This window comes from Epinephelus lanceolatus, chromosome 15 (genome assembly GCF_041903045.1).
Source record: "Epinephelus lanceolatus isolate andai-2023 chromosome 15, ASM4190304v1, whole genome shotgun sequence".
In the NCBI taxonomy this organism is placed as follows: Eukaryota; Metazoa; Chordata; class Actinopteri; order Perciformes; family Serranidae; genus Epinephelus; species Epinephelus lanceolatus.
The window spans coordinates 30067059-30183205 of record NC_135748.1 but is presented as its reverse complement, the minus strand read 5'-3'; the positions used below and the strand labels follow the sequence as shown (position 1 = coordinate 30183205).

Genomic DNA, 116147 nt, shown 5'->3' with positions numbered 1-116147 from the left:
AATCCTGATTTTCTGAACTGGGACATGAACAACCCTGTTGCAGTCTGAGGCCTGATCACTCTGAACCAAAGTCAGGGTGATAATGCTGCAAGGAAAACTAGAGAAGAAGAAGTCACTGCTCCAAACTGTAAATTGTAAAAATAATTAATTGATCTTGGAAACAAAGATCACATTGAGGCTTGTGCTTGGTGAGGTTACTGTCAGCTCTGTGTTCAGTGGTCTGTGTCAGAGTCTCTTCCTCTTCAGCAGCTGCAGCCGCTTCCTGCTGTAACAGCTCAGTGTCTCTGCAGTCTGACTGAGGGAGGTTTTTGTACGGCGATAAATCACTGTGTGAACACTGGGCCACTATGAACACTCTGACAGTAATAAACTGCTGCATCTTCAGTCTGAACTCCACTGATGGTCAAAGTGAAGTCAGAGCTGCTTCCACTGCCACTAAACCGAGCTGGTGTTCCTGATTCACGTGTGCTCACATATTTTATTAGGAGTTTTGGAGGCTGTCCAGATTTCTGTTGGTACCAGAACATAGCCTGATCTCCATCACTATATGTGTAAACAGCTTGGCTGGTCTTACAGGTGAGAGTGACAGTGGATCCTGGAGTAAATGTCACCAGTGGAGGCTGAGTCACAGTCACCTGAGCGCTGCATCCTGCAGACAAAAACAAATCATTCATTTATCAGCAGAAATCAATGAGAGAAAAGGCAGCACATCATGTTTGAAATGTTGCTGAGTGAATGAACCTGTGAAACAGCAGCAGGCCAGCGTCCAGATGAGGATGGTGATGAGAGTCATGGTGCTTGTGCTTTCTGCTGTGTTGACTGACACATCTGAGTCCTGCAGTGTTGAACTCACAGGACTATAAACCTTCTCACTTCACTGGAGGATCAGCTGACCATGCAAAGCCTCCTCTCTATGGAAATCATTTCTCTGCTCTCAACACACTCAAGGCAACGTGGGACACAAAATCAGGAGGAATACTGCTTGGATTTACACCATCTATCATCTTAATAGAAAAGAAGAAAAGATTTATATTACAAGTGCAGTTGAGGATTCAAGGAGAAGTTTGTGTTCACTGTGCTTGGTATGTTATGTCTGTTTGTCTGCCTTTCATTTACTCACAGGGTTTAATGGTGAGAAATTATATGTTTATATTCATTTTAATATTAGTTTGAAATCATTATTATTTAAAATGCATCATGGGTATTTGACCATGTATTAACTGATATAAAACTGTGAAGAAAAATGACTTTTTTTACAAACAGACTGTAATCATTTCTCTGTCAGGTGTAGAAAAGTAAAGAAAAAGTCAAGAAATAATCTTTATTTATACAATATTTTCATTCCATGTCATTAAAGAAGCTTTATAGATTCAGTAAAGTTTAATTTTCTCTCTGTAATTATAAAAATCAGAGAGTATTTTCAGTGGATAGATGCTTGTTCACAGTGCAGGAGGTTTTTGTACAGCCACTTAATGAGTTTGTATCACTGTGGTACACTTTTGGTGGAGGAACCAAACTCGTCGTTGACTGTAAGTACCAGAGATTTTATTTCATTTAATTCAATATATAGCCGATAGAACTATTTTCAAGTATTGAATGAGACTCTGATCAAATTCAGTGTTTGTATGTTGATATTTTTTTTTGTAATTTGATCAATCTGATGAGAAATTGTAGAAACCAAAATTATCTCAGCATTTTCTTTAATCACATTTAAAAAGAAATACCATGAAATGACAATTTTCTAATTTTTTTCAGTAATATTGAATTTATTGTCTCTTAAAAAATGTTTAAAAGTAACAGTTGTTCAAGTCAGACCTTGAACCCTCAAAAAATAAAATTACTTTTTTTATTCATTAATTTGGAAATTACATTTATAAAAAATGAATTATAATCTGATGTGGATTCTGTTAAACACAAAGATGTTTTTCTCAGTAAATGCAGTTTATCTTTGTGTTCACGGTTCATTCATTTTCCATGTAGTGAAAAGGAAGTGAAAGAGACAGATGACAAAGGTTTTAACTGTATTCACATGAGTGTTTCAGCTCTGTCAGTTTCAACAGAAGAAAATCATCACAGGGACGAGTTATTCACTGTCACACATTATGAAACACATATGAAGATGTCATCAATAATCATTATCAATCAAGCTTTTTAGTCTCACTTGAATCATGTGGCTGATGGTCTGATACTGAGTGATTTATGAGTGCAACAGCAGCACAAGTTATTCTGTTTGATTTGATCAAATGTAAGAAATGAGCAGGATGTGATTTTTCTTTATTACCAAGCCTTCACTCTCATTCCTTTGTCTTTTCTCCCCCCTCTCCTCCCCCCTCTCTGTCTCCTCCAGTGGGTGTGGTGCGGCCCACCCTGACCGTCCTCCCCCCCTCCAGAGAGGAGCTGCAGCAGGACAGTGCCACACTGGTGTGTGTGGCCAGCGGGGGCTTCCCCTCAGCCTGGAGGCTGGGCTGGAAGGTGGGGGGCTGCAGCAGCTCCTCAGGGGTGTCACACAGCCTGGAGGTCCTGGGGAGGGACGGCCACTACAGCTGGAGCAGCACCCTGAGCCTCCCTGCAGACCAGTGGAGGAAGGCGGGCTCAGTGAGCTGTGAGGCCAGTCTGAATGGACAGAGCCCTGTCACTCAAAGCCTGGACCCTGACCGCTGCTCAGAGTAGAGCTTCAGCAACTCTTCCTGTCTGGAAATGATGCTGCTTCTTTCATACACATCTTGATGAAGCTACACATCTCCTCTCTTCACATCTTTCTGCACTTTCACAGCTCTCTGCTCAGTGTTTTAGTCTGCATGTTGCTTTCTAATACTCATCTTCTGCATATTCTTTTTTATCTTCATTACTTTTCAACTTTAACTGAATGTTATTAGTTTCACTCCAACACAAACTATTCATTCATCACAAATGTGGCATGAACATTAAACCATCATTAAATAAAACTGTGGATTATAATGAGTCAGTGTCTTTGTGTTTCTTTTATGATATATTCATTATGACAAATACCTTCTTGATCATTGCAAGATCATAACTGATATCATACTATACCTGTTAGTACAGAAGATGGCTGTAATTTTATTACTTTGTGACACTATAATAGTATATAGTGTAATAATAGTATAGTATGGAATCATGTAAATTTTTGACATGTTGAGTAATTAAATGAAAATCTCCATCTCAATTTCCTTTTGAACTCTGAGATTAGAGGTTTTTATGTGGCTATAGAGCCACTGTTAAACATTTTTAAATATCAGTGGCTATAGTCCAACCAGAATGTAACTTTCCCAGCTTCCTCATAAAGAGACTGAATGAAGTGACAAGAATATAAGTTTCAAACTGTATATGGAAGAGCGTCTGTGAGTCTGTTTCACTTTTATTTACATTCATTGTGGTTCTGCTTGATGACTCTTGTGTTGTGTTCTCTGGACCAGTTATCCTCATCACAGTCTCTTCACCAACCCTCTGCACCTGCAGCAGGCCATTTTCACTTCAGTCAAACTGAAGGAGGTTTTTGTACTACGACAAATCACTGTGTGAACGCTCCACCATGGTTACCTAGACAGTAATAATCTCCAACATCTTCAGCCTTAAAGTCACTGATGGTTAAAGTGTAGTGAGAACCAGATCTACTGCCACTGAATCGAGACGGAGTTCCTGAGAAGAGAGTTGATGCTTTGTATATAAGAAGTTTGGGAGCCTGTCCAGGTTTCTGAAGGTACCAACTGAGATCAGCACCAATATTTGAACTCCCTGTGGCGCTGATGGTCACAGTCCCTCCAAGACTAACAGACTTGGATTTGTCAGTCTGAGTCAGAAAATTGTTGGCTGAAGACTCTGAAATGAGAAATGAAATATAAACCTTGAGTATCAGCAGTTTAGAATATAATAAATCAGACATTAATCAAAGCCACAATGTCAGACACATTTTCAGAACCTCTCACCCTGACTCAGAAAACCCAACATGACAAGCAGAGTTATTGTCAACATCATCCTGATGCAGTTTTCAGTGTGAGTGCATGAAAACAGTTCAGACTCTCTGTGACATGTGAACTTAAAAGTGTGAGGAGCAGTGATGCATTAAAGTCATGCAAAACACATCTGGGCACACCTGTCCATGTGAAACAGAGAGGGAGAGGTGAGGTGGAGGAAGTAGAGGCTACATCTCCCTGTGGACTGATGAAGAACATGGAGAAACTTTTGACTCTCTGTTCCTCATCTCTCTGCTGTTTCTGTCTTTGAAAGTTTCTCAAAGGTCTTTGTGCTCATAAATAGATGCAGGCTGCCCTCTGCTGGCTGACCAGGCTTACAACATCTTTAAATTGACGAGATTGATTTTGTATTTGGCCTTTGGCTCTTTTGCCCCTGTCTGTCTCTCTGTGTGTCTGTGCTGTGGGCGTGGCAACTCCCTCACTCTCCTGGGTTCCTGATTACATTCATGCAACTCACCTGCTCCCTGCTGCTCACCTGAGAACCATCCAGTAATCAACCCTGCAGTATAAAACACCAGCTCTCCTCTCCAGTCCTCACCATGTCATTATGTCTACCAGTGTGGTACAGTCACGCTTCAGACCTCTGTTGAACTGTCAATTCAACTTAGACTTTTGCTTGTATATTTTTTAGTGGATACTTACCCTGTGTTTTCCTCCATCATAGGATCACCTCCTACCTGCCTGCCTGTTTGACCCTCTGCCACTCTCCCAGCCAGCAAAACCTAAAACCGTGTTTTGTTTCCCTGCCGCCAGCTTCCATCCCCTGGATTTCCCTCCACAGCCACATTCATTATCCTGACAATACAGTTGTGTTCACAATAATAGCAATGTTTAAAAAAGTGAGTAAAGCCCAAAATCCTTATGATAGCTTTTATTTCCATACATGCAAATGCATTGGGAACAGTGCACATTCTATTCCAAATCAAAACATGAATCAAATGTGTCATTACTCTAAAGAAAGTGAAGAAAAAATCAATATTAGGCTGTTCAAAAAACATAGCAGTGTCTGTATTTTCCTTTACAAACTCACACATTTACTGTTTAACCTGAAAAATGCTTGAAGATTTAGCTTTCCAGTGAATCACTGAACTAATCTTCAGTTGTATATCCACTGTTTCTGAGAGCTGTTTCACAGCTGTGTTGCATGGAGTCGACCAACTTCTGGTACCTGTGAACAGGTGTTCCAGCCCAGGACGATTGGACTGCATTCCACAATTCCTCTGCATTTCTTGGTTTTGCCTCAGAAACAGCATTTTTGATGTCACCCCACAAGTTTTCTATTGTATTAAGGTGCTGGGATTGGGCTGGCCGCTCCATAACGTTAATCTTGTTGGTCTGGAACCAAGATGCTGTTCGCTTACTGGCGTGTTTGGGGTCGTTGTCTTGTTGAAACACCCATTTCAAGGGCATTTCTTCTTTGACATAAGGCAACATGACCTCTTCAACTATTCTGATCCATGATCCCTTGTATGCAAGTAATAGGCACGGCACCATAGTATGAGAAACATCCCTATATCATGATGCTTGCGCCACCAGGCTTCAGTCGTCAGTGTACTGTGGCTTGAATTCAGTGTTTGGGGGTCGTCTGACAAACTGTCTGCGGCCCCTAGACCCAGACAGAACAATCTTCGTTTCATCAGTCCACAAAATGTTGTGCCATTTCTCTTTAGGCCAGTCATTGTGTTCTTTGGCAAATTGTAACCTCTTCAGCACATGTCCATTTTTGCAACAATGGGAGTTTGCCAGGGCTTCTTGCCGATAGCTTGGCTTCACATAGGCATCTTCTAATTGTTACAGTACTCACAGGTAACTTTAGACCTTCTTTGATCTCCCTGGAGCTCATCATTTGTTGAGTCATTGCCATTTTGGCGATTCTTCCATCCATTCGAATGGTAGTTTAGTGTTTTCTTCCACGTCTTTCTAGTTTTGGTTGCCATTTTAAAGTGTTTGAGATCATTTTAGCTGAGCATCATTTTCAGCACTTCTTTATATGTTTTCCCCTCTCCAATCAACTTCTTAATCAGAGTACGCTGTTCTTCTGAACAATGTCTGGAACGACCCATTTCACTCAGACTTTCAGAGAGAAATTCACTATAACCAGCATGTGCAACATTTGCTTCCTTCATCCTTGAATAACGGCCACCTGTTTGACACCTGTTTTTTCACAGAATGAATGACCTCACGAATTAAACTCCACACTGCCATTATTATAATTTCTACCAAAAGCAGTGACTGATCTGGTTTGTCATGTTGGACTGCTATTATTTTGAACACAACTGTACAAGTTTTGTTTTTTTGTTTTTAAATCCTGATTTTCTGAACTGGGACATGAACAACCCTGTTGCAGTCTGAGGCCTGATCACTCTGAACCAAAGTCAGGGTGATAATGCTGCAAGGAAAACTAGAGAAGAAGAAGTCACTGCTCCAAACTGTAAATTGTAAAAATAATTAATTGATCTTGGAAACAAAGATCACATTGAGGCTTGTGCTTGGTGAGGTTACTGTCAGCTCTGTGTTCAGTGGTCTGTGTCAGAGTCTCTTCCTCTTCAGCAGCTGCAGTCGCTTCCTGCTGTAACAGCTCAGTGTCTCTGCAGTCTGACTGAGGGAGGTTTTTGTACGGCGATAAATCACTGTGTGAACACTGGGCCACTATGAACACTCTGACAGTAATAAACTGCTGCATCTTCAGTCTGAACTCCACTGATGGTCAAAGTGAAGTCAGAGCTGCTTCCACTGCCACTAAACCGAGCTGGTGTTCCTGAATGACGTGTGCTACGATGTCTTATTAGGAGCTTTGGAGGCTGTCCAGATTTCTGTTGATACCAAAAAATGCATAAATCAACACCACTACAGATGTAAACAGGTTGGCTGGTCTTACAGGTGAGAGTGACAGTGGATCCTGGAGCAGATGTCACCACTGGAGGCTGAGTCACAGTCATCTGAGCGCTGCATCCTGCAGACAAAAACAAATCATTCATTTATCAGCAGAAATCAATGAGAGAAAAGGCAGCACATCATGTTTGAAATGTTGCTGAGTGAATGAACCTGTGAAACAGCAGCAGGCCAGCGTCCAGATGAGGATGGTGATGAGAGTCATGGTGCTTGTGCTTTCTGCTGTGTTGACTGACACATCTGAGTCCTGCAGTGTTGAACTCACAGGACTATAAACCTTCTCACTTCACTGGAGGATCAGCTGACCGTGCAAAGCCTCCTCTCTATGGAAATCATTTCTCTGCTCTCAACACACTCAAGGCAACGTGGGACACAAAATCAGGAGGAATACTGCTTGGATTTACACCATCTATCATCTTAATGGAAAAGAAGAAAAGATTTATATTACAAGTGCAGTTGAGGATTTAAGGAGAAGTTTGTGTTCACTGTGCTTGGTATGATATGTCTGTTTGTCTGCCTTTCATTTACTCACAGGGTTTAATGGAGAGAAATTATATGTTTATATTCATTTTCATATTAGTTTGAAATTATTATCATTTAAAATGCATCATGGGTATTTGACCATGTATTAACTGATATAAAACTGTGAAGAAAAATGACTTTTTTTTTACAAACAGACTGTAATCATTTCTCTGTCAGGTGTAGAAAAGTAAAGAAAAACTCAAGAAATAATCTTTATTTATACAATATTTTCATTCCATGTCATTAAAGAAGCTTTGTAGATTCTGTAAAGTTCAATTTTCTCTCTGTAATTATAAAAATCAGAGAGTATTTTCAGTGGATAGATGCTTGTTCACAGTGCAGGAGGTTTTTGTACAGCCACTTAATGAGTTTGTATCACTGTGGCTCACTTTTGGTGGAGGAACCAAACTCATCGTTCACTGTAAGTACCAGAGGTTTATAATTTCTACAAATAAATATTATACCAAATTTTGCTTAAGAAATGCCATAAATTATGAAATTATGATGATTATTTTATTTTTTATATATTTTGTGTGATTCATTGAGCTTGATTGATATCACAGTTTGGAAAAAAATCTGCAAAGATAAATAATCTTGTTGTTCTAGAGATAATTTTATGGTTAAATTTACGTCACAAAACTTGAATTTCTTCTTATTTTATTTTCAATTTAACTTGTGTCAAACCAAATGTGGCTGCTCAACTTGTCTGAGGGACATTTTACTGCTCAGTAAATTAATGTGTTTTCTTATTTTGGGATTTTTATATTCACACAGTTGTTAAAATGAAATATAATATGATGTTTAAACATATAATTGAGTTTATATGTACATACAGTTAAGCTGTGGTTTGTGTTCACAGTTTGTTAGTTTAAAGTGGTGAAAAGGAAGTGAAACAGACAGATGACAAAGTCTTTAACTGGACACAGATGTTACATTTTGTTCCACCACAAAGTTATTTACTGTCATACATTATAAAGCTGATACAAAAGAAAATCATACAAAGTTATTAACATTTAAATTCCATGTACACATAATTCTTGTTGCAATATATTGTCTATGATGTAGATATTTTTGATGAGTGCCACAGATGAAGATTTATTACTTTTGAAGCCAAAATGACATCAAGTTTTCTAATTTAGTTTTATTAGTCAAAGCCTCATTTCCTGTCATGTCTCAGCTCCTCTCCTCTGTCTGATCACAGTATGGTGCACACAGCTGATCCACAGCAGTGTTAACCTCTGTCATGTATCATAACTGTGTCATGTTCAGCTGTCTGTCCTACAGTGGAAGTTAATCTGCTCCTTGTGTGTCTCTGCTCTCCCCTCCAGCTGGCCCCATGGTCAGGCCCTCAGTCTCTCTGCTTCCCCCCTCCTCTGAGCAGCTCTCTGGGGGCTCGGCCACGCTGGCCTGCCTGCTGACTGGCTACTCTCCTCAGGAAGCCGTGGTGAGCTGGGAGGTGGACGGTACAGAGGTGACAGAGGGGGTCCTGAGCAGCTCAGAGGAGGAGAAGAGCGGACGCTACAGCAGCAGCAGCACCCTGAGCCTGAGCCAGGAGCGCTGGATGTTAGGAGAGCTGTACTCCTGCAGGGTCCTCCATCATGGCCACAGCCAGATCCAGTCCCTCCGCAGGAGCCAGTGTGAGGGCTAGAGGGACTGGCTGAAGCCCAGGACAGGAGCTGTGTGTGGGGGGAGCAGGACGAACACACCTGCTGCTCTGATCAATCTGAGTTTGAATGTTTGTAGAGGAAACTACAGCTTTGTGTGACAGAGAACAACACTGCTGTAAAGTGTTGGACAACAACAACTTAGAGAGTAATGTGTGGAGCTCAGCAGCTAGATGTGAGTGTGCTTCATAACTGTCATGTTGATGACTGATGTTTTTGCTAATAAAGCTTTCACTGATAAATAACTTCATCAAGTGTTTGGTCTTTAATCTCATGAAGAGCAGAAAGAAATGAAATGCTTTCATAACTTCATCTGATACTCCTCTCTGTGGGAAATGAAAAGCTTCGGATTCATCATGTAAATATAAATATCATTATTTTGTCTTTGTATTTGTAAGGAACTCAAAATTATATAGTGATATAAAAAAGAAACCATTTTTTATCATCAACAAAACCTCAAAAACATTTGTGGTTCAAATATGTGATCAAGCAACAGTAAATGTGAACACAACGTAATGTGGTGTTGAAACATATTTTATATTTCTAAATGAGATGAATGTTTTGTGCAGCTGTCAGTAGAGACACTGTTAAATATGTTTTGATATCAGTGAGTCCAACCAGAATGTAACTTTCCCAGCTTCCTCATAAAGAGACTGAATGAAGTGACAAGAATATAAGTTTCAAACTGTATATGGAAGAGCGTCTGTGAGTCTGTTTCAGTTTTATTTAGATTCATTGTGGTTCTGCTTGATGACTCTTGTGTTGTGTTCACTGGACCAGTTATCCTCATCACAGTCTCTTCACCAACCCTCTGCACCTGCAGCAGGCCATTTTCACTTCAGTCAAGTCAGTAGAGGCTACATCTCCCTGTGGACTGATGAAGAACATGGAGAAACTTTTGACTCTCTGTTCCTCATCTCTCTGCTGTTTCTGTCTTTGAAAAGTTTCTCAAAGGTCTTTGTGCTCATAAATAGATGCAGGCTGCCCTCTGCTGGCTGTCCAGGCTCACAACAACTTCATATTGACACGAGGTTGATTTTGTATTTGGCCTTTGGCTCTTTTCATGATCAGCATGTCTGTTAATCCAGATGCTTCAGCTGTGACACTGGAAGACTCAGAGAGGTCAGGGGTCGGATCATGTTCAAAATGAACACTGTTAAATTGCTAACTGGAGACCACTATGGTAGATTAAACATAATAAAGTGTCCTCCAGTGAACAAACACAATGCAGTGTCATATAGGCTGCTCTACAAACTAGAAATCTTTATATGCTTGATTATCCTCTCCATTTGAGTTTTAAGAAAAAAGCCAAGAACATTATTCCTCATTTAATTTGAGCCAATCTCATTTTTTTCTGTCAGTATTTTAATTGATTACTTAAATGGTTTAAGATTTCTTTTTAAGGTCTAATAGTCCCTTTGGGGGATCTTAATTCAGTTGAATTCAGGGCTAAACCCCAAAGTTGTGTTTATGGATAAATAAATATTATTTTCTACTTTTTGTTCAAAAGCTCTTTGAATGACTTTAATCTCAATAAACGTTCCCAAAACGTCAGTGTGAGCTACAGCTACAGCTGCTGTCAGGTTAAAACTCCTCTGCAGCTCTGATACATTTCAGCTGAGATATGAGTCATGATGCCAACCTCCTGTCTCCACCACTCAGGACCAAACACCTGACCTGGGGTGACAGAGCCTTCACCATAGCCGTCCTCTCCCTCTGGAACTGTCTCCCCAAACACATTCAGGACTGCACCGACCTCTCCCAGTTCAAATCACTAATCAATACTCACTTTTTCAAAACTGCTTCTAACATGTGAATAATTTTGTGTGTTATACACATAAATAATAAATACCCACTGGGTGACTTTGCACCCCAATGTATTCTCCAAACAACAAAAGCTGTTCATTGTTTCACGTTCTCAACTTGGGAGTTTTAGAGATTCAACATCGACCAACAGAGAACAGGTGAGTCCATGTGAACTGCATGCTTCAGTTAAAGCTGGCACATTTTAATGGATAAAAATTCCTAAAAGGTAAGAGCTACTAAAAAGGCACAAAACATCATCACAGGACACACATACTAGTTTTGTTTTTTGTTTTTAAATCCTGATTTTCTGAACTGGGACATGAACAACCCTGTTGCAGTCTGAGGCCTGATCACTCTGAACCAAAGTCAGGAGGGTAATGCTGCAAGGAAAACGAGAGAAGAAGAAGTCACTGCTCCAAACTGTGAATTGTAAAAATAATAATTTGATCTTGGAAACAAAGATCACATTGAGGCTTGTGCTTGGTGAGGTTACTGTCAGCTCTGTGTTCAGTGGTCTGTGTCAGAGTCTCTTCCTCTTCAGCAGCTGCAGTCGCTTCCTGCTGTAACAGCTCAGTGTCTCTGCAGTCTGACTGAGGGAGGTTTTTGTACCACCATAAATCACTGTGTGAACACCCAAGCACTGTTTATGTTGTGTGTACTCTGACAGTAATAAACTGCTGCATCTTCAGTCTGAACTCCACTGATGGTCAAAGTGAAGTCAGAGCTGCTTCCACTGCCACTAAACCGAGCTGGTGTTCCTGATTCACGTGTGCTCACATATCTTATTAGGAGCTTTGGAGGCTGTCCAGATTTCTGTTGATACCAGAACATACCCTGCTCTCCACCGCTAAATCTGTAAACAGCTTGGCTGGTCTTACAGGTGAGAGTGACAGTGGATCCTGGAGTAAATGTCACCACTGGAGGCTGAGTCACAGTCACCTGAGCGCTGCATCCTGCAGACAAAAACAAATCATTCATTTATCAGCAGAAATCAATGAGAGAAAAGGCAGCACATCATGTTTGAAATGTTGCTGAGTGAATGAACCTGTGAAACAGCAGCAGGCCAGCGTCCAGATGAGGATGGTGATGAGAGTCATGGTGCTTGTGCTTTCTGCTGTGTTGACTGACACATCTGAGTCCTGCAGTGTTGAACTCACAGGACTATAAACCTTCTCACTTCACTGGAGGATCAGCTGACCATGCAAAGCCTCCTCTCTATGGAAATCATTTCTCTGCTCTCAACACACTCAAGGCAACGTGGGATACAAAATCAGGAGGAATACTGCTTGGATTTACACCATCTATCATCTTAATGGAAAAGAAGGAAAGATTTATATTACAAGTGCAGTTGAGGATTCAAGGAGAAGTTTGTGTTCACTGTGCTTGGTATGATATTTAAAAGACATAATTTGTATTTGACCATGTATCCCGTCTAAAAACCTCTGAAAAAAATGACGTTGTTACAAACAGACTGTAATTGTTTGTCTGTCAGGTGTCGTCAGAAGGCAAACACACACCTCTCCTTATGAAACAGAAAAAGCAGATGCAGTGAGAGTTCATCATCTTCATCTTGAGGATCATTCAGTCATTCAAAGCCCGTGTAGAAAACTTTGACTCTATGTTCTTTTTTCATGGTTGTCTTCTTTGAAACATTCTTCTTTTTATTTCTTTATCGTCTCACATGACTTTGTCCTCATTAACAGATCTACATCGCCCCCTGCTGGCAAACTGAACCAACACTGAACTCACCATGACCTGTTATTGATTGACTTTGATTTTCTTCATTAATTGCATTTATGTCATTCTTATTATCCAGAACAAGGTGTTACATTTAGGATAATGGGAAGATAGATATATAGTGTATTTCATTTAGAATCTGCTGAGTGACTCAGCTGTTTATCACAACTACCTCATCTTTTTCACCAAACTTCACATCAACATCAAGACGTGTTTCCTCCTTAAATAAAGGATTAAAATGTTGAGTGATAAATTGCAGTTTGTTTGTTTGGTGTACAACGTGGGTTGTTGTTTTGTTGTAACAATCTGTTTGAATGAGAAGATAGATATTGTAACAACAGTTGTGTTGATACAAGGATGAGTTTCAATGAGAGGTGAAGAGAGCAACATTGATGGAAAATGGAGGACAATGTGTGCAGCTCAGAATGAAGATGTGAGTCTATTCTTAATAACTGTGCTGCTGTTTGTGAAGGTGTTTGTGCTGTATTGAAACCCTCAGTCTTGGTCAGTGAAGGTCGTGGGAGACAGTTGGGCCTAAAGTCACAGTCAGATCAGTATCAGGCCTGAAGGAGGCCTCGAGGTCAGGCTGCTCCACCTCTGCTGTAGTTATGTTTCTCTGTGTTACACTCTGTATGTTCAACTGTGATTCTCCTCAGTCGAGCCTTCATTAAATACTGTGTGTAATCTATCAAAGTCTCTGGCAGTGTTTTCACTCTCACTGTTGCCTGGTGTTTACCTGATAAAGCTCAAAAGAACAGTTCCAAACTGATTCTTTAAATACTTGATCAAACTTAATACCACTGTCATATTGTATAGAAACATGAAGCTAAAGCCAGTAGCCAGTTAGCTGAGCTGGAAGGAGGGGGACAGAGGGGACATGTCCCCAGGCAAGGAAATCTTCAAAACTCACTATTTCATTTCTGGATTATTTGATGTGTCCAAAACTGAGGTCTCTAATGGTAACGTGGCAACGTCACAAAAAAGAGAGAATTCAGAAAAAAATATTGTTTCCGGTCATGAAATGTTTTGGCGCACAGACGTCCCCTGTAAATCCACAACACAGTGAACACCATGGGATGTTGGTTTGCATAATAAACAGTTTTAAACACATCTTGGCCTCCTCTCATTGGCTCCCTGTCAATGCAGCTCAGACTTTTAGGGGCTTCTGATGACTTACAAAATGAAATGGGCCTGCCCCTTCACATCTGTCTGATCCCCTTAAACTTTATGTTCCATCCCATGCTGTCCGCTCTCACAGCTCCTGTCTGTCCACATAGTTTAAAGAAGGCCACAGGGTCTTTTCTTATTAATCCTCTGGAATAACCTCATGTGGACATGGAGGCGGCTGAGGCTCAGGAGGTAGAGCAGGTCGTCCACTAATTGGAAGATTAGCAGTCAGATCCTCGGCTCCTTCAGGCCGCATGTCGAAGTATCCTTGAGCAAAATGATGAACCCTAAATTGTGCTGTGAGAGTGTGTGAATGTGACATGTAGCCTAGTGTTCAAGTGCTTTGACTCGTCGGAAGTCTAGAAAGGTGTTATACAAGTGCAGGTCCATTTACCATTGACATCAGACAGTCTGACTCTGTTGAGGCCTTTAAATCCAAACTGAAAACTCATCTTTTCACCTTAACTTTTATTAAGTTGATTATTCTTTGATTAGTTCAGGCTTGTACCTGATATCATTATCCATGCAGCAAGTTGATCTCAGTCTCAATTAATCTGTTCAGACAAGTGCAAGTTAGTGAATAAGCACAATTTGGGTGTTCACAATGTTGAAGTAAATTATTTTAATACTTATTGATGTTATTGTCTGTGAACAATGTGCATCATGTTGGTTTTCATTGCAATGTTTGTTTCACACTGTCTTTAAGGAGGAATTGATAGAAAACTGCATAAAAATCTAAAATATGATGATATATTAATGTGAATATGTAGTGTGTGCTTGGTGAGGTTACTGTCAGCTCTGTGTTCAGTGGTCTGTGTCAGAGTCTCTTCCTCTTCAGCAGCTGCAGTCGCTTCCTGCTGTAACAGCTCAGTGTCTCTGCAGTCTGACTGAGGAAGGTTTTTGTACCACCATAAATCACTGTGTGAACACTGGGCCACTGTGGTAACTCTGACAGTAATAAACTGCTGCATCTTCAGTCTGAACTCCACTGATGGTCAAAGTGAAGTCAGAGCTGCTTCCACTGCCACGAAACCGAGCTGGTGTTCCTGATTCACGTGTGCTCACAAATTTTATTACGAGTTTTGGAGGCTGTCCAGATTTCTGTTGGTACCAGAACATGCAATCTCCATAACTAGAGGATCTGTAAACATCTTGGCTGGTCTTACAGGTGAGAGTGACAGTGGATCTTGGAGTAAATGTCACCACTGGAGGCTGAGTCACAGTCACCTGAGCGCTGCATCCTGCAGACAAAAACAAATCATTCATTTATCAGCAGAAATCAATGAGAGAAAAGGCAGGACATCATGTTTGAAATGTTGCTGAGTGAATGAACCTGTGAAACAGCAGCAGGCCAGCGTCCAGATGAGGATGGTGATGAGAGTCATGGTGCTTGTGCTTTCTGCTGTGTTGACTGATACATCTGAGTCCTGCAGTGTTGAACTCACAGGACTATAAACCTTCTCACTTCACTGGAGGATCAGCTGACCATGCAAAGCCTCCTCTCTATGGAAATCATTTCTCTGCTCTCAACACACTCAAGGCAACGTGGGACACAAAATCAGGAGGAATACTGCTTGGATTTACACCATCTATCATCTTAATGGAAAAGAAGAAAAGATTTATATCACAAGTGCAGTTGAGGATTTAAGGACAAGTTTGTGTTCACTGTGCTTGGTATGATATGTCTGTTTGTCTGCCTTTCATTTACTCACAGGGTTTAATGGTGAGAAATTATATGTTTATATTCATTTTAATATTAGTTTGAAATCATTATTATTTAAAATGCATCATTTGTATTTAACCATGTATTCCTGTGAAAAACCTGTGTAAAAAAGTAACTTTGTTACAAACAGACTGTAACTGTTTGTCAGTCAGATGTAGAAAAGTAAAGAAAAACTCAAGAAATAATCTTTATTTATACAATATTTTCATTCCATGTCATTAAAGAAGCTTTATAGATTCAGTAAAGTTTAATTTTCTCTGTTTAATTATAAAAATCAGAGAGTATTTTTAGTGGATAGATGCTTGTTCACAGTGCAGGAGGTTTGTGTACGGCCACTTAAAGAGTTTGTATCACTGTGGTGGACTTTTGGTGGAGGAACCAAACTCGTCGTTGACTAAGTACCAGAGATTTTATTTCATTTAATTCAATATATAGCCGATAGAACTATTTTCAAGTATTGAATGAGACTCTGATCAAATTCAGTGTTTGTATGTTATTTTTTTTTGTAATTTGATCAATCTGATGAGAAATTGTAGAAACCAAAATTATCTCAGCATTTTCTTTAATCACATTTAAAAAGAAATACCATGAAATGACAATTTTCTAATTTTTTTCAGCAATATTGAATTTATTGTCTCTTAAAAAATGTTTAAAAGTAACAGTTGTTCAAGTCAGACCTTGAAACCTCAAAAAATAAAATTACTTTTTTTATTCATTAATTTGGAAATTACATTTATAAAAAATGAATTATAATCTGATGTGGATTCTGTTAAACACAAAGATGTTTTTCTCAGTAAATGCAGTTTATCTTTGTGTTCACGGTTCATTCATTTTCCATGTAGTGAAAAGGAAGTGAAAGAGACAGATGACAAAGGTTTTAACTGTATTCACATGAGTGTTTCAGCTCTGTCAGTTTCAACAGAAGAAAATCATCACAGGGACGAGTTATTCACTGTCACACATTATGAAACACATATGAAGATGTCATCAATAATCATTATCAATCAAGCTTTTTAGTCTCACTTGAATCATGTGGCTGATGGTCTGATACTGAGTGATTTATGAGTGCAACAGCAGCACAAGTTATTCTGTTTGATTTGATCAAATGTAAGAAATGAGCAGGATGTGATTTTTCTTTATTACCAAGCCTTCACTCTCATTCCTTTGTCTTTTCTCCCCCCTCTCCTCCCCCCTCTCTGTCTCCTCCAGTGGGTGTGGTGCGGCCCACCCTGAGCGTCCTCCCCCCCTCCAGAGAGGAGCTGCAGCAGGACAGTGCTACACTGGTGTGTGTGGCCAGCGGGGGCTTCCCCTCAGCCTGGAGGCTGGGCTGGAAGGTGGGGGGCTGCAGCAGCTCCTCAGGGGTGTCACACAGCCTGGAGGTCCTGGGGAGGGATGGCCACTACAGCTGGAGCAGCACCCTGAGCCTCCCTGCAGACCAGTGGAGGAAGGCGGGCTCAGTGAGCTGTGAGGCCAGTCTGAATGGACAGAGCCCTGTCACTCAAAGCCTGGACCCTGACCGCTGCTCAGAGTAGAGAAACAACAGAGTCTCTGCTCAGTCAAATTCTGCTTTTACAAACAAATTCAACCTGCTGTAATTAACACGTGATCTGCTGCCATTCTGCTTTCATGTGACTTCATGTCTTTATTTGAACATTTATACATTGTTACAGTCACATGCTGTCGTCTTTGAGGTTTTGAAACAGAAATAAATATTTCATGCACTTATGTCTGGTGGTCCTTTTTTGTTGTTTAATTTCTTAAGTGTGGATGAAGTTAAAATGAATCATTGCTGGGTTTGGTTAAATATCTGCTGCTGCTTCTTTCATGGAGGAACAAAAACTGCATTGAAACCTTTTGCCGGGGAAAAGTATAGAAATCTATTATTAAAGTAAAACATGCACTGAAATAATAGAAAAAAGCATCAACACTTTAATTCAAAGAAATAAAGAACATTATTATCAAGAAAATCACAGCAGCATAAGATTTGTAGTCGTAGTTATGTTTGGCTGACTGACTTCAACATCACTGTTAAGAACATGAGTCAGAAATATTCTACTGAGAAAGGTTAGACAGGTATAGTGTTATAATATTAAAGCTGTACAGCAAAGAAATGACCAAGTTATCCTGGTAATATGATAATATAATAATCATTTTGTATATTACAAACTCTTCATACATGAGGACTGTCCAAATTAGTCCTTTTTACTGTGTTTGGTTGATTCATGTCTGAATTTGTAAAGAGCTGGAAGAACAGCAACCAAGCCCCTGAGTACCAACATTTCTGTCAGGATTACAGCAGCAGCTGGTGAAATCATAACAAGAACTGGGAAAAGTTTATGAGATAGAGTTAACAGGAATATTCAGGAGCTTGTTAGTTTGGGCCTAACGCCCAAAAATAGCATGTAGCTCCTCTGCACACGATGACCTGAGAATCAAAAGCAAAATCCTTTAGGCCGAGAAATTAGAACAAAGTTGTCACTGGCTTTGGGGTAAATGGTTTCAGATGAAAACTGTTGTTAAAAAAATCATGATATTGTGAATTTGGGCAAAAACACCTTGTTGCAACCGAAGGCTTGATCGATCTGAACCAAGTTTAGTGTAATGACACAACAACGACATGCTTGGTGAGGTTACTGTCAGCTCTGTGTTCAGTGGTCTGTGTCAGAGTCTCTTCCTCTTCAGCAGCTGCAGTCGCTTCCTGCTGTAACAGCTCAGTGTCTCTGCAGTCTGACTGAGGGAGGTTTTTGTACCACCATAAATCACTGTGTGAACACATCACCACTGTGGTAACTCTGACAGTAATAAACTGCTGCATCTTCAGTCTGAACTCCACTGATGGTCAAAGTGAAGTCAGAGCTGCTTCCACTGCCACTAAACCGAGCTGGTGTTCCTGATACACGTGTGCTCACCAATTTTATTAGGAGCTTTGGAGGCTGTCCAGATTTATGTTGATACCAGAACATCCGACCTCCATGACTATCTGTATAAACAGGTTGGCTGGTCTTACAGGTGAGAGTGACAGTGGATCCTGGAGCAGATGTCACCACTGGAGGCTGAGTCACAGTCACCTGAGCGCTGCATCCTGCAGACAAAAACAAATCATTCATTTATCAGCAGAAATCAATGAGAGAAAAGGCAGCACATCATGTTTGAAATGTTGCTGAGTGAATGAACCTGTGAAACAGCAGCAGGCCAGCGTCCAGATGAGGATGGTGATGAGAGTCATGGTGCTTGTGCTTTCTGCTGTGTTGACTGACACATCTGAGTCCTGCAGTGTTGAACTCACAGGACTATAAACCTTCTCACTTCACTGGAGGATCAGCTGACCATGCAAAGTGTCTGTATGAAAATTTTCCATAATGAGAAAGAAGAAAATGGACATTGGATGAAGAACTGTCACTAAGTTTCTCCCAACTTTTTTACCTTTGATCCAAATATTCCAAAACACTGACATTTATTGAGGCCTGCTGTGACTGATACCATATTCATGTGTTAAACTTTAGAATGTTATGCACCCCGACTATGGAACTCCCTCCCCCAACCTGTTCGCCACTCTCCCTCACTTCCCATATTCAAATCCCGCCTGAAAACCTACCTCTTCTCCCAAGCCTTCGACCTCCCCTACCCCTAACCACCTCCACGCCACTGACTGTTCCTACACCGCCTGTGTTACATCCCATCATTTCTTTTGTTCACTATGTTGTCTTCTGCTTGTTTCCCCATCTGTCACTACCCATTTTGTGTTACTATGGAAGCGTCTTTGGGTCATTGAAAAGCGCTATACAAATTAAATGTATTACGAATATCAACTAATGATTAAAAGCTGTTTAAGTTCATTTTTGCTACATGTGCGTTCAGTGTTGTGTGATGGAGGTTTTTGTACTTCTTAACCAGCTTCAGTCAATGTGTTACAATTTTAATGGAGGGACTAAAATCATTATGAATAAAAACAGTTGCAGTGATAAATAACATGATGAAGTTTGCTGGACTTTTAAGCTGTGGACAGTGTTCAGACATTAACTGGTTTGGAGACTTCCACTGAGTTTCCTTTCTGTGTTAATGGACTGAAAATCACAGAATAGATTCTTTTTCTTCATGTTTTGTGCAGCTGTCAGTAGAGACACTGTTAAATATGTTTTGATATCAGTGAGTCCAACCAGAATGTAACTTTCCCAGCTTCCTCATAAAGAGACTGAATGAAGTGACAAGAATATAAGTTTCAAACTGTATATGGAAGAGCGTCTGTGAGTCTGTTTCACTTTTATTTAGATTCATTGTGGTTCTGCTTGATGACTCTTGTGTTGTGTTCACTGGACCAGTTATCCTCATCACAGTCTCTTCACCAACCCTCTGCACCTGCAGCAGGCCGTTTTCACTTCAGTCAAGTAAGTAGAGGCTACATCTCCCTGTGGACTGATGAAGAACATGGAGAAACTTTCTCATAAATAGATGCAGGCTGCCCTCTGCTGGCTGTCCAGGCTCACAACAACTTCATATTCACATGAGATTGATTTTGTATTTGGCCTTTGGCTCTTTTCATCATCAGCATGTCAATCTCAAATTTGTCTGTATGTGGCCCATGAACTAAAATGAGTTTGACACCCCTGCTGTAAACTTTGTTTCTCTGCAGGTTGATGAAGATGAAGATGAAGATGAAGTCTGCAGCAGCTTCAGACTGATCTTTATTCTCTCTCTGGTTCTTTGTGTTGATCGGTGCTGAAGATGGTCCAGTGGTAAAGGACACCAAGGGGAAACCAGGGATGGTTGTAGCAGCAGCACTTCCACCAAGAAGGATGACCTATGAGTCATAATACATTTTTATTGGATGACCACTTCCTTCCTGAGCTGACATGTGAAATGTCATAGTTGTGTGAAGATGTCACGGTCCTGGCTGTGTCACTAGTTTCCCCCCGTGTTTTTCCTTGTCCTCTGTTTCCCCTCCCCCTGTCTGTCTCTCTGTGTGTCTGTGCTGTGGGCGTGGCAACTCCCTCACTCTCCTGGGTTCCTGATTACATTCATGCAACTCACCTGCTCCCTGCTGCTCACCTGAGAACCATCCAGTAATCAACCCTGCAGTATAAAACAGCGGCTCTCCTCTCCAGTCCTCACCATGTCATTATGTCTGCCAGTGTGGTACAGTCACGCTTCAGACCTCTGTTGAACTGTCAATTCAACTTAGACTTTTGCTTGTGTATTTTTTTTCATGGATATTTACCCTGTGCTTTCCTCCATCATAAGATCACGTCCTGCCTGCCTGCCTGTTTGACCCTCTGCCACTCTCCCAGCCAGCCAAACCTCCAATCTTGTGTTGTTTCCCTGCCATCAGCTTCCATCCCCTGGATTTCCCTCCACAGCCACATTCATTATCCTGACAATACAGATGTATTCAAAATAATAGCAGTGTTTAAAAAAGTGAGTAAAGCCCAAAATCCTTATAATAGCTTTTATTTCCATACATGCAAATGCATTGGGAACACTGCACATTCTATTCCAAATCAAAACATGAATCAAATGTGTCATTCCTTTAAAGAAAGTGAAGAAAAAAGGAATATTAGGCTGTTCAAAAATATAGCAGTGTCTGTATTTTTCTTTACAAACTCACACATTTACTATATAAACTGAAAAATGCTTGACGATTTAGCTTTCCAGTGAATCACTGAACTAATATTTAGTTGTATAGCCACAGTTTCTGAGAGCTGTTTCACATCTGTGTTGCATGGAGTCGACCAACTTCTGGTACCTGTGAACAGGTGTTCCAGCCCAGGACGATTGGACTGCATTCCACAATTCCTCTGCATTTCTTGGTTTTGCCTCAGAAACAGCATTTTTGATGTCACCCCACAAGTTTTCTATTGTATTAAGGTGCTGGGATTGGGCTGGAACCAAGATGCTGTTTGCTTACTGGTGTGTTTGGGGTTATTGTCTTGTTGAAACACCCATTTCAAGGGCATTTCTTCTTTGACATAAGGCAACATGACCTCTTCAACTATTCTGATGTATTCAAACCGATCCATGATCCCTGGTATGCAAGTAATAGGCCCGACACCATAGTATAAGAAACATCCCTATATCATGATGCTTGTGCCACCATGCTTCAGTCTTCACAGTGTACTGTGGCTTGAATTCAGTGTTTGGGGGTCGTCTGACAAACTGTCTGCGGCCCCTAGACCCAAAAAGAACAATCTTCCTTTCTTCAGTCCACAAAATGTTGTGCCATTTCTCTTAAGGCCAGTCAGTGTGTTCTTTGGCAAATTGTAACCTCTTCAGCACATGTCCATTTTTACAACAATGGGAGTTTGCCAGGGCTTCTTGCCGATAGCTTGGCTTCACATAGGCATCTTCTAATTGTTACAGTACTCACAGGTAACTTTAGACCTTCTTTGATCTCCCTGGAGCTCATCATTTGTTGAGTCGTTGCCATTTTGGCTATTCTTCCATCCATTTGAATGGTAGTTTACTGTTTTCTTCCACGTCTTTCTAGTTTTGGTTGCCATTTTAAAGTGTTTGAGATCATTTTAGCTGAGCATCATTTTCAGCACTTCTTTATATGTTTTCCCCTCTCCAATCAACTTCTTAATCAGAGTACGCTGTTCTTCTGAACAATGTCTGGAACGACCCATTTCACTCAGACTTTCAGAGAGAAATTCACTATAACCAGCATGTGCAACATTTGCTTCCTTCATCCTTGAATAACGGCCACCTGTTTGACACCTGTTTTTTCACAGAATGAATAACCTCACTAATTAAACTCCACACTGCCATTATTTTGAACACGCTCCTTTCAATTAATGACTCAGTTACGCAGAATCAGCAGCGTACATGTCATGGCTCTTGAGTCCGTTAGTTTTCTATAACTGTACTACACCTACAGTACTAGTAAATTATTTGCCATGCAGGAATATAATGACTAAACAGTGACTGATCTGGTTTGTCATGTTGGACTGCTATTATTTTGAACACAACTGTACTAGTTTTGTTTTTTTTGTTTTCAAGTCCTGATTTTCTGAACTGGGACATGAACAACCCTGTTGCAGTCTGAGGCCTGATCACTCTGAACCAAAGTCAGGGTAATAATGCTGCAAGGAAAACTAGAGAAGAAGAAGTCACTGCTCCAAACTGTAAATTGTAAAAATAATAAATTGATCTTGGAAACAAAGATCACATTGAGGCTTGTGCTTGGTGAGGTTACTGTCAGCTCTGTGTTCAGTGGTCTGTGTCAGAGTCTCTTCCTCTTCAGCAGCTGCAGTCGCTTCCTGCTGTAACAGCTCAGTGTCTCTGCAGTCTGACTGAGGGAGGTTTTTGTACGGCGATAAATCACTGTGTGAACACATAGCCACTGTGGTAACTCTGACAGTAATAAACTGCTGCATCTTCAGTCTGAACTCCACTGATGGTCAAAGTGAAGTCAGAGCTGCTTCCACTGCCACTAAACCGAGCTGGTGTTCCTGATTCACGTGTGCTCACCAAATATATTAGGAGCTTTGGAGGCTGTCCAGATTTCTGTTGATACCAGAACATACCCTCATAACCAAAAGATGAATATACAGCTTGGCTGGTCTTACAGGTGAGAGTGACAGTGGATCTTGGAGTAAATGTCACCACTGGAGGCTGAGTCACAGTCACCTGAGCGCTGCATCCTGCAGACAAAAACAAATCATTCATTTATCAGCAGAAATCAATGAGAGAAAAGGCAGCACATCATGTTTGAAATGTTGCTGAGTGAATGAACCTGTGAAACAGCAGCAGGCCAGCGTCCAGATGAGGATGGTGATGAGAGTCATGGTGCTTGTGCTTTCTGCTGTGTTGACTGACACATCTGAGTCCTGCAGTGTTGAACTCACAGGACTATAAACCTTCTCACTTCACTGGAGGATCAGCTGACCATGCAAAGCCTCCTCTCTATGGAAATCATTTCTCTGCTCTCAACACACTCAAGGCAACGTGGGACACAAAATCAGGAGGAATACTGCTTGGATTTACACCATCTATCATCTTAATGGAAAAGAAGAAAAGATTTATATTACAAGTGCAGTTGAGGATTTAAGGACAAGTTTGTGTTCACTGTGCTTGGTATGATATGTCTGTTTGTCTGCCTTTCATTTACTCACAGGGTTTAATGGAGAGAAATTATATGTTTATATTCATTTTAATATTAGTTTGAAATCATTATGATTTAAAATGCATCATGGGTATTTGACCATGTATTAACTGATATAAAATTGTGAAGAAAAATGACTTTTTTTTTTACAAACAGAATGTAATCATTTCTCTGTCAGGTGTAGAAAAGTAAAGAAAAACTCAAGAAATAATCTTTATTTATACAATATTTTCATTCCATGTCATTAAAGAAGCTTTGTAGATTCGATTAAGTTTAATTTTCTCTCTGTAATTATAAAAGTGTTTCAGCTCTGTCAGTTTCAACAGAAGAAAACCATCACAGGGACGAGTTATTCACTGTCACACATTATGAAACACATATGAAGATGTCATCAATAATCATTATCAATCAAGCTTTGTAGTGTCACTTGAATCATGTGGCTGATGGTCTGATACTGAGTGATTTATGAGTGCAACAGCAGCACAAGTTATTCTGTTTGATTTGATCAAATGTAAGAAATGAGCAGGATGTGATTTTTCTTTATTACCAAGCCTTCACTCTCATTCCTTTGTCTTTTCTCCCCCCTCTCCTCCCCCCTCTCTGTCTCCTCCAGTGGGTGTGGTGCGGCCCACCCTGACCGTCCTCCCCCCCTCCAGAGAGGAGCTGCAGCAGGACAGTGCCACACTGGTGTGTGTGGCCAGCGGGGGCTTCCCCTCAGCCTGGAGGCTGGGCTGGAAGGTGGGGGGCTGCAGCAGCTCCTCAGGGGTGTCACACAGCCTGGAGGTCCTGGGGAGGGACGGCCACTACAGCTGGAGCAGCACCCTCAGCCTCCCTGCAGACCAGTGGAGGAAGGCGGGCTCAGTGAGCTGTGAGGCCAGTCTGAATGGACAGAGCCCTGTCACTCAAAGCCTGGACCCTGACCGCTGCTCAGAGTAGAGAAACAACAGAGTCTCTACTCAGTCAAATTCTGCTTTTACAAACAAATCCAACCTGCTGTAATTAACATGTGATCTGCTGCCATTCTGCTTTCATGTGACTTCATGTCTTTATTTGAACATTTATACATTGTTACAGTCACATGCAGTCGTCTTTGTGGTTTTGAAACAGAAATAAATATTTCATGCACTTATGTCTGGTGGTCCTTTTTTGTTGTTTCATTTCTTAAGTGTGGATGAAGATAAAATGAATCATTGCTGGGTTTGGTTAAATATCTGCTGCTGCTTCTTTCATTGAGGAACAAAAACGACATTGAAACCTTTTGCTGGGGAAAAGTATAGAAATCTATTATTAAAGTAAAACATGCACTGAAATAATAGAAAAAAAGCATCAACACTTTAATTCAAAGAAATAAAGAACATTATTATCAAGAAAATCACAGCAGCATAAGATTTGTAGTCGTAGTTATGTTTGGCTGACTGACTTCAACATCACTGTTAAGAACATGAGTCAGAAATATTCTACTGAGAAAGGTTAGACAGGTATAGTGTTATAATATTAAAGCTGTACAGCAAAGAAATGACCAAGTTATCCTGGTAATATGATAATATAATAATCATTTTGTATATTACAAACTCTTCATACATGAGGACTGTCCAAATGAGTCCTTTTTACTGTGTTTGGTTGATTCATGTCTGAATTTGTAAAGAGCTGGAAGAACAGCAACCAAGCCCCTGAGTACCAACATTTCTGTCAGGATTACAGCAGCAGCTGGTGAAATCATAACAAGAACTGGGAAAAGTTTATGAGATAGAGTTAACAGGAATATTCAGGAGCTTGTTAGTTTGGGCCCAACGCCCAAAAATAGCATGTAGCTCCTCTAAACACGATGACCTGAGAATCAAAATCAAAATCCTTTGGGCCGAGAAATTAGAACAAAGTTGTCACTGGCTTTGGGGTAAATGGTTTCAGATGAAAACTATTATTCAAAAAATCATGATGTTGTGAATTTGGGCAAAAACACCTTGTTGCAACCGAAGGCTTGATCATTCTGAACCAAGTTTAGTGTAATAACACAGCAACGACATGCTTGTTGAGGTTACTGTCAGCTCTGTGTTCAGTGGTCTGTGTCAGAGTCTCTTCCTCTTCAGCAGCTGCAGTCGCTTCCTGCTGTAACAGCTCAGTGTCTCTGCAGTCTGACTGAGGGAGGTTTTTGTACAGCGATAAATCACTGTGTGAACACATAGCCACTGTGGTAACTCTGACAGTAATAAACTGCTGCATCTTCAGTCTGAACTCCACTGATGGTCAAAGTGAAGTCAGAGCTGCTTCCACTGCCACTAAACCGAGCTGGTGTTCCTGATTCACGTGTGCTCACAAATTTTATCAGGAGCTTTGGAGGCTGTCCAGATTTCTGTTGATACCAGTGCATATAATCTCCATAACTAGAGTATCTGTAAACAGGTTGGCTGGTCTTACAGGTGAGAGTGACAGTGGATCCTGGAGTAAATGTCACCACTGGAGGCTGAGTCACAGTCACCTGAGCGCTGCATCCTGCAGACAAAAACAAATCATTCATTTATCAGCAGAAATCAATGAGAGAAAAGGCAGCACATCATGTTTGAAATGTTGCTGAGTGAATGAACCTGTGAAACAGCAGCAGGCCAGCGTCCAGATGAGGATGGTGATGAGAGTCATGGTGCTTGTGCTTTCTGCTGTGTTGACTGACACATCTGAGTCCTGCAGTGTTGAACTCACAGGACTATAAACCTTCTCACTTCACTGGAGGATCAGCTGACCATGCAAAGCCTCCTCTCTATGGAAATCATTTCTCTGCTCTCAACACACTCAAGGCAACGTGGGACACAAAATCAGGAGGAATACTGCTTGGATTTACACCAGCTATGAGTTTGTCGATCATTATTATTTAAAGACATAATTTGTATTTGACCATGTATCCCGACTAAAAACCTTTGAAAAAAATGACGTTGTTACAAACAAACTGTAATTGTTTGTCTGTCAGGTGTCGTCAAAAGGCAAACACACACCTCTCCTTATGAAACAGAAAAAGCAGATGCAGTGAGAGTTCATCATCTTCATCTTGAGGATCATTCAGTCATTCAAAGCCCGTGTAGAAAACTTTGACTCTATGTTCTTTTTTCATGGTTGTCTTCTTTGAAACATTCTTCTTTTTATTTCTTTATCGTCTCACATGACTTTGTCCTCATTAACAGATCTACATCGCCCCCTGCTGGCAAACTGGACCAACACTGAACTCACCATGACCTGTTATTGATTGACTTTGATTTTCTTCATTAATTGCATTTATGTCATTCTTATTATCCAGAACAAGGTGTTACATTTAGGATAATGGGAAGATAGATATATAGTGTATCTCATTTAGATTCTGCTGAGTGACTCAGCTGTTTATCACAACTACCTCATCTTTTTCACCAAACTTCACATCAACATCAAGACGTGTTTCCTCCTTAAATAAAGGATTAAAATGTTGAGTGATAAATTGGAGTTTGTTTGTTTCGTGTGCAACGTGGGTTGTTGTTTTGTGGTAACAATCTGTTTGAATGAGAAGATAAATATTGTAACAACAGTTGTGTTGATACAAGGATGAGTTTCAATGAGAGGTGAAGAGAGCAACACTGATGGAAAATGGAGGACAATGTGTGCAGCTCAGCATGAAGATGTGAGTCTATTCTTAATAACTGTGCTGCTGTTTGTGAAGGTGTTTGTGCTGTATTGAAACCCTCAGTCTTGGTCAGTGAAGGTCGTGGGAGACAGTTGGGCCTAAAGTCACAGTCAGATCAGTATCAGGCCTGAAGGAGGCCTCGAGGTCAGGCTGCTCCACCTCTGCTGTAGTTATGTTTCTCTGTGTTACACTCTGTATGTTCAACTGTGATTCTCCTCAGTCGAGCCTTCATTAAATACTGTGTGTAATCTATCAAAGTCTCTGGCAGTGTTTTCACTCTCACTGTTGACTGGTGTTTACCTGATAAAGCTCAAAAGAACAGTTCCAAACTGATTCTTTAAATACTTGATCAAACTTAATACCACTGTCATATTGTATAGAAACATGAAGCTAAAGCCAGCAGCCAGTTAGCTGAGCTGGAAGGAGGGGGACAAAGGGGACATGTCCCCAGGCAAGGACATCTTCAAAACTCATTATTTCATTTCTGGATTATTTTATGTGTCCAAAACTGAGGTCTCTAATGGTAACGTGGCAACGTCACAAAAAAGAGAGAATTCAGAAAAATATTGTTTCAGGTCATGAAATGTTTTGGCGCACAGACGTCCCCTGTAAATCCACAACACAGTGAACACCATGGGATGTTGGTTTTCATAATAAACAGTTTTAAACACATCTTGGCCTCCTCTCATTGGCTCCTTGTCAATGCAGCTCAGACTTTTAGGGGCTTCTGATGACTTACAAAATGAAATGGGCCTGCCCCTTCACATCTGTCTGATCTCCTTAAACTTTATGTTCCATCCCATGCTGTCCGCTCTCACAGTTCCTGTCTGTCCACAGAGTTAAAAGAAGGCCACAGGGTCTTTTCTTATTAATCCTCTGGAATAACCTCATGTGGACATGGAGGCGGCTGAGGCTCAGGAGGTAGAGCAGGTCGTCCACTAATTGGAAGATTAGCAGTCAGATCCTCGGCTCCTTCAGGCTGTATGTCGAAGTATCCTTGAGCAAGATACTGAACCCTAAATTGTGCTGTGAGAGTGTGTGAATGTGACATGTAACCTAGTGTTCAAGTGCTTTGACTCGTCAGAAGACTAGAAAGGTGTTATACAAGTGCAGGTCCATTTACCGTTGACATCAGACAGTCTGACTCTGTTGAGGCCTTTAAATCCAAACTGAAAACTCATCTTTTCACCTTAACTTTTATTAAGTTGATTATTCTTTGATTAGTTCAGGCTTGTACCTGATATCATTATCCATGCAGCAAGTTGATCTCAGTCTCAATTAATCTGTTCAGACAAGTGCAAGTTAGTGAATAAGCACAATTTGGGTGTTCACAATGTTGAAGTGAATTATTTTAATACTTATTGATGTTATTGTCTGTGAACAATGTGCATCATGTTGGTTTTCATTGCAATGTTTGTTTCACACTGTCTTTAAGGAGGAATTGATAGAAAACTGCATAAAAATATAAAATATGATGATATATTAATGTGAATATGTAGTGTGTGCTTGGTGAGGTTACTGTCAGCTCTGTGTTCAGTGGTCTGTGTCAGAGTCTCTTCCTCTTCAGCAGCTGCAGTTGGTTCCTGCTGTAACAGCTCAGTGTCTCTGCAGTCTGACTGAGGGAGGTTTTTGTACAGTGATAAATCACTGTGTGAACACATCAGCACTGTTTATCTCATGGTAACTCTGACAGTAATAAACTGCTGCATCTTCAGTCTGAACTCCACTGATGGTCAAAGTGAAGTCAGAGCTGCTTCCACTGCCACTAAACCGAGCTGGTGTTCCTGATTCACGTGTGCTCACAAATCTTATTAGGAGCTTTGGAGGCTGTCCAGATTTCTGTTGATACCAGTGCATATAATCTCCAAGAATAAAGTTCCTGTAAACAGCTCGGCTGGTCTTACAGGTGAGAGTGACAGTGGATCTTGGAGTAAATGTCACCACTGGAGGCTGAGTCACAGTCACCTGAGCGCTGCATCCTGCAGACAAAAACAAATCATTCATTTATCAGCAGAAATCAATGAGAGAAAAGGCAGCACATCATGTTTGAAATGTTGCTGAGTGAATGAACCTGTGAAACAGCAGCAGGCCAGCGTCCAGATGAGGATGGTGATGAGAGTCATGGTGCTTGTGCTTTCTGCTGTGTTGACTGACACATCTGAGTCCTGCAGTGTTGAACTCACAGGACTATAAACCTTCTCACTTCACTGGAGGATCAGCTGACCATGCAAAGCCTCCTCTCTATGGAAATCATTTCTCTGCTCTCAACACACTCAAGGCAACGTGGGACACAAAATCAGGAGGAATACTGCTTGGATTTACACCATCTATCATCTTAATGGAAAAGAAGAAAAGATTTATATTACAAGTGCAGTTGAGGATTTAAGGACAAGTTTGTGTTCACTGTGCTTGGTATGATATGTCTGTTTATCTGCCTTTCATTTACTCACAGGGTTTAATGGTGAGAAATTATATGTTTATATTCATTTTAATATTAGTTTGAAATCATTATGATTTAAAATGCATCATGGGTATTTGACCATGTATTAACTGATATAAAACTGTGAAGAAAAATGACTTTTTTTTTACAAACAGACTGTAATCATTTCTCTGTCAGGTGTAGAAAAGTAAAGAAAAACTCAAGAAATAATCTTTATTTATACAATATTTTCATTCCATGTCATAAAAAATGCTTTGTAGATTCAGTAAAGTTTAATTTTCTCTCTGTAATTATAAAAATCAGAGAGTATTTTCAGTGGATAGATGCTTGTTCACAGTGCAGGAGGTTTTTGTACGGCCACTTAATGAGTTTGTATCACTGTGGTGGACTTTTGGTGGAGGAACCAAACTCGTCATTGACTGTAAGTACCAGAGATTTTTATTTCATACAATATATAGCAAATACAACTTTTATCAGATATTTAACGAGACTCTGATCAAATTCAGTGTTTGATTGTTGTTTTTTTGTAATTTTATGAAGCTGATCTCACAATCAGAGAAGAAACTTCAAATAAATAAATATTAACTCAGTATTGCAAAAAGTTGCATTTTAATTAACACAAAATAAGTCAGCTATTTTTTATATATATGTTTTTTTTCTTAGTAACATTGAATATTTCGCTAATGGAAAGAAAGTTAAAAAGCAATAGTCAAATCAGACCTTGAATGCTCAAAAATTACATTTGTGGTTACAATTTCTTCATTTATGTTAAAAATATCAAATAATTTATTGAATTAAAATCCGATGTTGATTCTGTTAAACACAGAGATGTTTTTCTCAGTAAATGCAGTTTATCTTTGTGTTCACGGTTCAGTCATTTTCCATGTAGTGAAAAGGAAGTGAAAGAGACAGATGACAAAGGTTTTAACTGTATTCACATGAGTGTTTCAGCTCTGTCAGTTTCAACAGAAGAAAATCATCACAGGGACGAGTTATTCACTGTCACACATTATGAAAAACATATGAAGATGTCATCAATAATCATTATCAATCAAGCTTTTTAGTCTCACTTGAATCATGTGGCTGATGGTCTGATACTGAGTGATTTATGAGTGCAACAGCAGCACAAGTTATTCTGTTTGATTTGATCAAATGTAAGAAATGAGCAGGATGTGATTTTTCTTTATTACCAAGCCTTCACTCTCATTCCTTTGTCTTTTCTCCCCCCTCTCCTCCCCCCTCTCTGTCTCCTCCAGTGGGTGTGGTGCGGCCCACCCTGAGCGTCCTCCCCCCCTCCAGAGAGGAGCTGCAGCAGGACAGTGCCACACTGGTGTGTGTGGCCAGCGGGGGCTTCCCCTCAGCCTGGAGGCTGGGCTGGAAGGTGGGGGGCTGCAGCAGCTCCTCAGGGGTGTCACACAGCCTGGAGGTCCTGGGGAGGGACGGCCACTACAGCTGGAGCAGCACCCTGAGCCTCCCTGCAGACCAGTGGAGGAAGGCGGGCTCAGTGAGCTGTGAGGCCAGTCTGAATGGACAGAGCCCTGTCACTCAAAGCCTGGACCCTGACCGCTGCTCAGAGTAGAGCTTCAGCAACACTTCCTGTCTGGAAATGATGCTGCTTCTTTCATACACATCTTGATGAAGCTACACATCTCCTCTCTTCACATCTTTCTGCACTTTCACAGCTCTCTGCTCAGTGTTTTAGTCTGCATGTTGCTTTCTAATACTCATCTTCTGCATATTCTTCTTTATCTTCATTACTTTTCAACTTCAACTGAATGTTATTAGTTTCACTCCAACACAAACTATTCATTCATCACAAATGTGGCATGAACATTAAACCATCATTAAATAAAACTGTGGATTATAATGAGTCAGTGTCTTTGTGTTTCTTTTATGATATATTCATCATGACAAATACCTTCTGACATTTTTGTCTCTTTTTTGTTTGGGCTGTTGTTATATGAGATTATTTTACGCAGCTACTGGTGAAAGCACTGTGTAACATTTTTTTATATCAGTGGATATAGTCCAACTAGAATTTAACGATCCCAGCTTCCTCATAAAGAGACTGAGTGAACTGACAAGGATACATTTTTAAAACTGTGAGGAGCAGTGATGCATTAAAGTCATGCAAAACACATCTGGGCACACCTGTCCATGTGAAACAGAGAGGGAGAGATGAGGTGGAGGAAGCAGAGGCTACATCTCCCTGTGGACTGATGAAGAACATGAAGAAACTTTTGACTCTCTGTTCCTCATCTCTCTGCTGTTTCTGTCTTTGAAAAGTTTCCCAAAGGTCTTTGTGATCATAAATAGATGCAGGCTGCCCTCTGCTGGCTGTCCAGGCTCACAACAACTTCATATTGACATGACAGTGAGTTTGTCTTTGGCCCTCTTTTCATAATCATGTCAGTCTGTTAATTCAGACACTTCAACTGGGTGGGAGTGTCAGGTCCATATAGACTGCCTTGTGTGCAATAAAACTTTCTGTGCTTGGTTATCTTTATAATTTAAGTTTTTTTCTTTCTAACTCAAAAGGTTCTGCTTTCTGGCTCCAAGTTTGAGACATTCTTATATTTCCTTTAAAGTGTTGGAATGGATTGTCAAGAAGGGTCTAGATGCAGTCTTGTTGAGTCCTCACTTTACTGGACATCTTCTCTTAACCCTAACCATAGTGTGTCTGCAGCTGCAGCTTGGCCAACGTGAGATTATCTGCGTAGTTTAAAGTGTTTTTAAGGGTGAAAATCCCTTAAAGGACCTTACATTGTCAAAATAAAAGTTGTTCTTATGGATAAATAAAAATATTATTCTGCTTTTTTTACCAAAAGATGTTTGAATAACTTTAATGTCATGAAGAGTTCCCAAAACATCAGTGTTTCATTAGCAGCTGCTGACAGGTTGAAACTCCTCTGCAGCTCTGAAACATTTCAGCTGTGATATGAGTCACTTCCTGTTAGGACACTAGATAAGATGTTTTTACTCATTGTCCTAAAAGAAGAGCCCAACGTGTTACTTGATTTTAACAGTAAGACAAACCCTTATAAAACTGTCCTCTGAGGTCTGACAGTAGGAAAACACAGGTGTGACCTGAACCTAAAATCTTACTCAGACTGTAAAGTTCTGTCTCTTCCAGTTGAGCTGTCAGGACTCTGCAGGATCACCCAAGTCTCTAACATAGTAGACGTTGTTAGTGTGAATCTGTTGCTGTCTCAAGTTTCTGCAGCTTCATGGTGAAGCTGCACTACAGGTCCAGTAGTGAGGGCCACTGACTGCAGACATGGAGACGTGGTACTGAACCTCTACCTAGGCAACCTGAGGCTGGCCACATGAGAGTCTGTGAATATAGTGTGTGTGCTTTCATGTTCCTGCTCCAAACAACAAAAACTAAAAATTGCAAAAGCCATTTATTATTTCGAATCAGTTTCACCTTGTTCATTTCCAAATGTTCAGCATCAACAGAGGACTGAACAGAGAACAGGTGAGTCCATATGAGCCCAGGTGAGTTAAGCCAGCTGGCTTGACGAGCATCTTTGGCTCCTTTTGTCATCACTTTCCATCATCTGCAGTGTCTTAGTGTGCAGGCTGTTCCACTGACTCTGCAGGTGATAGAGGAGCTGATCATGTGACCTTCATCTGCATGTTACATATTACACAGTAAACCTGCCTTATTAAGGCTTTTTAATGGCTCATCTGCATGCTTCAGTTTAAGTTGACACATTTTAAGGGATAACAGTCCCTAAAAGATCAAAGCTTCTTGAAACAGACACAATTATATCACAGTTCATGCTTAAGGGCCAAGATACAAGAATACTCTGTAGCTCATCTAAACATGATGGATTAAGAATCAGCAGCAAAATGTATGTATCCCAGAAATGAGAGGAAACTTTTGCTGGGCTTTGGGGCTAGTGGTTTCAGAAGAGAAAAATCTGGAGTTTCTGAAATGGGATATAGACAACAGGCAATGAAGCAACAAAAACTGGGAATCTAGAGAATAAATCCCTGTTCCAATCTAAAAATGGGAAAAATCAAATGTTAAAAAGAGAAACAGAGATCACAATAAGGTTTGTGCTTGGTGAGGTTACTGTCAGCTCTGTGTTCAGTGGTCTGTGTCAGAGGCTCTTCCTCTTCAGCAGCTGCAGTCGCTTCCTGCTGTAACAGCTCAGTGTCTCTGCAGTCTGACTGAGGGAGGTTTTTGTACGACCACAAATCACTGTGTGAACACTGGGCCGCTGTGGTAACTCTGACAGTAATAAACTGCTGCATCTTCAGTCTGAACTCCACTGATGGTCAAAGTGAAGTCAGGTTCAGATCCACTGCTGCTGAAACGACTTGGAGTACCAGTCTGCTGGCTGCTTATTTTGTAAAACAGCAGTTTAGGAGGTTGTCCAGGTTTCTGCAGGTACCAGCTGAGGTCATCATCAACTCCTGTACTGACTGTACAGCTCAGAGACACCATCTCTCCCACACTGACAGACTTTGATACAGGAGACTGAGTTACAGATGGACTGGCACCTGATCCTGGAAATTAGAAAAGAAAAGTTTCAATACATTGTAAAAGCAATAACAGTGTGAGGTAAAGTACAATGATTTCCAAATGTAAGTATAGAAATGATCATACATTTAACTCAAAGTTTCAAAGCCTCCAATATATGAAAGTAAACAGGTCATGAAAGAGACACACCACTTCTTACCTTGAAGTCCCAACACCAACATGGTCAGCAACAGAGTCAGTACCATCATCATAATGATTGATCTCACCGTCCGAGAGACTGCACACACTTGTCTCAGTGGTTCATCTTAAACTGGTGCAGGAGCAGTGACGCACAGCAGTCATTCAAAACACCTTCATAGTCAAACAAATAGCTGTGTGTTTGTGTGAGGAGAGACAATAATCAGTCAGCAGCACAGTTACATCAGCTGCACGTCAAATCTGGTCTCACTGCACATTCACACAAACATTTCTGGTGTTGTTTTATTATTGATCTTTACACAACCAGGCACCATTATATTATCAGAAACATTTTACAAAGTTTTATTATACTTCCCTCATATAGTGTTGAACTTGTTTTGCACCGTACAGCAGAATGAATGTAATACAGCTGTTGTAGCTGCAGTCTTCTTAAATGATTCTGTATGGATCATAATAAACAGCTGTGTGGAACTCAAAGTGTACAATATTATATCATTAGAACAAACAATAATTCATGATGAGAACGATAATTTTAAAAATTCTTCAATTATTTTATGTTGGTTTGTTTATAAAGTTGACTCACTTTTTTCATATGATTGTTTACTTCATAGTGTCGTTTTATTTAATTTGAGTTCCGTTAAACTATAACCAGTCAGCGACAGAGAAAAGAGTTTAATCCTCACTGCATGGAGTTAGTTTGTCACCATCTGTTAGAGGAGGACAATACAACATGTTTGTGGAAGTGGTGCACAAGTCTAAGGTTAAGAAACAATTGATCCTGCAGCAGTGAGGAGCAGGACCAAACATATCAGCTGTTCTTGGCTACAGCAGAGTAGAGACTCAAACTGGGGGCAGATTAAGACAAATTCAAAACAGCACTGACATGAACATGTTTACATTATTCTGTTGTGCAAAAAGACAAAGAGTTGTTATTTGAAGGTAGTAATGCAAAGACATGATCAAGATATCCTGGTAATGTGATAGTCAAATGATCATGTTGTATGGTACAAACTCTTTATACAGTGGTATGATTAAAATAAGTCTGTATTTATTTATTATTTTTTTCAGTTTTTTTAAATTCTGTTTGAATTTGGAAAGTACTGGAGAAGCAGTGTAGTATATTAAGATCTACTCTGAAGCTTTGGAACAGATGACCAGTAAGGGGCCTAGGGTCTAAAGTATATATGGTCAGGGTCAAGAAGGTATTTATGGCCCAGGTCAAGGTTTGGTGAAGTCCAACTAGAATATCTCTCTGTCGTCTGTTTGACTTTGTCTCAGATTTCACAAACACCACCAAGTCTATATAAGCAGGGTTTTTGGGGCTGTTTTTCAGAGCAGTTCATATTGGCTTCGAACTCTCTCACAGGCATCCTAGCCGCTTGATATGAGGCTGTACTTCTTGTAATAAACCTTTTCTGTATACAAGCAAGACGGTGTCTCCTTCCTCACCTTCACATCATCGCCATTTAAGAAACAACAGCAGCAACCACATTCAGGCAAACTAAGAGCAGGATAGCAGCAGACTAGAAACTGAAAATGTATATGACCATCTAAAGATAGAGTCGATAGGAATATTCTACTGACACTTATAAGTTTCGGCAGAGACACAAGGACACCCAGTAGCTCATGTAGATAATGTGGTCTGAGAGTCAAAACCAAATATTTGTGGAGCAGAATTGAGAGCAAAGTTGTCATTGGCTTTGGGATGGTTGGATTCAGATGAAGAGTAGAAATGAAAAAAATCAGGATGTTCTGCACTTAGAGCGAAAAACAACCCAAATTATAAAATATTAATATTAATGAAAATAATACTACTAATAATACTTTGATTGTAGGACCACAGATATGTAGTGTGTGCTTGGTGAGGTTACTGTCAGCTCTGTGTTCAGTGGTCTGTGTCAGAGTCTCTTCCTCTTCAGCAGCTGCAGTCGCTTCCTGCTGTAACAGCTCAGTGTCTCTGCAGTCTGACTGAGGGAGGTTTTTGTACCACCATAAATCACTGTGTGCACGACCATACGCTGTTTATTTCATCGTATCTCTTACAGTAATAAACTGCTGCATCTTCAGTCTGAACTCCACTGATGGTCAAAGCAGAGTTTGCTCCGTCTCCTCTGCCAGAGAATCGAGCAGAAAACTCACTTGTGGGATTTTTAGCATTTTTCATAACGAGCTTAGGAGATTCTCCAGACTTCTGCTGATACCAGTGTACTCTATTAGTTCCATCTGACCATGTTTTAACGTCTGGGTTTGTTTGACAGGTGAGAGTGACTGTGGATCCAAGAGATGATGTTACTACAGGAGGCTGAGTCACAGTCAGCTGACTGCAAGATCCTGAGAAAAGAACAAAAAACACATTAATTGACTAATTGTAACATGTAGAGACGTGTGTATTATATCCAATCATTACTCTGTGGTTTTAGTGATCTAATTATGTCCTGAAATTTGTTCAAATAATCCTGACCTGTGAAACAGCAGCAGGCCAGCGTCCAGATGAGGATGGTGATGAGAGTCATGGTGCTTGTGCTTTCTGCTGTGTTGACTGACACATCTGAGTCCTGCAGTGTTGAACTCACAGGACTATAAACCTTCTCACTTCACTGGAGGATCAGCTGACCATGCAAAGTGTCTGTATGAAAATTTTCCATAATGAGAAAGAAGAAAATGGACATTGGATGAAGAACTGTCACTAAGTTTCTCCCAACTTTTTTTTTTTTACATTTGATCCAAATATTCCAAAACACTGACATTTATTGAGGCCTGCTGTGACTGATACCATATTCATGTGTTAAACTTTAGAATCTTATGAATATCAACTAATGATTAAAAGCTGTTTAAGTTCATTTTTCCTACATGTGTGTTCAGTGTTGTGTGATGGAGGTTTTTGTACTTCTTAACCAGCTTCAATCACTGTGTTACAAATTTAATGGAGGGACTAAAATCATTCTGAATAAAAAAAGTTGCAGTGATAAATAACATGATGAAGTTTTCTGGACTTTTAATCTGTGGACAGTGTTCAGACATTAACTGGTTTGGAGACTTCCACTGAGTTTCCTTTCTGTGTTAATGGACTGAAAATCACAGAATAGATTCTTTTTGTTCATGTTTTGTGCAGCTGTCAGTAGAGACACTGTTAAATATGTTTTGATATCAGTGAGTCCAACCAGAATGTAACTTTCCCAGCTTCCTCATAAAGAGACTGAATGAAGTGACAAGAATATAAGTTTCAAACTGTATATGGAAGAGCGTCTGTGAGTCTGTTTCAGTTTGATTTACATTCATTGTGGTTCTGCTTGATGACTCTTGTGTTGTGTTTTCTGGACCAGTTATCCTCATCACAGTCTCTTCACCAACCCTCTGCACCTGCAGCAGGCCGTTTTCACTTCAGTCAAGTCAGTAGAGGCTACATCTCCCTGTGGACTGATGAAGAACATGGAGAAACTTTTGACTCTCTGTTCCTCATCTCTCTGCTGTTTCTGTCTTTGAAAAGTTTCTCAAAGGTCTTTGTGCTCATAAATAGATGCAGGCTGCCCTCTGCTGGCTGTCCAGGCTCACAACAACTTCATATTGACATGAGATTGATTTTGTATTTGGCCTTTGGCTCTTTTCATCATCAGCATGTCAATCTCAAATTTGTCTGTATGTGGCCCATGAACTAAAATGAGTTTGACACCCCTGCTCTAAACTTTGTTTCTCTGCAGGTTGATGAAGATGAAGGTGAAGTCTGCAGCAGCTTCAGACTGATCTTTATTAGGGACCCTATTGTTATCCTGCATGTTCTTCTTCTTCTCCTTCTTCTTCTTCTTCTTCTGAGGAAATCCTACTTTCCATGCGCGAAAAATCACCAAACTTTGCACAAAGGTCCAGTCTCATGCCAGATTGCCTCAGCTGCAAAAACAGGCCAATAGTCCTGATGGTGGCGCTACAGCAAGCCTCTAAAGTTCAACATTTTGAAAATTCACAACAAATCAACCCTATGTGCTACAGATTTGCAACTTTCACCAAACTGTAGCCCCAATACTGAAGAAACCTTTGTACATTTAAACCTATTGCAAATTATGAAGTTCATCACTCTGTTTTTTTTTTTTCAAAAACTGTAAAACTTATTAAACCTATCTCCTCCCACAATTTTTGCTCAATTGACACCAAACTTGCTACAGAGCATCTTCAGACTGTCCTACACAAACGATCCACACAGAGTTTTGATTGATCGAAAATTGAGCCTACAGTGCATCAAAATGTTTGACTGTAAACGCTATTGTAAACATATACTTGCAAATTCTTGCTAAATACATTTTCAATGTTCATTAAAAAAATGACAAAATTTTGAAGTTATGGTAGATGATGTTTGGAAAATATCAGAATTTTATCTCAAAAACTGAATTTTTTACAGCATTTTGAATTTCGCTCTCATGTGAACAATTCGAGTCAATGCAAAAATGGCATTTTTAAACATCAGTTTTTCACTTATGGATAAATCATTGTTAAAAACAAATTACCAACATCTCCATGCTGTCTAGATGCAATTTGTGTATTTTCGGATTTCTGTCTTAATAATTGAATTTTTGACAGCCGTTTGAAATCTCCCTTTACACACTAACAGCTGCTGTCTTGCACACAGGTGACTGGCTTAGTCAATTTGTGAAGCTACATGTGACATTTCTGTTTGCCAATTAGCTCAGTGAGATAGAGGGTGGTTCTTGGTGTTGAAGATTGTGAGTTCAGCTCGTGCAACATTTCCATATGAGAAATCTACCCAAACTTTTCATAAAGGTCCAGTCCCATGCCAGATGTCCTCAACTGGAAACACAAGACAATAGTCCTGATGGTGGCGCTACAGCAAGCCTCTAAATTTCAAAACTTTGAAAATTCATAACAAATCAACCATATGTGCTACAGCTTTGGAACTTTCACTTTGAAATTTGCTTTTCCATGGCAGGGATGGCTACTGTCTGGCACCCTGATGCATGGCTTAGTCAATTTGTGAAGCCACACATGAACTGTCACTTGCCAATTAGCTCAGTGAGATAGAAGACGGACCTCAGTCTCAAAAGTTGGGAGTTCAAACCTCAGTTAAGGCAGAACGGACATTCTAATGTGAAAGTCCTATGTTCAGGCTTCATGCTATGTGGATTAGAGACTACCAAGGTTAAAATAATTATGATCCAGGCAGTTTTGCAGAGAAACAAATACTCTTCATCAGCACTTTTCCCTGTTATCCCTTGTCTCTTCTCCTTGTTTATTTGGCTTAGCTATCAGTCAATATGCAGAGTCTATCCAATAGCTACTTTTACATTTTAAAAAATGTTTTCATCTTTGTCACCATGGATAATGTTTAGCTTTAAGCTAGATCAGGCCAGTTTGTTCCTAATTGCTAGCAGTTAATGTTAGTCTTACTTTCTTGTTCTAGAGTTTTTTCTTTCCTTTGTATATTATGAGTCTGATCACTTCAGCCACTCATCCACAATTTGAAGGGCATGCCATAATTATATGATGTAACTTCTGTGTTGTGATATGCTTTGTTTTAGTGTGTGCATTACATTTTTCACATGGGCTTTTACATAAACCACACGTTCAGTGTTTTATGATGAAATAGATTATGACTTCTTAAGACAGGGACCATTGAGCTGCTGGTTTAGTGCTGGGTCAGACATCAGTGTTTAACAATGTTATTGAAGCTACAGGGAACAGAATAACAAACATATTTATAAAAAATAAACATCAGTATGGGATTTAGAAAGAGTAATTTGGCTGTGCTGTTTTGAGACCAACAACAGGATACACTAGAGCTTTATTTTAATGAGAATTTAAACTACACATAGGGCCTAACATTTCCCAATAATGGTACAAGTGATTTTTTTCTGCTTAGCCTAATTTTATTTTATTTCTGCAGTTTTGCTGCTGAAAGGTAATGTTGATATCCTTTTAAAATGAAGCAGTAATGGTGCATTTACAATTTTACAAATAGGCCCATCTCTGCTATGAATCATTTTATTATTGATTAGCATTCCAGTTATTTTCTATATTAAATGTTTGTCTATAAAATTAGTAAAATTCATATTACCTTTCCCCAATTTTTGTCTGACTAAAGGTCCAAAACCATGATGAAGCAAGATTTGAGGAGGATATCTTCAAATCTGCGAAGGTAACTCCAACACTGATGCCTGCAACAATCAATCCATCATGAAATAGTTGTGGATTAGTTATGTGTTTGACTTATTGATTTATTGACTAATCACTGCAGCTGTAGAATTCCTATAATGAACTAGAAAAACTTTTAAACATATATATACACCGCAGAGTTGTCTCTTGCTAATTAGCTCAGTGAGATAGAGCATCTTCCTACACTCTGCTTGTTGCTCAGAACTGCCTAATTTTGCGGTCCTGGCTGTGTCACTAGTTTCCCCCGTGTTTTTCCTTGTCCTCTGTTTCCCCTCCCCCTGTCTGTCTCTCTGTGTGTCTGTGCTGTGGGTGTGGCAACTCCCTCACTCTCCTGGGTTCCTGATTACATTCATGCAACTCACCTGCTCCCCGCTGCTCACCTGAGAACCATCCAGTAATCAACCCTGCAGTATAAAACACCGGCTCTCCTCTCCAGTCCTCACCATGTCATTATGTCTACCAGTGTGGTACAGTCACGCTTCAGACCTCTGTTGAACTGTCAATTCAACTTAGACTTTTGCTTGTGTGTATTTTTTTTAGTGGATACTTACCCTGTGTTTTCCTCCATCATAGGATCACCTCCTACCTGCCTGCCTGCCTGTTTGACCCTCTGCCACTCTCCCAGCCAGCCAAACCTCCAATCTTGTGTTGTTTCCCTGTCATCAGCTTCCATCCCCTGGATTTCCCTCCACAGCCACATTCATTATCCTGGCAATAAAACCCCATTTTCACCACTCTCTTTCTGAGTCTGTCTTCGCCCTTGTTAACTGTAACAGAAGATGTACATGTACTAAAATCAGCATCAGATGAGGTGAGGCAGGGAAACACGTTAACGTCTGTCCCCAAATAATCCTCTGTCTGCCATGTGACACTGAGCAGACACTGCAAGAAACTACAAAACCTGAGAGAAAGAGGATCAACACAGCTGCCCTGTGTGGGGGATCACAGCAGTCAAAATGTCCTCATTGCACTCCACATGAGGTATGAAGCATCTGACAGGTACGTGTTAGCCAGTTAGACTGTAGGAGGAATTGCTTATTATTGTATGTGTCAGTTTTCATGTGTAGTTTTTGTCATTGTGTTGTCTTTAATTTTTCAATCTTATCGTCACAACTTACCCCAGTAGTGCAGCAGGTTGTGACAGTGGAACTCTGACTCAGGCGTCCAGAGGTACGTCACTCAGGTGTGTTTGTGTGATGAATGTGTGGTGTCATTTGTATTCTCCAAACAGCAAAAGCTGTTCATTGTTTCACGTTGATCTCAACTTGGGAGTTTTAGATTTTCAACATCGACCAACAGAGAACAGGTGAGTCCATGTGAACTTCATCTCCATATTTATCAAAGACTGATATTTATGGAAGAAGGGAAAGATATCTCTCAGCTGTGATTGGTTGGTCCTCGTCACATGACAACGCTTTTTAATGTATCATCTGCATGCTTCAGTTAAAGCTGGCACATTTTAATGGATAAAAATTCCTAAAAGGTAAGAGCTACTAAATAGGTCCGATACCATAGTATGAGAAACATCCCAATATCATGATGCTTGTGCCACCATGCTTCAGTCTTCACAGTGTACTGTGGCTTGAATTCAGTGTTTGGGGGTCGTCTGACAAACTGTCTGCGGCCCCTAGACCCAGAAAGAACAATCTTGCTTTCATCAGTCCACAAAATGTTGTGCCATTTCTCTTTAGTCCAGTCAATGTGTTCTTTGGCAAATTGTAACCTCTTCAGCACATGTCCATTGTTGCAACAATGGGAGTTTGCCAGGGCTTCTTGCCGATAGCTTGGCTTCACATAGGCGTCTTCTAATTGTTACAGTACTCACAGGTAACTTTAGACCTTCTTTGATCTCCCTGGAGCTCATCATTTGTTGAGTCATTGCCATTTTGGCTATTCTTCCATCCATTTGAATGGTAGTTTACTGTTTTCTTCCACGTCTTTCTAGTTTTGGTTGCCATTTTAAAGTGTTTGAGATCATTTTAGCTGAGCATCATTTTCAGCACTTCTTTATATGTTTTCCCCTCTCCAATCAACTTCTTAATCAGAGTACGCTGTTCTTCTGAACAATGTCTGGAACGACCCATTTCACTCAGACTTTCAGAGAGAAATTCACTATAACCAGCATGTGCAACATTTGCTGCCTTCATCCTTGAATAACGGCCACCTGTTTGACACCTGTTTTTTCACAGAATGAATGACCTCACTAATTAAACTCCACACTGCCATTATTTTGAACACGCTCCTTTCAATTAATGATTCAGTTACGCAGAATCAGCAGCGTACATGTCATGGCTCTTGAGTCCGTTAGTTTTCAATAACTGTAGTAAATTATTTGCCATGCAGGAATATAATGACTAAACAGTGACTGATCTGGTTTGTCATGTTGGACTGCTATTATTTTGAACACAACTGTACTAGTTTTGTTTTTTTGTTTTCAAATCCTGATTTTCTGAACTGGGACATGAACAACCCTGTTGCAGTCTGAGGCCTGATCACTCTGAACCAAAGTCAGGGTGATAATGCTGCAAGGAAAACTAGAGAAGAAGAAGTCACTGCTCCAAACTGTAAATTGTAAAAATAATACTTTGATCTTGGAAACAAAGATCACATTGAGGCTTGTGCTTGGTGAGGTTACTGTCAGCTCTGTGTTCAGTGGTCTGTGTCAGAGTCTCTTCCTCTTCAGCAGCTGCAGTCGCTTCCTGCTGTAACAGCTCAGTGTCTCTGCAGTCTGACTGAGGGAGGTTTTTGTACCACCATAAATCACTGTGTGAACACAGCAGCACTGTTGATGTAGTGGTAACTCTGACAGTAATAAACTGCTGCATCTTCAGTCTGAACTCCACTGATGGTCAAAGTGAAGTCAGAGCTGCTTCCACTGCCACTAAACCGAGCTGGTGTTCCTGATTCACGTGTGCTCACCAATTTTATTAGGAGCTTTGGAGGCTGTCCAGATTTCTGTTGGTACCAAGACATCCGACCTCCATGACTATCTGTATAAACAGCTTGGCTGGTCTTACAGGTGAGAGTGACAGTGGATCCTGGAGCAGATGTCACCAGTGGAGGCTGAGTCACAGTCACCTGAGCGCTGCATCCTGCAGACAAAAACAAATCATTCATTTATCAGCAGAAATCAATGAGAGAAAAGGCAGCACATCATGTTTGAAATGTTGCTGAGTGAATGAACCTGTGAAACAGCAGCAGGCCAGCGTCCAGATGAGGATGGTGATGAGAGTCATGGTGCTTGTGCTTTCTGCTGTGTTGACTGACACATCTGAGTCCTGCAGTGTTGAACTCACAGGACTATAAACCTTCTCACTTCACTGGAGGATCAGCTGACCATGCAAAGCCTCCTCTCTATGGAAATCATTTCTCTGCTCTCAACACACTCAAGGCAACGTGGGACACAAAATCAGGAGGAATACTGCTTGGATTTACACCATCTATCATCTTAATGGAAAAGAAGAAAAGATTTATATTACAAGTGCAGTTGAGGATTTAAGGACAAGTTTGTGTTCACTGTGCTTGGTATGATATGTCTGTTTGTCTGCCTTTCATTTACTCACAGGGTTTAATGCAGATAAATTATATGTTTATATTCATTTTAATATTAGTTTGAAATCATTATTATTTAAAATGCATCATGGGTATTTGACCATGTATTAACTGATATAAAACTGTGAAGAAAAATGACTTTTATTACAAACAGACTGTAATCATTTCTCTGTCAGGTGTAGAAAAGTAAAGAAAAACTCAAGAAATAATCTTTATTTATACAATATTTTCATTCCATGTCATTAGAAACACTTTGTAGATTTATTATAATATGATTTTCTCAATTTAATTATAAAAATCAGAGAGTATTTTCAGTGGATAGATGCTTGTTCACAGTGCAGGAGGTTTTTGTACGGCCACTTAATGAGTTTGTATCACTGTGGTGGACTTTTGGTGGAGGAACCAAACTCATCGTTGACTGTAAGTACCAGAGATTTTATTTCATTTAATTCAATATATAGCCGACAGAACTATTTTCAAGTATTGAATGAGACTCTTATCAAATTTAGTGTTTGTACGCTGATGATATTTTTTTGTTATTTGATCAATCTGATGAGAAATTGTAGAAACCAAAATTATCTCAGCATTTTCTTTGAATTTAAAAAGAAAAACCATGAAATGACAATTTTCTTATTTCTTTCATATTGACATCGAATTTTTTGTCTCTAAAAAATGTTTAACAGTAACAGTTGTTCAAATCAGAACTTGAACCCTCAAAAAATGAAATTACTAGGGTTTTTTTTATTCATTAATTTGGAAATTATATTTCTAAAAACTGAATTATAATCCGATGTGGATTCTGTTAAACACAGAGATGTTTTTCTCAGTAAATGCAGTTTATCTTTGTGTTCACGGTTCAGTCATTTTCTATGTAGTGAAAAGGAAGTGAAAGAGACAGATGACAAAGGTTTTAACTGTATTCACATGAGTGTTTCAGCTCTGTCAGTTTCAACAGAAGAAAATCATCACAGGGACGAGTTATTCACTGTCACACATTATGAAACACATATGAAGATGTCATCAATAATCATTATCAATCAAGCTTTTTAGTCTCACTTGAATCATGTGGCTGATGGTCTGATACTGAGTGATTTATGAGTGCAACAGCAGCACAAGTTATTCTGTTTGATTTGATCAAATGTAAGAAATGAGCAGGATGTGATTTTTCTTTATTACCAAGCCTTCACTCTCATTCCTTTGTCTTTTCTCCCCCCTCTCCTCCCCCCTCTCTGTCTCCTCCAGTGGGTGTGGTGCGGCCCACCCTGACCGTCCTCCCCCCCTCCAGAGAGGAGCTGCAGCAGGACAGTGCTACACTGGTGTGTGTGGCCAGCGGGGGCTTCCCCTCAGCCTGGAGGCTGGGCTGGAAGGTGGGGGGCTGCAGCAGCTCCTCAGGGGTGTCACACAGCCTGGAGGTCCTGGGGAGGGACGGCCACTACAGCTGGAGCAGCACCCTGAGCCTCCCTGCAGACCAGTGGAGGAAGGCGGGCTCAGTGAGCTGTGAGGCCAGTCTGAATGGGCAGAGCCCTGTCACTCAAAGCCTGGACCCTGACCGCTGCTCAGAGTAGAGAAACAACAGAGTCTCTGCTCAGTCAAATTCTGCTTTTACAAACAAATCCAACCTGCTGTAATTAACATGTGATCTGCTGCCATTCTGCTTTTATGTGACTTCATGTCTTTATTTGAACATTTATACATTGTTACAGTCACATGCTGTCGTCTTTGAGGTTTTGAAACAGAAATAAATATTTCATGCACTTATGTCTGGTGGTCCTTTTTTGTTCTTTCATTTCTTAAGTGTGGATGAAGTTAAAATGAATCATTGCTGGGTTTGGTTAAATATCTGCTGCTGCTTCTTTCATGGAGGAACAAAAACGACATTGAAACCTTTTGCTGGGGAAAAGTATAGAAATCTATTATTAAAGTAAAACATGCACTGAAATAATAGAAAAAAGCATCAACACTTTAATCTAAAGAAATAAAGAACATTATTATCAAGAAAATCACAGCAGCATAAGACTTGTAGTCGTAGTTATGTTTGGCTGACTGACTTCAACATCACTGTTAAGAACATGAGTCAGAAATATTCTACTGAGAAAGGTTAGACAGGTATAGTGTTATAATATTAAAGCTGTACAGCAAAGAAATGATCAAGTTATCCTAGTAATATGATAATATAATAATCATTTTGTATATAACAAACTCTTCATACATGAGGACTGTCCAAATGAGTCCTTTTTACTGTGTTTGGTTGATTCATGTTTGAATTTGTAAAGAGCTGGAAGAACAGCAACAAAGCCCCTGAGTACCAACATTTCTGTCAGGATTACAGCAGCAGCTGGTGAAATCATAACAAGAACTGGGAAAAGTTTATGAGATAGAGTTAACAGGAATATTCAGGAGCTTGTTAGTTTGGGCCCAACGCCCAAAAATAGCATGTAGCTCCTCTAAACACGATGGCCTGAGAATCAAAAGCAAAATCCTTTGGGCCGAGAAATAAGAACAAAGTTGTCACTGGCTTTGGGGTAAATGGTTTCAGATGAAAACTGTTATTCAAAAAATCATGATGTTGTGAATTTGGGCAAAAACACCCTGTTGCAACCGAAGGCTTGATTGTTCTGAACCAAGTTTAGTGTGATAACACAGCAACGACATGCTTGGTGAGGTTACTGTCAGCTCTGTGTTCAGTGGTCTGTGTCAGAGTCTCTTCCTCTTCAGCAGCTGCAGTCGCTTCCTGCTGTAACAGCTCAGTGTCTCTGCAGTCTGACTGAGGGAGGTTTTTGTACCACCATAAATCACTGTGTGAACACATCACCACTGTGGTAACTCTGACAGTAATAAACTGCTGCATCTTCAGTCTGAACTCCACTGATGGTCAAAGTGAAGTCAGAGCTGCTTCCACTGCCACTAAACCGAGCTGGTGTTCCTGATTCACGTGTGCTCACAAATGTTATCAGGAGCTTTGGAGGCTGTCCAGATTTCTGTTGATACCAGAACATACAATCTCCATAACTAGAGTGTCTGTAAACAGCTTGGCTGGTCTTACAGGTGAGAGTGACAGTGGATCCTGGAGTAAATGTCACCACTGGAGGCTGAGTCACAGTCACCTGAGCGCTGCATCCTGCAGACAAAAACAAATCATTCATTTATCAGCAGAAATCAATGAGAGAAAAGGCAGCACATCATGTTTGAAATGTTGCTGAGTGAATGAACCTGTGAAACAGCAGCAGGCCAGCGTCCAGATGAGGATGGTGATGAGAGTCATGGTGCTTGTGCTTTCTGCTGTGTTGACTGACACATCTGAGTCCTGCAGTGTTGAACTCACAGGACTATAAACCTTCTCACTTCACTGGAGGATCAGCTGACCATGCAAAGCCTCCTCTCTATGGAAATCATTTCTCTGCTCTCAACACACTCAAGGCAACGTGGGACACAAAATCAGGAGGAATACTGCTTGGATTTACACCATCTATCATCTTAATGGAAAAGAAGAAAAGATTTATATCACAAGTGCAGTTGAGGATTTAAGGACAAGTTTGTGTTCACTGTGCTTGGTATGATATGTCTGTTTGTCTGCCTTTCATTTACTCACAGGGTTTAATGCAGAGAAATTATATGTTTATATTCATTTTAATATTAGTTTGAAATCATTATTATTTAAAATGCATCATTTGTATTTGACCATGTATTCCTGCGAAAAACCTGTGTAAAAAAGTAACTGTGTTACAAACAGACTGTAACTGTTTGTCAGTCAGGTGTTGTCAGAAGGCAAACACACAGCTGTCCTTGTGAAACAGAAAAAGCAGAGGTGAGTTGGAGAAACAGTTCATCATCTTGAAGATCATTTGGTCGTTCGCAGCCCACTTAGACAAGTGTGACTTTATTTTATAATGGTTCTTCTCTTCATCATAAACAATCTCCTTTTCATTTCTTTACAGTATCACATGACTCTGTCTCCTTTAACAGGTCTATAGCACCCCCTGCTGGCAAACTGTATCAACTGATCTCACTGACGTGCCACAAACATTGATTGACTTTGAATTTCTTCAATAATTTCATGTCACTGATGATCCAGGTGTTGCGTTTAGAATAATGTGATGTAAACCCATCTGACCTCAGCATATTTGGGGCCCGCTCAGTGTTTCAGTTGATCATCCCAGCTACCTGATCTTTCTCTCTACACATCACAGCAACACCAGCACGTCTCTCCTTTCAAAAAAGGATATAAATAAATGAAAAGATCAACATCACAACATAAAGATGAAACGTAACGCACACCAAAGGTTGTAGTGAGGTTCTGATCACTGGTAGAAGACCTGCAGGTTGAAAACAAGTGTCACACACTCTGGCTCCATATGCATTTCTCTTTCATTCAGATGACACTTCAGCTCTCAGGCTTTGTCAAGACCAACAATCACACTCACACACAAGCACACTGATTGGTTATATAGGTCACACCCTGGACACACAGCTGATAGTGATTAGATCATCATATGACACCATTAGGTTGAGCACAAAACAATCAAGAGGCCCTCAACAAATCAAAACCTTTGAACAAAACAGTTTTTTAGCTACACTACATTTAAAAATGTTAAAATACACAAGTATTAAGTTGATTTCTAAAACACAAATGGCAAAAGTTTAGACATCAGCTCTAACTGAACGTCAGAAACAACTTTATCTAAATATCCAGTAAGTCAAGGAACATACAGAAAACATTTCAAGTCATAATTCATAATAAGTCCATTTGGGTAACAGAGTTCTTAGACAGTGGATCCAATCATGTTCCCTCCTGGAAAGTAAAACATCCAAATGACCTCCTCTTGCAGTGATTGTTACCTTCTCAATCCAATGATGGAGGTCATGAGAAAATGGAATACTTCCTGTCAAAGAGAAATACATATGGAGCCAGAGTGTGCTACACCTTTATTCTTCCATCAGAATCAATACCACTCTCATATCATATGGTGAATATAAAGCTTAGTTAAAGTAGGTAAAGTTGCAGGTGTCTTATGAATTGTAATTTTACTACTGTCTGTGTAAAATGGACATAACATGATGCTGGTTCATACATTTTTGACATGGAATAGAAACAAAAGTTCACAAGAACATATAATATGTGACAATGAATTAGTGTTAGTGTGTAGTGTGTGCTTGGTGAGGTTACTGTCAGCTCTGTGTTCAGTGGTCTGTGTCAGAGTCTCTTCCTCTTCAGCAGCTGCAGTCGCTTCCTGCTGTAACAGCTCAGTGTCTCTGCAGTCTGACTGAGGGAGGTTTTTGTACGACGAAAAATCACTGTGTGAACACATCAGCACTGTTGATGTAGTGGTAACTCTGACAGTAATAAACTGCTGCATCTTCAGTCTGAACTCCACTGATGGTCAAAGTGAAGTCAGAGCTGCTTCCACTGCCACTAAACCGAGCTGGTGTTCCTGATTCACGTGTGCTCACCAATTTTATTAGGAGCTTTGGAGGCTGTCCAGATTTCTGTTGGTACCAGTGCAAATAATCTCCATAAGTAGAGCCTCTGTAAACATCTTGGCTGGTCTTACAGGTGAGAGTGACAGTGGATCCTGGAGTAAATGTCACCACTGGAGGCTGAGTCACAGTCACCTGAGCGCTGCATCCTGCAGACAAAAACAAATCATTCATTTATCAGCAGAAATCAATGAGAGAAAAGGCAGCACATCATGTTTGAAATGTTGCTGAGTGAATGAACCTGTGAAACAGCAGCAGGCCAGCGTCCAGATGAGGATGGTGATGAGAGTCATGGTGCTTGTGCTTTCTGCTGTGTTGACTGACACATCTGAGTCCTGCAGTGTTGAACTCACAGGACTATAAACCTTCTCACTTCACTGGAGGATCAGCTGACCATGCAAAGCCTCCTCTCTATGGAAATCATTTCTCTGCTCTCAACACACTCAAGGCAACGTGGGCATTTTACCATGTATCAACTGCTACACTGCAACAGTTCATCATCTTGAGGATTATTCGTCCGTTGAAAGCCCATCTCAAAAAGTCTGACTTTGTGCTGTTTTTATGGTTCTTCTCTTCATCAAAAACTCTTATTTCTTCATAGTCTCACATGACGTCTTCATTAACAGGTCTATAACACCCCCTGCTGGCACATTGGATCAACACTGAACTCACTATGATCTGACACAATTTGATTGTTGGAGTGTCTTCATTCCTTTCATAGTCATGTATGTCTCTTAACCTGATTCAGGTGTTGCACGATAATGTGATGTTAACCTGTCTGACCTCAGTGTATTTCGGGCTGCTCAGTGTTTCAGCTCATCACCCCAACTGATCTTTCTCATCACGTTCCCTGGCAATGTGACCAGAGGCTGAGCACTGGGACCGTTTCAGTCATTTTTACCAATTTGCCTTGAAGGGAAAGTAGACACAAGGTTTCCAATTAGTAACACATATGTGACACTCCTAGAAAAAAAAGCTAAAACCCAAATATATTCCAAAAATGGCTGTGTAAGTTGAGGACATAGTCAGGGGGAAGGGTTGCTGTCTGCCAGCCCAGGGGGAAATTTTAGGGGAAGACCCACTCAGGCCAATGCAAAAAGAAAGGTTACAGACACAAAGAGAGACAAGCAAGACTCAAAGTAAAGTGCAATGTGAAAACACAACAACACTCAACTGTACAATAGGAGTGGATGCTTTGGGAGCTAGGCCACAGCTTGGACAGACCCCAGTCCTCCCTTCCTTGGTCAGAGTTCAGCCTGAAAGACAAATACACATTAAAATGGGCAGGTGGGAGACTGCACTGTTTTGCTGTTAATATAACCTTTTACAAACTATTACATAAATGAATTACATTTAAAAAAACATAACCCAAATGCAGAGCAGCATCAAACTCACCGGGTCGAGCAAAAGGCCTGAGATGGACCATTCATGGGGTTCAGGGACAAATAGACAAACACTGTATTTACTGTAAAGATACTGTTGCTGCTAATAGGTCCCACTTTAGTCTTTACATGCTTATTTGTAATAATACGTGCTTAGACTACAGTTCACATGAGCTGGTTTAGTGCCATGTGAAGTGGCAACAGCTTACTCTGAGGAGGGGCCCACAAAGTCCACTTAGGGCCCCCAAAAGTCAAGGGCCGGCACTTGAGTTTAGTATTGCAGGAAACAGACTCATTCAACTTCATGATGAGACTCTCATATCATATGGTTAATATAAAGCTGAAGCCAGTTAGCTTAGCTTAGCATACAGACTGGAAGCAGGGGAAAAGGGTGCCTGTCCTTTGACAAGAAGATCAGCCAATCAGCTCCTCCAAAACTCACGAGCCTATTTGATTTCTGGTTTATTTGATCTGTGCAAAGAAAACAAAGTCTCCACTGGTTACCTGTGTGTTCAGAAATACAATCTGACGCTCGACTATAAAATGAGAGCGCTGTTGTTGGAAGAAACAGAGAGTTGTTCTTCTACATGAGTTACAAACCATTAAGTTAATGACTTGTTGCTCTGCTGCTCCGTTTCCCCAGACAGAGCGCCCAGAGTACGCTCTGCTGCTCCGAGAGTGTGGTGTTCTGAATAACCGAGCGCTACTTTCTAACAGCGCTCCAACTTTACAGATGGTCCAGTTTGTGCCAGAGTGCACTCCAGCACTTGGAGTGAGGATTTCCTAATGAACCCATTGTTTCCAGTATGTACTCCTGTAAAACCACAACAAGCTGATTTTCTTCTCTGTTATTTGTGATGGTTAAACAAACATATTACATTTTAACTGGTGAGCTTTAGAGGAGCTGGGAGGTGGTTTTAGTTAACGCTAGACAGAACCAGGCTAGCTGTTTACCTCTGTTTCAAGTCTTTATGCTAAGCTAAGCTAAACTGTTGCTGGCTAGCTTCATATTTAATGGACAGATGTGAGAGTGGTGTCTGTCAGCAAGTAGGCACAATGTATATTTCTGAAAATGTTTAATCTATTTTGTAAAATGGAAAAATAACATGTTTATGTATATTTGGATTCCAGGTTACATTTTACACTTTATAAATTCTGATGATATGCCTCAGTGGAAAATGAACATTATGGGATGCTGCTTGTCATAACTTCTTGACATGGAAAAAAAATGAAAGTACACAGCAATGTATAAAATAAGCCAATCTGTTAATGTGAATATGTAGTGTGTGCTTGGTGAGGTTACTGTCAGCTCTGTGTTCAGTGGTCTGTGTCAGAGTCTCTTCCTCTTCAGCAGCTGCAGTCGCTTCCTGCTGTAACAGCTCAGTGTCTCTGCAGTCTGACTGAGGGAGGTTTTTGTACGACGACAAATCACTGTGTGAACACATTGGCACTGTTGAAGACGTGAATACTTTCACAGTAATAAACTGCTGCATCTTCAGTCTGAACTCCACTGATGGTCAAAGTGAAGTCAGAGCTGCTTCCACTGCCGCTAAACCGAGCTGGTGTTCCTGAACGTCTGATGCTTGCTTTTTGTATTAGGAGCTTTGGAGGTTGTCCAGACTTTTGTTGGTACCAGAACATACACTGATCACCACTACAAGTTGCAACATTTTGGCTGGTCTTACAGGTGAGAGTGACAGTGGATCCTGGAGTAGATGTCACCACTGGAGGCTGAGTCACAGTCACCTGAGCGCTGCATCCTGCAGACAAAAACAAATCATTCATTTATCAGCAGAAATCAATGAGAGAAAAGGCAGCACATCATGTTTGAAATGTTGCTGAGTGAATGAACCTGTGAAACAGCAGCAGGCCAGCGTCCAGATGAGGATGGTGATGAGAGTCATGGTGCTTGTGCTTTCTGCTGTGTTGACTGACACATCTGAGTCCTGCAGTGTTGAACTCACAGGACTATAAACCTTCTCACTTCACTGGAGGATCAGCTGACCATGCAAAGTGTCTCTATGAAAATTTTCCATAATGAGAAAGAAGAAAATGGACATTGGATGAAGAACTGTCACTAAGTTTCCCAACTTTTTTACATTTTATCCAAATTTTCCAAAACACTGACATTTATTGAGGCCCGCTGCGACTGATACCATATTCATGTGTTAAACTTTAGAATCTTATGAATATCACCTAATGATTAAAAGCTGTTTAAGTTCATTTTTCCTACATGTGTGTTCAGTGTTGTGTGGTGGAGGTTTTTGTACTTCTTAACCAGCTTCAATCACTGTGTTACAAATTTAATGGAGGGACTAAAATCATTATGAATAAAAACAGTTGCAGTGATAAATAACATGATGAAGTTTGCTGGACTTTTAATCTGTGGACAGTGTTCAGACATTAACTGGTTTGGAGACTTCCACTGAGTTTCCTTTCTGTGTTAATGGACTGAAAATCACAGAATAGATTCTTTTTGTTCATGTTTTGTGCAGCTGTCAGTAGAGACACTGTTAAATATGTTTTGATATCAGTGAGTCCAACCAGAATGTAACTTTCCCAGCTTCCTCATAAAGAGACTGAATGAAGTGACAAGAATATAAGTTTCAAACTGTATATGGAAGAGCGTCTGTGAGTCTGTTTCAGTTTGATTTAGATTCATTGTGGTTCTGCTTGATGACTCTTGTGTTGTGTTCACTGGACCAGTTATCCTCATCACAGTCTCTTCACCAACCCTCTGCACCTGCAGCAGGCCGTTTTCACTTCAGTCAAGTAAGTAGAGGCTACATCTCCCTGTGGACTGATGAAGAACATGGAGAAACTTTCTCATAAATAGATGCAGGCTGCCCTCTGCTGGCTGTCCAGGTTCACAACAACTTTATATTGACCTGAGACTGATTTTGTATTTGATCCTCAGGTCTTTAAAATGATCATGTGCATCAGTTTGTTCATCCATATGCTTTAGGAGGACTCAGGGGAAGTCAGGAGTCAGGGTCCACTTGGATGCCCCTATAGTACATAAAACATCATAATGTGCCGACTGCTGTGACCCAGTTTGCAAGGAACCATTTCAGTGGAGAAAACACAATGCAGTGCCTTACAGGCTTCCGTACATGCTAGAAAATGTTATCTGCTTTGTCATCTCCTCCAATTAAGTTTTCTGTCTTCAGGTTTTAACTCATCCTATCTTTACTACTTCTGCCTGCAGAGTGGCAGACCGGGGTGGTGGTCCCCATCTTCAAAAAAGAGGACCAGAGGATGTGCTCCAGCTATTGGGGTATCACACGATTGTCGAACCTCAGAATCAGGAGGAGCAATGCGGTTTCCATCCTGGCCTTTGAACAGTGGACCAGCTCTTAGGTCAGAAGGGGTCCGATTTGGGGACCTCAGAAGTGCATCTCTGCTTTTCGCAGATGATGTGGTTCTGTTGGCTCCATCACACTGTGACTTCCAGCATGCACTGGGGCCTTTTGCAGCTGAGTGTGAAGCAGTTGGAATGAGAGTCAGCACTTTCAAGTCTGTGGCCATAGTTCTCTGCCGGAAACCGGTCTATTGTCCTCTCCGGGTTAGGGGAGAGTTACTGCTTCAAGCGAGGGAGTTCAAGTGTCTCAGGGTCTTCTTCACGAGTGAGGGTAGAATGGAGCGTGAGATGGATCGGCGGGTCGATGCGGCTTCTGCAGTGATGCAGGCGCTGCGCTGGTCTGTCATGGTGAAGAGGGAGCTGAGACGGAAGGCGAGGCTTTCGATTTACTGGTCCATCTACGTCCCAACCCTCACCTATGGTCATGAGCTCTGGGTAGTGACTGAATAATGAGATTGCAGATACAAGCGGCGGAAATGAGTTTCCTCTGTGGGGTGGCTGGGCTCAGTCTTAGAGATAGGGTAAGGAGCTCAGACATCGTCCAACTGGAGGCCCCTGGGCAGAAGGTTACTGTCAGCTCTGTGTTCAGTGGTCTGTGTCAGAGTCTCTTCCTCTTCAGCAGCTGCAGTCGCTTCCTGCTGTAACAGCTCAGTGTCTCTGCAGTCTGACTGAGGGAGGTTTTTGTACCACCATAAATCACTGTGTGAACACATAGCCACTGTGGTAACTCTGACAGTAATAAACTGCTGCATCTTCAGTCTGAACTCCACTGATGGTCAAAGTGAAGTCAGAGCTGCTTCCACTGCCACTAAACCGAGCTGGTGTTCCTGATTCACGTGTGCTCACCAAATATATTAGGAGCTTTGGAGGCTGTCCAGATTTCTGTTGATACCAGGACATTAAATCTCCATAACTAGAGTGTCTGAAAACAGCTTGGCTGGTCTTACAGGTGAGAGTGACAGTGGATCCTGGAGCAGATGTCACCACTGGAGGCTGAGTCACAGTCACCTGAGCGCTGCATCCTGCAGACAAAAACAAATCATTCATTTATCAGCAGAAATCAATGAGAGAAAAGGCAGCACATCATGTTTGAAATGTTGCTGAGTGAATGAACCTGTGAAACAGCAGCAGGCCAGCGTCCAGATGAGGATGGTGATGAGAGTCATGGTGCTTGTGCTTTCTGCTGTGTTGACTGACACATCTGAGTCCTGCAGTGATGAACTCACAGGACTATAAACCTTCTCACTTCACTGGAGGATCAGCTGACCATGCAAAGCCTCCTCTCTATGGAAATCATTTCTCTGCTCTCAACACACTCAAGGCAACGTGGGACACAAAATCAGGAGGAATACTGCTTGGATTTACACCATCTATCATCTTAATGGAAAAGAAGAAAAGATTTATATTACAAGTGCAGTTGAGGATTTAAGGACAAGTTTGTCTTCACTGTGCTTGGTATGATATGTCTGTTTGTCTGCCTTTCATTTACTCACAGGGTTTAATGGAGATAAATTATATGTTTATATTCATTTTAATATTAGTTTGAAATCATTATTATTTAAAATGCATCATGGGTATTTGACCATGTATTAACTGATATAAAACTGTGAAGAAAAATGACTTTTTTTTACAAACAGACTGTAATCATTTCTCTGTCAGGTGTAGAAAAGTAAAGAAAAACTCAAGAAATAATCTTTTTTTGTACAATATTTTCATTCCATATCATTAAAGAAGCTTGACAGATTCAGTTAAGTTTAATTTTCTCTCTGTAATTATAAAAATCAGAGAGTATTTTCAGTGGATAGATGCTTGTTCACAGTGCAGGAAGTTTTTGTACGGCCACTTAATGAGTTTGTATCACTGTGGTGGACTTTTGGTGGAGGAACCAAACTCGTCGTTGACTGTAAGTACCAGAGATTTTATTTCATATAATATATAACAAATGCAACTTTTGTCAGATATTTCACAAGACTCTGATTTTATTTAGTTTCTTTATTGATGAATATTTTTGTAATTTTATGAAGCTGATCTCACACTCAGAGAAGAAACTTCAAATAAATAAATATTAACTTGCAAATAGTTGCATTTTAATTTACACAAAATAAGTCATTTATTATTATTTTTCATGGTAACATTGAATATTTCGCTAATGGAAAGAACGTTAAAACGTAACAGTCAACAGTCAAATCAGACCCTGAATGCTCAAAAATTACATTTGTGGTTACAATTTCTTCATTTATGTTAAAAATATCAAATAATTTATTGAATTATAATCTGACGTGGATTCTGTTAAACACAAAGATGTTTTTCTCAGTAAATGCAGTTTATCTTTGTGTTCACGGTTCATTCATTTTCCATGTAGTGAAAAAGAAGTGAAAGAGACAGATGACAAAGGTTTTAACTGTATTCACATGAGTGTTTCAGCTCTGTCAGTTTCAACAGAAGAAAATCATCACAGGGACGAGTTATTCACTGTCACACATTATGAAACACATATGAAGATGTCATCAATAATCATTATCAATCAAGCTTTTTAGTCTCACTTGAATCATGTGGCTGATGGTCTGATACTGAGTGATTTATGAGTGCAACAGCAGCACAAGTTATTCTGTTTGATTTGATCAAATGTAAGAAATGAGCAGGATGTGATTTTTCTTTATTACCAAGCCTTCACTCTCATTCCTTTGTCTTTTCTCCCCCCTCTCCTCCCCCCTCTCTGTCTCCTCCAGTGGGTGTGGTGCGGCCCACCCTGAGCGTCCTCCCCCCCTCCAGAGAGGAGCTGCAGCAGGACAGTGCCACACTGGTGTGTGTGGCCAGCGGGGGCTTCCCCTCAGCCTGGAGGCTGGGCTGGAAGGTGGGGGGCAGCAGCAGCAGCAGCTCCTCAGGGGTGTCACACAGCCTGGAGGTCCTGGGGAGGGACGGCCACTACAGCTGGAGCAGCACCCTGAGCCTCCCTGCAGACCAGTGGAGGAAGGTGGGCTCAGTGAGCTGTGAGGCCAGTCTGAATGGACAGAGCCCTGTCACTCAAAGCCTGGACCCTGACCGCTGCTCAGAGTAGAGCTTCAGCAACACTTCCTGTCTGGAAATGATGCTGCTTCTTTCATACACATCTTGATGAAGCTACACATCTCCTCTCTTCACATCTTTCTGCACTTTCACAGCTCTCTGCTCAGTGTTTTAGTCTGCATGTTGCTTTCTAATACTCATCTTCTGCATGTTCTTCTTTATCTTCATTACTTTTCAACTTCAACTGAATGTTATTAGTTTCACTCCAACACAAACTATTCATTCATCACAAATGTGGCATGAACATTAAACCATCATTAAATAAAACTGTGGATTATAATGAGTCAGTGTCTTTGTGTTTCTTTTATGATATATTCATTATGACAAATACCTTCTTGATCATTGCAAGATCATAACTGATATCATACTATACCTGTTAGTACAGAAGATGGCTGTATTTTTATTTCTTTGTGACACTATAATAGTATATAGTGTAATAATAGTATAGTATGAAATCGTGAAATTTTGACATGTTGAGTAATTAAATTAGAATCTATATTTCCTTTTGGACTGTGAGATTTGAGGTTTTTATGTGGCTGTAGAGACACTGTTAAAAATTTTCATGATATCAGTGGCTATAGTCCAACCAGAATGTAACTTTCCCAGCTTCCTCATAAAGAGACTGAATGAAGTGACAAGAATATAAGTTTCAAACTGTATATGGAAGAGCGTCTGTGAGTCTGTTTCAGTTTGATTTAGATTCATTGTGGTTCTGCTTGATGACTCTTGTGTTGTGTTCACTGGACCAGTTATCCTCATCACAGTCTCTTCACCAACCCTCTGCACCTGCAGCAGACCGTTTTCACTTCAGTCAAACCGAAGTAGGTTTTTGTACGACGACAATCACATCACTTAGTGAACGTTCCGTTGTAATGGTCACCCAGACAGTAATAATCTCCAACATCTTCAGCCTTAAAGTCACTGATGGTTAAAGTGTAGCGAGAACCAGATCTACTGCCACTGAATCGAGACGGAGTTCCTGAGAAGAGAGTTGATGAACTGTATATAAGAAGTTTGGGAGCCTGTCCAGGTTTCTGAAGGTACCAACTGAGATCAGCACCAATATCTGAACTCCCTGTGGCGCTGATGGTCACAGTCCCCCCAAGACTAACAGACTTGGATTTGTCAGTCTGAGTCAGAAAATTGTTGGCAGAAGACTCTGAAATGAGAAATGAAATATAAACCTTGAGTATCAGCAGTTTAGAATATAATAAATTAGACATTAATCAAAGCCACAATGTCAGACACATTTTCAGAACCTCTCACCCTGACTCAGAAAACCCAACATGACAAGCAGAGTTATTGTCAACATCATCCTGATGCAGTTTTCAGTGTGAGTGCATGAAAACAGTTCAGACTCTCTGTGACATGAGAACTTAAAACTGTGAGGAGCAGTGATGCATTAAAGTCATGCAAAACACATCTGGGCACACCTGTCCATGTGAAACAGAGAGGGAGAGATGAGGTGGAGGAAGTAGAGGCTACATCTCCCTGTGGACTGATGAAGAACATGAAGAAACTTTTGACTCTCTGTTCCTCATCTCTCTGCTGTTTCTGTCTTTGAAAAGTTTCTCAAAAGTCTTTGTGCTCATTAATAGATGCAGGCTGCCCTCTGCTGGCTGTCCATTAGATTCCTTCACTCTTTTCATAAGCATGACAACAGTCTTTGAATCCAGATGCTTCAGCTGTGACACATGTGGACTCAGTGAGGTCACATCATGTGAGAAACAAATGCCATCTTTGCTATTAAATGTCCAGTGTGTGTGATTTTGTGACATCTACTGGTGAGGTTGCAGAACTGAAACTTCTGTTGGTGCCAGTGGTTTTGAAGAGCTATGGTGGCCAATGCAAAAAGGCATCAATGTGAATTGCCCCATTTAGAGCCAGGTTCTGATTCGTCTGTTCTAGGCTTCCGTAGAACAACATGGCAACCGAAGTGGAAGAGGACTCACACTGTGTGGCTCATCCTATGGTAACGAAAAAGCCAGTAGTCTTAATTTCAAGTGATTAACACAGTAATGATGAATTCTATACCATTTCTCCCTGAATCCTACACACTGCACTTTTTAGGGCTAGCAATCCCTTACCACATGGACAGTCATTCATTCATTCATTCATTTTCCGTAACTGCTTATCCTGTTAAGGATTGCGGGGGTGCTGGAGCCTACCAGCTGACTTTGGGCGAGAGGCGGGCTACACCCTGGACAGGTCACCAGACTATGACAGGGTGCCACATGGACAATAAATCCTTAAGGTTAAACACCACTGTATTTGCCCAGGGCCAATTAACTGCTAAATTTAAAGCATTTTAAAACAAAAGTCTTAAATCAGAGGTTCTCGGAGTTTTGTTTATGTGACTGAGTGCCATTTTAGTGACCTAGCTAATGACTGAAGGCCATACAGGAAAAATTAAACTCTATGACATGACATTTTTAATGACTTTTTTAAATGACATTTTTTATGGCACAATAACACTGTACAAAAACTACAACAATGAACAATGGTATAGCCTACCCAACACTCATATTACGGTCTAGTTTCCCACTTTTTAATACATTTGAAAGAAATGAAACCGTCCCTACAGTGTTCTGTAGGCAACTATATTGCAATTTAGTTGCAATGTTGCTGCTTGCGATCACCGCAGGTCAGTTGTTGCTGCCGTTCGACGCAATGCTAAAGTAGCATCTCACTGAACTGGTCTCATCTTGCTCTCTCTGCCTGGTTAGCACGAGCTAACACAATGGGAGCAGCTAACATCCGATGACAATCTCACACTGACACTGAAATAGCTTCTGTAGTTGATTCTGTAGTTGAACCTGTTAATAACTGTTGGGTAATGTTAGCTGTATGATGCTAATGATTAGCCCTGCCCCTGTGTGTGTAACAGTAGTCTCATGAGAGGCAGGGGCTGACCGAATCAAAACACCGCTCGCAGCTCTGCAATGAAATTAGATTCTACCCATTTCAGACAAATAAAACTGTGGTAAAATTGCGCTGACTGGACAAAACTGCAAGGCTAACAGGAATTGGATGAATTTGTGTTAACTGGTGTGATTGCAACAACTCAACATCCTGGAGGGACTGATGAAAGAGAGAGACAGTAGAATGATTGACATGCCTAATCCCAGCTGTCAAGTTGTGGTACGGTAACACCACTTGCACAAACCACGCGTAGAGTTGCATTACATTTGCTGATGATTATGTAGGACAGTGTTGCATGGTTGCTTGTTACAGCATGTGCCACCCCCGGCCTTCAGATATATATTATGATTACTGCTTTGTGTTAGGCCAGGGGTGTCCAAACTTTTTTGAATGGGGGCCAGATAAAACAACATGAAAATACCTGGGGGGCCAACTGATTCTCGCATCAGATGGGTTTAAAAAAAAAAGAAAGAAATAAAGTGAGACAAATGCAACCATTTTTATCTTTTAATAAACTATTACTACGTGATGCCTGTCTACATAGTCCTTTCATTGTGAGGTGAAGGGTAAAAATGTGAAGTGATCTTGCTTGATTAACCATTATTGTGTAAAGGGCCACATATGGTATATTTTGAAAGTCAAGCCGAGGGCCGATTAAAATTGGTCTGCGGGCCACAATAGGCCCCCGGGCCAAACTTTGGACATGCCTGTGTTAGCTTATTCATTGTTTTACAGCTGGGGGCCCTGTGACCTAAATAAAGGTCCCACACCACCAGACTCAGAGACAGCTTCATGCCTCAGGCTGAAAGACTGTTGAGCCTCTGAGCTCTAAACTCATCACTCTGGTCACTGTCACTTTACTTTACATGTCACTTTACCTTTCTTTAAAGTAAACTGTTTGCATGTGTTATGCATAAAGTGCCCCAGGAATGAGTCCTAAAACCTGGAGATGAGTCAGCACTGAGCGCTCCCTGTTCCCGCTTCTTAAAGTTAGTGGGGTTTTTTAAATGGGTTTTTGGTTGTTTGGATGGTTTTAAGATGCCTGCATTTATTTTCTATACTGCTGTTCGCTTTGGCAATTTCTTTGCATTGCCCTGTACCTAATGAATGTGATTGTTGCCACAGATGTCCTACACATTCTCAATAAGAATCATTAAAAGGAAAAAGTGTACCTCTGAAGGATGTCATCAATTGAAAATGATCTTTATTAGCCACACTTATACAATCTGTGTTAGAAGTGCCTTCAGTCTGCAGCACAAACCTTTTTATTTTTAAATTATTTTTATTTCACATTTCCTTGTGAACATAGAGACGATGGTATGAGAGAACATAACAGAAGAAGAGAGAATAAGGAACAACGAAGAGATAGATTGACAATGCCAGGGGTTACAATCAAATTGTGATACAGACATATAAAAAAATATGCAATAAAATTATACCAAAAATAAATTAACACTATAATATAACCATAAACTTGGAGCACACATTTAGGGTTTTCACAGCTTTTCTATTGCTTGAGGTATATAAAGTCCTGATGTAAGATTCTGCTTCTCTTTTGAGGGTACGGAAAAAAGGGTTTGATTGATAATACCTTACATTTATGGATATAAAACTTAGCCAGCAATATGATGAGATTACACAAAAATAAACTCATTTTCTAGGTCTTTCCTATAACATGTAAACCCAAACAGTACATCCTTAAAGCAAAGTACAAAAACATCACAGATATACACCAATCAGCCAAAACATTAAAACCACTGACAGGTGAAGTGAATAACTCTGATTATTTTGTTCCAATGCATTGTTCTGCTGCGAAGCCTTTGGTTCTGGCATTCATGTGGATACCACCTGACATGTTCCACCCACTCAAACACCGTTGCAGACCCCTTCATGGCAACAGAACTCCCCAATGGCAGTGGCCCCCCTAGCAGAAAAAAGCAGCATGCCATACTACAAAAACTGTTTGAAATGGCCTGTGGAGCGTGACAAAAAGCTCAAGGTGTCGACCTGGCTTCTAAATTTCACAGGTCCCATTCTGCTCAAGGATTCTTGTGATGTGCCAGTACCCCAGATGTACCCTTAATCCAAGGTGGGGCCCCCTTGGATTGCACTTGGCTGTCCTGCTGTGTCTGGCACCAGAGCATTGGCGGCAGATCCATTTAGTCTAGTGGGTTGTTAATGGCACATGCCACAGATGCTCATTCAGATTAGGATCTGAGGAATTTGGAGGCCAGGTTGACACCTTGAGGTCTTTGTCACATTCCTTGGGCCATTCCTGAGCGATGTTTGCAGTGTGGCATGGTGCATTATCCTGCTGGGGGGGCACTGCCATTGGGGAGTACTGTTGCCATGGGGGGGGTACTTGGTCTAGTGTTGTGTCGTTCGCGAACAAATTGTTCAAAAGAACGAATCTGTTGAGTGAATGTACTGAAGTGAATCACTTCCGGAACTGATTAGTTCATTTCTTAGTTCAGTTTAGCTCAGTAGTGAGCGTGCAGGCTGGGAGTGGAACTGCTGTTTCGGTCCGTGCAAATGATGAATCACTCGTGAGCACTGCTCACGAGTGATTCATTGTCACATTCGCACATTCACACGTTCGCATGGACCGAATCAGCAGTTCCACTCCCAATAACGCTGTTAGTTGTGGCAGTAACTAATACTTAGTTAGTTTTTAAATTCAGTAACTCGGTTACCGTTACCAAACAGTGCGTTACTCCGTTATTTTTGGCCAGGTTTTAAAACGGCACGCAGCATGCACTTGGGTCATCTACAACCAGGACGTACTCAGAGTATAGATGACACTAGTGCATGTGCAACAAGGTCGAGCCAAGACAAGAGTCCTAAGTCGATTTTTTTGGGGGGGAGTAACTAAAAAGTTACTTTTCTCAGTAACGCATTACTTTTTGGTTTAAGTAACTGAGTTACTAACTGAGTTACTTTTTAATGAAGTAACTCGTAACGGTAACTAGTTACTATTTTTCTGTAACTAGCACAACACTGCTTGTGAGTTGCAAGGCAGCCAGGGTGCAGGGAGGGACTGCCTACCGCGTGACGAATCACTTGGTGAACGAATCACTCGGTGAACGGCGGAACCCCGATCCCTGAGTGATTCAAATCATTTCTTCTCAGCAATACACTTTCATAGGTACCGTTTTCTCCAAGCTAACGGCTAATGTAGCCAGGAGTCGAGCCACATGAACACAATCACACACCTCCCCATTGTTTTAACAGACTTAGTTTCCAGATAAACAAACATAAAATGTTAGGCTGGCCAGTAATGACACTCAGCACTCCTGGAAGCCGTGAACTGAATTGAATCATGAATCGTTCAGCCGTGTATCAGTTCAGTGAGTCGGACTAGGCAGTACACAGTCAGGGCTCCTCCTGCCAGGCAGTGAACGATTCAGTGAATGAATCTTTTTAATGAACTGATTCTAGTGCTTCAGTAACATCTAAAGAACAGCTTTGCCCATCACTAACTTGGTCTGCAACGGTGTTTGAGTAGGTGTCAGATGATCGCCAGAACCAAATGTGTCCCAGCAGAACAATGCATTGGAACAAAATAATCAAAGTTACCCAATTCATCTGTCAGTGGTTTTAATGTTTTGGCTGATTGGGCGGCAGTAGCTCAGTCCATAGGGACCTGGGTTGGGAACCAGAGGGTCGCCTGTTCAAGTCCCTGTCCAGAACAAAATATCAGGGAAGCGACTGGTAGCTGAAGAGGTACCAATTCACCTCCTGGGCACTGCCGAGGTGCCCTTGAGCAAGGTACCGAACCCCCCAACTGCTTGAGCGCCTGTCATGGGCAGCCCCACTCTGACATCTCTCCATTTAGTGCATGTATAGGTCCTGTTTGTGCGTGTGTGTGTTCAGACCTGTGTGTAATTGACAACAGAGTGAAAAAAACTGAATTTCCCCTGAAGGATTAATAAGATTAAATTAAATGATTAATTAAATCAAAAATATATCCTCCTGAGACTTGTACTTTTGTTTGGTATGCATTTTTAATTTCTTCTAGCTATTTGGGATTAGTTGGACCTGATAAGTATGAAACACTAAACACTGTCAACAAAAATAAAGTCCTAATGTCCTCAACCAAGACAATAATCAACTCCCAATGTCTTTCAGCGAGCTGATGATAAATTCCTAGTGTCTTCAAAGAAGTGCTTTCTAATTAACAGTGTCTTAGCTTGTTATTGTTGCTAAAAGTGGTCACATTTGTTTTAAAATACACACATTATTAATCATAAACGAAGTAGTACCTGAGTTTGGGGTGTCTGCAGCACAGACCGTTGTTTAATCACCTGTTGCAGTGAACGTTACTCACCGGAGCTCTGTGATTGGTCAGCGGGTGACTGCTAAACCCCGCCCCCCAACTGCCACCGCAACTCGGCGGAGTCAGCAGCACCCAGCCATCCAGCGGCAACTTTTCGGGCAAATCATCAACCCAAGGTAAGCAAAATAACCCCGTTACTTCTCATATGAATCTCTCACGTATCGACACGTTTGACATTTTGTCTTCTGTGCGGCGTGTGTCGGTGACAGGCTCAGGAACAGCCCGAAAATGAGTCACTTCAAGGAGCGCTTTGTGACTCTGCTCCATGAGAAGAACTTTGTGACGGATCAGTTGGCGACGCTGGAGCAAAAAACTGGAGTGAAGAGAGAGTACATCACCGTGGGTATGTTACAAAAAGACAAAAGAGGACACAGATACACTTTATGTCATGCTTGTGTGTACTTTTAAAGTGCTGGACTTGGTAGTGGACTTGCTTTGGCGGGTTTAACATCTCCTCGAAACACTCTTCTTCATGTTAAAGTAGCAAGCAAGCCAACTTTAGCTAGCTTAGTTTAGCTAGGTTGCTACTCAGTAACTGGCAGCCGGTTGTGGGCACACTGTTGCGTGAGTGCTTGTCTTCTCAGTGTGGTTTCACTTCCTGTGGCACTGATAGCTACCTCATTTTATTACCCTTCTCATGCTCGAATACCAAAGTTCATCCTGCTCAAACCTTTATGCTTCACTACAAGATTAGGGTTGCTATAAAACCATAATCCACCTCACACACACACGCACACACACACATACACACACACACACCTATTTCAATACATTTCTATTGGAATGAACTGCCTCTTGTAACCCACCAGCAGCTGGCCTCAGGGGTATTTTTATCACGTCCTGAAATATCCAGTGCAATGCATAGATGGAAGGGGATTCTAGGATGACTGGTTATTCAACTGCAGGCTGCTGTCAGTTAGCTTTTGGGATTTGTGTTTTGACACAGCTCTGTTGACAGTTTGCACAGTGCAAGTCAATAAAGGCCAGACCAGCACCTCAGGCTATGTAGTCAACATTTGTCTGATATGCCGCATAATTACAGGAAACATGTTGGCCGGGATGACCTACATTCAAAACCACTGTGTTTACTCAAAATTGATCTCCATACACATTTGTTCACAAAACAACATAGACCAATTTCAAGGTCACAGCAGATGTGGACGAAGGCGGTGTGTGTAGAATGTGTTGTCAGTGTTTGTTGTTTGCAAATAGCCCTGAGGAGTTTTTGTTTTTTCAGTTTCTAGCTTGACTGATATTTGATTTTAGCGGCCAGTATTGATAGTTGAAAGATTTAAAGCTGATATATGAGCAGATATTTATTTCTAACACACAGCATTTCAGATGAGGATTGCTTGGTTACTCACCTGGCAAAGCATGTTCCATTAAACACACATTTTCTCACTACCAAGTGAGCTACCTTTACCTGGTAGCTCACTTGGTATAGCACGCACCACTAACGCTCAGTCCTTAACAAAGCAGCCCTGGTTCAGTTCCAGCTGTGGCCCTTTGCTACATGTCATTCCCCCTGTCTACCCTGCCTCTGTTCAGCTTTCTCCATCCAATACAGACAGAATGCTCCACTACAATAAGCTTTACCAAAAACAAAACGATTTGTAAGGATCCTTTAAATTTGATTTGCACTAGGTTGAGACATTAGACAGCTGAAAAGCACCTTTCTAACTTGTCACAGGTGGACAAACTATGTAAGTAAAACACACTGTCAATACTAGAGCTGAAATGATCCATCCACTAATTGATAAGTTGATTGACAGGCAACAATTTTGAAAATGGATTCATCATTTGAGAAAAATAACAGGCAAAAAACGACAACCATTCATCCAAGACTTGCTGCTTTACGCTGTTTTTCATGATTGCAAATTGACTATCTTTGGGATTTGGACTGCTTGTTGGACAAATTATGACATTCAGAGACGTCAGCTTGGACCCTGGTGAACCACAAATTATATTTTCGCTGTCTTCTGACATTTTGTAGAACAAACAATGAATCAGAAAAATAATTGGCAGGCCAGACAATAATGAAAATAGACGTTTGTTGCAGCCACACTCCAGACTACCCCAAACATATCTCTGGTATTTGTGTTCTTCAATTTCTTGGTGCTTATCAGCCAACATTTCCTGTGATACAGATGTGTCTGCGACACTTCACCCTCTGAAGTATGGCTGAGACATAATGCACTCTCAGGATTAATAAAATGATCATGAGATCAGAAAATGTAAATTTAACAGATGCAGTTGGTGTCAGATAAAGCTCAGTCAATGTACTTGTCTTGTCTTTTTTCCACACACACACACACACACACACACCACCAAACTGGCTTGCAAAACAAATATTGAGGATTGTATGCAAATATCACTTGACTCCTCTCTACCCTGCATTTAGCAGAAAGAAGAGCCACACAGAGCAGCCAAATTACACCTTGACCTGTCCAATTTGCAGAAGTGCCCAGTTAGTGTCGTGTTAGCTTGGTAGTAAGGCAACAGACATTCATTTGATACCTTGGCCACATTGCAGGCTTGTTACAAACATGTACACAGATAATTAGTAGCATACAAGACATTCCTTCCTGTTGCCTCACTAAAATGTAATGTTGTAGTTTGCCTTGATCCCAGCATGTCAGTGGAACAGAGTTACAAAACAGCGTCCCTTAAACAGTCCTCTGTTAAGCTGAGAAACGTCTCAAGTTCATGCTGACTCTTGTGACACTCTCAAGTGGGAAGACTAATGTGCTGACTGGAGTAGAGAGGTCTCTCTGTACTGTGTGTGTGCAGCCGGACTCACTGAGTGAGCAGCCGTTGTTCGTTAGCTTCATGTTTTTAAAGCCAACTTCAGCCCCTCACCCACTGTACTCTTAACAATAGGTTTTTGTGATGATTTGATGCGAAGAGGAACTGGAGTTACAGCTGAAATACAACTCCTGCAACTCTAATGAGTAGTTTGAGTCATAGATTACATGGTTACACAACAGGGTAGGGGCTCCTCTGCCCAGTTTTTCAACTACAAGGACATGTGTTTTCATTTATGGCTGTAAAATCTGTGTCGGGTCACATGGATGCATTGTTCACTTTCTTAGGGCAGTTCAGGAGTTGCTTACTCACAGTACAGAGCCAGATGGATCCTGCAGTCAGCTTTGTATTATTCATCATTGACTTATTAAAAATGTCACTTTATGATTTCCCTTTTGGGAGTGTTGCTGTGCAGACTGTAGTGTCTAGTGTCAGCCTTTGTCTCTAAGGGGTCTTCCATTTCAACCAGCTCGTCCAGTTTTCCCTTCATTGGAGAGAGATGGGCAGACTGGGAATTGCATGGACATTTGTATATGAGCTGGGACAAACAAATGAGATGTAAAGAGCAGGCAATGGTTAGAACAGAGTCAAAGGCTTTTAGTGCTCGGAGTGCCGTGTGACCTCATTATGCCTGTGGCATTTCTGGAAGTTAAATTTTATATCAACAGTTGAGCTTTGCATAAATTTGATTCATACAAGGTATTACTTGTATCTAAAGCTGCTTGAGGGTTAGACGTCATTCCCCTAGTCCTGTTTTACCTTCAAGGGTCAGTGTGTAAGTTTAAGGGAGATGTAGTGGCATCTAGTGGTGAGGATTGCAAATTGCAACAAGCTTTTGTAATTGCAGACGTCTCCCGATTAGAATTCCTTAAGTTTTAATTGTTCAGGAAGTTTTTACCAGGAGCTGAAGAGGTCTGTTTCTCTCCAGAATAAACGGACCAGGTAATTAAAACTGGTTAAATCTAGGGATGGGCATCAATTTTCGATTGTCGATGATTGATTGTTAAGGCTTTTGATCGATGACAAATAATTTTGATCGATAGTCGCAGTGTTTCCCCTACAATGCCTGGCATAGGTCTGGCGAGCCGCCGTGCCAACGAGCCCCTCCGCCCGGCGAGCACGGCGGCTCAACGGGCCTACAAGACTCCCGCTGGACCTATGCCAGGCAAAAAATCAGAAACAGACGGAGGCTCTCATCAGTCTCCAAAGCCTCAGCGGCTTCCCTTGAGGCCTCTGAAAACACTACGCCACTGAAAGACGGAGGTTTTGCTGAAAACTGAAGCCTGTAACTCTGGCTGGCAACGGTTGTAAACACCCAGGGGTGAACTGCGCATACACGCCATTCTTCCTCTTTGGCCTGGGGGGTTGAAGCTCAAAACTGGGGCAGCTGCGCTCTCTTGCGGCGACAGTCTGCACTGCACTCTTTTGTTTTCTCTCTTTTGAAATACTCGCTTATCAATTAATCGATAATTGATCATTAATTTTTTTGATGATCGAATAATGAATTTTGATCGTTTGCCCATCCCTAGTTAAAACACAGAATAAAGTAATTTCACGTTTGCCCAGTGCCTGCTATATGTGCTTTAGGGCTGCCCCCTAATAGTCGACCAAACGTTCGCCGACCAGAAAGCTCATTAGTTGACAAGATTTCATTGTTCGCTTAGTTGCAGGGGAAAAAAAGTGAAACTCTATTTGGAGCTGCACCTTGTCAAAATAAATCAAAACCTATTTGAAAGGACAGACACAGGAAGGGGCCACGCTCAGCAGTCAGACAGGAGTCACGTTACAAACCAATCACAGCCGACAGATATCTTTCCCTTCTTCCAAAAAGTTGATCATGTTAGTGCAGGGCTACCCAGAGCTTTACACCTGTCCCACAAACAATAGGCCTACACACTTATAAACAGCGCCTGGAAGAAGATCGGGAAGTAGCTTGAAGTAGCTACATGCCCATTATCCCACAGTGTCATTAACAGGCGGCTCGCTCAGTGTGTGATGTGCACTTGTAGATAAAATATAGCCCTATATTAATGAAGGTTCATTAGTACGGTTTTGTATTTCTCTGTAATGTAGCACAGTGTTAACAATGTTACTGATACTATTCTTTCTCACACCTTCAACTCAAACCATTGTGTTGCCCCGCCCAAAATATATCATTTAATAATTAATTTAATATCGTAAACATGCAGGCGACTAGTCGACTAATGGCCCCAAATGATGACTGTTGGTCGACTAGGAAGATTCTTAGTCGGGGGCAGCCCTAATGTGCTTACCTTTTTTCTCTGATAACTTATTGTGTGCTCACCTGATTCTGTTCAGGAGATTTTTACTGGGAGCTGAATCATTAGCAGAGGTCTCTTCCTCTCCAAAACAAACAAACAAACATTGTATTCAAAACCAGTATAAACACTGTATAAACCAGTTTCGCGTTTTAAAAAAGTCAGTGTTTTTCCAACGCTGCTCGTCACGGAGGGCCTGCTTACTGCGGTGGCTGACATAGAAACGCAAATGGCCCTATCCAAAGCCAATGTTTGGTTTGTATATATAAACGGCTCAATCTCTAAGTCAACAAAAATGCAACGGTTACTATTTTTAGGTGACTAAGAAAACATTCTTAATATATTAGATTCCATTTCTGTTTATATATCCTCCTAAATCCTACTCACTGGACCTTGTAATCTGTCAATAGATTTGCTCGACAACAGAGTTCCCTGAAAAAGGTTTGTTTTGTAGGCCTGGGAGTGATTCGAAGAAGGAAACTATAATTAAATGTTAAGAAAAGCACGCATTTTGAAACATGGTACTTTTTGAAAATACAAAGCAAGAGAAACTTGCAGAAATCAATAACTAATGGAAGAAGTGAGTTGGCCAAAATGCCTGCTAAGACTGCAGTTTATTTGCTTTAAAGTCAGCATCTTGCTGCCAGCTAACCAGCAAGCTGTTTAAGCCTCTGAGGGATTAAGCAGCGCAGCCAACTTACTGCTGTTAAGAGCAAGCAGCATACAGTTCAGTTCATACAGAGCTGATTGTACTGCAGAATTTCTTTGACGAGTTTGTGTGTAGTTCGTGTCAAAACCCTGTCAGGTGAAACATCTTGCATTCACAGTGCCCTCTTAATTAGTTACATCTGTACAGTTCATTTAGAGGAAAAGTTGAAATTCAGTTATGTTTAGTCATAGTTAAAGGTGGTGCTGTGCTGGACTGCATTACAATGTGACGTCTTTCTAACTTTTTAGCCCTCACTATTTGCACAAGAACATCAGACACACCTCTAAATGTAATGCAGCCCAATGCACCATCACTATGTTGTCTTTGCTAAAATATACAATTTAATTAACACGTCTGTGACAGTGTCAACAAAAACTGAACATTCACGGAGTGTATATTTTGCTTTGCACGTGTGCAAATGAAACAAAGGCTGCAACTATTCACTTCATTATCGACAAATTGCAAAGAGAAGAGCCCAAGGTGAGATCTTCAAATTGTTTTTATCTGACCAACAATACAAGTCCCAAAAATATTCAGATTACTATTTTATATGACAAAGAAAAGCTTCAAATGCAGCATTTCTGATTGAAAAATGACTGTAATGAAATAACTATCAAAATGATTTCAGATTGATTGAATAAATCGATTCATCGACCTTGCATTTCAGCTCTAAATGAAACTATTACTCTAAGTACTGCAAACGTTTATACATTATATGTGGAAAGCCGTCTGCTTGCAAAGGCATCTAGTAAGATTGCTTTGTACGCTGCACACACACACTGTAATGGTAATGCAAATTTGAAGTTATTAAAAAAAAAACACTGGCATTTGTGGAATCTGTCACATCCTCTTGGTGTGCAAAGGCCTGGCTGTTTCACATGACTGTGAGCTTTGCAGTGTATTATAAGTCAACTCTCCCACTGGCTGAATTTGAGTACAGTGTTTGACTTGTGTTTCTTTGCTCCTCCTGATCCTGGTGCAGTGCAATCCTGACATCCTGCTATCATACACACACACACACACACACACACACACACACACACACACACACACACACTGTTGACAACAAATTTATGGTGTTTGACATTAGACGTATTTGTCAAGTAAATTGATAACGTCACCCTCCTCTTCCTGTCCCGCCCTCTGCTCTCACATCACCGCCGCCTCTCATCTTTCTCCCCCCTGCAGGTGTCCTGAGTCTGATCGGGCTGTACCTTCTGTTTGGATATGGAGCCTCACTGCTCTGCAACCTGATTGGCTTTGTCTACCCAGCATATTTCTCGTATGTATGACATCGAGCTTATTTCAATGCCAAATGAAAATAAATGCATTTAGAATATGCAAAGGGTAATAAACTTACTATTATTTCTTTACTTTATAGACAGTTATTTTCATACAAGTGCCAACCAGCACACATTTTGATTTTTTTTCACCGTTTAATCAAAGGTTTAGAGACAAAGCACGTTTATGTCCTGCCCCCACAGGAGGGGAAGACAATTCAATGCTCTCCGTTGACTTTGTATTGTGTGAAGGTGCCCCACTTGTCATTAGCTCCCACTAGCAAACACACAAAAAATGCCTAAAAGCTGCTTTGTGGTGAGATGCGCTACCAACATGGGTAAAAATCCATAACTGAGTTTTTACAAGCTGCTAAACCAAAAAAATGAAGCTTTTAAGCAACAAGATGTGAGGCATCAGCAGGAAGATAAAGGAAAACTATAGGATCCTAACACTCCGTATGCCTACGTGCCGCAAGCATTTTGCTGATTAGGCCAGACGGACTGTAGAGGTTGAAGCTAACTAAGCTGTGTAATGCCTGGTTTTGATCTTCGTTAGCTTAAATGATGATCGTCCCATTCACTTAATCAAATAGAATTGAATATTAAAGTATGTCACCACTGGACATTCAGTGGGATCGTGTCTCCAAGACAAGCAAGGTAAGGTGAGGGGACGCTGAGATAGACCGACAATGTTTGTCAATGTAACTTTTCCTCTCTGTTAAACACAAGGTGCTAAGATGGTCGTTTGACATGCTAAAATCTATTGTTTTAAGTAGCTGCAGACATTTTGTTAGCTTTTCAGCCCTTGTTTGCATATTGTGGCACCAGTTGTTTTCCCCTCCAGTGGGCATGGAGTGTGACTCGTTGCGCTCTGTCTCTGTGCACAATACCAAAGGTTCGGAGCTGACACATATAAATGGAATGCAGCTATTGTTAATAATTAAATCTCATTAACTACACCTGTGCTTGTCCTGCTATGGTATGTTATAATATGTTCCTTTTAAAAAAGGCCTGTATTACAGCTGAAAATGGATCAAACATCTAATTTATTTTCTGACATGGATGTTTCTTTTTAAACCATGAGACAATCTCTGTTTTCAATTGTTTTTTTCCCCATGTTCAAGTAAAAGTTAGAAGATAAGTGAAGTCTCTATCTTAATACTCACATGCCCATTTGTACATTGAACAATTTACTTGTCACTGCAATCATTCATCCACTCCTTACAGGCCATAAAGTGGTCTTTTCCTACTGGTCTTTTTTAGTAGACAGTTCTCTTTTTGTGTTACAACACAGCAAACAGAGACTTTTTTTTTAACTTAAAAGACTGCAACTGTGGAAATTCCCCTCTTGATGTGGCTAACTTTGATTACGGACGCTTCATATTAGCTTTAGCTGAACTTCTGAATCCATTTTCGCACAGAACAAGACTGTGGATTTTTCTAACCCATCATCACTAAAATTGGAAAGCCTTTGTTGATTTATATATATATATATATATATATATATATATATATATATATATATGTACAGTACAGGCCAAAAGTTTGGACACACCTTCTCATTCAATGCGTTTTCTTTATTTTCATGACTGTTTACATTGTAGATTCTCACTGAAGGCATCAAAACTATGAATGAACACATGTGCAGTTATGTACTTAACAAAAAAAGGTGAAATAACTGAAAACATGTTTTATATTCTAGTTTCTTCAAAATAGCCACCCTTTGCTCTGATTACTGCTTTGCACACTCTTGGCATTCTCTCGATGAGCTTGACATTGCTAGTCTGCTACAGATATTTCATATACACGATGGCGTGCTAAATTACATTTCCATACTTTACAAGGGGCCCACCCTTTCTTTAAAACCTTGTCACACACTTTTAAAAAGTCTACAGGATACCTTTAAATGCGCCTGTGGTTTCAGACTTTAAGTTTGTGACTTTAAATCTTTGCAGTGTGTACTATTGATGTTATGACATTATCAATCTTCTCACTTGAGCCTCTCCTCCTGTCCATTCAGCATTAAGGCCATCGAGAGCAACGTGAAGGAAGATGACACACAGTGGCTGACCTACTGGGTTGTTTATGGACTCTTCAGCGTTGTCGAGTTCTTCTCTGACATCTTCCTTTTCTGGTTCCCCTTTTACTATGCCGGCAAGGTAGGCTGACCTTTTCATTTGTAGGTTGTTTCCTTTTTTTTTTTTTTTTTTTGTATGGATGATATTTGTTTTGTTTTTTTACACCTTATTGAGTTATATCTCCTTTTTTTGTTCTGTATTATCTTGCCAGCTATGTCTGCTTTCACTGTAAAACCACAGGCAGTCACGATGTGTTGAATCACATGAGCGCTGTACTCTGTCACTCTGGGCGTCTGTAAATTGTAGTTTTCCAACAGCGCACTCTTGTGGATAATTTGAAAATGAAAATGAAGAAGACCGTCAGACATCTGCTGTAATGCAGTCCCATACTTCATAATGGGTTTTGAATGTTGTGGGTTTTCACTGGGAAAAGTGTCAAACTAGTAAACTAGTAGGCTAGTCAACTAAGAAAAAAAGTCAGTAAGCAGTCTAAACAGGCTTGATTTTTAATGAAGTATTTTTTTACATATTGTAAAACCCATGAAGTGTATTGGTTATAAAATATGTTGTTCCTGTATTCTAACCGCCCAAACTGTACAGTATAAATATGAGTATATACTAGTGCAAACTGCACATACAGGATTTTTTGGGCGGGCCTGACATCATGGCTAAATGGCACACTGGAGCCATCCTTAACATAACACCTCTCCTACTATATAATAACTAATGTTGTTTAAGTGATGCATTACATCACTGTTTTGTTCACTTCCTGTGTGTAAGCAATGCGTTTGCTACATTCCACAAGCTTCCTTACCTCTTTTAGTCTAATGAATACATGAATTAAGAACTCTGTTGAATGCTACAATCATGAACACAAGCACAATAGTAGGGCTACACCCCAATAGTCAACGTTCGTCAACCAGAAAGGTCATTCGTATGCAAGATGTCATTGGTCGCTTAGTCGCAGAAAAAACAAAAGTGAAACACTATTAGGAGCTGCAACTTGCCTATATGACTGGACCATGTGGGAATTAAATTTGAAAGGACAGACACAGGAAGTGGCCACACTCAGCAGTCAGACAGGAGTCACGTTACAAACCAATCACAGCCAACAGATATGTTTCCCTGCTTCTGTAAATATTCAGTCTGATAAATACGGAAAAGTTGATCATGTTAGTGCAGGGCTACCCAGAGCTTTACATCTGGCCCATGGACGATAGGCCTACACACTTTTAAACAGCACCTGAAAGAAGATCAGCTCTGCACTCAGGATTTCAGGTAAATAAGCTATACGATGCTTGTTAAGTTTGTTTAGCAACCTTAGGCGCAACCTGCAACCGCACTCTTGAAAGCTGGCACAGAAAAGGCACAAGAGAAGCGCCCAGTGCCAGACCTCGCATTTTCCAGGTGGCCAAGAAGTTGTATGTGTACGGCCCCTAATTTCCAGGGCTGGAACCTGCAGTTATTCCACAGGCTAGTTAATAACATGTTGGGCAGGAAATCCAAAGTGTGGGATCATTTTGAGAAGGTGAAGGACGAACCCAAGCTGATATGTAAACTCATCTTCATTGGTCGACTACAAACATGAGGTATCATCTGAAACATGGAAGTAGCTACATGCCCATTAGCCCACAGAGTCATTAACAGGCGGCTCGCTCAGTGTGTGACGTGCACTTGTAGATAAAATATAGGCCTATATTAATGAAGGTTCATTAGTACGTTTTTGTATTTCTCTGTAATGTAGCACAGTGTTAACAATGTTACTGATACTATTCTTTCTCACACCTTCAACTCAAACCATTGTGTTGCCCCGCCCAAAATATATAATTCAATAATTAAATTAACATCGTAAACATGCGGGCGACTAGTCGACTCATGGCCCTAAATGATGACTATTGGTCGACTAGCAAAATTCTTAGTCATGGGCAGCCCTACAAAATAGCCGTCACAAATGTACCTTTCAGCCAGATCAGCAGTTGGTGCTGTGCTGTGTTACTGGGTTAGCTGATACTGAGAGACTGTCACCTCTCAGCGGCACGATCTTCAGCTCAGCACCTTCAGCGGACGTGCCCTCAGTGTTTCAGAGCAGATAATACAATTTTTTTTTATTGTGAAACCTTATTTTATTAACTTGACAATTGTTTCTAATCATTCACTTTTGGCCAGGTGTTTTTTAACGCAATTTCCTGTGGTGTTATAAACTCAAAATGCATTTTTATTTTTGTTTTACCTATACTTCACTGGGACATGGCAATGCCCATTAGTTGCAGAGTAAGTATTTATTATCATCATTTCATGTCCTTTTTGACATGTAAAATGAGGTTGTCATAAGTTGAGTAAAGTTGCAATCTGACACAAAGATTGGAAGCCCTGCCTTAACCATCAAAAAGTCACCTCATTATGTATTGTTTGGGCCTAATTACCGTGATAATCTTTGCTTTCCTTCATTAAAATGGGATGGTTTCAATGGATGAACTTAATCCTGGAAAAATAGGATTAATAAACAATGCCTCGTACTGTGCAGTGAATGATGGGAAATTAACACAGGCCTGTTATGTAACACAATACAATAGCTGGCATGTTAGACAAATGTTAACACTTCTCATTAAATGCAAAAGGTTTAGCCAGATTCCAAAATTGCGTTGTTGAGGTCTGCATCTGACAATTCCTTTCATTTTCAATTAATCTGCAAAGTATTTCTTCAATAATCAATAAATCACTTGGCCTATAAAATGTCAGAAAAGTGAAAAATTATACACTTTCCTAAAAACCCAAGGTGTCGTCATTAAATTGCTTGTTTTTTGTCCGACTAACCATCTAAATCCCAGAGATAGTGGATTTATTATCTCATAAAATACAGAGCCAGACATTAGTCACTCTGGACAGGAAGTCACCCAGCAGCATGATATCTAAGATCTTCCCTCTGCTCTCCCCTCAGTGTTTGTTCCTGATCTGGTGTATGGCTCCGGTGACATGGAACGGTTCTGAGATCTTGTACAATCGTGTGATCCGGCCGTTTTTCCTGAAACACCAGGCAGCCATGGACAGCGTGGTCAGCGACCTGAGCGCCAAGGCTAAGAACATAACTGAGAGCGTGACAAAGGAGGGTGAGATAACGTCAATATACATGCAAGTACAGTCACTTAATTTATACTCTCCGCAGACAAACTTCTCCATCACCTCCCAGATAAACACCTTAGAAATCTTTCCTCAAATACAGTCATCTGTTTTATCTTTGAGTCTGTTAGCGTCCCTACAAAATACAGTGTTTTTATGCCTCCACGCTGCCGAAGTGAAACCTGCATTATGTTTTCAGGTTGTCAATCCATCCATCTATTTCATTCTTGTGAATCTCAACATTGCCTTGAGAGAATTTCCCCACTTGGACAATGATGAACTACTTAGATTTTGGTGGTCAAAGGTCAAGGCCACTTTGACCTCGTCTGTGTTATTCCTGTGGACGCAATATCTCCAGAAGATCTTGAGGGAATTTTTTAAATTTTGCACAAACGTTCACTTGGACTCAATGATGAACTAATTAGATTTTGGTGGTCAAAGGTCAAGGTCACTGTAACCTTGCATCCGTCTCATTCTTATGAACGTGATATCCCAAGAAGGCCTTGAAGGAGGTTCTTCAAATTTGGCACAAATGTCTACTTGGATCAAACAATGACCTGGTTACAATTTGTTGGTTAAAGGTCAAGGTCACCGTGACCACTGTGTCATTCTCTTGATTGCGATATCTCAAGAAGGCCTTGAGGGAGTTGTTTGAAATTTGGCACAAATGCCCTTTTGGACTCAACAATGAACTGATTAGATTTGGTGGTCAAAGGTCACTGTGACCTCACAAAACATGTTTTTGGCCATAACGCAAGAATTCATCCGCTAATTATGACAAAAATTCACACCAATGAAATTAAGTGATGACATTTCATACCTAAAAGGCCAAAGGTCAACCTCACTGTGACATCATAATGTTCTGCAACAACACTTTTCTGGCCATCACTCAACGCCAGATCTCAGGAGCAGAAGGGGAGATATCTGGTCAGATTGAATTGGTGACACTAATCTTTGGTGTCCACCATGAAACTGTGCTGATTGTGTCCATCTTCTATGCTGCCAGGGGGGAAGATGTGTGAAGCATGCATGTATTCACACACATGGATGAAAACTGTAAGTGCAACTTTGAGGGATTAGAGGAGGCGTACAACCGCAAGGTTGTAATTCTAGTTTTTTCTCTGTTTATTCCATCAGCTGTTAACCGGGCCCTCAACCATGACAAGGACCAGTGAGAGACATGGAAAGGCTTTGTGTGTGTGTCTGTGTGTCTGTGTGTGTGTGTCTCTGTAATTGAAAGAGTGACTGAATGAGTTTATGTGTGTTTGTTGTTTTGCTTTTGTTCTGTCTTCAAACCTCCTACCATGACGAATGATGTTGATCAACCCCTGCGTCATGTGGTGAACCGAAGCTTCACACTCTTGAAAATGAATAAAAGGTTGTTTGTTTATCACATCAGTACTGCCATCGGTACTGCCAAGACAATCGGAGAAACTGTGACCTTTTTATGTGATCTTCTTTTATTTGTCGTAGTGTGACAACCTTCGTGGAAAGAAATCTAATGATGTCAAAAAATACAATTGTGTGCCTGCAGGTTTCAGCAGCACTAGCGGTACAGTCGATATTTTTATGTCTAATTGAGCCAGAAAACTGAGGCTGATGACGTTACGGTTATAAAAGCAGTTTGTCTTCAAATGTGTCCACAAACAGCACTTTCTAATTGTTAATCAAAACTGGAACTTTTACATGTCATTAACGTGTTCTCGCTCTTAAAAGCCTCACTCTTGCATGTGCGAAGCGGCATTTAAAGTCTGTTGGAGCTATTGGGAATGGGAGGGTACTTCATCTGTAACTTTATCTTGAAGACTTCTGCCTTTTAATATGTCTTAATTTATCATCTCATAATACTGAAATAATAAAACTGGAACCTGAATGAATTGAACAAGTGTCTGCCTGTCTGGCTTTAACCTTTTCAGATTTATTTCTGTTTCTTCTGGTGCCCTCTCTCCGAGCAGTGTCATTCCTCACAAAGTGGGAATTGGATTTTATTCGGTCCAAATTACAATGTTCACGCACCGGTGGTTTCTGTAATTGTTTTTTTCTATAGCAGCGGCAAGTCAGGGAAATTGTATTTCTGGATCCATAACCTCTGCGGATTTGGCTCTAGTTCATTTTGCAGCACCAATTTTTTTTTTATTTTTTTTATTAATGAACTTTATCTGCTGTATTTGTAATGGGTACCCAAATTTCATGCGTTGAAAACATTAAAAGTTTCAGTTACCCTTTTCCAAACTGTTCTACATGCCATTAAAGAATATTGCAAATTCTTTGAACTACTTTTCTTTTACATGAAATTCAAATTTTTGTTTAAAAATTTACAGATGTGGGTGCAGATAATTTTGTATTTAATTCTCCGTATATCCCATTTGTTATAGCAGGAATTGCAGTGAAGATACCGCTGCCATGAGCGTTTCCCCTCCCATCCTTCGTATCCACTTGATCTTTTGACCTGTCACCCTCAAGTACATTTACCAGCATTCAGACAGCCTAACCACCCACTCTTTAATTTGACTTTTGCTTTGTATTCACGCTCGAGGGGCTCTGAATGGGAGGCCCTTTGTGTCTGCGCACTGGATGTAATGCATGGGAAATGGTGGATGGAGCCGGCGCAATTGGCCACATGCCGCCACGGAGAGAGGAAGGCACCCATCTGGAAATGGCTGCTGTGAAGATGTGGCCGCTCGGTGTTTGTTATGTATCCCTTCAGCCACCGGTGGCCGACAGGTTATTGATTAAACACAAATTGGACACAGAAACCAATTATTGCATTGTGTTGCAGTGTGGTTTGATCCAACGCTTTGTATTGAGTGTAGGGCCTGTAATGGCTTAGGACAGGAGAAGAAGAGCTGGAGAGAGGAGGACAAAGAATGAAAGGAGTGAATGAAAGCATGTTATATATGTACACAAACATTTTTCAGCTATTATTAATTTTACAATCTGCTTTTTCGTCCCACTACAGCAACATGGCTCTAGGGATGGCAATCTCTGTCTGTTTGTTGCTCCTGACTGAATATCTAATGACATCCAGGAGATCCATTCGTGATCTGAGAGGATGAGTCATGCGGACTTTGCTGATCCTCTGATTCTCTTAGTGTGGTGATGTTAGCATTTAGCTCAAAGCACAGCTATGTTTTATTAGCACTTAAGCGTGTACTCCCGGTTAGAATTCCTTCAGTGTTCATTATTCAGGAGATTTTTACCAGGAGCTGCACCAAGACAAACAGATCATATGATAGATAGATAGATAGATAGATACACTTTTCAGCTTGTCCCACATGGGCTACTAGCCAAGCACCTCGCAATTTCTGCTCGCCTTTTCTCTCAGATAACTTTAGATTCAAACGTTCAGAAGGTGTTTACCAGGAGTCGAAATATCCGCAGAGGCCTCTTGCTCTTTGAAATAAATGGACCTGGTAATTGAAACTGGTAAAAACACTGAATAAATCTGTGTTTCTCTTACACACTAGCCCAGCACTGCAAATGCCTACTCACCTTCTAACCCAGCACTGCAAACCTAACCTTTTCCCTCTGTTAACTTAAGATCTAGATGTTCTGCAGGTGTTAACCACGAGCTGAGGTATCCATAGAGGTCTCCTGCTTTGCAAAACAAAAGGACCCGGTGATTTAAGCTGGTAAAAACACTGAACAAAGAAGTTTCACGTTAAAAATCTGTGTTTCTCCTACACGCTAACCCAGTACTGCAAACGTCTACTAACCTTTTTCCTGTGATAACTTAAGACCCAGATGTTCAGGAGGATTTTACGAGGAGCCGAGTTATCCGCAGAGGTCCCCTTCTTTGCAAAACAAACGGACCCAGTGATTTTAGCTCGTAGAAAAACTGACTAAAGCATTTCCACGGTAAAAATCTGCGTTTTTCTGACGCTGCTCGGCTCATCGTTGGTTGCTGCTAACTACGGTGGCCCTATTCTAGAGCTAGTATTCGGTTACAACATGGCAAACTCTGTGGATGAGGGCCTGCTCCCCACGTGTAGAAATTAATGGCTCATTCTATGGTAAGAAAAAAATGACAATTCTTAATTTTATATACTAAAGAAAACGTACTTTTATAATATATTCCATTTCTGCCAAAATATCCCTTTAATTCCTGTACGCTGGACCTTTAATGTTAAACGTGTTTTACTTAAGATGATAGGCTTGTTGCAACTAAGCTAATGTTAATGTAGGAAGGTAAGAAGACTATATTCTGAAAATAGCTAGCTGTAGACTTTTAAGTTTTAATAATAATAATAACTTTAGATTGAAGTCTCTGGATCCCTCTTTTTTCTGGCCATGCTAACTTTCCATCTGCATATTTCTGCATGATCTCTCCTCCTGCCTAACCCTCCATTATCTCCTGATCTTCTGCTCATTATTCCCCCCCAACAGAAACAATCTATGCTCCTTGCTATCACCCTGTCTGCTTGGCTGCTGCAGTGCCCAGGCTCACCAACAGAGGGGGACAAACACAAGGCTGTCCGGATGGAGAGTTGGTGAGTCATACACTGAGACCGTCACGTACAGACAAACAGCTCCAAACAAGGCCCGGTGTGGCTCGGCCATGGGCCTTTAGTAGCATCCGGGCTAGGCTGCCTCACACTTATTTGTGGTGCTGGAGGAAATGAATGGAATGTGATTATTCCTGCAGACATGGGCTGAGAATTGATTTGGGCGTGCTTATACTGGGCTGGTATACTTCCTGGTTTATTGACTGTCATCTCCTACCTTCTGTCCATCCTTTACATGTTGTTTTGCTCTGTTGTGTGTGTTTACAGTACAGCCTACTGTATATAAAGGCCTATGTATGTGTGTATGTATGTATGTATTGATGGATCTCTCCATGGTGCTGAAACACAATGAGGTCGCTGTCCGTGGTGCTGATCCTGAATCACACACCAAATACAAGGCACTCAATCATGCATTTCCGCTTTCTCTTCCAGTTATAGGTGATTTGATTTATGTGTACTTGTGTCAAAACGTCCATGTTATCAAAATGTTGCGTGATTAATCAGATGCCCAATCTGAGCCAGTGAATCTTGCAGTTCTGGCTTTTTGCTCTCACAAAATTTCACACAAGATTTCCCGTCTTTAGTCGTCTTTTAATTCCTGCAGCTGTGAGCCGGATTGAAAAGCTGCATAAATCTGCCTCGGCCCTGGAGATATCAGGTGGCTGCCTGGCTGTGGCTGAAACATCGACAAAATCATTTGGAAAATTAAATGGGGTTCTGCTTAGGTTACATTTTTCACCGTGAATTTAATTCCATCAGCCGGACCACTTTAATGCGATCTGTTGCTCGGGGACCATCGGTGCCTTTACATCCCGGTTTCTTTGGATATTTTGCATCGCATATGATCAGATTGTTGCTCCGTATATGGATATTGAGATATTAAGGTGGCCTGTGCAGTGTTACTCAGTTTCATTTTAATTTTGCTGTGATCTCGTGGTCAATTTTTTTGAGAGGGTGTCTGTGTTAAATAGCTAATTTCGCTGGCATCCAACCACTAGGAAGTGTATGAAGTGAAAGAAAATCAAGTGTGGACAGAAAAGGGAGAGGGCATAGCACCTCCCACGTCCTATCTGCGAGAGGGAGAGAAAGGGAGAGGAAGAGAGATAGAGAGAGTCTGCTGTGGTGGTGTTGGAAATCGGACGACATGAGCTCTACATGAACCGTGTAAAATGCTTTAAGACGCTTTCAGCGTTTGTCTTACATCCGTCTCAACCGAGGACGAGCCTGAAGCGGAGCTGTACTTCACGACCAGGTATGGAGATGCTGCTCATCCCCGCATCTTTACATGGAGGTTAGATGTTGGTATTCAGAGGCGAAGCCGCGCTCCTTCTGCCTGGCTCGTCTGCTGAGCGCGCACGATCCCTGCTGTTCACGGCCGGTGCAGGATCTCAGTCTTTATTAATTTATTATTTATCCTGTTGATTTAAATGCATTTACATCGGCTGCTATCACGACTTTGTGTTTGATAACCTCGGTCGTGTGAATTGTATGCCCGCACAGCCATATTGGCAGTCAGCAGGAGGGAGAGGGGGCAGAGATATGAGGGTGTTGGGATTATGATATTGCTTTGAGGAGTAAAGGGAGGTGGAGGGAGGAGGAGGAGGAGGGGAGGAGGAGGGAGGAGTGGTGGGGTTCGCTGCAACTGCGAAATGATGGCACCGTTGCGAGATGGCGATCCTCTGGTATTTATGAATGAACCCAGCAGAGTAGGGTGGTCTGTAATGGCGTTGCGCACCAATCTGCGGACCGACGGCAAGCCCTCTCCTGCCTGCCACCCCTTCCTGATTACAGCCGACACGGAGACGCACGTCAACATTTGACTGTACACTAATAATGACGCCAGTGTGACGCATAAAGCCCGATTTCTGTGGCAAATGTCACTGTTAATCCTCCATCTGGATCTGTGTTTCTCCATGTCTCCTCCTCCTTCTCCTCCGTGCCTGATGTTGTGGCTCTCATGATCTGGAGAGGAGAGCCATCATGACATGCAAAAGGAGTTGTGCATCATTTAGGGCCTTCTTGCATGTGTGTGTGTGTGTGTGTGTGTGCGCGCGTGAATATTCATGTGACTTCCTGTATGCACTGAACACTGCCAGTCATGGGTGTGTGTGGGTTGCAGGGTTTGCGAGAAAAGAGAGGAGAGGACGGATGTATGACAGTAAATCCTGTGATTAAGCTTTAAAGTGTGTGGTTGAGGAGTAGCATAGAGATGCAGGCTGTGTTAAAGCATGCATGTGTTGGTCGAGGATGGGGAGATAAGTGGAAGTGTGGGGGAGTGTCAGTGTCCTGCCTGCCTGCCTGTCCGTTTGTTTGTCTGTCTTGAATGGCCACAGCACGGTTGCATAAGAACACTTGTGCTGCTAAGGCAGGACAAAGAAATGACTCAATACATGGTAACAAGGAAAAGCAGAGAGAGGAGATGATGCTGGTGATGATGCTGACGTCTCTGGTGATGTAGCTGGAGATGAGTTATAGATGCTGATAATTGATGATGATGATTGGAGTGGTATTTTTATCCCTTTTTTTTAGCCAAGGCCCATTATACCACAGCACACAAAGCTGTGCGAGATAACTGACGTCCAGATGGCCAGATGTTGTTGTGAGTTCTGCTGGATTTGTCACTTATGTTTATTCATGTCTGGAAACAGGCAGCTCCACACACACGAGCAGCTCCAGTTTTTCTGCAGTTATCATGATCAGGTCTGTTCAGAGCTGGGATCACAAGTAGAAACCTGGCTTTTTGTGGCTTCAGAGAATGATGCATTATTGGCATCATATGGGCGCAGTTTTCTATATTATTAATTAATCAGCAGTGCATGCATATAAAATCTGAAAAGCTATTTTTGTAGTGTGACCCATGTTTACTAGGGTCTAACTTAGTTTCTTTCTTCTTAAAGTGAAACTCAATCCAACGCTGTTCTTTTTAACTATTAACCCTCTGACACTTATGCCACAGTGATCTTTTTCTATATAAAAAATTATAATTTATTTATTATACAATCAACACTCAAAGTTCTGTACACAAAGCAGACACAGACTATAAAACATCACAAGAATAATTGAATGAAAACAAAGATTTCAAGCAAAGCGCTAAAACAAAATAATAAAAATAAATTGCACATTTAATTCAAAATGGCTGACTTCCTGTTGGGTTTAGAGTATGGCTCCAAGACACTTTTTTGCACATCTTGTGATGTTACATGTACCTACCAAGTTCCGTACACGTAAGTGAAAGCAGCTTCAGGGGCCGCGTCATCGAAATTTTGAAGGGGAACCTACTGAGCCATTTCGTGACAGTCGTTAATTACACCTGTATCAGATGTTAATTTTGGCCAGTTACAAGTTTTAAGAGTTTTAAGATAAAATAATAATAAGAAGAAGAATTGCTCCAGTTTCAACAGGACCTTTGCCTCCCTGCGGTTCGTGCTCCATGTAAATTACTTTTATGTGACTCGTTTATTTCTCTTATCTCTTTCTTGTGTGAGTATATCCCACACTGACTCGAGTCGCAATGCTTCTCAGAATGCACAGATTTGATCGGCTGAGTGGCATCACATGAGATGATTTATGACGCATGCAATTGGGCGATGAGTTTTCTTGACTGATAAACCTGTGCCGTAAAGGATAGAAATGTCGTGCTGGTTAAAATAGAAACACTACATCATTTTTAAATACCCTAAAACCTCAATTAAAAGTCCTTTGGATGTATAAAAGCAGGTTGTTGGCTGCCTAATAAATATGTCCATTCCTCAGTTACGCTGTATGTTATTCATATTCCTTTAGTCCGTAAGGGTCCTCAGATCAAAAGAATGAAAATGGTTTTTCACAAAAATTAATCCAATTTGTGAGTGTTGTTTTAACAGGATAAAGTGTTGTGTCAGTATGCTGGGTGCGATAATCCTCAAGTGTTGTAACTCACTCTCTCTGATGCGCTGTCTGACAGCCAGATCAAATGACTGATTCATAACTGATGTGTTATCTGAAGCCTCATTTTTAAACAGGTAATATTTATACTGGTTTAAATAAACAATTTGATTGTATTTTTTTGTCTTTGTTGAGCAGCAGTTTTGTGCGGACGGAATTAAAGGCCTGTCCCAAATATAGTCCTGTAAATTTGATCAAATTAAGCAAATAGTAGCCCGGGCTATTAATTAAAGTTTTATGTCCAGGTGTGGGCCCAGACCACGGTCCGCCCATGGTCCAGTGGGGATGGAGAGGCACGGCAGGTTAATAAGGTGGTGATATTTTTGTCATTTTGCTAGCAAGGAGGATGATGTCCCCCCTTGTCCCCCCTCAAATCACCTACTGCAGATGTTAGTACACACAAATACACATATTGGCTTACAGTGAGGCATCAGTGGGTCCGAAGTTAAAGAAACATGCCCATGATTTAAAGGTTTCTGGCTGATTTAATGTCATGGGGAAATACATTTGAAGTGAAAGGGTGTGAATTACACGAGTTGCTGTGTATGATAATAAGCATCCTTATTGTGAAGTACTTGGTAGGGAAAAGTTCCTTAGTAGGTTAACTGAATCAGGTTCAGGTGTGTCGCTGCTTCATGTGAGAGAAGCAGATGGTTTTTGAGCAGGCTGCAGCTTGTGTTCCTGCATGTGCGGTTTTGTACTTTTTGTGAAAGATAATGCCACAGCAGCAACTGGTGAGCTAAATCTGATTTATTTATTTTTTTAAACTACAAGCTGGGGATTTAATCGTGTGGGTGTTGTAACTGAATCTGAGTAGCAGCCCCTCTGTGACTTAAAAAGATAGTCATTACATATATTATAAGGCTTGATTTACAATTCTTTCAATATGAAAAGCTTTAAACAAAAATGGATCCCCTCTTAAACTGAGCTTGATGAGACATAATTAGATCTATAATCAGGCCCGACCCTACATGAACCTGCATATTTTATGTTCAAGCGTGACCCTAGCTCAAACCATGGCAACAGTTTTGTGCCTGAGTCGGATTTAATAACTCAAATTTCCACATTCATTACCACCTGAAGTAATTTTAAGTCTTTCCAATGGGGTAATAGACAATTGTGACATGATCTCCGGCATGCATCTTCTCCTACTTCATGCTAAACACAGCCCAAAAACTGTCACATGCCGTATACATAAAACTGAGATTGAACAACATTTCTGCTTACTAATGAGAGGCAGGAGTCGGGATGGGTTGATGGCAACACAGCTCATACATTATTCATGACATTACACAGATTATAAGGTCTGCATTGAAAAAAAAACAGTGGGAAATTGGAGCGAACTTTTCAAACACAGGAGACTTTTATGAAATTACAGCCCGAACCAGGCGGGTCAGGTCGGGCTCCATCCAGTTCGGGCAGAGAATGAAAGCTCTATCCAAAATGCTTTTTGAAGTTATAGTTAACTGCTGTCTCCTGATGATGTTTAAGTCTGTCTGATGCTTTGACAGCACGAGTCTAGTCAAGTGCACCATCACTGTTGAGCACTCCTGGGCTATATATAACTATATACTGCATAACGTCTGCTTTAATACTGGAACAGATCAATGCTAAAGTGTTTTAGTTGTTCTGACGGCATCAGCTCATTTGAAAGGTCTGTGGAGTCTTCATTATACATGGCATTAGGCGGGATTGTCTTGGTCTTGTGCATAACCAATAGAAGGCCTGGATGGCTGCTCTGGTGCATTATGCACGCCGTGACCTCTGCATTACTGTGTTTTATTTGACATTTTGTGCAAATATCAGCCATTAATTTTCTGTTTTAAGGAATGAGAAGTGTGAGAAAATTGTGAATATTTTGGGGGTTTCAAATAAAGAAACGTTAAGGGTCAGTTTCCTAAAACCTCCGTTTCGTCATGGGGGCAGTCTGGAGCGGGATTCCCTTGTTGTCTCCATCTGCGTTGTTATCAGGCGTGGATCAAGTGGTATTATAAAAAAGCTGTGCCTGGTTGATCTCGACTGTAGAAACCAGTGGAGTCAATCCAAAGAGACCAACCCTGTCACCATCTGTCACTGCAGGCAGGCTTCTGCAACACACTCCAGCAGTCTGTAATTAGTGCTTCAGTCAGGTCAGAGCCTTCGATGCTTCTAAGAATAGACTTTCTTGAAAAAAAAAAAAATAGAATACATTATGCTTGACAACAGACGTAATTGCTCTGTTACCACTGCTGAATTTCTTTACCTTTTCTTGGTCACATTCGGATGTTAATATCCACGTACCTCTGTGTTTCCCAGATTGCCAGGCCGAGGTATTAGCAGGGTCTTATGGAGAGGCCAGACGGAGAAACCCTGGGTTTCCCAGGTCAAGCTAATACTCAGCACTAATACACACTCAAAGACTAATTACATGGCCGTGTTGCACCCAGTCCTGTGTAAAAACTGCTGCATAGAAGCTGCGTGATTATGGTTTCAGGGTTTGATTACAGCTCAGGAATCAATCTGCCGGAGGGGGAAATGTCTCCCTCTTACTGAAAGTGCACATTTGCTATCTCCATTTAGACTTATCACGGAGTCGTTGCAGGTAGAGAGATGTTTTAAATACAGACTCTGAACACCTGACGCCACTGTGTACTGCCGGCTGTTTAGCAAGCAGAAGGAAGTCTGCATCTTGTGCATGAAAAACATGCATCAGTTTTTGATCTTTCTTTCCCTCTCTATGGGCAACAGCAAGGGCTGGTGCTAACAAGCTAAATGCTAATGATGATAAATATTTGGCTTTTGATGTGAGACAGGTCTGTGTGGTTCAGTCTGTGGATTTTTTAAACATATTTTGGAACATTTCAGTACCTTGAAGTGTTCTTGTCTCAAGACTTTTGTTTTGTTCTGCAGGTAGATTTCTCTCTAGCACTTTTTTTGTGAGTATACCAGTGAGATAAATGCATTGTGTCTTTCCCTGGATAATTCCAACTAGCAAGAAATGCAACCTTTATTGTTTTGTCATAGTTGGTTCAAGATAAACTTTCTTCTTAAACTAGGGCTTGGCAATGTGTGGATATTACATAAATATCGTGATACGAGATCAAATATCGTCTTAGAGTTTGGATATTATAATATTAATATATAGATACAGTATAGTGATGTCATTTTCTGAACTTACCAGACTTTTCTGGCTGTCGTAATATCCATATAACAGATGATTATTTATCAAAAATCTCATTGTGACAACCCTACAATATTATTGCAATATCAATATTGAGGTTTTTGGTCAAAAATATTGTGATATTTGATTTGACTATAGATCTGTCAATGTAAAACTACAGCTAATGAGTAACATAAGGAATGACTACAACCTTTGGCTGTATTAGTATTTTCAAAAACAACATACTCAGAGTGTCAGTGTGTAGGATTTAGAGGGATACATTGGCACAAATGGATTATAACATAATAAGTATGTTATCTTCAGTGTATGATCACCTGGAAATAAGAATAGTTATGTTTTGTTTACCTCAGAATGAGCCGTTTATATCTACATAGGGGGCGGGTCCTCTCCCACAGTGCTTGCCATGTTGTTTCCACAGTAGCCTAGAACGGAAAAACCCAACACCTCCCACCGTAGTTCTCAATACATGCTTGGCACACTGAAGAAATTTAAGTTGGTTTCAATCTGCAACCTCAACTGCTAGATGCCACTAAATCCTACACTAGACTTTTAAAGTTTAATCCCTAGTCAAACTCCATTTTTGTTCCAATTTACCTTTTCTGCACCTGCCATTCGGTGTATTTTTACAATCTGTAATTACCTCTCTGTATGGTAGCTGTCGTCATCAGTGGCGGAGTCCACCATTTCCACACTGGATTCAAATTCCTTGCCTATGCACACTTGCAACTTGAGTTTGTGCGGTTGCACTTTAATCAGATACACCAGTTGTTCTTTCTGACAAAGCCGATGCTCAGTAGAGTTTGCAATAGTATTAAATAGGCGTGTCATCGATTGGGCTTAATATATCGATTCTTGATCGACTATGAAATACAATCAATACAGGACTTTATTTTGGCTAGTCTGTGTCACCATTTCCATCCAAGCATACCTCCCTCTTTAACATTCAAACAAGGCTTGCAGCCTAGCCCCAGGCAGACAATGGCAAGCAGCCAAGGAAAGGACAACGAGGATACTTACTGATATCGTCTCATATTGATCACAGGCCCCTGAATCGTATTGAATCGAAACTGTACCGTGGCAGACTTTGTGATATCCGTAAATATTGTATTGTTGTCTAAAGAATTGATATATATCCACATCATGTCCTGATAAAACCTGTCATTAACACCCGTAGTATTAAACCACACTTGAAATTACTGTGTGATGCTGCTAAATCAGGGATTAAAAGAAGGCTTTATTGCTGTGGTGTGAACTTCAGCAGGTCAGTGTTTCAAGAACTATAAGGAACCTGTCTTGTTTTTGACTGGATGGTGAGAAGCTTTTAGTTTAGGTAAGTATTTCATGAAGCTCAGTGTTGTAGCAATTCTTATTCTTACTGCTTTATTGACCTTGTAGTTTTACACTGGCTGGACTAAACATCTACACCGTGCTTGGATTGGAGAGAGTAGAAAGTGTGGTCTTAACCCATGGTTGTGGAAAAGTAATAAAACATTTGGGGTTGTTTTAATGAATGAATCATCCAGGGAAAGCCTAAACTGCGCACAGCTCACCGGTGGATTTACAAAATAGTGCTAAGGGGGAAATTCCTGGTGCCTGTTCTGTGGTTGCTAAATGTATCCTCTGCTGCAAAACCTTCCAGTCCAACTTAGATGTCGTATTCTGAATATCATCAGACAGATAAATGTCACCCGTATTGGTTGCATGTCTGGCTGTGCTGATATTCCCATGTCACAGCGTTTGTATCAGTGCATGCTGAGTCAAAGGGATGTGCATGGAGTATCAAAGGGCTTCATCTGGAGCTGCATGTAGTCTTATAGGGAGACTGCTGGTATCTTAAGTCCTGGGAATTGGGTCAATGCAGAGCAGGCCAGGAGCACAGAGGAGGTTAAGCTCAATGATTAGCTACTAAGCCAAGACCACAGTGCTGCAATCTCTTGTGCAGTCCAAGGCACATACTCCAGGCATGCATGGAGGTGTATGCTCAATCACAGTATAGATTGACACTAATGAGAGGCAGGCACGCCCATAGTCTCGTACACAGCCTTCAAACACCTCAAGCGTACTCACAGGTATTGTTACATGTATATCCTCTGATGCATATACACACAGATCACATTTAGCCAGTAATTTGTTTATTTGTTATTTAATGATGTAATACAGGTGTTAAATGCAGATGAGAGGAGTATAATTAGATGTTTCAACTGTGTAATTTAAAATATCTAATTTTCTTAAAGGTCCCATATTGCAAAAAAAAAAAAAAAAAAATCAGATTTCCGTGTCACTTCTTATTTTATTACAAATCAGGTATAGGTGCTGTATGTTACTTACTTACATTACGGGCTTTATGCTGACAGTGTGCCTTTAAATGAGCTGTCAGGACGTCTGTGAAGTTGTGATGTCACAACTGTCCTACATAAAGGTATAAACTGCTGCTACAGTGTCATTACAGTCATTCCCTGGCTGCAGTGATGGTGCAGAGACACTAAGAGCACAGATGTGGAAGAGTTGGAAATGCTGACGAATCAGAGCAGACTGGGCTTTTTTAGGAGGGGGTCTTAAAGCGACAGGCACTAAAACGGAGCGTTTCAGACAGAGGGTGAATGAAGATATATTCAGGCAGACAGTTTGAGAAAAACAGTGTGTTTTGTGAATATTAAAGCATGCTAACATGTTCTAGTAGAAACCCCAGATACAAGTATGAACCTGAAAATGAGCATTATATGGGACCTTTAAATTATTTAGAATCATTCAGAGGAAATGTAATGATCGTTTCTGCGCTCACATTGATTACCTGATTAATTGAGCTGGTCACTTCTAGAGATAGGTGTACACATGTAATGCAAATGTATTTAGTTTTTAAAGGAGGGTGTCAGGTGTACTTCCATTGATGGATGACACACTCCTTGCACAATACCGTTTTCAAACCTCTAGAACTGGAGAAATTCTTTTGAAATTAGTTTTGCCAAATAAATAGGAAACATTTTGTGATTTACGCTTCTCTGCCTTTTTGACAAGAATCAGATTAGAACATTGATGCCTCTCTCTGTCCGTTAAATATGGAGCTGGAGCCAGTTAGCTTAGCTTAGCATAAAGGCTGGAAACAGGGAAACAGCTAGCCCGGCTCTGTCCAGCGGTCACAAAATCCGCCTACCAACACATTTAAAACGCACTAATCAACACGTTATATCCCATTTGTTTTCATTTAAACAACTTGTAATTTTTGAGGGGCGTAAGAGACATTTTTGGCTAAATGAAAGCTCTTGATGAGCTCTTTCTACTCCCCACATTTTTTTTTTTGTTGTTGTTGTTTTTGTTTTTTGTTTTGTGAATTTTAAACTAATCCAGAGTCCAAAACCGAAAGATATAACAGTGAACACACTGAACTATTTGGGGCCAAAAACAGCACTTGTTCACCTTAAAATTATTTTTCTCAATAAATACCAAAATATTACTCATCAAGTATATTGCCATCCTAATGTTTATTTATTAAAGGATAACTTACTTTCAGTGAAAAACATTTGACCAACTCTACAGGGCAGTCAAAACAAACAAATGACCATACTTTGTGCTCACTTTATTTGTTTGTTTTGACTGCCCTGTAGAGTTAGTCAAATGTTTTTCATGCCCCTCTTGTTCTCACCTTTGAAGGATGTACACTGTTGTTGAACTAGGAATGAGGCTGCTTCTATATGTTTATGAAGAGCAGACATTTTGTCAGTTTCCATCTAATGGCAATAAAGAATAACTTTTTTTGTGGGATCTAAAACTTGCAAAGAAGCAGCTCTTCAGCCAGTCATATAAAAAAATAATAAATTGTGACTGTTATTTAAAGGGGATAGTTCACCCCCAAATAAAAATAAAATCCTTTTAATTACAGTGCTGTTTATCAGTCTGGATTTTTTTGGTGTGAATTGTCGAGTGTTGGAGATATCAGCCGTAGAGATGTCTGCCGTCTCTCAAATATATTGAAACTAGATGATACTCTGCAACTGTATCACTGCACTGAAGGAAGCGTGCATCTACTGCTAGCTCACCTAGCACCACTGAGCTAGCTACAGCTCAATGGAAAAATATGCCATTAATGTTTACATCTAATGCTGTCATGAGCACTAGCGTCTCATCCATGAGCAGATGCACGCTTCCTTCTGAGCAGTGATTCAGCTGGTGGGTGTAGTCTGGTAGAGAGAGAAAATAGTTCCTACATGAAACTGCTCACAACAAGGTCTGTGGATTATCTTGAGTAATCAGGTCATGATTTCTGGAAAGAGACATTGCTGCTGAGTTTTTCTAATGTATTTTTTAGCGCTTTGAGCACCACAAGCCGAGTGCCATCTAGTTCCATTATATTTGAGAGAAGGCAGACATCTCTACGGCGAATATCTCCAACGCTCACAGCAAAACAATCTAAAAAAAAAAAAAGCACTACAGGTAAGAGAGAATATGTGTTTTTGATTTTGGGGTGAACTGTCCCTTTAAACTTTAATCCCTCTATGTGTACCTAACAAAAAGGAGCCACATTTAAACACTTCACAAAACACTGTACACTCCATATAGAATAGAGAGGATCCATCATCCTGATGAATCATGACCAGATTTTACAGATTTAGCTCTGATGGATGAAGGAATGTTTCCTTTCTTTGCATCATCTTCCTCCAATAGACACACACACACACACACACACACACACACACATTGACACGCAGTGACGCAGACAGGAAAGTCTGGTTTTATCCTCCTTTTTTAGTAAAATGATGGAGAAACTTTTTCACATTCATAAATCTTGAATGAACTCCAAAAGATTTTATAACAGGCACATGTGAGCTGTGTTCTGTGGGCTCTCCATCTGAGTGTTTTGTAAGCAGGTGTGAACACAGAAGCAGCAGCATGACTGAACGTGCGAGACTGTATCAACATTTATAAATTGAACCTCTACGGTCTGCTCAAACCTAATAGAAAAGCCCAGGTCTATAAATTGCTCTTGCTAAAAATGCAGATTCATTCCTCTGGTAAAACGCACACACACACACACACTTGAGCTGATGTGTGCACAGGGCACGGGGAATCTTTTGCTTCACTGCACAGACGCAAACACACATCACACACACCTCCGTACACTATCTGACAGTCTGGCAGCTGAAGAAACTTTGTGCAGGTTTCCGACATCGTGATGAGTGTATGCGTGACTGTGTGTGTGTGTGCAGCTGTGGCCAGAACATTTCAGAGAACCTCGAGCTGAAAATCTGTTGATCCTGTATAACACTCATTGCCAAATAGCCGTGTATCCGCAGCATTCCAGTATCCGCGGCTTGATTAAAACCCTTTTCTCCACAAGATACCATGGGACCACGTTGTGGGTGTCTATTTAATCACGCTCTTGATCTGTTGAATGGCATTGTGTTTGATGTTGGTTAATGCGCTTCCTTTGTGCCGCTGCGTAAGTGGCTCTCTTGAGGGAAATTATGTGCATATTTTCGCTAAAGGTGACATTTCCTTGCTCGCTCCGTGAAATAAACGAGTGGAGACGGCTGCGTTGCGTCTATTTTCTGACTGAGAGGAGAGGAGGCCTGTTTGGTCTGTGCCAAAGCTATCTGCTAATGGAATTTGGCTGCACCGCCACAGATGCATTTATAGTATACCATTAATTCATTAAGGCACTGCAGTCCTCTCGTTTCAAATAAAACAAGAGAAGAGGATGAGGAAAGGGAGAGAGACAGCTTGAGTTTGGGAGGAGCGTCATTAATCTCAGAGGCCTGGTGTCAAGGACAAATGGTGAAGGAGCGGAAGTACAGTGTGCGTGTGCTTTCATGTGTATGCGTGTCACAGCGAGGTTGCACCTGTGTGTGCAGTTATAGCTGCTGACAAAGGGAGGGAGAGAGGCAGCTAATTTTAGTTAAGGTGAAAGACAGGAGGGAGCGGAGGAAGGTTTTGATGAGCAGCATCGTTGTCGTGGAGCTGAAGTCCCCGTCATTGAAAAAAAAAAAGGGGCACCAAACCAGGCAGGATGACGGACTGACAGGGCCCCAGACAGACGAGCCCCATCGATCAAAACCGCAGCGGCCTTAGTTTATTGATCAAACAGCATGGAGGCCCGGGGAGTGAGAGCGCGTGCAACGGAGGAGAAACAGAAAGAAGAACCTCAGTGAGCAGGTCAAAGAAAAACATTTCCAAGATGCATAAATTAGGAGGAAAGAGATACCGAAGGACAAATAAAAGAAGCATTTCCGTAGAAAGAGCACATTCAAGTGTGTAGCTCCATCACAGATGCACTGCACAAATGACACCAGCCTTTACACTTCTGTCACAGATTATCTGGCCAGTTATGAAATTTGTATTTTTGTGTTACTTTTTCTTGCAGGATATTATTACAACTGCAAAACATCAAGCACTGCGGTCTTTGTTCAGGGGACAATTCTGGTTTATTAGAACTTGGTCTTGTTTTTGTCCTATATTGGCCATCGTTTCTGTCCCTAAAAATAACACTGTACTCACCAAGTTGCTGAGATCTGGGAACACAGCTACACTGCTAAAAATAAGTCAGACAGGGCAAGAAATCCCGTTTGGCCAAATTTATTTGGAGGAGCAAATGAAGGCAAACTGTGATAAAGGGCAGCCGTGGCTCATGAGGTAGAACAGGGGCGAGTTACTGAGCCCTGGATATCTCCTGATGGCTGTGTTGGTGAGTGTGAATGCAGGTGGCACCTTGTATGGTCGCGTTAAGGCCTTTAGGGTATGAATGTGTATTTTTGAGGCCTTTAAATGTTCACAACGCTAAACCTGTACAGTTTGCAGATGGACTTGCTGGTTCAACTTGGACCTAAAAGTAGAACCCTGCACGACGTGGGATTGATATTGACATTTTGGATGATTCACGTTTAGCTTTACCTCAAAATAAAGCGGCCTAGATCATCTGGTGCAAGTGTTTTTTACAGCCTGTCTGATTATCTGGGTTTCTTGCACCTTCTGACTTTGTTGAAGCGATTTCTTGTTCTCAGATCTCTGGGATCTTATTTTTGTGTGCTTAAATTACAAATCCAGCAAATCTTTACCGAGTATCATTAGCATACATTTGGAGTCGTGTTTGTGTTCACCTGACAAATCCAATATTCACTCTCCTTTTATCTCAGTTTTTAGTTTCCACTCACTCATGAGAGGAATATTTGTCTCTCTAGCTGCTAAATGCTTCGCTAGGTTCACCAGCTAACTGCTATCATTGTTGTTCTGTGGTTTGATGCTGGGCAAGTAGTGTACAGTGGGTTTTACCAGAGCTTTAGTGCTCTGAACACCTCCCTGCTCCTGCCCAAAACTGTTTAATATGAAGAAAATGTTGCCATTGTATATCTCTGCAAACTACATATACTTTACATTTATGAATCATGTCAACATTTCTAAAGTGCCGTAGTATTTGAACTGACTTTGTCATCAAGAGGTGTAGGCGATGATGTGACACCTGGGCGACATGCCTGCCAAGCTGCAGACCAAACTTTGAGACCAAAGAACATGGTTGTTTTTTACCAAACATGACCTTTTCCAAACCACAACCAAATGGTTTTGTGCGCAAACCTATTGGTATGTTGACCACAGGGTTGTTGAGACATCCAAATGTAACGAATCTGTGTTTTGCAGAAACCTACAATGCTAACATTTTTTTCTGACGAATGGGTTAAAGAGCGGGGGGAGGGAACCAAAACTAGCTTAGGGTTGTGTCCGCATATTGTTTTTCTTTGGCAGAAAAGCACTGTCAGGGCAGTTCTTCATCCCAGCGCTTCAGAAAAAAAGCGCTCCCAGCGTTTTTTTAAATTGCATGCTCTGCATGGGTATGTTTCAATGACAACTGTATCTTGATGCTAACATTAGCTAAAAGTCTGTCTCAAAACACATACTTCAGTTAGTACATTTCAGTGTAGTACACTATGTACACTACACTTATTGCATGGTGTACTAATTTAAACAGGGAAATGTTGTCTGAAATCATGCATTGCCATTTTGCACTTACCCGAAGTGACAACGACTTTTTTAGCCGCCCCTTCTTCTCCGTCATCCTCTTTTTAAACAGCTAATTTCACAGACAGACAGTGGAGCATTTGCCCAATATCTCCGCCCACACACGAACCAAATTTATGGCACAACGTCGGTGCTGATTACAATGTGTTGCCGCAGCTAGGAGCAAGTTAGCTAGCTAGTGAATGCTAAAGTTAGCACCACCATTATTTTTCGCGGAAGCAAACCATTATAGACCCAACAAACATTAGAGGGCCTCTATTCAAAACAATATTGGTACTTAGGGCAAAAAACACGTCTACCTTACATCTGAATAACGTGGCGATGTTCAGTGTAGCCAGCTCAGGCTCCATGTTGTCTCCAGCCAGCATATCAAAATTTGAGAAATTTGTGACATAGCAGATGGTGACCGCTGAGGGCGAGAAGTGTCCATCATTCCACACTTAACGTTTTAATTTTCCCGTGCTATGCAGTATGAACGCAATTAAGTGTTAAGAACAGAAGTATGCGATTTGAGACGCACTGTAGGTAGCTAACGTGATGCTACATTAACAGAGGTGTCCACCAGCCGATCTGGGCTTCTCTGTCTTTGGTGGTAGACAGTAGCCTTGCTGAAGAAGCAGCGGTGACGTCACTGACACCTTTCTGAAAAGTTCAGAATTTAGGCTTTAATCATGCTAGTCGAGCAGCATTTTTAACAGCGTTCCAGTATTAAAAAAAGCAGCATGTATCATCACCCTGAGGAACCAAAGAGCCATTAGACAAGATTTTCTGCTTTGCCAGACCAAAGTAAAACAGTTAACATTCTGCATGCGTCTGAGCAGAAGACACAGGCTCATCTGCAAATTAAACTGTGGATGTGTGTTCAGCATAGATATAAAACACTTGTATACGTCACCCAGACGTACAGCTATAGATTGACTATAAAACCCAAGAGGCACTCCCTGAATCCCCATTTATTTTGAACTCCTTGACTGATATTATCTAGAACCTGGCAATGCAATTACAGGGACCCTGCCATCAATAGTGGATTCCAGCAGTGCAAGCATGACAGAAATCCACTTATTCCATCTGGTATTGATGTCAATTTACTGTTTCATTACAGCTGGAGCTTAGAGAGCTGCACATGATCACAACTGAATGAGTATCTTATTATGGGACCTTAAAGCAAGTTTAGAACCACAGCGGTTAAATAATGCAACAGATACAATGTGTAATGATGCACAGACACTCGGCAGACACACAAGCACTTACAAAGATAGCAATAGATTAGATGTGAGGACATTGTTGGGATGCATATGTATGAGTTGCAGCAGGTAATATTGAGAGAGAGGATTTGTAGAGTCCATCAATGTGCGGTGTTGCTGCTGACTGCAAACCAGGTTTATCGTAGCTTCCAAATTCTTTGTTGGGGACAAATGCCCGTCCAAATGAGTTTTTGTGCCTCTGCTACACTTTTTTTTCTGTTTCCACTGTGAAAAGTTGTGGATGGTACCAATGGAACCATTTTGTACAATCCCCATTTTTGGTCCCCCCTCTGTTGGGGTACCTAGCACACAGATCTGGTACTAAAAGGTGGAGCTATGAACACTGCAGTCTGTTGATCGGTCAATAGAGGACGGTCACTCTGCTCAGGGCTGAGTTGTGGCTGGTTTTGAGTCTCATGTAACCACTGTTCATACCGTGGAGAGTTTTACATTAGTAAACTATGACTATAAAATGAAAGGATGTTTTACTGCCTCTTGCAGCAGGTGGAGTCTGAGGAAAAAAATAACTTAATTCACTGGGCCGACTGCCGGCAACTTTTAAGGTGGAATGTTAACTTGTAATGTTACTGCATGAGTTGACGACATGAATCCATAAGCACACCTTAAATTTCACCGTGACAACTTTTACCATTACTTTAGTTTTTATATGACACACACTTTTAGTAATGAGTAGATCTTCAAGCGTTAATATATATTAATTTCGGTCAGATTATGTGAACTGCATTCTAATCCTTACTCTGAGGGAAAAAAAAACGTGTGTTGTTCCTGTGGGCTCCGGCAACACTAAACCCCTGAGCTTGCCTCAGAAGGACTAAATGCACAAACCTGCTATTTTTAAATATCCCATGGACAGAGACTCTCACTGCAGCCTGTTATATATTGTTCTGTAAATGTTGCCATGCAGCCTCGTTCTGTGGACAATAAACGAGGTGGGGGGCTAGGGTCTAGGTACCATGTCTGAAGGGTTCATTTTGGTTCCAGAGGTACCATACCAAAATTGTTTGGTGGAAACGGGGCTAATATTTAATATATTTTCACTGCTTTACTTTGCCGTCAGATAGCCCTTTCTGGCGGGGAACTTAAGTTTTTATATGCATCTATGTTCCCTTCAAAGCCACCTGACTTCTTTGACAAAGTAGTAATTTTTCCTTGCAGAAGACAGGAGTTGTTGGTCTAGGTCTACTGCTATTGCTTAGTTGTTTTTTTGTGCCATTATGTGGTTTTTGCGCTGATAACTCCAAATATGCGCAACAGGTGTTTTAAACAAATGATAAATCATACCTGGTTTCTAGATGACTTACTTTAAACATGTACTAATTGATTGAAAACTGCAGTTCTTTGAATGGCCACTTGAGGCTGGCTCCAAAATCAAGTCAGTCCCCATAGACCCCAATGTTAAAATGCCCAACTTTACAGGAGAAATATACATATTTAAAGTCTGGTACAAACAACATTTTCGGTCTCTACAGGTAATTTCAACCTTCATGACAACTGTACGGAGGGTGAATATTTATATAACTCACCACATTTTATTGAGTTAAAGTTATGTATATTTAAGGGCAGTGCTGCTTGAGTGACAGACTGTCTGCAAGACACTGCTGCAGTCAGTGATTCAGATCCACCCCTTGCTCCTCCCCAGCTCCAACCTCTTGTCAAAATATGGTCACGTCTGGCTCCCAATAACCAAGTTGGCAATGGCCGAAATGCCGAACTAGAGGCTTCAAAACAGCAGTCCAAAAACGAATGTGAGATGTGTAACTGCAGCTGAAGCAGCTACGTGACCCGTCCACCTTAACCTACAAGTCAGTTTACAATCAGCTCTCTTTGCCCGTTGGCCTGGAAGTGGAAGTCCCTACTAAAATGCTAAATTAGCGATTAGCTAGTTATGAAGTATTAGGATAAAAAAGAGGTGGTTGAGGTCAGGGTAGGGGTAATGGGAAGGGTAATATCTCGTTACTTATAAAGTGAATCATGTCCTCATGTATTATGTTTTCTAAAGTGGATTACTGCTGTGTTTGGCCTCATATTTGTTCACTACAGTGTCGTATTGTAGCAGGATTCACAATCGTGGTGGTGGATTTGTCTTGTACTGGTGGTGGGCACGGTTTGGTAGAGGTGTGTCGTGTACGCTACGTATAGAATGTTTCTGCAGCTATACATGTCTCAGCACATGAGTGATGTCACAGTAGCTACGTCCATTATTTTACACAGTCTATGGCTCACATGTTAAAACCTTTAAATTTGGTGAACTTGTTAGCAAACAGTTGCTCATTCACACATCCAACAGAATATTACCATTCGTTTGGACTCAGCCAACTGGTGAGTTTAAGTCCAGTAGTCACGCTTATTTTAGCTCAGTTTTGGTCTCCACCAGCTCCCGAGGGAAATTTCTGGCGCTTTAGCAGCTAAATGCTCCACTATGTTCACCAGCTAGTTGCTAACTTTGTTTGTCTGCCGTTTGGTGCTGGGCAAGTAACGTACGGTTTGTTTGTCAGAGCTTGTTCCCTGAAAACAGCTGCCTGTTGCTGCTGCTAAAGGCTTTGAGAGCCGAGTGACTGAACCAGAACACTGGAGCTGTGGACTCTAACACCAACACAATGAGCCAAAAGACATCTAAAGATGATGTAGAGCCAAATGGAGCTGCAGAGTCTGTGATAATTCTGTGTTCATTTGTCACTAGAAGGGATAACTTTTACATCTATATAGTTATTTGATCCATTATTAATATGAAAATGTTGATTAAATCAGCTTTAATTAGTGTTTACATTTCTGACAATAGACTATGCTTGCAGCACAGTGCTTTGACCCACATAAAGGAGCACGACAGAGCTTTACCTTTAGTTGATGTTCAGTCAGATATGTACACATTATCATGCTCACATGCAACCTAGTGGAATCCAATACAGAGGCCCTGCACCATCTATTTCTTTTGTGATGCTAATAATGCTCTGTTTTTGTGTTCGAGCGGTGCTGATTCAAGTCATTTCTAAAGCTGAGTTTTTGTTGTATTGGATTATGTTGTATTATACATGAGTTCATGTCATTGTTATTGTTTTTCTCCCATGCTGCAAGGCCTCTCTGTCTCTTCCACGGTTTGCTGCAGTTGCTAAAGTTGATAAATGAGGAAACGCTGGAATGTTTTTGGGGTTGAAACTGAGAAACTGTGACTCTGCGAACAGTATTGATTAGGGAAATGCCTGCGTCAGGTGAAACTCTTGGAGCCTCACCAACCTCATCCTCTCTAATTTGCACTCTGGCTCATAGTCAGACCACGAGTGCTTATACACCCACTGGCCTGAGGTCGAGTCCCACCGACACACCCCCTTCCTGTCCCTCCTCCATCTGTTTTGTTATCTGCTGACTGTTCATTTGCTAAATTATTTGCTAAAATTCCTCTTTGCTAAAGTTGTCCTCTTCTCCCCACTCCTAATCCATCTCGCCCTGCCCCCTCCTCATACTCCCACCCTCAACATCACAGGTGTAACACTGTCTTAAGCCTGAGGGGGGCAGAATGCCGGAGCAGAGCAACGACTATCGTGTGGTGGTGTTCGGGGCAGGGGGAGTGGGTAAGAGCTCCCTGGTCCTGCGCTTCGTGAAGGGCACCTTCAGGGACACCTACATCCCCACTGTTGAGGACACTTACCGCCAGGTGATCAGCTGCGATAAGAGCGTGTGCACCCTACAGATCACCGACACCACAGGGAGCCACCAGTTCCCTGCCATGCAGCGTCTGTCCATCTCTAAAGGCCACGCCTTCATCCTGGTCTACTCCATCACGAGCAAACAGTCCCTAGAGGAGCTCAAACCCATTTACCAACAGGTGGGGAGTGATGATGTGTGTTTGTGGATGGCTGGGTTGACTGTGAGTGTGCACTGTAAACTTAACGTGTATTATAAATAGATACTGAATGGAAATACAGGATAAATCTATTACATTGATGTCCTGCTAAAGGCCTAGATTCAGCAGTTTGTTTTATTTGAAGCTAGTGTAAGCAGAAATCTGGAAAGGCAAAAACAAACAGCAGAATATAAAAATACACCCTCCGTTTTGCAGTTCTCTGCTCTCCCCTCTCAGTCCTAAGCTCCCTCGCACTTCATACAGTAACCCAGTGTTTCCCATACATTGATTTATATCAGACCACAAATGAGACAAAAATTAGCTAGCTGACATTAGCCACCCCACTGTCCCTTCACCTTGCTCCCCGCTGCTGTGGACTTCTTCCCTAGGAGCAGAGTGGGCAGCAAGTCGCGAGACAGACCTTTGGACTGCTAAAGTAGTGTCTTGAATTCAGCCGGCGCAAACCCTCAAGTGCCTGTCATCACAGCAGGCTGGTGGCTAGCAGTGCCGGGTCCAACCTGTGTAACAGCAGCAACAGAAAGTTTGCTGATCCGGCAGCAAGTTGGGCTGTCCAGTCCCACAAAGATGGGTCTTGTGCTGGCTGGATTTGAGTTTCTGCAGCTGCTGGCTGACTTTGTCTCTGGAGCTGCTGCCCTCTCTTGTCCAGCTGAGGAGGTTTGTATTGATGGTGATTTGAGGCTCAAGCTAACGTTATCTAGCTAAATGTCAACTTGAAGTTGTTTTTCTTGTAGCATAATTAATGAAGTTACCTCAGAATGGGTAAACTTTCTGTATGTGAATGGTCAGTTTAGCTATTTGGGTACCCTAGAGTGCCCCACCTGTGCTACTGTTAACTATTGCACATTTCCTAGTTTAGCATTAATTGTAATTTATATGTGGTGATTATTTTTATTATTTATTTGTTCCCCATTGCTTTGCTTAGTAACCTGGGCATATTTAGTGCCATTTGCACTAATAGAGAAATTAATGGATTGTAAATTTTAGACTTTGAAATTTTTTCCTCAAGCTCTGGTCCTCTACCAAAGGCCTTGGAGTTTGAGGGTTCTGCACAGTACCTTAGCTGTTCCTAGGACTGCGCTCTTCTGGACAGAGACCAAAGATGTTGTACCTGGAATCTGCTGGAGCCACTCTCTCAGTTTGGGGGTTACAGCCCCGAGTGCTTTTCTAGCTCCCCTTTTTCAGCCCTTGATCATTTAGGGATATGTTCTCTCTGGATGCAATGATTGGGTTTCAGATAACCACCAGATCAACATTTTTAGAAAGGTTCATAATGTGCGCTGACCAGCCAGAACATAACAAGCACTGTCCTTACTTCCCTCCTCCTCTGCAGGTCTTGGCCATAAAGGGCAACGTTGAGGCCATCCCCATCATGCTTGTGGGCAACAAGAGCGATGAGACCCAGCGGGAGGTGGAGACCAAGGACGGGGAGGCCCAGGCCAACCAGTGGAAGTGCGCCTTCATGGAGACGTCAGCCAAGACCAACCACAATGTTACTGAGCTCTTCCAGGAGCTCCTCAACCTGGACAAGAAGAGGAACATGAGCCTCAACATCGACGGCAAGCGCTCGGGGAAGCAGTCCCGCGCCGAGAGACTGAAGGGCAAATGCAGCGTGATGTAAATCCCGGAGAGGAGGAGAGTGGAGGTGGAGGTTGAAAGAGGCAGGGGAGGGGGGAGAAATTCAGAGGAAAGGAGGAAAAGAAGGAAGACAGAGGAGCGAGAGGAGGGACTCACTTAACGTATCACTGAGAGCAAAACGTCTGGAAGGCAACGGGAATCTCATCATCCGCATCCTCCTCCGTTTGACTGGTGCATTCACAAACACAGTTATTTTGAAAACATACAGGATTTCAGTTTTGGAGCTTTACACCCATGTGCATTCTGCTAAAAGGAGGGATGAGGGAGGATGATGCAGAATATCGAGAGGCAAATCGAAAACAAGAAGTGTGTGCCACAGATTAATTACCTGTGGACGACAGCCATAGCCGGAAACAGCGTGGGTGTGGACTTTTGCATCATTAAAGTGCCACAAATTTTGGCTGAGGAGCTGATGGAGACGTTGGACTGCAATAAAAACCACAGACTGCAGCACCCCTTTGAAAAAAAGACTGAAGGTTTCTGATACATTTAGTGTCCTCTCTCAATTCTGCATCCAACCCCTCCCTCCCTGCTCAGCTCACACCCCTCATCATCCCAGCACCCTCATCCTTTACATACCCCCCCCACTATAACAAATATAGAGTAATGTAAATGTAACAGAGTTGACAACGTTACTTAAGCTCACTCATCTGGTTAGAAACACTGTTTTAACAGACTGAGGTGTCCGTCATGCTAGAAAGCGCAGCAACCAAAGGTTTAAGACTGCGAGCGTGAACGACATTACAGCAGCAGAACATGCAAACCAGCTACGTCCCAGAGCCACACCTGAGGACTCTGATGTATATAAACATGGGGTATTTAAATATATTCCATCTAGTCTACACATGCCCCGCCAAAATCAGCCACAGGAATGAGGTCTTATTCTAAACACGCCCCCTTAAAGATAAAAAGACCCTACTTTACCTTTATCAAGCTGTCGTTATGTTTAAAAACTCATCATAAATATCCTCATCTGAAGTGGAGAAGCATCCAGTGGCAGGGTATGCACACACGCTACTGATACGACGCAACAATCCTTTTAAGACTCTCATCTAGTGTAGAATAGCTCTGGATGAAAAGAAGCTGGACTCTCATCAAATGCGGGAAACAGAAATACAAGTCTGCCTTGTTTACGAGGATGATACACTCGGATAATCATTGCCAAGCCGGTAAGATGAAAGGGATGATTTTGGGTTCCGAAGTCAAGAATGTCAGTTTGCTTTGGCACCTTTCACGTGAAGGTTTCTCTTCTTTTGCCTTTTATTTCTTGTTTTTTTTATTATTTTTTTTGCTTTACGATGCTCTTTAAAGTCATGTAAGAGTCAGAAAAATGCCCTCCTTCAACAAAAAGCACACAGAGGGGAAATTCTAAATAAATAAGGGATGGATGTAAAATTGCTCCCGTGCAGATTTTTCAGTGCGACCTGAATCACTTAATTCTGTTTCCTCTTTGTTGGTTGGTTTGGTCGTGTAACCTCTCATATGCTCGTGCAGGCGTTGGTAAACAGGAAACAGAATGGGTCACACATACACACACACACAGCATGTGCACAGATGCATTCATGCAAGTAAGAAAAAGAATCTGAGTAACACCGTTGACTGATTACATGAAGACAAACAGGGCTCACTCACCCTCAATGCCCTCACATTGCACTTTATATCATAAACACACACCCACATGCACACACAGATGTAATTTGTCATGTTTTTGCTTATGTTATGTATTAATAATCTCCCCTTAATATCCTCCTGGAGCAATAGCTCTGCTGTATGTCCAATGTACATGTATACACCCTTTTTTTCCACACAGGAGCTCTGAATATTGTACACAGTGTACACAGGACAGCCAAAAGCACAATACTTTTTTACCAACATATCTATTTGTACATTTATTTGTTTATTTTTTATATGTTTTTCTTCCTTTTTTTTTGTCTCCTTTGTGCAATTCTCATCATTAACATTTATTCACCAGTCCTGAACGTGGAGGAACAATCGCATCATGATCACCGGTAGCTTCTCCGTCTCGATGTGAAGCGTTTTATTTGTCCCGTACATGGCACAATGAGGTTGTGGTTCTGCTGAACAACAGGGTAAATCGTGATGTGACAGGTTAGCTGTGGAGTGCGAGAAATGGGACGTAACCCCACAGGATTGCAGGTCATATAGGACGCAGAGGAGGGTCAGATTATTTGTGTACTTTTCTCCATCTCTCAGGCGGTTTTAACAACAATTTGGGAGGAGGATAATCTGCTCCTGTACTGTTAAACCCAAAGAACACAGATGATTCCCCTTTTAACTGTGTGTCCATCTCTCTGGAAAAAAAAAAAGAAAAGCACAGCAACTGTTTCCGTCTGTCTCCTTCTCTGTCTTTATGTGTGCAGCAGAATCAACAACTGGGCACTTTAGGGTGACATTTTACTTGAAGACTTGCTTATTAATCAGCGATGCCTCATTTATAAGCACCATGTAAAATGTCCCTCCTGCATTACTCACGCCCACAGGCCCACGTGAAAACTATTTCAAACGTGTAGTTATTGTAAATAAAGCATACGGTAGTTGAATGAAATGTTTATAAGAGCTTCAAGTAAGATGTTACCCATGTAAAGAAAATCTGTACCCACTGTCTTTCTGGGAATAAGTCCTTTGTAACCAGGAAATGTTGTTACAGTAGGAGGTTCGATGTTGCTATGTACTGTAATATACAGCTTACTAATGATGCTCATGATATATTGTATTTGACACATCCACTCTTCAGATCTATCAATCAGATAATACTAGCAAAATGTGAATATGTAACTAAAGGTTCAACTCCATGGCTTTTTTAAAATTTTATTTTGAAAGCTGAATGAATCCGTTGTTATCGATGTGTTGTACTTTGCACTAATGTGAGGTCCTGTTAAACTCAAAAGTTTGCATTGTAAAAATGTACCCTTTACCCGTTAGATGCCAGGGATGCTCACTAGTACTCTTTCTCCTTCTTCTTCTTCTTCTTCTTCTTCTTCTTTTTTTCCATCATTTAAAGAAACAAGTTGTGTTTGAAATTGTTTGTCTTGGTTTGTTTTAGATGCCAGAAGGATGGAGTGATTTATGTCATTTGTGTCCATTTAAAGACATGGATAGATTACTGAATGGACCTACCGGGCACAGGCTCCCAGGCCCCCCTCCCCCCCGGCTTTCAGCTCAAAAATGCGTCTTAATTAACAGGTACCGACCACAAAGACACTCAAAACAACCCCAAAGAGACACAATGACAACAAAAAGAGACAAACCGACTGCAGAGAGATGATAAATGGCTGCTAACTACAAAAAGGGGCCATGCAAACTACAAAGGGATCCAAATGACGACAAACAGACTTAAACTGACTACAAAGAGGCAAAAGGCAACTACAAAGAGACTCAACTGGACTACAAAGAGACACTAAATGACAAGTAGACACAAAATGAACATTAGGGCATGAAAAGCAACTACAAAGAGACTTAAACTGACTGCTAAGAGGCAAAAAGCAACTACAAAGAGACTTAAACTGACTACAAGGAGGCAAAAAGCAACTGCAAAGAGACTCAAATTTGCTACAAAGAGACACAAAATGACCACAAGTAGACACAACATCAACACAAGGGCATGAAAAGCAACTACAAAGAGACTTAAACCGACTTCAAAGAGGCAAAAGGCAACTACAAAGATACTTAAACTCACTACAAAGAGACAAACAACAACTACAAAGAGACTCAAAGTGAATAGAAAGAGATACAAAATGACCACAAGTAGCCACAGCATGAACACAATAGCATGAAAAGCAACTGACTACCTAGAGGATATAGGCAACTACATAGAGACTTAAACTGACTACAAAGAGGCAAAAGGCAACTACAAAGAGACTCAAAGTGACTACAGAGACAAAAAGCATCTACAAAGAGATTCAAACTGACTACAAAGAGACAAACGGTAACTACAAAGAGACTCAAACTGACTACAAAGAGACAAAAAGCAACTACAAAGACTCAAAATTACCACACAGAAATTCATAGCAACTATAAATACACCCAAAACGACTACCAAGAGATGAAAAGCAACTGCACAAAGACACAAAGCAACTACCATAGAATCAAAATGACCACAAAGAGAGACAAAACCTGACTTCAAAGAGATGCAAAGCAACTACAAAGAAATGGAATGCAACTACTGAGAGATTCAAAAGACACAGACCACAGAGAGAGATGTGTAATGACCAGAAAATGCAGCTAAACAACAACAAAAATAGACCAAACAATTCAGTGTCTTGCTTCTTTGAAGGAGAGGTGATGGTGGTGGTGGTGGGGGGGGGCTTCTTCATGCCTGTGCCCAGGGGCCCATTGTTTCATAATCCGCCCTTGTCAAAAGGTTAAAAAAAAAACAAAAAAAAAAAACTGGAAATTATCTGTATACCTATCAGACAGCTCTGGTCTGATGTGATGTGTAGCTACTGGCAGCAGTGGTGCACACGCTGCATAAATATGAGCTTATGACACGTCTGGTTGCTTCACGCAAACGCCAGCTTGCAAGCGCATGTTTGTGCAATCTGTTGTTCTGCTGACGTCTACAGGATACTGTCGTTGTTCATGTTCCTGTGTGGAATATGATACAGCAGGGAGGGGGGAAAATAACAATGAGACAGCGTGCAAGAGCAGTATGGACAACAAGCTGGAGCGAGAGGCCGCGCTATTAATAGACATAGTGTGAAAATACCGAGTGCGACTGCACTAACTAACTAGCCTGTACAGGATTCAAATGCGCTTGCATGTGAGGAGGCGTGCATGGGAAGTGTGTGAGCGTCCATTGAGTTTCTTGGGCTGTGTGAGTTAAATGCTGGCATGAATCAGGACAGACACCTCTGCCCCCGTCCTCCCATGGCTTGTCTCATCTCATTTATCAATTAAGCATATTCACTGCTACTGTCAGTGTGTGTGTGTGTGTGTGTGTGAGAGAGAGAGACCATGAGTGCGCAATCAGCCACATCCCATCACTCTGGCCTGCATAAGTGTGTATGTGCGCATGTTTGTGTGCTGCTGTTGCCATCTTATCAAATGTCTGTCAGATATTTGAAGCTTTCCTGTGGAGAATGCCACATTTCTGCATGAGTCATCCGACACCCCCCCCCCACACACACACACACACACACACACGCATATAAAAAGGCATGTAGGCAAAATAGACAGACTGCATGCCCTCAGCTGCACACACAGACTCATACACGCATATTACATTCACACAGGCCTTGTCAGTGAAACCTCATTCTCTCACTGGCTGTGTTTTTTTTCTCTGCTCTGCACTGTTGTACAGGCACCACCGTTAGCACTACTTCTCCATAAATCATCTGTCTGCCTCTTGAAATCTCCAGTTTCTTTCACATTCATCCCTCCAGGTTTTTTTTTGTTTGTTTGTTTTGTGTTTGAGAGTCGGTTGCACTTGAACAGACGGAAGGCCGACCCTGCTCACATTTGATTGTAGATAGCTGTAAATAGTGTTCAAAGGACTTAATATTCCAGAGATGAAAGAGGAGAGAGTGCAGAGGAAAGGATGCTGCGGTGGGAAGGTGCCGTCACTTGCATTTCCTTCTTATAGTCAAAGCGTCCAATTCAAAGTAACGCGGCAAAACTGGGAGTTTCTTCAGAGGAGAGCTACTTGGTGACTTTATGTCAACTTCAGCAGCTGTCATGAAGTCGTTACAACTTGGGTCCTTTTCCAAAGTATGCTATAAAAGTATGCCAATTGACTTTAAAATGGGGAAAGTACGGAAGCCCAAAGTGAGAAATATTAGATTAATAAGATGCAAAATCAATAATCATATGACTAAATACTGAGAAAATATATAATATAACTCAGAAATTTCGGAATAATCAAATAGATATTTAAATCCAGCTTTTATTACGATTTTACATACTGCTTCTTTTCACAGTAGTTTATTTCCAAATTTTTTGTGCACGTTTCCAATGCCACTCTTCATCACAAAGTTGTTGTCCATTGATAAACACATTCTCACTCCGACCTCGTCACATATTGACGTTCTGGTCATGGACTTTTGTCATCCACATACAACGTGCAAGGTACCCTGGGTGCGTTGGTTGTTGACTCTCTGGGACACCGTGTCAAGTTCTGCCTGTTACATGCATTGTCTTCTTTCAAAATACACTTTTTTAAAATAAAAGCACTACGTCAGTACAGCACGGCAAATTGACCTATTTTTCCCTTCAACAACAAACACACATGGTTAGGTTTAGTAAAGAAAGAACAGGGTTTGGCTTTATAATCTTACGGGATGCTAACACCACTCTCTCAGGAACACCTACGTCGGTACAACACCGTGAATTGACATATATTTCCCTTCAACAACAAATGCACATGGTTGGGTTTACGCAACAAAAACACGTGGTTAGGTCTAGTAAAGAAAGAACAGGGTTTGCCTTTGGAATCTTGCGGGACACAAACACTGCTCTCTAGGGTGAAAGTCAGTGTTGGTTGGACCCATCCTCCACCCCTCCCGCCAGCCCCAGTTGGACTTTAGCCACTTTAGCGTTTGTCCTTGTCCCGCCACGTTTCCCCCTGACGCTGCCAGGCACCGGTAAACTATAACAGTTACCAGCGGCGTATTATGCCGATGTTATGGATGTTTGTTTTTTTGTCTGTGTCTGACGCCGCAAGTCAATGCCCAAGTGCCAGATTTCCATGACTTCGGAGTGAGACCGCGTCAGTTCGTGGCATCAAGTTTAGATGATTTTAGCAACACAACGCAGCATTTGACGTTTTTGTCAAAGGTGTTTTTCATTGACTCATCCGTGCTTTTCCAGCAGCTTTTGTGCAACCAAACGCGAGTGTTTGAAGCCAAAATGTGATCTTCAAAGGGCGCTTTTTTTCGTTGGTTTCTGATGTCGCAAGTCACTGCTCAAGCACCAGATTTTGATGATTCCTGAGTGAGACCTGGCTCATTTTGAGGAAAAGTGGCATTACAAAATAAACAGTCACTAGCAAAAAGGTGTTGTGAAATAAAAGCAGGCTTCAGAAAAGGATATTTGGAAATAAAAATTGCTGGAACTGAATAACAAATTTCTACGATTAAATTAGGCTATTGTGAAAAGAAGAAGGATAACATAAAATTTTATAATAATAAACTGAGTTTTAGAATTATTTTTGATTTTTCACATTTTTATAGTTACATTATATATTTTCCCTTCATGTAAGTCATATGATTATTAATTTCATATCGTCATTTATTTAATATCAAATACTTTGGGTCTCTTTATCGGCAGCACTTGTCCCAAATTTTAATGAGGACCCGGCGAAGTTCACCTCACCTCGTTTGAGGTACCTGGGAACTTCCTGGTCGTGTTGCTTAGGAGCATGTTGTTGTACAGCAGAGGAAGTGTGGTTCACATGTGTTCTTCCATAGCAGGATGAGAAACGTAACCCTGTGACACTAAAGCGAAGGGCAGTCAGTAAAATCTAAACACACAGGAAAGGTTGTGGTTTTCAGTCTAACTACAGTTTGTTCCATAAAGTCATTCCTGTACCAACAAGGGCAGGTCGCAGTCCTGTTGAGTCGAGTTGAGAGGCGGAGGATCTGAGGGAAATCAGTGTCGGAGGATGAGTGGAAAACTGACTCCGTTAACCTCTCCGGCTCACCCCTTTACATCCCGTCTGATCGCCTCAGATCCTCACACGCTGTTTTCTGCAGACAGGGGGCGTAAAGCGGGGCATATAGACTTTGTGGGTTATGTAGTTTGGTACTATCCTGTCACTCTGGCCCTTCATTCCTGCATGGTCCCTTTTGGTGTTCCAGCCAGCATGAGAACAAGGACACAAACTGTGAATCATCTTTGTATTTTTTAAATAAATTCCTCAGCAGCATTTACGGCTTCGGTTTTGCAAAAGTTTTATTTCTTTTAAGCACTTACTGTTTTTTGTAAATGATTCTATTGGTTTATGTCTTTTTTTTCTGTTGGGACTTTTTTTTATTTAACTAATTATGATGTATAGATATTTATTCTAGCAATAGTCTTCCTATTAAGATATACTGTGCTGATGCATCCTCTGAATAACTGAAAATAACATATATATAGATGATAATAATAATCAAATCTGCAAAATGATTTTCCTAATAAAAATGTGAACTGAGGAGTGTTTCTTGTCTTAGTGATTTTTCTCCTCTCGGCGTGTGATGGCACAACCTCACCTGTGCTGGCGTTGCTAATAGAAGTTTGATTTTTAGCAATGTCAGTGGTCGCTCCACCACTTTGATCCAGACTGAAAGGTCTCAGTATGTGATTTTTCACCGTGAACATTCGTACAATCTCTCATGGTTCCCAGAGGATGAATCCTCATGACTTATGTGTCCCACCGACTTTTCCCTCTGATGCCACATTTGCTTGAGTCAAAAGTCACCACTTGACTTTTCCTATATCGCCGTCATCAGGTCAACATTTTAATTTGTTCAATACGTTTTTTTTAAGAAATTCCTGGATAAACTAATGACGCTATCGTCAACCTCAGCTTTACTTTGTGTTTAGTGCTGATTAGCAAATGTTAGCATGCTACCAGTGGTAGTGGAAGTATTCCAATCCTTCACTTAGGTAAAAGTAACAATAGCTTATTACAATATAAAACTACTCCAGTGGTATATTATTAGCAAACTGTCGGCTCCTTAAAGTATAAAAAGTAAAAGTACTCACTGTGCAAAAGAAATGACTTACCTTATACTACAATATTATATATGGGATTATTATTATTGTTAATGATGCACAACAGTTCAACCTTTAAACTGTGGTGAAGTAGACTATAACTATAATTCAATAACTATAATGCTCTGGCTATAATTTTATAACTAGTATAATTCTGTAACCATAATTATATAACTATCTAATTATATAACCATAACTATATTTCTATAATTCTATAACTATAGTGATATTACTGGACCTACAACTTTGATTCGAGGTCTGTAGCTATAATTGTTATTTGGTTGTATTTTCATATCTTTGTTGTCATTTACTATAGCTGTATTTATAACTATAATTCAGTAGCTATGACTATAACTCCATAGGTAAAATTCTATAATTATAATTCTATAATAAGACCTATAACTAAAATTCTATTTCTATGATTCTTTAAGTAAAACTATAATTCCATAACTATAATTCTATAACTATAACATTTTAATTCTATAGCTGTAACTCTGTAACTATAATTCTATATCTATAACTAAGATTCTATAACTATAATTCCATAACTATAACTATTACTGTTTGACTTTAATTTTACAATTAGACCTATAACTATAATTCTACATGATTATGATTCTATAACTATAAATGTATAACTCTAATTCTATAGTTCTAAAATTCTGGAAATGTGATTTCCCTCACTATAATGGTATAACTTTAATTCTATAACTAGGCCTATGACAAAACTCCACAATTCCGTAACTATAATTCTAGAAATATAATTCTATATACATTATTATGATTCTATAACTATAGGTTGTATAACTATAATTCTACAATTCTGCAACTATGATTCCCTAACTATAACTGTAATTTTAAAACCATAATCCTAAAATTCTGGAACTATAACAAGGATGTCATAACTATAACATTAATTGTATAACTTAAATTTTACAATTAGACCTTTAACTATAATTCTATATCTGTAGCTATGATTCTGTTATTATAATTCCATAACTATAACTGTAATTCTAAAACTATGATTTCAGAACTATAACTATAGTTGTATAACTTTAATTCCATAACTTTGACTATAGTTATGTTACACAATCATATAACTATGACTGTAATTCTATTACTATAATTAGACCTATAACTATCATTCTATATCTATAATTATGATTCTATAACTGAAATTGTATAACTCTAATTCTACAGTTCTGTACCTATAACTATGATTCCTATAACTATAATTGTGTAACTTTAATTCTATAACTAGGCCTATAACTAGAATTCCACAATTCCATGACTATAACTGTATTTATATAACTATAGCCATGTAACTGTGATTATAATTTCATAACTAGAATTCCATAAATATAATTCTACAGCTATAACTATAATCCTATAACTATAAATCTGAAATTCAGGTAGCTACTATAACCATAATTTCATAACTATGACATTAATTATATAACTTTAATTCTATTACTGGGCCTGCAACTGTAATTCTTTAATTGTATAACAGTAACTGTCACTCTATAAATCTATAGGCTAACTATATATATTCTATACTATAGCCTATAACAATAACTCTGTAACTATAACTTTATAATTCTATAATTGTATAACTATGACTATCATCCTTTATCTATAACACACAGAGCACAGAGAGAGATGGATGCTGGATTCACAGTCTCCCACTCCTTTCTCTCACTTCTCTCTTAACCCTCTAACATCTGCTTGGGGATGCTGTGCCCAGCGCGGTTGCCATGGAGACAGTGTGACGTTGACGACCGTTGTCGCATGAGAGTGTGGTGTGACCCTGGTGGGGACAGAGATGCGTTACGACAGGCAGAGGTCTCCCAGGCTGCTGCCGGAGTGTACAACAACGCACAAAGACGAAAACTCTCACCCCCCCCCAGGCCAGTGTGGCAACCCCTCTGCTAGATCTTAATGAGATAATACTCCTGTCCGCAAACACACATGCACAGACACACACACACACACACGTGCGCTTCTGGATATCTGGGGAAAGTCTGCGCACACACATGACCGCTCAGAGCAAGGGACAGAGGAAGGTGTGTTTGCGTGGGTGCCACCTCTGTCAGCCTGAGAGCATCTTTCAGTCGTGACTCATGGGCTTCCACCGCTCATTTCTTAGAAAATGAAGAGCCCTGCTGTAATCCACTGTAACCACACTGCCTCCCCAACAAGACACACACAGGAGGGAGGGAGGGAGGGGGAGGAGAGGGAATAGAGTGAAATGGAAGAAGGAGGTGAGACAAATGAAGGAGGGAGAGGGAGAAAGAGGGAGCTAAAAGGTGAGGAAATGAAAGAGAAATGTATAGGCATCAGCATAATTTCACACATCAGTGGAAATGAGGCCAATGCGGTACTGTGTGAGTTATAAATAGCTCTCCTGTGGTTATAATAAGTAGCTAGGAAAAGGTTTCCATACAGCCACGAGGAAGGCATGGCTGTGGAAGTGTGTTATCAGTATTACTCCACACACCTATCCCCATCTCTGTCAGCATCACCACAGTCCCATGGGCGCGAACTCTACTGTAAAAATAAGATGTTATTCAACTCATCAGAACTTTGTCCCCTTCACCACGGAGCGCACCGTCCACACTCAGCCAATGAACATGCAGCACTTTTAGCACCGTGTGGAGGAGTGGACTACAACGCGGTGGAAACGGAGGATGCATGCGTGTTTGCGCCGGGTCTGCCAGGAATAGCAGGAGCGGCCCACACCTCCCCGGAGAAGACGGAACTACAGCTGGGTCAACGGCGCCACCGTGTGGAGTCACCATTTACACTGAGAGGTGCACAGATCGAGATGTACATGACGGGGAAAATACTCAGCTTGCAGGTTGGGTAAGTGGGGAGCATGGGCGGATTTGGAGACAACGGGCCCCTGGGCACAGATATGCATAACGCCCCACCACCTCTTCTAAGCCTGTAGCAAGAATCACAGACTTTGTGGTAGATTTGCCTTTCCTTGGACATGTTTTATGTCTCTTTGTAGTCATTTCATGATTCTTTGTGGTTGTTTCGCCCATTTTTGTTGTTATTTTCTGTCTCTTTGCAGTTTCTTTGCATCTTTTTGTGGTTATTTTGAGTCTCTTACTGTTCAGTATGTGTCTCATCTGACATTTTGCAGGTGAAGGCAAGAAATGCCTGTGACACTCTTGGCCCCCAGACCTATGCCTAGTAATCCATCCAGGAAGTTGGGTTAAAGTTAGTCTTGCAACATAAAAAAAGGACAGGCCAGGGCACTTTATTTGAAACTGGTCCAAAAATACAATGCATGTAGAAACAGTTGTCAAAAGATTCATTTAGCTGTCCATTTGTAAATCATGCACAAAACATTGACATTTTAGAGACACCTTCTTAGTGCCATCCATCCATCCATTTTCATCCGCCTATCTGGGGCTGGGTTGCAGTGCCAGAAGGCCAAGCAAAGCACCCCAGTACTCCCTCTCCCCAGCAACTCTTTCCAGCTCCTCCTGGGGGACCCCAAGGCGTTCCCAGGCCAGATGAGATATGTAATCCCTCCAGCATGTTCTGGGTCTGCCCCGGGGGCCTCCTACCAGTGGGACGTGCCTGGAACACCTCAGGAGGCATCCTGATCAAATGCCCGAACCACCTCAACTGACCCTTTTCGCCACGAAAGAACAGCAACTCTACTCCGAGCTCCCCCGGGATGTCCGCGCTCCTTACCCTATCTCTAAGGCTGCAGCCACCCCACGGAGGAAACTCATTTCGGCTGCTTGTTTCTGCAATTTCATTCTTCCGGTCACTACCCAGAGCTCATGACCATAGGTGAGGGTTGGGACGTAGATGGACCAGTAAATCGAAAGCTTTGCCTTCCGACTCAGCTCCCTCTTCACCACGATGTTCCGGCGCAGCACATCACTGCAGATGCGTTTTTGTTTTTTTCAACTCCAATGTGTTCTGGGTCTGCCCCAGTGCTTCCTACCAGTTGGATGTGCCCAGACCACCTCTAACGGGAGGCACCCAGGAGGCATCCTGATCAGATGCCCGAACCACCTCAACTGACCCCTTTCGATGTGCAGCAGCTCTACTCCAAGCTCCCACTTTTTGGTGCATTCAGACTAATTATATGTCCAAATATTATAATAATAATAGACAAGATTACCAAAATCTGAAAATGTATACAAAATATATCTCGAAAGATGATACAGC

The 116147-nt window shown here is 41.0% G+C and overlaps 2 protein-coding genes, 2 pseudogenes and 2 gene segments (V, D, J or C); all 6 read left to right on the top strand.

Annotated features, from left to right (window-relative positions):
* Positions 1-7220: 7220 nt before the first annotated feature.
* LOC144466980 (Ig lambda-1 chain C region-like) lies at positions 7221-9315 on the top strand. The segment is given in 2 exon segments: positions 7221-7378; positions 8735-9315. A coding segment is annotated over 1 exon segment (312 nt).
* A 14373-nt stretch (positions 9316-23688) lies between these two features.
* LOC144467073 (Ig lambda-2 chain C region pseudogene) lies at positions 23689-24537 on the top strand (annotated as a pseudogene).
* A 3601-nt stretch (positions 24538-28138) lies between these two features.
* On the top strand, positions 28139-31260 carry LOC144467072 (Ig lambda-2 chain C region pseudogene; annotated as a pseudogene).
* Positions 31261-44360: 13100 nt separating this feature from the next.
* Positions 44361-57646, top strand: LOC144466971 (Ig lambda-3 chain C region-like; the record flags this gene model as incomplete). The annotated part of the segment is given in 2 exon segments: positions 44361-44502; positions 57030-57646. Coding segments are annotated over 2 exon segments (471 nt in total), but the record flags the coding sequence as incomplete, so codon positions are not given.
* Positions 57647-64639: 6993 nt separating this feature from the next.
* On the top strand, positions 64640-78774 carry LOC117266841 (receptor expression-enhancing protein 5). 2 transcript variants are annotated; one of them, XM_033642218.2, is made up of 6 exons: positions 64640-64740; positions 64834-64967; positions 71606-71699; positions 73718-73856; positions 76714-76882; positions 78030-78774. In XM_033642218.2, exons 2-6 carry the CDS (start codon positions 64853-64855, stop codon positions 78065-78067), a joined length of 555 nt encoding a protein of 184 aa, XP_033498109.1. In that variant the 5' UTR covers positions 64640-64740; positions 64834-64852; the 3' UTR covers positions 78068-78774. The 2 variants fall into 2 exon arrangements, with proteins under 2 accessions (XP_033498109.1, XP_033498110.1); XM_033642219.2 differs by having other exon boundaries at positions 76714-76904.
* Positions 78775-80168: 1394 nt separating this feature from the next.
* On the top strand, positions 80169-111393 carry diras1b (DIRAS family, GTP-binding RAS-like 1b). Of its 2 annotated transcripts, none has more exons than XM_078175171.1 (3): positions 80169-81382; positions 101226-101567; positions 102937-111393. In XM_078175171.1, exons 2-3 carry the CDS (start codon positions 101259-101261, stop codon positions 103222-103224), a joined length of 597 nt encoding a protein of 198 aa, XP_078031297.1. In that variant the 5' UTR covers positions 80169-81382; positions 101226-101258; the 3' UTR covers positions 103225-111393. The 2 variants fall into 2 exon arrangements, with proteins under 2 accessions (XP_078031297.1, XP_033498106.1); XM_033642215.2 differs by lacking the exon at positions 80169-81382 and adding an exon at positions 82351-82649.
* The last annotated feature ends 4754 nt before the right edge of the window (positions 111394-116147 follow it).

Coding starts and splice junctions, on each gene's coding strand:
- LOC117266841 (XM_033642218.2), top strand. CDS start 64,853: ATGAGTCACTTCAAGGAGCGCTTTGTGACTCTGCTCCATGAGAAGAAC. Junction 64,968..71,605: donor GAGAGAGTACATCACCGTGG/GTATGTTACAAA, acceptor TCCCCCCTGCAG/GTGTCCTGAGTCTGATCGGG. Junction 73,857..76,713: donor CCTTTTACTATGCCGGCAAG/GTAGGCTGACCT, acceptor CTCTCCCCTCAG/TGTTTGTTCCTGATCTGGTG.
- diras1b (XM_078175171.1), top strand. CDS start 101,259: ATGCCGGAGCAGAGCAACGACTATCGTGTGGTGGTGTTCGGGGCAGGG. Junction 101,568..102,936: donor TCAAACCCATTTACCAACAG/GTGGGGAGTGAT, acceptor CCTCCTCTGCAG/GTCTTGGCCATAAAGGGCAA.